The sequence below is a fragment of the Oncorhynchus nerka genome, linkage group LG10, assembly GCF_034236695.1.
Source record: "Oncorhynchus nerka isolate Pitt River linkage group LG10, Oner_Uvic_2.0, whole genome shotgun sequence".
Classification (NCBI taxonomy): domain Eukaryota; kingdom Metazoa; phylum Chordata; class Actinopteri; order Salmoniformes; family Salmonidae; genus Oncorhynchus; species Oncorhynchus nerka.
In genome coordinates, this window is record NC_088405.1 from 65128930 (window position 1) to 65272758 (window position 143829).

The 143829-nt window shown below is 42.7% G+C and overlaps 7 protein-coding genes and 3 long non-coding RNA genes across 11 annotated transcripts in view; 5 read left to right on the forward strand and 5 right to left on the reverse strand.

Annotated features, from left to right (window-relative positions):
• slc25a14 (solute carrier family 25 member 14) overlaps positions 1–10173 on the reverse strand; it is an 11565-nt gene extending 1392 nt beyond the window's left edge. The window contains exons 1-9 of the mRNA XM_029670972.2: positions 10019–10173; positions 9337–9435; positions 8683–8821; positions 7023–7117; positions 4364–4449; positions 4085–4180; positions 3756–3880; positions 3376–3589; positions 1–2811 (exon numbers count right to left, since the gene is read on the reverse strand). The exon at positions 1–2811 is cut by the window's left edge and continues 1392 nt beyond it. Coding sequence (XP_029526832.1) covers positions 2770–2811; positions 3376–3589; positions 3756–3880; positions 4085–4180; positions 4364–4449; positions 7023–7117; positions 8683–8821; positions 9337–9400 — 861 coding nt within the window. The 5' untranslated portion in view covers positions 9401–9435; positions 10019–10173 and the 3' untranslated portion in view covers positions 1–2769. The remainder of the gene's footprint in view (positions 2812–3375; positions 3590–3755; positions 3881–4084; positions 4181–4363; positions 4450–7022; positions 7118–8682; positions 8822–9336; positions 9436–10018) is intronic.
• A 7748-nt stretch (positions 10174–17921) lies between these two features.
• On the forward strand, positions 17922–24581 carry LOC115135844 (glucose-dependent insulinotropic receptor-like). Its single transcript, XM_029670973.2, has 3 exons — positions 17922–18235; positions 22630–23670; positions 23925–24581. Exons 2-3 carry the CDS (start codon positions 23100–23102, stop codon positions 24572–24574), a joined length of 1221 nt encoding a protein of 406 aa, XP_029526833.1. The 5' UTR covers positions 17922–18235; positions 22630–23099; the 3' UTR covers positions 24575–24581.
• On the reverse strand, positions 18835–23365 carry LOC115135847 (uncharacterized). Its single transcript, XR_003864538.2, has 2 exons — positions 20274–23365; positions 18835–19553 (listed from the first exon to the last, which is right to left on the reverse strand). It is a non-coding gene; the product is annotated as an uncharacterized LOC115135847 (long non-coding RNA).
• Positions 24582–25651: 1070 nt separating the features above from the next.
• LOC115135845 (RNA-binding motif protein, X-linked 2-like) lies at positions 25652–29575 on the forward strand. Its single transcript, XM_029670974.2, has 6 exons — positions 25652–25740; positions 26296–26411; positions 26627–26678; positions 26878–27007; positions 27163–27349; positions 28681–29575. Exons 1-6 carry the CDS (start codon positions 25736–25738, stop codon positions 29214–29216), a joined length of 1026 nt encoding a protein of 341 aa, XP_029526834.1. The 5' UTR covers positions 25652–25735; the 3' UTR covers positions 29217–29575.
• A 16-nt stretch (positions 29576–29591) lies between these two features.
• LOC115135846 (E3 ubiquitin-protein ligase Siah2-like) lies at positions 29592–78559 on the reverse strand. 2 transcript variants are annotated; one of them, XM_029670978.2, is made up of 2 exons: positions 78022–78559; positions 29592–33940 (listed from the first exon to the last, which is right to left on the reverse strand). In XM_029670978.2, the coding sequence occupies exons 1-2, from the start codon at positions 78418–78420 to the stop codon at positions 33389–33391; spliced, it is 951 nt and encodes a 316-aa protein (XP_029526838.1). In that variant the 5' UTR covers positions 78421–78559; the 3' UTR covers positions 29592–33388. The 2 variants fall into 2 exon arrangements, with proteins under 2 accessions (XP_029526838.1, XP_029526839.1); XM_029670979.2 differs by lacking the exon at positions 78022–78559 and adding an exon at positions 47476–49179.
• LOC135573778 (uncharacterized) lies at positions 46640–49302 on the forward strand. Its single transcript, XR_010464907.1, has 2 exons — positions 46640–46930; positions 48297–49302. It is a non-coding gene; the product is annotated as an uncharacterized LOC135573778 (long non-coding RNA).
• Positions 78560–88805: 10246 nt separating the features above from the next.
• LOC115136466 (transcription initiation factor TFIID subunit 9-like) lies at positions 88806–96591 on the reverse strand. Its single transcript, XM_029672045.2, has 7 exons — positions 96507–96591; positions 95890–95971; positions 95626–95762; positions 95395–95529; positions 95199–95280; positions 94884–94994; positions 88806–89155 (listed from the first exon to the last, which is right to left on the reverse strand). The coding sequence occupies exons 1-7, from the start codon at positions 96540–96542 to the stop codon at positions 88998–89000; spliced, it is 741 nt and encodes a 246-aa protein (XP_029527905.1). The 5' UTR covers positions 96543–96591; the 3' UTR covers positions 88806–88997.
• A 283-nt stretch (positions 96592–96874) lies between these two features.
• On the forward strand, positions 96875–104895 carry ap4m1 (adaptor related protein complex 4 subunit mu 1). Its single transcript, XM_029670980.2, has 16 exons — positions 96875–97076; positions 97240–97301; positions 97427–97512; positions 97625–97731; positions 97894–97990; positions 98152–98262; positions 98433–98513; positions 98650–98712; positions 100488–100554; positions 100711–100764; positions 101181–101287; positions 101406–101497; positions 101697–101741; positions 101985–102035; positions 102180–102297; positions 104441–104895. Exons 2-16 carry the CDS (start codon positions 97244–97246, stop codon positions 104630–104632), a joined length of 1329 nt encoding a protein of 442 aa, XP_029526840.1. The 5' UTR covers positions 96875–97076; positions 97240–97243; the 3' UTR covers positions 104633–104895.
• Positions 104896–115795: 10900 nt separating this feature from the next.
• LOC115135849 (arrestin red cell) lies at positions 115796–132107 on the forward strand. The gene is made up of 14 exons (XM_029670981.2): positions 115796–115989; positions 118371–118401; positions 118515–118575; positions 118726–118770; positions 118876–119072; positions 119164–119223; positions 119398–119465; positions 119613–119833; positions 119955–120027; positions 125219–125356; positions 125636–125719; positions 129794–129870; positions 130353–130407; positions 130631–132107. Exons 1-14 carry the CDS (start codon positions 115967–115969, stop codon positions 130713–130715), a joined length of 1218 nt encoding a protein of 405 aa, XP_029526841.1. The 5' UTR covers positions 115796–115966; the 3' UTR covers positions 130716–132107.
• A 383-nt stretch (positions 132108–132490) lies between these two features.
• LOC115136467 (uncharacterized) lies at positions 132491–135546 on the reverse strand. Its single transcript, XR_010464908.1, has 2 exons — positions 134438–135546; positions 132491–133786 (listed from the first exon to the last, which is right to left on the reverse strand). It is a non-coding gene; the product is annotated as an uncharacterized LOC115136467 (long non-coding RNA).
• Between the last annotated feature and the right edge of the window lie 8283 nt (positions 135547–143829).

Sequence of the window (143829 nt, forward strand, 5' to 3'; positions counted from 1 at the left end):
AAAAGATCCCAGAAATGTTCCATACGCACAAAAAGCTTATTTCTCTCATATTTTGTATACACATTTGTTTACATCCCTGTTAGTGAGCATGTTATCCTATGTCAAGATAATCCATCCACCTGACAGGTGTGGCATATCAAGATGCTGATTAAACAGCATTATCATTACACATTATTGTGCTGGGGCCAATAAAATGTGCAATTGTGTCACACACCACAATGCTACAGATGTGTCAAGTTGAGGGAGCGTGCAATTGGCATGCTGACATCAGGAATATCCATGAGAGCTGTTGCCAGATAATTTCATATTAATTTCTCTACCATAAGCCTCCTCCGTCACTCATTCTGATTGGCTGGGCCTGGCTCCCCAGTAAGTTGCCCTGGCTCCCAAGTGGGTGGGCCTATGCCCTCCCAGGCCCACCCATGGCTGCGCCCCTGCCCAGTCATGTGAAATCCATATATTAGGGCAATAATTTATTTATTTTAATTGACTGATTTCCATACAGTTGAAGTCAGAAGTTTACATACACCTTAGCCAAATACATTTAAACTCAGTTTTTACAATTCCTGACATTTAATCCTAGTAAATATTCCCTGTTTTAGGTCAGTTAGGATCACCACTTTATTTAGAAGAATGTGAAATGTCAGAATAATAGTAGAGAATGATTTATTTCAGCTTTTATTTCTTTCATCACATTCCCATTGGGTCAGAAGTTTAGATGCACTCAATTAGTATTTGGTAGCATCGCCTTTAAATTGTTTAACTCCCCACAATAAGTTGGGTGAATTTTGGCCCATTCCTCCTGACAGAGCTGGTGTAACTGAGTCAGGTTTGTAGGCCTCCTAACTCACACACGCTTTCTCACTTCTGCCCACAAATCTTCTAAAGGATTGAGGTCAGGGCTTTGTCATGGCCACTCCAATACCTTGACTTTGTTGTCCTCAAGTCATTTTGCCACAACTGGAAGTATGCTTGGGGTCATTGTCTGTGTGGAAGACCCATTTGCGATCAAGCTTTAACTTTAGAAATTTCTTGCAAGGATGAACCAGACTTGGAGGTCTACAATTATTTTTCTGAGGTTTTGGCTGATTTATTTGGATTTTCCTATGATGTCAAGCAAAGAGGCAGCGTTTGAAGGTAGGCCTTGAAAGGCCTTGAAAGACATCCACAGGTACACCTCCAATTGACTCAAATGATGTCAATTAGCCTATCAGAAGCTTCTAAAGCCATGACATCATTTTCTGGAATTTTCCAAGCTGTTTAAAGGCACAGTCAACTTAGTGTATGGAAACTTCTGACCCACTGGAATTGTGATAGTGAATTATAAAGTGAAATAATCTGTCTGTAAACAATTGTTGGAAAGATGACTTGTGTCATGCACAAAGTAGATGTCCTAACCGACTTGCCAAAACTATAGTTTGTTAACAAGAAATTTGTGGAGTGTATCCAACCTGAGTGTATGTATTTCCAACTTCAACTGTATATGAACTGTACCTCAGCAAAATCCTTGAAATTGTTGCATGTTGTGTTAATATTTTTGTTCAGTATACTTTCATGGGAATCACCATGACAACCAAGCAGGTCCCAGAAAGTGTTTCCATTCCTGTGCATGCTTAGTGTTCCAGACAACAGCAGACACCTCTACTTCACACAAAAGGGTTGTGGTGAAATGTACAGAAGGCAAAGTCACTCTCCGGGTACCCAATAGTGGCTTTGGTTCAACATTGGACTAAATTCCCATCGCATCTTACTAAACATACATATAGTCTCCCCACATAAAAAAAATACTAGTTTACTATGGAATACTGCAGTACTTACTATAGAATTCTGTAGTAAACTATAGTATACGATACTACACTGCAGTGTACCTTAATCATTTGTAATACTTAATATAGAATATTTTAGTATAATGTAAAATACTATAGTAAATACTACAGTATACTATAGACCACAAAAACACTGCACTAAATATTACAGTAATGTCAGCAAAACTACAGTAAAGGCAGCAAAAACACTACAATGTATTTTAACCATAGTATAGTATTTTTTCATGTGGGTCACCGTTGTCCTGAGTTCCTCTAACAGACTAAACAGCACCTACTGTGACCTTTACTTACCCAGGTAAGTCATTGAGAATAAATTGTCTGACAATAACAACCCGGTTAACATGCCATGCATCGTATCCTCTTCTAGCTAGCCCTGCCCAAAACATTGAAGACATTATTTAAACGTCAGATCAGACAGGCAAAACCCCAATCCTATACATTTAACAGCCATGGTCTTTTCTTGCACATCCCATGCAGTATAGAGATGTGTTTAAAAAACTAGTCAGACACAATCAGAGGCCTATTCCACATCCTTAAAAAAGCTCAAGTAGATCTCCAGTTACCGTTCCGCCTAGGATAGTCCTCCTCCTTTTCCCACAAGCTCACTTTAAAATGGTAACAAGCTGGCAGTCAGCGTACCTAGCTAATACCTTATGGTCCAAACAGGCTTCCGTCCTCAGCTACAATCCTAAGCTTTAGCTGCTAGGAGTGGCATCAAGGATGATTGATGAGTATGAGGAAGTGTTTAAAAAATAAAATAAATAAAAAAAACATTAAAAGTTGTATAAAAAATAATAAATATTATTATATTTAACTTAGATGAGCATGCACATACAGATTGTGTGACGAGGGAGGGATTGTGAATGAAATGAAGACAAAGTGCTGGGGTGTTTCCCGCGCTCTGATACACTCTGGTCCGACGGAGTGTCCACTCCCTGTTCAACTATAAGGGGAGTTTCTTCAGCTGCTCAAACGTGATGAAGAACTAAAGAGCTCTAGTTAAGGACAATACATGGCGGCAGCCCTGAAGCACAATCATGACATTGTCTGTGCCCATACAAAATACTTAACTTAACTAAATAAAATGTACGTTTTGTATGGTATTATACAATATCACTGTAAATATAACAAGGTTCCTCCTTGCATATTTTGCTTCACTGTAAGAATTTGGCACCCTCTACTGGTAGCCAAGGAGAAAGGGGACAGGAGTGCCATAATACAAGCTGTACACCTGACAACAGTTCTCCGTTCCACTCTGCTGTTCTCTCTGAACCTCTGAGCAACAATAGGGTGATAGAATTAGAACATGCTCCAGTTCCCAAAGGGAGAGTAGCTCAAAAACAAACTGACAACTTGTCCTGCAATGCTGAAGTCCACCTACTTTTACCAGGCATGGTTCTTGGATGTCTAAAATACTCAATATGAACTGATGCAAAACTGAACTGACCTAATAGAATGCAGAGAGACAGAGTTCAGATGACTCCGTTATTTGGATCATAGTGCTGATCACAGTGGGTTTGAACTTTGATTCCAGTGATGGAAAGGATACAATGATGTTCCATGGCCCCAGACGCAGCCAGTTGGGCCAGAAGCCCTTGTAGAGGGCAAAGAATCCTTCGTTCTTCCAGGTCTGCATCAATCCGTCCAGCGTGCCTTTATACATGGGGTTCCCAGACAGCACTCGCTGGTTCATCATACGCGTCCGCACCACATCCACTGGGTTGGAGGCTAGAGCCCCCGCCAGGCCACACGTAAAACTGGAACTGCAGGCAGAGAGACCGATGTGGGAGAAGCCAGAGGTTCAGGTGTATAATATACACACTCACTGTTAGGTTTTCGATTATCTTTCTCAGAGAACATGACGGTACATTAGGAATAACAAAAATGATATATTTATATGCATTTTACAATATTAATGTCTAAACTCACATAAAGTGTGTGAGTATGGTGTCTCCCATAGTGCCAGACTTGATGAGGTGCTTCTTAGTGATGTCATAGACAGGAAGCTCCACTCCCACTACGATGGCTGCCCGCTGAGCTGTAGGGATGACGCCCTGAGGATGACAACAGTATAAATACAACAACCCGAGAGTACCAGTCACTCAACGGTCTTCAGACAGCCAAAAATAAATAAACTCAGTGGTCACAATCTTACAAAACAACAAAGCTCTTCCATGAAAATAAAAAACACAAAAAAAATCTTGATGACAGATCAGAGCCACTGTTTGATAGTTTGTGACCGAGGGGGCACCACTCACCCTCCACAGGCCACGGGTTCCCTCTGTCTGGTAGATGTTTATGAAGTTGGACATCATGCTGCCTTGTAAAAGACTGCCCTGGGCCTGCATGCGGATCTGAACACAATATAGAAAATCAGGGCCTGCGTTCAGCAGGGCAAAACGTTGTGAGACGTTCAGATTATGAGATGCCTCAAACATGCCTCTCTGACACAAAAAGGAGTCACGTCAGTTCTATTCATGACATTACTATCTGCAATGTCCAGTATCTAGATCTTTCTGCTATCTACACGTTTTCACCTTGACAACATCAGTGGGGTTGGCCAGAGAGGAGGACAGGACTCCAGACACCACTCCACAGAACACATTGATCACCATAGTCTCATCTGTCAGGGAAAAGAACGGACAGCCGGTTACTCCTCCACATCAAACACACACAAAGACAGAGAGAAATTCTAGAGGTAGGTGCAACATAAAACAAGTGGCTATAATTCTGAACAAGAGACTTTCAAATGATCATTTAGAGGGGAACATGAAATCTAAAAGGTCGACAAACATGCAGTAATCAACTCCAGACAGAAAGTCATGAGAATTAGAAAGCATACAGAGAGCCATTAACCTATTCATTACAGCATAATAAGTCAAAGAATGACTACTAACTAGAACCCTCTGCAATTTGGATTTGTCACCATTCAAAACATACTACTGTAATATTGTTATTGTATTGAAATTGCACCCTGCCCCTCTTACAGCACACAGTTTGAAATGGAACGGGGACTATGATTTATTTATTAGTGATTATGACAGTTTGGGTTAAGACGAGAAACAATTATCAATATAAGTCACCAGGTAAACAAAACAAATCGACATTGGAAGTAAGAGAGACAGAGGAGAAGGAAAGAAATTATGGATTAAGTTTAGATCAATAGTTACAGTGAAACCTTGATCAATGTGACCAAGAGTTAGTGTGGTCCTGGTGCCGTTCATTATGGCAGGAGAACGGGCACTGGATCCCCCCGCCCAACCACCACACCAGGCAAACCACAGCCTGTACCAAAAATAAGCATTCAAAACACATTCGCACAACCTGGCAGAGTGAGGCATACAGAGCGAAGAAGCACAACAGCAGCAGAAGAGAGGTCTTCTCTTCACAACACAATCACAGATAACGCAGTCCCCATTCCAGTGATTCATTTGAGCCGGATCCTGCCGGCACAGGATCTGGCACCTCTCCGTTTTAGACTATTTCTTTCCAGAACTTATTTGGCCGGATCCAGTACCTCTCGTGGCATGAAAAATTGTCACTTTTTGCAATATAAAAATTCAAATAAAAATGTTCAAAGAATAACTGCTGTTCTTGGTCTGTTCAGAAAGAAATGAAATAATTCAGAATTAGCCTACTATACAATGAGAAGCCCTATAATTTTGCCACATATGACCAATAGCTTCTTTAAAAAATATTGCCTAGCTATCTGTCGATTGTGTGTAGCCTAATAACAAGGCATAGCCTGATCAGGAACGCACGGCAAATCTGACAGTGAATAGCATGCATACAAATAAGGGCTTTCCAAAAACATTTAATATACAATTGCGGAATAACACAGGTTGGAAAGTAAATGGCTCCTGCTGAACAGAGAAGACTAATCTGTCTGCTGTAGACTACCAAAACATCTGATCAACTTCCAAATAGTGTTTTACAAAGTGGTATAACAGACACCGGGTTTAGGCTTTTGGCACGAACACATTGGCCATCACCGGCAAGTGAGCTGCACATCATTGGGTGAGCATGGAAAATCCTTAAGTCTCAGATAAATCAGTGTGTCAACCCCTCTACTAACTAGGTAATCTCTTCTCAAACTCCATTTGGTTCCATTTCTCTGTCTACTGCAGGTTCAAATAATCCTGTAATTGTTTGTGCAGTAAATACTCAGTCTCTCAGTAGAGATTGCTTCCTGTGATATGGGAATACATGTTGGCGCCAGTTAATGTAATGCAAACCTATTAATAGACAACTGATGAGATTTGTTCCCTGTTGCAATAGAGGCTCCCAGTCTCCTGTTTATATTGGGCATTAGTGACGGCAGTTAGGCACTCTCGGTCTGTGTTTTCAGACATCTGCGTCGATGCAGGTTGTCCAGACAGGTATTTAACATGTTTTCCCAAACTGTTATTTTAGCTGATGACAGTACGAGAAAACGCCCTATAAGCTCTATTGGAAAGCCTAGAGACATAACAAAAAACACTGATCTTCAGAAGAAGCAACGCAATGGCCCATTTCAAAATGACAGGCTTTATTTAAACCCCTGTTGATTGTTTGTGTGTGCAAATGAACAGTATGGTGAAGTTACAAGTACTGACTGCTGTCCCCTCTACCCTTTCAGGTTGGCCAGCTAACCTCTTCCCTCCAAACTCATGGCTGTAAAAGGGTGACTTTATTGTCCTGCCCTGGTATGACTGTTGTTAAGGTCAGTCCGTTACATGAATTTGGCTGGGACATGCAGTTCAGTACTCATACAAAAGGGTCGCCAGATTTCATGTGCATGTCGGAGATCCTTGACATTATAAACAACTGAAGTTAAATAATTCTGAGGGCAAAAGTAGATGCCACAAGATACGACCAAACCTCACGTGTGACCCACAACCACCACCCCACACAGTCACTCTCTAATTACTACTGACTTCTTGTCATTGATGATGCTTCCAGATTTATGCCCGGTTTTTATACAACATGCTAAAAGTCTATACAGTTGTAGAAGGCACCAGGCAAACAGAAGAGACTACCTTATTACAAAATAATGCCATTGCCTATGACAGCACTAATGTATGCAATGCATTGTTGCTTACATCAGCTGTCAGGTGTCATAGATGGATGTTTAGGGCAAAAATAATCATTTCAAAAAATGAAAGAGCAGAGAAAATGATGCGAGATAGAAAGCAGTGGGGAGTCATTGAAACCCACCTTCCGGATGGGTCACAAATAACCTCTTGAGTGTGTTGTAGGTCCCGATCTTGATGGTCCCGTAGGAGGCTTGCCTCAGGAGAGCTGGGGAGATCCTGCACAGAGAAAGACAGGAGTCATTTCGGGGAGTGTCAATTTTATGAACAAGTGAAGAGCTTTTTGCCTAACGTTCACACCCCATTACTTTTCCATCAGGACTGTCAAGACATTGGCAGACATTTGTATTTTGCCTGGGAAGGTTGGTTCCCTGCAACTCTCTTGTAAATTGAGTTAACGACTATTGTGGTTATCACATTGGTCACTCCGATCTCAGATTGTTTCTAGACTAACAGGTATTTCAAAGGCTGTCCCCTGATCAAAACCACAGCCAAGAAGAGTGTTTCCCCCCCAGGGAAAGCACCTGCCCACTTTCCCTGTAAAAAGTCACGCTCTCACATACAAGACCAGACTCCATTTCAGTAGCTCAGAGGTCAATAGTTGAGAATGAGAGAAGGTTCTATTAGAGTGGCTTGAGGTTAATGGATAGTGGAGCAGGTTTATATGATAATGATCTAACTAAGAAGAAAAATATTCTGTTCAATTGCGTGTTCTACAATGGTAGAAATGAGTCTCTTTGACACAGTGTATGCTTGCAAATTAAACATTTGTTGAAAAGTGCACCCGTTAGATTTAGATTTTCATATCGTCATACCGTCCTTCTCTCATACCGGGATATACGGTATTACCGGCTTAGTACACAAGGGGGCATTAGGAAATGTAGCTGGCTATATTCTTTCTATTATAAACATTAGAAATATGATTGCCATGCATTGTTTACTGCAAAAAAATACATCGCTTTTTCACTGTAAGCTAATTTAGGCCTATGTACGAGGCTGCCAGCCAAATAGCCCTTCTGTTGTCATCTGATGAAAACAAAGCTATTTTCTGCCGAATGTGACACTAATACGTCTTCCGTGAAGAAAAACTACATTTGCACATCCCAGATCATGCTACTGTTTTTTTAAAAACATTAACTTTCAATAAAAAACACGCCCCGTCAATACACAGCTGGACTCACCAGCTCCCGCTTTCTCACGTTATGCTATTTACATACAAACACGTGACTGTCAACTGTTCTGGGGAACCACGTCAAGCTTCATAATGTAAAATAATGTGACAGGTAAAATGAAGATTGCGATTTGATTTATGCCCTAAAGTACTGCTCAAGTTGATTGCAGGTATTTACTTAAAATGAAGCTACAAATATTAAATCTATTGAAAAAATTTGCCCCGGGCAAAAGGGAAACCCTTCATGTCAATCCCTGCCCAAACGGGAATATGTTCTACCATAGCACACCATATCAAATACTGTAATATGTTCTACCATAGCACACCATATCAAATACTGTAATATGTTCTACCATAGCACACCATATCAAATACTGTAATATGTTCTACCATAGCACACCATATCAAATACTGTAATATGTTCTACCATAGCACACCATATCAAATACTGTAATATGTTCTACCATAGCACACCATATCAAATACTGTAATATGTTCTACCATAGCACACCATATCAAATACTGTAATATGTTCTACCATAGCACACCATATCAAATACTGTAATATGTTGTCCCCCCCCCCCCATGTGTAAACCATATTATTTTTGGTCACCCAGAGTACAGTGCCTTGATGCCCTCCTCCTTGCCGATCTTAAACAGGGCGTGGAACATGCCCCGGTAGCGCACCTCCATGTACTGGGACTGGCCCTGCACCTGCAGCCGCGTCTTAGTCAGGTCTATGGGGAACGTACCTGGGGGGAGAACAACCAACAACATCATGACATTGTTTAGTTCAGAGATCACTGGTAGTATTTAAATGAAATTACAAAGTGACCCCTCAGTAACTAAGATCAGGTAATAGTATCTCACTGCAATGAGGTGGACTAACAATGCAGTGAATGCAATGCAAATCAATGTGATTGCTTTCAGCAAGTAGGTGTTGCATTGTTTAGCTTTTTTCTAAGGAGGTGTAATATAATTTATGTTAGTTTATCTAAGAGGTTACACAAGTAAATATAGAATTGCTTGGGGTTGCACACAATTTCATCTCTGTAGATCTACTCCAATGGAGCACCATCATTAATAATTGTATGTAGCATCCATAATACAGGGCCATCGCCATCAGTCAAGAAGAAAGACTGCTGCAAATCTCTGAGTGCTTCTCAATGCAGCTAAACATGAGTCTTAAATGTGTGTGGGAATAGAATAATGAAAAAATGCATGATTAAAATAAATTAGTCTGAACAGGTTTTGGTGCATCACGTACCGAATTCTGCGACAATCGAAGCCATCCCTCCGTAGATGAACGGTTTCCAGTTCAGGTTGGCCATTTCGGTGGTGGCCGCTTCTACCTGATCGAGCCCCGCTAAAAACAACAGGCCGCCGAGATACAAATAAATAAATAGTTGTAATCGTACATCATTTAACATTGTGCTACCTGATCTAATTACTCTACGAGATCTCATAAAATCAGCGTCACAGAATATTGCACCGGAAAGGATACCCTCTTGTCAAATATTCATGAAAGAGCCATCGCAATTGTTGGGAATTTCTATTGGCTGCAATTTAAGTCAATCGAATTTTATAGCATTTCAATTGGCTTTAGTTGCTACATTCCCCGCCCGCACCACTGTGTGTAATGTTAACGTGAGTGACAGCAATGTCGTTCAGTATTTTCACCCCGAGATGACCCAATGTCATGTTATTATCTGATTATTACGCTAGCACCAGTTAACACTTAAAAAATATAGAGGTGAGTCCCCGTCATCTGAAATGTCAGTCAACTCAACGGAATTTTGTGAACCTGTTGGCCTGAGCCTGCCGGCAGCGCCGCATGTTAGCATTATTCAAACAAACAACCAGCTAGCTAGCTAGCTAGCTAACGTTAACAGTTATATAAATAACTAGAAAACCCTCAACAAAGCGCAGAACCATATAATGACACCTACCTGTAATGTGAATAAAAGTCGTGCCCTGTTATTTTATTTTGGATCTCATATCTTCGACGTCAAGTGGGTTAACTCAATAAAAACATCACAAAAGTTATCTGGCTACGTAGCTTTCCATTTCTTGTGCACTTGCGCCGAAACAGGAACTGAGGCACCGGAAGTTTCTTCTTTTCGGTGGGGGTTATCGGCAGCTGGCATCTTAACGTTACGGTGCATTCCCGCCGCTTACTGTATTGGAGTGTGAGCCAGAGACAGGGAGAAACTAAATCCTACCTGCCAGCCCCGTTTCTCTTAAAAAAGGATCACAACTACAGGAGGTTGGTGACACCTTAATTGGGGAGAACAGGCTCGTGGTAATGACTGGAGTAGAATTAGTGGAATTCCATTTGCTCCTTTCCAGCCATTATTATGAGTTGTCTTCCTCTGCAGCCTCCACTGAATCTACTCAATATACTCTTTAAACTAATTTACTGTATCCCCTTCTCCCTCATACTAGATCTCAGCCAATATCTTTCCCTCTCATATTGCCCACACTGTATACATGCTCCACTGCCTTTGTTTCCTGGCAATAATCACACTTTCCTGTTGGATGCTTTCCTATCACATTCAAAGTCTTATTCAATAGCCTCCTCTCTTCTGCCCCTTCCTGACTTTCCTCTGTACTTGAAATAAATGCCTGCCCTTAGTATCTCTAGTCCACTGCTCCTGCCATCTCTGCACCATCACTGTCCATATCAAGCTTGTTGCCTCTGCCTTGCTCATTGAAACTACAACATCAACATCCCCACTACTAAGTGCTTGTTTAGTCAGTACATCAACTTGCCACACCACATTCCTGCATTACAAATGCTGACCCAGTACGTCCTGCCCTTGGATCTTTTGACCTGTGTAAATGATCTGTGTAAATGGCCACAAAATCCTGATACACAGTATCCAGACGTCTATTAAACAAACCAGACGGATCAACACCCTCCCTATCTTTCCGTAGGCTCTCCAACACTTCTAGATCAACTACTGGAGGCGGGAGTAGCCATGGTGGATTTACCAGAATAGCTACCGTTGGACTAAACTCCCTTCCTTACAGTCTCATCTCCCTCGCCTGGGTACTACCCACCCACCCAAAGCTTGTGTTCTGTCCTCTCTCATGTTCCCAACATGCCTATAAAGGATGAGACACCCCATGTCACTCACTGTAGGTTGACCCAAGAATTAATTGCCAGTTACTGTATCATAATCTGCAAAGGCAAATCCCCCATCTCAACATGTAGTGCAGACACTGGGGAGATCCAAAACACCTCACTACATATTCTGGGTCCTTTCCCCTGTATGACATCTAGCCTTTTCAATGAGGTCCGGGCTGCTGAACAATATACTATACTGCCATAGTCTATTACAGACAGTGATGGGAAAAGTACCCGATTATCATACTTGAGTAAAAGTAAAGATACCTTAATAGAACCTCTTAGGGATTCCTTCACCCCCATTCCCGCTCGGATCCCGTTAACGGGATTGATTTGACAACATCCAGTGAAATTGCAGCACGCCAAATTCAAAAACAGAAATACTCATAATGAGAATTCATTAAACATACAAGTGTTATACATCAAAATACAGCTTAACTTCTTGTTAATCCAGACACAGTGTAAGATTTCAAAAAGGCTTTATGGCGAAAGCAGACCATGCGATTATCTGAGGACAGCACCCCACATACAAACACATGAAAATCAGATTTCAACCAGGCAGGTGCTACACAAAAATCAGAAATAACGATATAATTCATGCCTTACCTTTGAAGATCTTCTTCTGTTGGCACTCAAAAATGTCCCAGAAACATCACAAGTGGTCCTTTTGTTCGATAAATTCCTTCATTATATCCGCAAAATTTATTTGGTGCGTTTGATTCAGAAATACACCGGTTCCAACTCGCCTACAAAGTATCTAATAAGTTACCTGTAAACTTGGTCCAAACATTTCAAACAACGTTCCTAATCCAAACTTATGTATCCTAAAACGTAAATAATCGATACAATTTAAGACAGGCAATACTGTGTTTAATATCGGACAAAAACAAAGTGAAGAGCGTTCCAGGTCGTGCTCTAAGAAGACTTGAGTCCCTTTGTGTGACACATGGAAAGAACAGGGCTACTTCTTCATTTCTCAAAGGAAAGTCATCAACCAATTTCTAAAGACTGTTGACATCTAGTGGAAGCCATTGGAACTGGAAGCATATTTCTATTAAAAAGAGCTTCCCATAGAAAACTAATGGAAAACACATTGAGCTCAAAATCTTTTTTCCCCTGGATGGATTGTGCTCGGGGTTTCGCCTGCCAAATCAGTTTCGCCTGCCAAATGTTATACTCACAGACATTATTCAAACAGTTTTAGTGTTTTCTATCCAAATCTACTAATAATATGCATATCCTAGCTTCTGGGCCTGAGTAGAAGGTAGTTTACTTTGGGCACGCTTTTCATCAGGACGTGAAAATACTGCCCCCAAGCCCAAAGAGGGTTTAATAGAAAATTACTCAAGTAAAAGTGAAAGTCACCCAGTAAAATACTATTTGAGTAGAAATATGAAAAGTAAATGTAATTGCTAAAATATACTTACAGATGAAGTCAGAAGTTTACATACACTTAGGTTGGAGTCATTAAAACTCATTTTTCAACCACTCAACAAATTTCTTGTTAACAAACTATAGTTTTGGCAAGTCGGTTAGGACATCTACTTCATCATCTGAGTCAATTGGAGGTGTACCTGTGGATGTCGTTCAAAGCCTACCTTCAAATTCAGTGCCTCTTTGCTTGACATCATGTGAAAATCAAAATAAATCAGCCAAGACCTCAGAAAAAAAATTGTAGACCTCCACAAGTCTGGTTCATAGCTTGGGAGCAATATCCAAACGCCTGAAGGTACCACGTTCGTCTGTACAAACAATAGTACGCAACTATAAACACCATGGGACCACGCATCCGTCATACCGCTCAGGAAGGAGATGCTTTTTGTCTCCTAGAGAGAAAAGTGCAAATCAATCCCAGAACAACAGCAAAGGACCTTATGAAAATGCTGGAGGAAGTAGGTACAAAAGTATTTATATCCACAGTAAAACAAGTCCTATATCAATACAACCTGAAAGGCCGCTCAGCAAGGAAGAAGCCACTGCTCCAAAATCACCATTAAAAAAGCCAGACTACGGTTTGCAACTGCACATGGTGACAAAGATCGTACTTTCCTCTGGTCTGATGAAACAAAAATATAACTTTTTGGCCATAATGACCATCATTATGTTTGGAGGAAAAAGGGGGATGCTTGCAAGCCGAAGAATACCATCCCAACTGTGAAGCATGGGGGTGGAAGCATCGTGTTGTGGTGGTGCTTTGCTGCAGGAGGGACTGGTGCACTTCACAAAATGGATGACATCATGAAGAGGAAAATTATGTGGATGTATTAAAGCAAAATCTCAAGACATCAGTCAGGAAGTTAAAGCTTTGTCGCAAATGGGTCTTCCAAACGGACAATGACCCCAAGCATACTTCCAAAGTTGTGGCAAAATGGCTTAAGGACAACAAAGTCAGGTATTGGAGTGACCATCACAAAGCCCTGACCTCAATCCTATTGAACATTTGTGGGCAGTACTAAAAACTTGTGTGTGTGCAATGAGGCCTACAAACCCGACTCAGTTACACCAGCTCTGTCAGGAATGGGAGGAATGGGCCAAAATTCACCCAACTTATTGTGGGAAGCTTGTGAAAGCCTACCTGAAACAATTTGAAGGCAATGCTACCAAATACTAATTGAGTGTATGTAAACTTCTGACCCACTGAGAATGGGATGAAAGAAATAAAAGCTGAAATAAATCATTTTCTCTACTATTATTATGACATTTCACATTCTTAAAATAAAGTGGTGATCCTAACTGACCTAAAACAGGGAATTCTTACTAGGATTAAGTGTCAGGAATTCTGAAAAACTGAGTTTAAATGTACTTGGCTAAGGTGTATGTTAACTTCCGACTTCAACTGTATGTATTGAAAGTAAAAGTACAATTATAAATAATTTCAAATTCTCTCTATTAAACAAACCAGATGGCACCATTTTCTTGATTTTTTTAAATTTACAGATAACCAGGGGCACACTCCAACACAGGCATAATTGTCAAATGAAGCATTTGTGTTTAGTGAGTCTGCCAGATCAGAGGCAATAGGGATGACCAGGGATGTTCTCTTAATAAGTGCGTGAATTGAACCATTTTCTTGTCCTGCTAGCCATTCAAAATGTAACGAGTACTTTTGGGTGTAAAGGAAAATGTATGGAGTAAAAAGTACATTATTTTCTTTAAGAATGTAGTGAGGTACAAGTAAAAGTTGTCAAAAATATAAATAGTAAAGTAAAGTACAGATACCTGCAAAAACTACTTAAGTAGTACTTTAAATTATTTTTACTTAAGTACTTTACACCACTGATTACAGATTGGATCAATACAACATACATGGTCCTGAATGAGGAACGCCCAGCCCCCCACTCCTTCCCCGTCAGACAGTGCATCACATTTTGCACCTTCTTACACTTTCTCACCACTCTCTCGATGTGTTCTGCCAGGTCAGCCTATTGTCAAAGCACACTCCAAGGAACCTGAAGGCCCCCACCCTCTCCAAGTTTCTCCCATATAACCTCAAGTGTACCTCATCTCTCACTTTTCTCTTGGTAAAGAACACTATCTGAGTTTTCTCTACAGAGAACCTGAATCCCCGCATTAATGCCCACCGCCCACCACTCAATTGCTTCCTGTACCTTCCTGAATATGTATGGCACATTTCTTTCACTCTTCCATTAGGCCCCATCATCTGCACATAACGAGCTCCCAATATCCGGCCGTACCTGAGAGTAAACATCATTGATCATGATTGAGAACAACAGAGGACTAATCAAGCGCCTCTGCGGTGTATCATTATCCACCAGGTAGCTGCCTGATAGAGACTTCTCTACCCTCACCTGGATAGACCTTCCAAACAGGAAATCCTTTATCCAGTTGTACATTCTTCCTCCTACCCCCATAATATCAAGCTTGATTAACAATTCCTCCTTCCACATCATACACCTTCTCCACATCAAAAAAGACAGCTACAACAGTCTCTTTGTTCACCTGAGCCTTCCTGACCTATGCTTCTAAGCAGATCACTGGGTCCATAGTTCCCCTCCCCTTCCTGAACCCACTCTGATGTGGTGATACTAGCCCCCTGCTCTCCAGGAAGTAAGTTAGCCTCTCCGTAATCATCCGTTCCATAATCTTACATACATGTGATGTTAAAGCTATTGGCCGATATCTTTGGTAACACTACTGCCTCCTTCCAGCTGCCTGGTAGTTTCCCCTCCTCCCACACTCTGTGTACAACACCAATGCCTTATCCAGGGCCTCAGCACTTAGATGGGTCACATGGGCCTCCCGAGTGGTGAAGTGGTCTAAAGCATTGCATCGCAGTGCTAGTTGTGCCACTAGAGATTCTGGGTTCATGTCCAGGCTCTGTCGCAGCCGGCCACGACCGGGAGACCCATGGGGCGGCGCACAATTGGCCCAGCGTCATCCGGGTTAGGTCATCGCCCACTAGCGACTCCTGTGGGTGGCTGAGCACAGTGCACGCTGACACAGTCGCCAGGTGTACAGTGTTTCCTCTGACACATTGGTGTGGCTGGCTTCCGGGTTAAGTGGGCATTATGTCAAGAAGCAGTGCGACTTGCTTGGGTTGTGTTTCGGGGGATGCACGGCTCTCAGCCTTCACCTCTCCCGAGTCTGTACGGGAGTTACAGCGATGAGACATAACTACCAATTGGATACCAAGAAATTGGGGAAGAAAGGGGTAAAACAAAATGAAAAAAAGATGGGCATTCATTTACATCCTCACTCCTATCCAGCACTCCAGGTTGCTCCTCTCTCTTTTTCCCCCTCTGCCCCTCCTCTGATAAATTTGCTGAGCTAGGCACTTGGAAAAACGTTTTGGCATTAATCTCTGCCTTCTCTTCATCTGTTACAGCCACACTGGATAATCCCACTCCCTTCTCACCCCACTCATCCTATTAATCATCCCCCACACTTCTCCCACAGGTGTCGTCCTTCCAATGGTGTCACAGAACCGATGCCAACATGACCTCTTTGCCTGAAGGATAGTTCTCCACACCAGGGCTTGGGCCTGAAAATACTGAATCAGAATGCAGTACTCTAAATGCCCTGTTCCTACTCCTCACCATTTCCCCACACTCCTCCGTCCACCATGGGACTGCTTTCCTCCTCCTCCTCCCTGAACTCTTAGGTATAGTATCAGTACCTGCCCCCACTAAAGCGTTTCTCACCCAGTTATTCATAATATCCACATCCCCACTCCTATCCACCCGAGCCATCACCTGCTCACTCAGCTCCTGAAACGGATCCCACTTTGCCCTTCCAAACACCCACCTGCCTACTCCAAATTCCCATCCCCCCTCCCCACCTATCATGTAGCACTAGGTAAATATAAATCATATTGTGAGGGAAACCCACTAAGCATGTGATGTCAGGCCACTTCTTTGTTTTGGTCCTCCGTCTTTTGTTTATTTGTCTTTTCCAGACTGGCCTTGGTTTCAATGTCCCCAGACCGGTCTATATTTGGCCCAAACATAGACGTTCAGATTTGGTCCAGACCGGCCTTAATTTAGCCCAAACATAGACTATATAATTGGTCAAAAAATCTAAACCAATCATAGATATAAATGTTTCACAAGTTTGGATAGCACAGTACAGTAAAGCACGGCAGAGTACAGTACATTACAGTAAAGACAAGTAGAGTATAGTACAGTAGAGTAGAATACAGTACAATCAAGTAAAGTAAAATATAGTGTACTGTATTGTACCCTACTTTACTCTAATGTACTCCACTGTACTAAATTAAACTGTAATGTACTGTACTCTACTTTACTGAATAAAACTGTATTGTACCGTATCATACTGTATTGTACTGTACGCTTCTGTGTTCTACTGTGCTCTACTGTACTAAAGTGTGCTGTACTGTAATGGGATGTTCAACCTTGTGAAACATAGCCTAGACGTCTGTGATTCATTCAGATTTGGATCTGGTCCACAGCTGCCAAATGTGTACTTGTTTTGGGGCGGAGTTTATTCAAATAATACCCTGCATGCATTGCAAGTGTTTGTTTTTACATTTACATTTTGGTCATTCAGCAAACGCTCTTATCCAGAGTGAATTACAGTCAGTACATTCAACTATAATAGATAAACAACAATGTACTGTATCACAGTCAGAGCAAGAAAGAATACATCTGTAACCGTTACTCAGAATGTTATTGTTGTTGAAGTGGTCTGTTGGTTTATTCTGTATAATGTACTACTTTGAATGTTATTGCTATCAGTTTAAAAGCTTTTGAAAAAGCTAAAGTAAGTGACAGATGAGAACAATACTAAATATTATGTTGCAATCGTTAGTTAGCTCCTCTTTCTTATTAACTGTTGAGTGTAGGGGCCAGTATTTTGATGTTTCAATGAAAAACGTACCCAAATAAAACTGCCTATTTCTCAGGCCCAGAAACTAGAATATGCATATAATTGTCAGATAGAAAACACTCTAAAGTTTCCAAAACTGTCAAAATATTGTCTGTGAGTATAACAGAATTGATATATCGCAGGCGAAAACCTAAGGTAAATCCAAAGAGGAAGTACCTCCTATTTTGAAAGCTCCCTGTTCCATTGCATTCCTTCCCTCCATTTAAAGGGATATCAACCAGATTCCTTTTCCTATGGCTTCCACATGGTGTGAACAGTCTTTAGACATAGTTTCAGGCTTTTATTCTGAAAAATGAGTGAGAAAGATCACATCGCGTCAGTGGATGGCTGGGTGCCAGCAGAGTTTTGCATGCGCGAGCAGCTTGGAGCAGACATTTTCTCTCTCTCTCCTATTGAAAAAGCTACGGTCTGGTTGAAATATTATCAATTATTTATTGTAAAAGCAACCTGTGGATTGGTTATAATAAACGTTTGACATATTTCTACGAACCTTACGAATACTATTTGGAATTTTCATCTGCCCCGTCGTGACCGCTCGAGCCTGTGGATTTCTGAACATAACGCTCCAACCAAATGGAGATATTTTGGAGAAAAATCTTTATAGAACAAAAGGAACATTTATTGTGTAACTGGGAGTCTCGTGAGTGCAAACATCCGAAGTTCATCAAAGGTAAGCGATTCATTTTATTGCTTTTGTGACTTTCGTGACCAATCTACTTTGCTGCTAGCTGTTTGTAATGTTTTGTCTGCTGAGAGAGATGTCCTTACATAAACGCTTGGTTTGCTTTCGCCTAAAAGCTTTTTAAAATCTGACACACCAGGTGGATTAAAAACAAGCTAAGCTGTGTTTTGCTATATTGCACTTGTGATTTCATGAAAATAAATTATTTTTAGTAATTTACTTTGAAGTTGGCGCTCTGCAATTCAGGGGATGTTGACGAAAATGATCACACTAATGGGATGGGTGCACCAAGAAGTTATAAGAGGCATGAAAAATTAATATAATGCTTACTTCATTGAGAATGTATAGCAGTTTAAATACGGAAAGGTATAAAAAAATACCTATTTTATACCTAAATACCTACGTCCGTATAAGACATTTTTTCGACATCAGTACAAGACATATTTTCGACATCAGTACAAGACATATTTTCGACGTCAGGAAAAGACGTCTTCTAACATTTCATTCAGTATCTGAAATGCGCGTGATGTCAACGTCTAGAAAATACATATTTTCAACATATAGGCGTATAAAAAATAAACGGTCAATTGAAAAACAAATGTAAAGTTTATTATATCAGTTTTGATACAGCATTAATTACAAGAGACTCAACTGTTTTAACATTTAGCTAATCAAGTGGTACAAATTTATTAAACAGCCTATCTTCCCATAATTTGCACAAGGAACATTTTTTCGTATTATTCTATGAAGACATACTGCACTATATGCATTAATGTAGTAGATTTAACTAAACTCAATCACATCAATTCCAGCAGGGAATATTTTCCATGTCCAGGGATAGCATTGAAGCTCATTGAAAGCATTAATTTTTTTATCATGCAGAAATAACTGATCAGTTTTCCACAAGAGGGCATGAAATGAATGACATCTGTGAATTATCCTGCAAACGGCTTTTCCAGCACTTACATTATAATGCAGGGAAATTGGGGCACTAACACAACGCTTATGCAGTTAAGGCCCACTAGGATCTCAACAAAATCTATTTGCATCAATAAAACACTGACATTTTTAAAAACTATCTCCTGCTTTATTACGGTGAACTGCAATGAGAGCTTTTCGTCCTCTTGCTCTGTCGATGGCAGGTGCTCTGCAGGTCATCTCCATTGTATGGACAGGGTAAGGCAGGAGAGTGTCTCAGTCCTGGTGATGATTAGTGTTGAGGGACTCAACTCCGGCTCCATAGGATCAGAGAGTGGTGCGCCTCATGACTCGTTGGTACAGCTGCTGGGCAACTGTCATGAGATTCCTAAAATGGTTTGTCAAAAGAACACAAAAGACATGGGCAGTGAGTGATGCCAAGCACAGCAAATGGTTCAAGCCAAGGTACTATATGCTGTAGTAAATATTGAGCAAAGATTACTTCATTATAAATCTATTAATTATTTTATGAATAATTACCCTAATAACCCAAATAGAAAAATACAATACAAAATAGATGTTGTATTGTCACATACACCAGATCAGTGCAGTGAAATGTGTTGTTTTACAGGGTCAGCCATAGCAGTATGGCACCCCTGGAGTAAATTGGGTTGAGTACCTTGCTCAAAGTCACATCAACCATTTTTTAAACTTAGGTATTCAAACCAGGAACCTTCCAGTTACTGGCCTAACGCTCTAACCACTAGGCCACCTGCCGCCTAATATGACCCTAACCGTGAGTCTTTTAAGACATGGGAAACAGTCACTCAGTAGCCACATATTCCATCTTCTTTTTACATCCCATATTGTTATACTGTATGTATTTCATTCTCTATCAAGCAAGTAAAGGTACGGCAACACATACAGAACAGAAGACATGCCACTACCTCAGATCTTTGCAAATTACCCTCAGATAAACAGATAAGACATTAACACAATTACACACACCATCATGACTAAGACATTTCTGCCCCTCACACAAATACAAACATACAGGCAAACACACATATACACTGAAATACACACACACATATTGACACAGACTCACCGAGCGCTGATGGAGCCACAGTTGTTGCGGTTGGGGTTCAAGCAGAAGAGCGAAGCGACACAGTAGACACAACACAACAAAATGGACAGCAGTCGTCTCTTTAAAGTCATCTTCAGTACAGAGGAATCTCAGGTCAGCTTCAGCGGTCAAGCCCAAGACAGGAGGTAGTCTATTCAAAGAATAATAACACCTTCAAGATGTTTCTGGCCAAGGCAACCCGTAGGTGAGGAGTGGGCAGTGCTAAGCGTAAATAGGGTGAGAATGACTACTGGTACAGGGGCAGTGGGCACAATTACTGCTGACCAACATAAGTTTTGAATGGCACTGAAAGGTCTAGTAGGGATGAATAACATTCCCACATTGTATGTCTGTGGGAGCCAGAGATTATTGTGTTTTTCCCCCTTTGTGATCAAAAGGGGATCTTTACTCTACATGAAAAGATCACTGTGTATTTGTATTTTTGTATTTATTATGGATCCCCCTTAGCTGCTGCCGAGGAAGCACCTACTCTTCCTGGGGTCCAGCAAAATTAAGGCAGTTTGTACAATTTTAAAAACATTACAATACATTCATAGATTTCACAACACACTGTGAGCCCTCAGGTCCATACTCCACCACTACCACATGTCGACAGTACTAAATCCATGTGTATGTGTGTGCATAGTGCGTATGTTATTGTGTGTGTGGGTGTCTGTGCCTATGTTTGTGTTGCTTCACAGTCCCCTCTGTTCCATAAGGTGTTTTTTTAATCTGTTTTTTTAAATCAAATTGTACTGCTTGCATCAGTTACTTGATGTGGAATAGAGTTCCATGTTGTCATGGCTCTATGTAGTACTGTGTGCCTCCCGTAGTCTGTTCTGTACTTGGGGACTGTGAAGAGACCTCTTGTGGCATGTCTTGTGGGGTATGTATGGGTGTCCCAGCTGTGTGCCAGTAGTTTAGACAGACAGCTCGGTGCATTCAACATGTCAATACCTCTCATAAATACAAGTAGTGATGAAGTCAATCTCTCCTCCACTTTGAGCCAGGACAGATTAACATGCATATTATTAATATTAGCTCTCTTTGTACATCCAAGGGCCAGGCTTGCTGCCCTGTTCTGAGCCAATTGCAATTTTCTTTAGTCTTTTTTTGGAGTAACCCTAGATTGGGGCGGCAGCATAGCCTAGTGGTTAGAGCGGTGAACTAGTAACGGTAAAGGTTGCAAGTTCAAATCCCCAAGCTGACAAGGTACAAATCTGTCGTTCTGCCCCTGAACAAGGCAGTTAACCCACTGTTCCTAGGCCGTCATTGAAAGTAAGAATTTGTTCTTAACTGACTTGCCTAGTTAAATATAGGTAAAACTGTCATGGTCAAAACATATTGATGCAGTAGTAGCTAAAATGGGGAGAAGTTTGTCCATAATAAAGTGATGCACTGCCTTCTTAACAAGGCAGGTTCTACAGGCACACATATGTTTTTTCCAGCAGCAGACTATGATCGATAATGTCAAAATCTGTATTTGATGAGACCCTGGTGATATTGTTTGGACTGACATGGTTGTTGCTGAGGGTTAAAACGAGCAGCAGGAAGTTCAGAAATAGTCACACAGAGAGAGAGAGAGAGAGAGTAAATGCATACACTTATGAGGAAGTTGGGTAGTAATTTATGCAGGGTAGATTTGTCTCCCAAAGCATTGCTTCCCATACGTAAAACAGAAGTAGTTGACTGATAACATACAGTATACTGTACATGTAGGGAGATTCGCGTCATCCTGTCTGGCAAATATACACTTTCTCTCTCTTTCTTTCTCCCTATTGTGTATTTTGCCTCTCAGTTTGTTTAGAGCTGTATAAATACATACATAAAACACTTAGCCATGATGAGCCACTGATGAGACACAGATACAGTGGTTAGTCACAGCATATTCTGTACAGCACTGTGAGTTGTGTGTCAAGATGAAGAGGCTTCTCAAGATGAAAATTCCTTCTATACCTCCTTTTTGCTGAAACTCATTTTAGACACTAGAGGAGCCAAGACAGCAGATAGTCTTTATTGATTATAGTACTGTAAGTGGGAGTAGATGTTTTTTTTCTTCTTTTGTGCCTTGATTTGTTTTTTTTTTTTTATTCTGTGTGTTTTTTAAAGGACCCACATATTAGTCTACAGACAACTGCCAGATGGGTCTTCCCAAAGCAGATGGGTCTTCCCAAGAGACATGCCACAGAAAACTCTTCCTCTCTTTCCTTACTGCTCTACTTATTGACATCAATGGATGGGCAAAAATAAAATCACTAATGACTTTATGATAAAGATACAAATGGTATCAAAAGCAGATCTATCTTAGTGTAGTGTAATGTTGATGTTTGTACTGCAGACTGCTGTCATTAACCCAGATTCAGTGGTCGTGGTGAACCCTTGTGGAAAATGGCCCAGTCATCCCGGATGTCTGCACCAGGGACTCTCTGAGGGGACTGGGATGATAACCAGAGAGCAAGCTGGACAAGGGTCGGATGCAGAGGAACCACAGCTACAGACGAGAGAGGAGGGGAGATACTTTGCCCTCTGAGGAGCAAAGGCACATCGGGAGTGGATGAGTACCCATTGAACATTCTTCATTTTTTCCTAAAGAGCTTTTTACTTAATAGCTCAGGTTATCGTTGTGGAATTTCTTTCTGTTATAAAAGGAGTTTGACAGAGAAAGACATTAAGTATAGTTCAAAGAGGAACAAATTGGTATTTGGATACCAATATACCACAGAAGGAGTGGATGTTGGTGGATATAATTTATTTGTTTTGGGGGGGAATCTCTCAGATATACAATACTTAGATCTTGTAAAGGACTCAATGGCAGCTTACAATAAGACAGGCTGGATGGGAGAGTCGGGTGCCAACCTCACTGCCATGATGCCAGGTGTGAGACTCATACTAACCCCTGTTGTATACACTTTCATGACACCAGAAATGATGGGATGGGTCCTGAGTGTGGCTTCTCTCCTCATCATCTCCACCAACCTACTGGTGGTGGCTGCTCTCTTTCAGCTGATGCGCAGGAAGGGCAGTCAGAGCTGGTGCTTCGTGCTCAACCTGGCCCTGGCAGATATCCTGGTGGGCCTGGCTATCACTGGCATTGTCACAGACGTGTTTCAAAATTACAATACCGTGAACAATGGAACTATTCCAATTACTCAACCGCTACTCCTGATGCACTCCACACAGAAGACCAAGTGTTTACTCCGCATGGCCTTCATCATCTCCCCCTCAACTGCGTCCATCTTGTCCATGTTCCTGATCTCTCTGGACCGCTACGTGGCCATCAAGCTGCCTCTGCGCTACTCCCAGCTCACTGGGAGGTGGACCGTGACTGGGGCCCTGGTAGCACTCTGGATGGTATCCCTCACCGTTGGCTTCCTACCAGGTGGAACAACTAACCTCAATTATCTTATTTCAGAGGGGACACATGTCCCTAACAACAGGGTTACGTTTAAATTCAGGGGGATAATCTGAGACTCAATTTGTGAATTTCAATGTGCTTCCTGAATAGACTAAATTGGAATTGAATTGACCCCAACACTGATTGTTGATCAACTTGATAACGAACATCATTATTTTAATTTGAATATTCAAAATACTATAAATATAGAATGTTTATTATTCCCCTCTGCTCCACAGGCATGGCATGGCAGCTCCAGCAGGGAGACTTTGAAAGCAGCAGCCTTTGCACCTTCTTCTCTGTCATCCGTCCCAAAGGCATCATTGTGGTGTTCTGTGCCGTCTTCTTCCCCGTCCTCTCTGTCTTCACCTACTTCTACCTGGACATTCTGAAGATAGCTTGCGGCCATCAGAGGCAGATCCGCCAGGCCCGTCAGGCCGGCTCCAGGCTGCCCCAGCGCAGCCGCTACTGGGGCCACGTCAAGGCCCTGAGGACCGTGGCTCTGCTGGTGGGCTGTTTCACCCTCAGCTGGTGCCCATTTTTTGTGGTGTGTGCAGTGCAGGTGCTGTGTGAGGCCTGTGAGTTGTACAAGGTGCTGGAGAATGACCTGTGGCTGCTGGGGCTGTCTAACTCCCTCATCAACCCTCTGGTGTACGCCTGCTGGCAGAGGGAGGTGCGGCTGCAGATCGGGGCCCTCTTCTGCTGTGTTAAGGACAGGGTCAAGAACACAGCCGTGTTAGAGGCTAGTGAGAGATGTCAGACAGAGCTGCGTATACCCACACATACTGTTATATCTGTGGACGATGCCATGAGCCTGGACCCCACCTTTCCCACGGTCACCAGTGAAGAGGGCCACACTGTACCGTTTTCTGCCTCAACCCCCTTGTGAATGACTTTGACATTTTGAGAACATCTCATTGACGTTGATCGAACCAATTTGGAAAATTCTTAATGTGGCAGCTTCGAGCTTTGTCCATTTCTGGCAGAAACAGCATTTCTGGCAGAAACAGCATTTCTGGCAGAAACAGTTCACGTCACGTCACGTCTAGCGACAGCAACTAACTGACAAAATCAATCAAATGGGGAAAAAATAACAGAGTGAGATAATGGATGTGGAGACATCATGGAACCTAAACCATGGAACAGATGGGCTTATTTGCTTTTTTTGCTCTATTTCCTCCACTAACCTAATTGATATTATCTCTGCCAAGTATGCACTTTGTCCCTCTCTGCATTCCCATCAACGTCACTGTCTATGTGTGTCTGAGAGGTGTGTAGGTGTTTTGAAGGGGAACCGCTTTTGTGTGTACAAATGGTTGTTCCCTGATCAGTCAGGGATTATATATTTAAAAAATTGACAAAGTATTTAATTTCTTGGGAAAGTAGTGTGTATTACTACCTCCACTAGGGAGGTACATGGTAAATGTGTTTTATTGCCAATACTTCCTACAAAGGATTAACTCATAATGTCAGTTTAGAATTGCTTTATAATTTTTTCATAAATTACCATAGTGGAAATATATGATAAAACCTTGATATGAGGTAGGTAGAATATTATTGTTTGAGTGGTTGCTATTCAAAATAAATGATAGAATGCTTGGATGATTGATTATTCATTCATGAGCACTTCCTTGTCATATAAACACTTATTTTTAGGATAAATAAGTTCATATTTTACAACTAGCCAATAAAATTACACTTTGTGATATGAGGAATGATGGTGCTATAAAAGTAGATTTCATATAGAAAATAGATAATAAAAGTCAGTGTTTAGGCCAATGCAGTGGCATTGAAGAGAGCTTTTGCTTAATCACAAAATACCATTGGAATTGAATAATTGAATTGAATATTGAAATGCAGTTGTTCTGTGGGACTTGTTTGTACGATTTCTATAATAAAAGTTGTTCAATACTGAGAACAAGAGAGCATGCCTTTGAACTACACCTCCCACAAACCCCTGTACGTAGTATGCCGCGCCGGAAACTGATGTTGGTCAGGGGGGGCTCCATTTTAAAGTTAGCATCGTGTTTGCGTTCATGATAACTTCATAATGAAGTGAGTATAAGTGACCGATTATGTGTTTTACATTTTGTATCGGCTGTAATGATTATCTAGTTACCCACTGAGGTGTAATGGGGTGGTCATGTGAAGAGGTCTAGCTAGCCAGCTAACGTGTACTGCAACATCAGTCAACATGGCTAACGTTAGCTTGCTAGCTAGGTTATAATGTTACTAATGACAATAATGTTAACGTTAAATGAGTACACACTACTATATATAACTGGGTGGTTCGAGCCCTGGATGCTGATTGACTGACAGCCGTGATGTATCAGACCTTATACCACGGGTATGGCAAAACATTTATAAGGCTCCTCTTGGGGTTGTGGTATACTCCGCAAGAACAGCTCTTAGCTGTGGTATATTGGCCATATACCACACCCCCTCGTGCCTTATTACTTAAATATATTATGGTCTGTAGTTCCTCATGAGACGACCCCATGGGGGGTTAAGAAAAAAGCAAAGACAGGATCAGCAGAGATCATATTCTGCATTCTATTGCAAGTTAAACTCTATCCTTTCGTCCTTCTCCATCTCTCTTGTGTCCTGCAGTCCCCTAACCAAGGTGAAACTGATCAATGAGCTGAATGAGAGAGAGGCCTCATTGGGGGTGAAGGAAAATGTGTCATGGCACTCTGAGTATAAGGATAGCGCCTGGATTTTCATCGGTAAGAGGCTGTGTCAAAGACACCCCTGCGATTGAATAGGATTGATCCGAACCCTGCTATTACAGCCATGTTTAAGGTGTACTGTCAGCTGACCAGTTGGTGGCATCAAAGTAGTGTTTTTTAAATTGTATTCAGTCAGTGGCTTGCTCTCTAGTCCATCTCACCAGCAGTTATAAGCCTGTTTCTAACTTCAGTGCCTCTGTTTTAACCTGCAGGTGGGTTTCCATATGAGCTGACGGAAGGTGACATCGTCTGTGTCTTCTCTCAGTGAGTCCCATACATACACCCCTTCCTCCAATCTCTCCACTCACTGTCCTTTCTCCATTGTCTGTCTGTTTTTGTCTATACAATTACATGTCTTTCCATGCTTATCTTCCCCTATTCCCTCTTAACCTTCCCCATTCTGAATAAATGAAGTGTTCTTTGCATTAGATTAGGTGTGTTCCTGCTTCATGTCTGTCTGCAGGTATGGAGAGATGGCCAACATCAACCTAGTGCGTGATAAGAAGACAGGTAAATCCAAAGGCTTCTGCTTCATCTGCTACGAGGACCAGAGGAGCACCATCCTGGCTGTGGATAACTTAAATGGGATGAAGGTAAAGAATGGCAATCACTCACAGCTGAGAAGGAGAGAACAAGAGAGATTGAGACTAAACCAGTAGACGTGTATAAATGAAGGTTAGACGATGCAAAAGACGTAAATGACTCTCATTGTGTTGTGGTCTGTGTCTCGCTCTCTGTCGGTATCTAGATAAAGGGGCGGACCATCCGAGTGGACCATGTGCTGAACTACCGCCCTCCCAAAGACAATGAGGACATGGATGATATCACCAAGCGCCTGAGGGAGGAGGGCTGTGCCCCCAAACTACCTGACCCTTCATCCTCCGAGTCCGAAGAAGAGGAGCAGTACGCCGTACCCGCGAAGAAGCCCAAGAAAGGTGAGACGAGACTAATGGAGGTCCAGGTCTGCTGCTTGTGTTAGCCTCATTAGACTGGGGATTTGAAATGCAAGAACTTTCGGCAAAGTAGAATGAACACTGAACAAAAATATGAACGCAACAATTTCAAAGATTTTACTGAGTTATAGTTCATATAAGGAAATCATTCGATTGAAATAAATTCATTAGGCCCTAATCTACAGATTTCACATAACTGGGAATACAGATATGCATCTATTGGTCACAGATACCTTTTTAAGAAAGGTAGGGGCGGGATCAGAAAACCAGTCAGTATCTAGTGGCGGATGAATGACACGACAGTGAGCCTCAGGATCTCGTCACGGTATCTCTGCATTCAAATTGCCATCGCTAAAATCCAATTGTGTTCATTGTCCTCATCTTATGCCTGCCCATACTATAACCCCATCTCCACCATGGGGCACTCTGTTCACAATGTTGACATCAGCAAACCGCTTACCCACACAACGCCATACAGGTGGTCTGCCATCTGCCCAGCACAGTTGAAACCGGAATTCATCCGTGAAGAGCACACTCCTCCAGCGTGCCAGTAACCATCGAAGGTGAGCATTTGCCCACTGAAGTGGGTTACGACACAGAACTGCAGTCAGATCAAGACCCTGGTGAGAATGACAAGCACGCAGATGAGCTTCCCTGAGACTGTTTGACCGTTTGTGGAGTAATTCTTCAGTTGTGCAAAACCACAGTTTCATCAGCTGTCTGGGTAGCTTGTCTCAGGCTGGATGTGGAGGTCCTGGGCTGGCGTGGTTACACGTGGTCTGCGGTTGTGAGGCTGGTTGGAAGCACTGCCAAATTCTCTAAAATGACGTTGGAGGTGGCTTATGGTAGAGAAGTGAACATTTAGTTCTCTGGCAACAGCACAGCTGGACATACCTGCAGTCAGCATGCCAATTGCATGCTGACTCAACTTGAGACATCTGTAGCATTGTGTTGAGACAAAACTGCACATTTTAGTGGCCTTTTATTGTCCCCAGCACAAGATGCACCTTTTTAATGATCATGCTGTTTAATCAGCTTCTTGATATGCAACACCTGTCAGGTGGATGGATTATCTTGGCAAAGGAGAAATGCTCACTAACAGGAGAGAGATGCTTTTAGTGTTTATGGAAAATGTCTGGTATCTTATTTCATCTCATGAAACCAACACTTACATGTTGCGTTTATAGTTTTGTTCAGTATAATTGCAAGGACACGAGGACACCCGAGTAGTGGAGGATAACTTGGCTTTCAGTGTGTGTCATGTTCATATCCTCTTACCTGACCCTCCATATTTTCTTTAATCTCCAACCCAGACAAGAAAGAGAAGAAGAAGAAAAAGGAGAAGGCTCTGAAGGAGGATAGGAAGCAGAGGGAGAAGCTAGCCCAGACTCACTCTGTCTCTCCCCCTAGGCCTGCCCTGGCAGTGAGGGTGAAGCAAGAGGAGGAGGACCTGGGCTATGACAAGTACAGCCAGCGGGGGGCGCCAGAGGAGTGGCTGGGGGCCAGGGAAGAGAGACCAGGGCCTGGGGCAGAGCCACAGAACACACACAGGCAGGTGGACAGAGGGTTCCGAAATCGCCATGGGGAGAGGGAAGGAGAGCGAGAGAAGCCCAGGGAGGATGAGAAGAGGAGAGATGGAGGACTGCAGTTGGAGAGCAAGAGGACAGGCAGGAAGGAGAGAGAAAACCAAGAAAGGGACAGAACTAGGGAGGGAGAAAGAGAGAGGGACAATGAGAGGAACAGAGCGAGGGACTGGGACAGGGAGAAAGACAGGAACAGAGAGAGAGAAAGAGACAGGTCAAGTAAGCACAAAGAACACAGTCGGGAGAGAGACCAAAGGAGATGGTAACATTAGTGCCTTGATTGTAGTCAAGACAACTGGACTGAGTGAAATCTTATTCTTTCCTTCACTATAGAAAGTCAGCAGGAACTGGGACCATGGAACTAATATGATTGGTTGTTTTGTTAGTATTTGTCATAAGCCGCCATATCAAGCCTGTTGATTCCATATTCTCTGTTATGTGGAGACTGAGCCAAACAGTGGATGACGACTTGAGTCATGAGAACATGGCCTGTTTCCACAACAGCAGCACAGTTCAATCGGAACTGGATTTCAAATGAAATTTGACCCTTAAACGGCTGTACAATGCTTAAATCAGACAATGATTTACTGTTGTAAATAAAATGAAGTGTTTTTTTACAAAGAGATTTTGTTTCTAACAAGCCTTATAAATAACATTTTATTTTTAAATTGGATTTCAAGTGATACAGAGACACATAGTAATATGGGTAACGCAAGATAGGAGCTTCCTCTTGGCTCCAAAAATAGGTGATTTTGGGTGAAAAGAGACTGTCCAAAACATTACAATTTGTAATTCAGTGAAGAACCAAAGGCAAACAAGATACTTTGGGGGGAAAAGGAATAATTCAGACCAAAGAAAGATCGTATTTACATGATCACTAGCTCATACCTGCTCAACAGGATTTTAACTGCAATTCATCTGTATCGCTGAATGATGTTTAAAACACAACATAGTTAATCATCTAAGACAGAACAAAGCATAGATATATATATATCAAGAATAAATTAACATTTTGTCAAAACATAAGAGGTAAAGCACATCCTGCCATTAAGGAAATGTTTTAATTCCACCAAGAGGTTAAGTGTGTGAAGGAACCTGTCGATAGTTGGCATGCGAAACACCGTAAATGTCATCAGTTCTATTAATCTCATCACACCGGGGCTCCAATGAAAAACCCCAACTGGGGTATAGAGATATTAGAGGATGAGAAGTTAACCCTTATCCTCTTCCAGTGGGGGGCCAGGCAGACAAGCCACTCAAATAACTGGGATTTTGGTCGCCCCGTTGTCTGGCTGCATGGATAGCTCGTCAATGCTGTTAGTTACCTAGGTGATGTGATATATTCAACCTTTTTTCAATGACTTTTGGGTCTGAGCTTCACTTGTCAGACTGGTCAGAGGTCAACCGCTGCCTTCACCCGGGCCCCAGATTAACAGAGGCCAGGCTGGGATGGACAGGAGAGGAAAACGTGTGTGTGTGTCCCAAAGAAAATACTTGTTAGGGACCCAATTGAAATTAAGTAAAGAAATTGCACCCATACAGCTGTTATAGAAACATCCCAGGATAGGATTCGGCTAAACTTGGGAGAAAATAAGTATTAGGTCTGGCTGTACAAAAGATGTCTATGACGTCATGTGTCCTATGAATGTACAAGACATGGGTTGTATTTCCCGAGGTACATAAAGAATGTGTGTACTTTTCTGGTTTGTAGAATGATTCTAGGCGATTTACAGCTGGATGGGAATGTGTTTCTGTTCAATGTTCTGACGTACAATGTTTTGTTCCGTATGATGTAAGTGGACAACACTTAAGCAGATGAAGAGTTCTAGTTAGACATGTTTTTTATAGCCTACATAATGACAGCCAAGGTCAGGGATCTTCAGCCACGGGACCATTTTTGTTTTCGTGGATGGACAGGGGCCCAGAATTTTTATTTTATTTAACTAGGCAAGTCAGTTAAGAACAAATTCTTATTTACAATGACGGCCTACCGGGGAACAGTGTGTTAACTGCCTTGATCATGGGCAGAACGACAGATTTTTTTTTTTACCTCGTCAGCTCGGGATTCGAGCGCCCAAAGCTCTAACCACTAGGCTACCTGCCTCCCCAAAACATAACTGCAGAAATCTGGACCTAAAGATGTTTTCAGTGGAAACAAATGCACCATGAAATCTAATTTTGTGGACACTGACTCTTAGTTTTCATTGATTTGATCTCACATTGCCCCATAAACAATTAATTAATGAAATCCACACAGTTCTCTCTGGCTCATGATAACTGATGCAGCATTAAAGGCTTCAAGCCCATGTTACAAAAAGGTGAGCATCACAGTTTGCATTTTTTGTCGATATTACAGATCAGCCATAGCAATTGCAGAGCTGTGCTGCCCAAAGGAGAGTGTGTTGGCAGAAATGTCTGTCCACTCAGTGGGTAAGGCAGGGACACTGACCACTAGAATAAAATAGGATAGCAGGTAGTTACAACAGCTCTGAAAATCACCTCAAAACCTATGTACAACAGTTTGAGTAACCGTGGACACAAACATCTCAGATCAACCGAACACAGAATCTCCTATCAGCTTTTAGAAAATATATGGTCATCCAACATTTACATATTACAAATACTTATAAGACGGAGCAGAGGTGATCAGCAGAGGGTGATTTGGGGTATACTGCAGTGTCTCTGGGAGCAGGAGGGGACTCTGTTGGGTTACAGACATGTCTGTGATCAATGTCATCAGAGGTACTTTATGAAAAGGTGGGTTTTTGGTTGCTTGGTTACTATGACGCCAGGTGAAGGCGAGGTACATGGCTGGAGTACTATGGAATTCCCATTTCTACCCACAATGCCATGGGACTTTGCCCCAAAGTCCACAAAAACCGAGAGTCCGTTGAAGACACTGAGGGTGGGTCTGAGTGAGTCTAACTTCGTCATCCTCACAGACGCCTTCCCAACTTGGGAGTGCTAGTTAGGTTACGTACAAAAGTAAGGCTGTGGTGGGTTGACTGACCAGAGGGGAAGAGTCAAAACTACCCCCATATTACAGTATGTCAATCAGAGCGTAGAAGAACCGAAGATAAACCAGGTTCTGCAGAACAAACGGTTTCACGAGACATACAGAGGAACAAATAAGAAAACGCGTGCCTCCGCCATGCTGCTCATCTCTGTTGGTGAGGAGTGGCTGCAGAGAAACAAAAACACACAATCATAACAGTAATGGTACTGGCTCGCACACTACAAATATGATTTCTGTGTCAAAACAAACATAATGCCATCTTAAATATGACATGACACCTGTTTTTCATTCATGAAATTGTATGACAACTGACCTTACCAAAGAAAAGGACTTCATTGTTAACAAACAAGCTAACCTTCAATCTATCAGAGTTTTATGCAACAGAGCGTGTGACTTTGGAGAAGTAATGTGCCTTTGTTGTTTGTATTCTAATACAGAATCCATGTGAATAACTAGGCCCTGGGGTTTCACCAAAAAGTGCTTATGACAGGTTTGATACCATGCTTACGATGGCATTATGCAACCTTTATGATGCATTATGACGAGAGCCTACAACCAAAACACCTGATCAGTGTCTTTATTCTACATGGCGGACATACATGCAGTCTTTTACTTCCAATCAGATCAGGACCCAGATCAGGACCTATCACCAGTATGTATTATACACACCAGGGTTAGGGTTATAATTGACAGCCTAATTATGAAAACGGTTGAGTTCTGCGGTTCTGAAAAGTAAGGAGTTGGTTAGTAGTCAGTGCAGTCCTTTAGGAGCGCATGAACAACCCCGGCTTAGCTCACACTAACCCAGACCGAGGCAGCACATTGGTCACTCTCAGGTCCCGACTCTGCCCATATGCGTCTGAGGCCTGATTGGTCCACTGACCAACTTACTGAAACTTAATTCGCTGTGAGGATAGGAAGCGGCATCTGCAGGGGCTATTCACGGATGAAGTGGAGGTTCTCTGAATACCGCTGTGTGGCAGCCAATTGACTGACCGCCCTTTCTTACACTGGCAGTGTCCTTCTTGCCTGGCACTGGTTGGCTGGGCAGAAGAGGAGGTAGGGGTGAGTGGGGTGGGAGGGGTCCTGGGGGCGGGTAGAGCATTAGTCATCAAAAGCCCACCGCATGTAGGTTACTGTACACTGTCTCCAGCACACACAATGAGAGGACAGGCAAACACCCTGAAACTACTCTACAGCCCAGTCTCCATTCAAGCATTATGGGGAGCCAACGAGCCTCAAGCAGCAAAACACACACATCCTCTCCATATCCCACCGATCCTCTCACACACAGTCTACTGCATCACACAGGAGGCAGGTACAGCACAGCAGTCAGTCACTGTGCACCAGTTTCTGCCCACCGCATGTGTAAGTCTGAGAACGAGAGAAGCCTGTGGGTCTGTGTTTCCACATCTGAGCCGCTCAGCACATGGAGATGGTAACGTTGATCCCCAGGTTGCCGTTGTCGGCGAACAGGTGAGCGATGGACGTGTCAAACACCAGACAGTCGCTGTTCATGATGGCGGCCGCCACGCCGTCGTGGATGGAGCGGGGCGTGGCCTCCCAGGTGAGGCGCCGCCGGTTCCCGTTGAGCTCCAGGCGGTAGGCGAAGTTCTCGGCCTGCTTCCTCGTTCCGATGAGCAGCACCACAGCAAAGAACTGCTGGTGGCCCTCGTACTTCTCTTGCTTCTCCAGGACCAGCATGAAGTGGTGGCCGAAGCAGGACTGCATCATGACCCAGTCCACGGCCCCCGGCAGGTTGATGTCTGTGGCCAGGAAGACGATGTCCTCTCCCTGCAGGGTGGTGATGGACTTGTGGGCGTGCATCAGGTGGGGCATGACGGCCTCCAGGGAGCCCTGCCACTTGCAGGAGGCCCCGGGGCACGGGCAGGTGTAGGGACGGAACTCACACACCTCCTCGTGATCAGGCTTCTCACTGTGGTGGAGGGACAGCAGGCATCCGGCTGACGCATACTGGAGATAGAGGGAGGGCGAGATAGAGAGAATTGCTTACAATTTAGTTTTCCTATGTATATTAAGAACCTACTCAAAGTGGAGTGGTGTTGAATGACCCAAGAGATGGGAGAGGAACAATGCGGGGGAAGAGACAGAATGGGAGAAGAGAGAGAGGAGGTGGTTATAAAAGGAGAGATGGGAGACAGAATGGGAGAGGAGGTGGTTATAAAAGGAGAGATGGGAGACAGAATGGGAGAGGAGAGAGAGGAGGTGGTTATAAAAGGAGAGATGGGAGACAGAATGGGAGAGGAGAGAGAGGAGGTGGTTATAAAAGGAGAGATGGGAGACAGAATGGGAGAGGAGGTGGTTATAAAAGGAGAGATGGGAGACAGAATGGGAGAGGAGAGAGAGGAGGTGGTTATAAAAGGAGAGATGGGAGACAGAATGGGAGAGGAGGTGGTTATAAAAGGAGAGATGGGAGACAGAATGGGAGAGGAGAGAGAGGAGGTGGTTATAAAAGGAGAGATGGGAGACAGAATGGGAGAGGAGATAGGAGGTGGTTATAAAAGGAGAGATGGGAGACAGAATGGGAGAGGAGAGAGAGGAGGTGGTTATAAAAGGAGAGATGGGAGACAGAATGGGAGAGGAGAGAGAGGAGGTGGTTATAAAAGGAGAGATGGGAGACAGAATGGGAGAGGAGAGAGGAGGTGGTTATAAAAGGAGAGATGGGATACAGAATGGGAGAGGAGAGAGAGGAGGTGGTTATAAAAGGAGAGATGGGAGACAGAATGGGAGAGGAGAGAGAGGAGGTGGTTATAAAAGGAGAGATGGGAAAGAGGGAGGGAATGAAGGAAAGACAGATATTGCAGACACAGGTGGTAGGAAAAACAGAGAAGGCAAAGGAGGAAGTAAAGAAAGAGGGACCAATTGAGAGATTGAAGAATGTGTGGGAAGATAGAGAGAGTGAGTGAGGCAGGGAAATAGTGCAAGAGAGGGAACAAAGAAATAGAGGAGGGAGGGGGTGAGAGTGGCAGGGCACATGAAGGGTATGAAGAGAAGTAGATAAGAGTACTAGATAAGCACCTTACTAGATATAAACCCTCTGGCATTACAACAGCTTCCCAACACATCCATGGAGATGTTAGGGAGGAAGAATCTTAGAAGATTGGATGGTTATTTTGTATGAAAACAAAGCAATACCAGGCAATTAAACTGCTTGTCGAAGGGGAGATTGAGATACATGACGTTGTTAGCAAGGCCGTTCTGAAAAAGATGTACATATTGAACCATCAACAGACTATCTTGCCTGTAAGACGGAGACATACCAATAAAGATTGAGTGTAGCAGGAGACGACAGACTACAATATGGGAGGATATGTAAGTAGCTGGTCCGTGCTGGGAGTGCTGGGGCGGTATTGAAGGGTTGGAGCAATAAGTGGATTATCTAATGAAAAGTGCATGAAGGGGGGGGATTTCAAGTTGTATTTGTCGTATGTACAGGATACACGTGGTATAGCATACTCTGTCCAATGAAATGCTTACCTGTAGGCTCCTACTGGACAATGCAACAACAATAAGAAATAAGAAAAGAGAAGAATACGAACATAAAGTAAATGGCTCAATAGAATGGATTAAACATTTCAGCATCAGTAGAATACAGGAAGAAAGAATTTAGAGACCAATATTTACACATTTCAGGGAAGGGGGAATAAAATGTCTGGTAGCAGCAGTTGTGGTGTGTGTGAGAGAGAGAAAGTGTGGCGCAGCAGTCTAAGGCACTGCATCTCAGTTCTAGAGGTGTCACTACAGACCCTGGTTTGATCCCAGGCTGTATCACAACCGGCCGTGATCCGTGATCGGGAGTCCCATAGGGCGACCCATAGGTCGTCATTGCAAAATAAAAATGTGTTAATGGACTTGCCTAGTTAAATTAAGGGTCAATTAAAAAAATTAAATTAAAAAATTAAAACAGCTTGTGGCTGGAGTGTGTGGGGGTCCTTCATGATGCTGCAGGACTTCATCAGGCACTGTTTCAAGTAGATGCCCTGGATGGGTGGGAACACAGCTCCAGTGATGTACTGCAACTCGTCAGGATGCTCTCGATGGTGCAGTGGTAGTATTTGGAGAGGACCCGGTGTGGCATGCCAAATTTCTTCAGGCGCCTTATGAAGTAGAGGCGCTGTTGTGCCCCCTTGACAAGAGTGGTGGTGTTGTTGGTCCATCTCAAGTCATCTGTGATGTGGATGCCAAGGAACTTAAAAATGCTCTACTGCAGTCCCGTTGATGTGGATCGGAGTATTCCCTCCTCTGCTTCCTGAAGTCAACCATAAACTCCTTTGTTTTGCTGATGTTGAGGGAGAGGTTGTTGTCCTGGCACCACAATGCCAGTTCACTTACCTCTTCCCTATAGGCTGACTTGTCGTTATTGGTTATAAGGCCTACAACCGTGGTGTCATCAGCAAGGATTTGGCTGATTGGCCTGGATAAGGCTGCAGGGAGAGGGGCTCTGAGGAACTAGAGCTGGAGTCACAACCTGAAGGACACCCAGACCCCTTACGGAACAGGAGACAACCTGGGATAACAACACAACCTTCTACGGTCAATATGGGACCTAGCCAGAAACAGATAAGAACGTACGGTCTATGATGGACAATTTGAATTGGGGTAGAAGTCGGGCCAACCTTCAGGCTCCATAGACGGAGGTAGACTGGGAGGCTGTTTACAGAAGGATGGGATAACTGTCCTCATCTAGAAGCTTATCTTAAATAAGACATCTGTTTGAACACACCTTCCTTCCTTCACGTTCTACTTTCCATAGATCCTCATGTTGATCACTGATCTGACCTCATTGAAGCAACATGGAAGGAATTGAAGCAAATGTGGCAATCGATCCATCACCCACTCAGTTCCGTTAGATCAGTCATTACTCAAAGCAGGGTAAGAACAAAGGACACATTTTTCTAAGCATTCCAACAGGGCTTATGTGCTGTGTCCTCTAGCTCACTTTCATCTGAAGCCCTGGGGTTGAAAGGATGGGAGGAGGAGGGGTGACATGGTGAGACGTGCTTGTGTTTCTGCTCCAGTAAAACTGCCCCAGGGGGTAAGTTTCAATATTTATAATATTAAATATTAATCTGTGTGGCAGGTTGGAGGCTTCCCACAAATCAATGGCTATGTTAGGACCCACTGGACCGATTGGCTGAATAACGGCATGACCGACTTTATCCATGCACTATGCAAAGAGCAGCTGGGTCAGAGAAACCTCAGGGGAGAAAGACACACAACTGCTAAAAAATGTGGGTTAGAATCAAATACTGATTCCTGTGTAATCAGTGTCCCAATTAATAACAACAAAAAATGTCAGTTTAATGTCACTTCATTTGGGTTTTCAAATGCATCCAGTCACGCAAATTCCTCTGTATCCCTTGTCTCTCCATCTATCAGGCCAAATATTTGTCTGTGAGGTCAGATGTGTAGAGGTCAGTCAGTTTCCTTGGCAGAGTCCCTCAGGGAAGCTGATCCTCCTTATCCACCTTTATTAATGACTGATTGACAGGATTTTGTGCCGTAATCCAGTCGGCAGGTCTTTGGTGATAAAGCTCACCCCCCTCCTCTACTCCGCGTGTGTGTGTGTGTGTGTGTGGGGGTAAATAAGGACCTCTGGTAGTGTGCCCCATGCCACCAATTAATGTAATTTAGGCTAATTGAATTGAAATCCCTTGTCCATCAACATTTACACAAATCTCCTCAGCGCCACCAAAAATGAACAACATACACTAAACCACTCAGATCACACCTCACGGAATGCAGCATGTCACCGTCCCATTTGGATCAAACCCATTGTTCAAATCTTCGCCCGTCAACACAATAACAGTGATTGTACACTGTGTCCCACCTCTTATCTACCCCCCCCTCCCTCCCTGTGTGTGTGTCTGTGTACAAATGAATAGCCCAGCCTCTCTCTATGGTGTGCTACAGAGCCTCAGGGGTTTCAATCACTGCTACAGAGCCTCAGGGGTTTCAATCACTGCTACAGAGCTTCGGGGGTTTCAATCACTGCTACAGAGCCTCGGGGGTTTCAATCACTGCTACAGAGCCTCGGGGGTTTCAATCACTGCTACATAGCCTCGGGGGTTTCAATCACTGCTACAGAGCCTCGGGGGTTTCAATCACTGCTACAGAGCCTCGGGGTTTCAATCACTGCTACAGAGCCTCGGGGTTTCAATCACTGCTACAGAGCCTCGGGGTTTCAATCACTGCTACAGAGCCTCGGGGGTTTCAATCACTGCTACAGAGCCTCGGGGGTTTCAATCACTGCTACAGAGCCTCGGGGGTTTCAATCACTGCTACAGAGCCTCGGGAGTTTCAATCACTGCTACAGAGCCTCGGGGGTTTCAATCACTGCTACAGAGCCTCGGGGGTTTCAATCACTGCTACAGAGCCTCGGGGGTTTCAATCACTGCTACAGAGCCTCGGGGTTTCAATCACTGCTACAGAGCCTAGGGGTTTCAATCACTGCTACAGAGCCTCGGGGTTTCAATCACTGCTACAGAGCCTCGGGGTTTCAATCACTGCTACAGAGCCTCGGGGTTTCAATCACTGCTACAGAGCCTCGGGGTTTCAATCACTGCTACAGAGCCTCGGGGTTTCAATCACTGCTACAGAGCCTCGGGGGTTTCAATCACTGCTACAGAGCCTCGGGGGTTTCAATCACTGCTACAGAGCCTCGGGGGTTTCAATCACTGCTACAGAGCCTCGGGGGTTTCAATCACTGCTACAGAGCCTCGGGTGTTTCAATCACTGCTACAGAGCCTCAGGGGTTTCAATCACTGCTACAGAGCCTCAGGGGTTTCAATCACTGCTACAGAGCCTCAAGGGAGTAATAACACCAGCACAGCGCATGTCAACCACACTTCTCTACACTATGTCAATGACGCAGACATGCAGAGTATACACACATTTACAAAACAATCTATTTAGCTCTCTAAACCAGGGAGTGAAAAACCAACTGGGTTGTTGGCTAATTCTCTGACACTCACAAAAGCTTGCAAACTTGCCCAGTGGCGGTAAATGCTATTTTCTTCCTCCCCTCGCTCATTCGCTCTTATTTAAATTTTTAATCTAGCCTGGGCCTGGGCTCTGCAGGCCTGTTCAAATCTTAAGTAAAGCATTATCTTTCTGGTACTGGCTGGCTTGGGATGGGGCTGCATGGGGCTGGGGTGATACGGCTGAGGCTAGGTCTAGAGAGATGGGGCTGGGGTGATACGGCTGAGGCTAGGTCTAGAGAGATGGGGCTGAGGCTAGGTCTAGAGAGATGGGGCTGGGGTGATACGGCTGAGGCTAGGTCTAGAGAGATGGGGCTGGGGTGATACGGCTGAGGCTAGGTCTAGAGAGATGGGGCTGGGGTGATACGGCTGAGGCTAGGTCTAGAGAGATGGGGCTGGGGTGATACGGCTGAGGCTAGGTCTAGAGAGATGGGGCTGGGGTGATACGGCTGAGGCTAGGTCTAGAGAGATGGGGCTGGGGTGATACGGCTGAGGCTAGGTCTAGAGAGATGGGGCTGGGGTGATACGGCTGAGGCTAGGTCTAGAGAGATGGGGCTGGGTTGTGGAGAGGCACACAGACCAGCCCAGCCGCTGGCTGCTGAATTATTGAACAACTTCCACATTTAAGTTGCACATCATCTGCAATGAGCTTGGCCAGTGAGGGGAGCTTCTGGGGAAGAGTTGTGTTGTTTCACCTCCAATCAAAACATATGCTCTAAACCGTATCACCCTGCTCTGAAATTCTGTCAGCTTCGTTACTGATGGTGTTTTTTTTGATAGCTTTTGGCATGATATTTTACTGATAAAAACAAGCTGGTCAGTGGTTTTTATTTAACTAGACAAGTAAAGGAAGGTAACACATGTAACCATCTCACATTTGGGTAAATGATCAAATAAAGTACCCAGATGTGTGACCATTAACTTTGAGGGCCTTGCATGAACTCCACCTAGATCATCTATTTTCTGACAACCTCCTGCAGAAGCAGTCAAACCCTGCCAAACAACCAACCACCTCCTTTCAGCTGAGAGACACAGCTTCTCTCCCACCACTACCTCCTCCAGAGACAGGACCAATGCAAAGTACACAAACTACCTCACTGGCAGTGCAGGAGTGGAACATTCAGGCCTGTTCTCACAGTTAAAAGTAGTTCGCTACAGTAAATTATTTAACAGCTTCTCAGACACCGTTTGCCAGGACAATTTCCTCACTGCTGTGCCTGAAGAGAGAGAGGCTACACTCACACTGCCTAACTGACTATTCTACTCTCAGCCAAAAAGGGCCCCCTGGCTGGGTTGGTATCGACTGGCTGAGGCACTTTGGAAGCTCTCCTTCTGAGGTAGAGAGACCGTCTTGCCCTCCCTCCAGGATTTGTTCCATCAGGCCAGACTCATCAGCATGCTAAATGGCTGCTCTTAAAAGATAAAAAAGGAGAGCCGCACACTCTAGAAGCTCAGATGCAATCATTTTGTAACCAACATTGGTTATAAAATTTGGCTGAGAGACCACCTGGTCCTGAGACTACAGGCTACCTCTGTTAATGGGTCTGTAACCTGATGAGACTTTACAGGTCAGTCAATTAGACAGAGTCTGGGATAACAGCCTTGGAGTAGTGCGCTTCAGTGCCATTTTAGTCATTGTGCTTTACAAATTAAAACACAACTAGGCTACTTCTTTCATATTGATGTTGCCATAGCAGAATGGAGAAAATGAGAGGGGTGTGGATACTGCAATGAAGGCGATTTGTTTGTGTGGATCCCCTGAGACAGAGCCCTGAGGAGGAGTGATGGTAAAGTTAGTGCTGAGGGGACTTAACCGACTCCACACTCAGGACACAAACCCTGATAGTCTCTCTCTCTCTCTCCATCTCTCTCTCGAATGTACCAGGAGAGGGAGGGAAAATAATAGACAAAAGGGAGATGAGAAAAGATGGATTGAGTAAGCAAAAAAAGGAGAGATGTGGCAGAGAGAGAAGTGTGAGGAGGATGGAAAAAGAGAGAGGGGTGGAGAGAAAAACAGAGGTGAGAGACAGTAAGAGGATACAGTGGGAGACAGGGAGTAAAACAGAGGTGAGAGACAGTAAGAGGATGCAGTAGGAGACAGGGAGTAAAACAGAGAGGTGAGAGACAGTAAGAGGAAGCAGTGGGAGAGAGGGAGTAAAACAGAGAGGTGAGAGACAGTAAGAGGATGCAGTGGGAGACAGGGAGTAAAACAGAGAGGTGAGAGACAGTAAGAGGATGCAGTGGGAGACAGGGAGTAAAACAGAGAGGTGAGAGACAGTAAGAGGATGCAGTGGGAGACAGGGAGCAAAACAGAGAGGTGAGAGACAGTAAGAGGATGCAGTGGGAGACAGGGAGTAAAACAGAGAGGTGAGAGACAGTAAGAGGATGCAGTGGGAGACAGGGAGTAAAACAGAGAGGTGAGAGACAGTAAGAGGATGCAGTGGGAGACAGGGAGTAAAACAGAGAGGTGAGAGACAGTAAGAGGATGCAGTGGGAGACAGGGAGTAAAACAGAGAGGTGAGAGACAGTAAGAGGATGCAGTGGGAGACAGGGAGTAAAACAGAGAGGTGAGAGACAGTAAGAGGATGCAGTGGGAGACAGGGAGTAAAACAGAGAGGTGAGAGACAGTAAGAGGATGCAGTAGGAGACAGGGAGTAAAACAGAGAGGTGAGAGACAGTAAGAGGATGCAGTAGGAGACAGGGAGTAAAACAGAGAGGTGAGAGACAGTAAGAGGATGCAGTGGGAGACAGGGAGCAAAACAGAGAGGTGAGAGACAGTAAGAGGATGCAGTAGGAGACAGGGAGTAAAACAGAGAGGTGAGAGACAGTAAGAGGATGCAGTGGGAGACAGGGAGTAAAACAGAGATGTGAGAGACAGTAAGAGGATGCAGTGGGAGACAGGGAGTAAAACAGAGGTGAGAGACAATAAGAGGATGCAGTGGGAGACAGGGAGTAAAACAGAGAGGTGAGAGACAGTAAGAGGATGCAGTGGGAGACAGGGAGTAAAACAGAGAGGTGAGAGACAGTAAGAGGATGCAGTGGGAGACAGGGAGTAAAACAGAGAGGTGAGAGACAGTAAGAGGATGCAGTGGGAGACAGGGAGTAAAACAGAGAGGTGAGAGACAGTAAGAGGATGCAGTGGGAGACAGGGAGTAAAACAGAGAGGTGAGAGACAGTAAGAGGATGCAGTGGGAGACAGGGAGTAAAACAAAGAGGTGAGAGACAGTAAGAGGACGCAGTGGGAGACAGGGAGTAAAACAGAGAGGTGAGAGACAGTAAGAGGAAGCAGTGGGAGACAGGGAGCAAAACAGAGAGGTGAGAGACAGTAAGAGGATGCAGTAGGAGACAGGGAGTAAAACAGAGAGGTGAGAGACAGTAAGAGGATGCAGTGGGAGACAGGGAGTAAAACAGAGAGGTGAGAGACAGTAAGAGGATGCAGTGGGAGACAGGGAGTAAAACAGAGGTGAGAGACAATAAGAGGATGCAGTGGGAGACAGGGAGTAAAACAGAGAGGTGAGAGACAGTAAGAGGATGCAGTGGGAGACAGGGAGTAAAACAGAGAGGTGAGAGACAGTAAGAGGATGCAGTGGGAGACAGGGAGTAAAACAGAGAGGTGAGAGACAGTAAGAGGATGCAGTGGGAGACAGGGAGCAAAACAGAGAGGTGAGAGACAGTAAGAGGATGCAGTAGGAGACAGGGAGTAAAACAGAGAGGTGAGAGACAGTAAGAGGATGCAGTGGGAGACAGGGAGTAAAACAGAGAGGTGAGAGACAGTAAGAGGATGCAGTGGGAGACAGGGAGCAAAACAGAGAGGTGAGAGACAGTAAGAGGATGCAGTAGGAGACAGGGAGTAAAACAGAGAGGTGAGAGACAGTAAGAGGATGCAGTAGGAGACAGGGAGCAAAACAGAGAGGTGAGAGACAGTAAGAGGATGCAGTGGGAGACAGGGAGTAAAACAGAGAGGTGAGAGACAGTAAGAGGATGCAGTGGGAGACAGGGAGTAAAACAGGAAGGGCAAAAATAAAAACCGTAATGAACAGCAGAGGAAAAGCGAGAAGCGGGTGAGGAATAAAAAGTGAGTGTGAAAAAGAGCAGGTGTGGTCCTCTCCTCTTCTCTTCCTCTAGTTCCAGTAACAGGCAGTGACCTCAGGCTGAACAGAGTACCCAGAGGCTCATGTGTCCCGAAAAACCATCCAGCTGCCAGGCCACGGGTATTACGTTACCCTCTCGGCCAGGGAATGGGTCACAGAGGGCCCTCTGCATCCTCTCAATCATTCCCTCCCCCCCAAACCCAGCCCCAGTACACAGCCTCTACACCTCTCCATTCCTCTGCCCACACTAGGATCAATAGCAATCTGGCTAAAAGTTTGGGATGAGATTGGCCAGCAGTGAAAGTCTAGTAATTGAGTTAGAGGCATCAAATGTCTCGGCTAGAACACCAGTAACGATCCATTCCCTCTTGTTCTCATGCACTTGTTTTTCTCTCTCGCACACTCTCTTTCTCTGGCTGCAATAGCATTTCTCAAAATGAGAGATATAGCAACATTCTCTTGATGCCACAAGAGGAGAACCCTTTGGCCTCCATAAGCATATAGTTGAATAGCCCTGTCATACCTCTTCTGAGAACAGCCTTTTCACTCCCCATTTCATCTTGCTCGTGACTGACTGGGTTCGAACCAGAATGTCACAAAGCTGTGTTAGTCCACTTACCTACAGCCTATAGGGATAAGTTCAGGAAGTTCATGTAAAGGACGACACGCTGCTTGCTTAATCAGTACCGCTTCCCCTGATTCATGTTTAAGTTGTATTAGTGGTATGTACAGGATACACATGGTATACACCGTCCAATGAAATGCTTACCTGTAGGTTCCTCCTCAACAATGCAACAACAAATAAGAACAAAGTAAATGGCTCAGAACAACCTCAATTCATCAGGGCATGGACTCAAGGTGTTGAAGTGTTCCACAGGGATGATGGCCCATGTTAACTCCAATGCATCCCACAGTTGTGTCAAGTTGGCTGGATGTCCTTTGGTGGTGGAACATTCTTGATACACACGGGAAACTGATGAGCGCGAACAACCCAGCAGCATTGCAGTTCTGGCCACAAACAACTGTGCCTGGTACCTACTACCATACCCCGTTCAAAGGCACTTTGATATTTTGTCTTGCCCATTCACCCTCTGAATGGCACACATACACAATACATGTCTCAATTGTCTCAAGGCTTAAACATCTTTCTTAAACCTGTCTCCTCCCCTTCATCTACACTGGTTAAATCCACTTCAATAAGTGACATCAATAAGGGTTCATAGCTTTCATCTGGTAAGTCTATGTCATGGAAAGAGCAGTTCTTCTTAATGTTTTGTATACCCGGTGTATATCTGTGTGGGTGTGAGTGAGTGGATGTGTGCTAAGGTGTGGAGACTCAGTGCAGGTTGTCAGTCCAGTTCAAGTGTTCAGCAGTCTGAAGGCTTGTAGACAGAAACTGTCTCTGAGTTTGTTGGTATCAGACCACATGCTCCGATGGTAAGGGAGTGAACAGCTCGTGGCTGGGGTGTGTGTTGTCCTTCATGATGCTGCGGGCCTTCATCAGGCACATTGTTGAGTAATGTCCTGGATGGGTGGGAGCAAGGTCCCAGGGTAGCCTAGTTGTTAGAGCGTTGGACTAGTAACCGGAAGGTTGCAAGTTCAAACGCCTGAGCTGACCAGGTACAAATCTGTCGTTCTGTCCCTGAACAGGCAGTTAACCCACTGTTCATAGGCCGTCATTGAAAATAAGAATTTGTTCTTAACTTAACTAGTTAAATAAAGGTAAAAAATTAAAATAAATAAAAAAAGGTCCCAGTAATGTACTGGGCAGTCTTCACCACCCGCTCGAGTCCGTGTGGAGGTGGTGTGGTTGCCAGTCCTCACAGCCTGTGGTCTGCCCATCAGGAAGTCCAGGACCCAGTTGCAGAGGGTGGTGTCCAGACCCGGGGCTCTGAGCTTGGTGTCGAGCTTGGAGGGAACAATAGTGTTGAACGCTAAACTAGCCAATGAACAGCATTCTCACATAGGTGTTCCTCTTTTCCAGATGTGTTACGGCCGTGTGAATAGCGATGGAAATGGCAGATCTGTTGGTAGGCAAAGTGGAGTGGGTCCAATGTGCATGTGATTCAGCTCATACCGAGACTCAAATGGGGCATCATTTGTGTTAGCTTTCTGCCGTGTTTCAGAAGTTACATTTACATTTAAGTCATTTAGCAGACGCTCTTATCCAGAGCGACTTACAAATTGGTGCGTTCACCTTATGACATCCAGTGGAACTGCTACTTTACAATAGTGCATCTAAATCTTTTAAGGGGGGGGGGGGTGGGAAGGATTACTTTATCCTATCCTAGGTATTCCTTAAAGAGGTGGGGTTTCAGGTGTCTCCGGAAGGTGGTGATTGACTCCGCTGTCCTGGCGTCGTGAGGGAGTTTGTTCCACCATTGGGGGGCCAGAAGTCAAAGCCCTTTGGATTCGTTATTTGTACAGCTGCCACCATCTTGATTTCCTTGTGTTTTTTCACCTCTCCCCTCTTCTCTGAGCAGGCAGGCCCTAGCCTAGCAACTCCAGACTTCACACAGATACAGGTCTCTCAAGGTCTCTCATTCACGTTTGCTTGTAAATGTCTAAACTCACCAATTTGGTAGCTCCTAACTATATATGTGTAACTTTATGGGCTGGATTGCCTGTCTCAGCAATTTCTTTATTTTCGTTTGCGCTCGTTATCATATTGAGCTAGCAGCCTCCATTGAAATTCGACATTACTTGTGCTCACTTTGTCAGCATTCTGGGCAATAGAATTCTAGACTTTTCTTTGTGTTTTTGGACGCCCCCTTGTGTACTAAGCTGGTAATACCGTATAGCCCGGTATGAGAGGACAGTATGACAATATGAAAATCTAAATACCACCCAACCATAGTTATAACCCACCGTGCTATTGAAAAAGGCCTTTTACTATTGTGCAAGGGACAACACTTCAGGCTGATTAATGAGTTTTACAGATTCCCATATGCTACATTCACCACTTAAACTCGCTCTACAGAGAACCCTGTGGTTTGAACCAGCGCAACTGTACATCTGAGTCCAGGGGTACCATTGTAAAGGACATCACACTGTCTGCTTAGCAAGTACTGCTTTCCCCTGATTCATCGCATATTGAGACTCAACCGCAGGACTTCTGCCTCGAAAACACACGTGACCATGTAGCAGCAGCTTTGGTGACCATGCTTTTGTGATAAGTAACTTATCGGAGACCTGAAAACTTGAATTGTCTGAAGCACAGGAGACCTGGGTTAGAACCCAATCAGTCAAACTAACACGTTTTTAGGTCTCAGGCAAGGTTGTTCATCACATGCATGGATCCCCAAACCACCTCTGTTGCCCTCTCATTAAATGGGGTCTACAGATCATTCTGCTTCTGTTTGCAAAATAAAGTGCTGTTGTTGTGCAGTAAGCCTGATTTCGAACCCAGTCAGTTATATTGGTGCCGTGATATCTGAGTATGAGGTCAAAGGGGGTAAAATGTAACTGAAGTGGTTTGATGAACCAAGCTCTTTTGATGAGTAACCTTGCTGTAGAATTGTGTTAGGGATTAGTTCCGGAAGCTATGGGCTAAGTGGGCTAACACAGTCTTGTGACAGGCAGGAGACCCAGTTCGAACCCAGTAGGTCACAAGAGCAGGATTACATTGGCAGAGGAAAGGCTATGCTTAGAAGGGCTAAACTGTCAGGAATATTCAACAGTATTCTTACGTGGGACAAATTGTTTTTATTTTGTGTTACTCCCTTCCAATGCGGCATGCGATCATCATAGAGGGAACAGATATTTCAGAGACTCTTAGCTTCCAGGAATGGGATCATCATAGTTTATAGCCAAAATGGTTCAAATACTAGAAAATAAATTCAACATTTCACAAGAAGCTTCTGTTTACCACAGTAAGTATTTCGTTATATTGGTTCTCCTCTACATTCCCTGGCTATGAAAGTACCAGTATGTTGTCTGTGGTTTTGAATCGGAATTTAGAGAACCGAATTTAAAAACTGAATCCGAATGAATCTGAGAAGTTGAATATATGAAACGTTGATGAACTTGAAATTATTGTTTGTAAACTTGATAGACAATGAATGCAATATATACCATTTTGAAACAGAATATATCGAACTTAAATATTTGATTTTAAAACTAAATACAGTTATTCACTCAATAAAATTATTACATTTGTGCGTTACAAATAAAACAAATACTAAAAAGTTAATTCAAATTCAAAATTATGGAATTCAAATACAATGTTGGCACTCAAATCGCTCCATACGAGGCCCCTTATGACAAGAATCACACAAAACTGAGGGGACAGACAAAGACTAGGTTCATCAATGATTTATTATTACTATTATTGCAGTATCTAGTCTTTCTAATGTGTGGTGTAAAAAGACTAGGTTTAAACTGTCTGAAAGATTGCTGAGTAAATTAAGGTACTCACCTTGCTCCCATGTTGCGGTTTGGTGAGGCAGACGGGCCGATTCATTCCCCCAACCTCTGACCCCGGCCCAGCCCCTGCAATGACCCCTGCACTGACCCCGTGTTGGCGGTGCCACCCTAGCAGGCAGCGCCACTGAGCCAGGTCCCTTAGGAGAGGCAGGCAGGACGCTGGGCACAGCATTACGCGTGAGAGAATGGACACACACACACACACACACACACACACTGTCTGACACAATGTCCAACACACACTATCCCTCAACCAATTTCACACACCACTGAGTCTTTACTATACCCCTCACAATACCTATCAATGGCCGTGCTCTTGCTTTACAAGCGGATCCAATCTCAATCTCAATGCCTGTCTTCCAAAGTCCTGCTGAATTCACTCTCTCAAATAGCTTAGGGGCTATATCCCTCTGCACCCCAAGGATAGAATACCTTTCCTCTCAACCATAAGCCAGGTATGAGAATCAAGGGGCTCCACAGCTTGCTACAAAAAGCTAATCGGAGTCTCAGTCCCGAAAAGCACACTGCTGTAATGGAATGGCAGCCTGAGGTGTAAGGAGAGCTGCCTGCCTGCCTGCCTAACAGACTCACTCACTGCTCTAATGCTGCATGTAATGACTGAAATCGAACGAGTGATAAGTCCCTAACTCTCCTGTATGTGAGAGTATGTGTGAATGAATGGTCTGTGTCCAGTCCACAGTCACACTACATCTAGCACTAATCCTGCCACCTGCCAAGCTCAGCTCACACATGCATTGTGCCTCTGGCTGACACAGACCACACTGAATCAGACCGTTGTTTCTGTCCCGCCAGGCAACCGAAACAAAGCCACCAGGAGCTCCTCCACTGTAGAGGAATTCAGAGTCTGATGCTCAGAACACAGCAGCCCAGCTGACCTCACCGTCCGTCCCCTACGCAGAGAGAACATTCATTACCAGCATTGTCTCCTCCACTACAGCGCTGTGACCTCACTTACAGTATGGCTTCAGCCTGACTCATAGACACATGCCGCATCAGCCACACAGCTAAACACTAGCAAGCAGTAGAGAAGATAAACAGACCAATGCACATTGAGGGTAACAGCTCTCTCTTTCACTTGTTCCCGCTCCCTCCTTTCCTGGCGGTCTCCTGCAGCAGTCAAATGCAAACAGCATGCAATCTACCTTATGAGAGCTCCTCCTCGATGGCTTACTGACCTAAACACACAACCAACAGCAGAATGGTGGATGTCTACATAAACACACCAAAAGTTCCTACCAAATCACCAGCAGCCAGACAGAGCAATCCCTGCATAGCACACACAAGAACACGGACGCACTCTCGCTCTCTGCTGCGCTGCTCTCTCCTCCTCCTCCTCTCAGCTCTGCGTGGTGACAGAAAAGCCAGAGCAGCCGCCACGCAAAAACATCTGCAGCACACACACACAAGAATGGAGTGGGCGGGGAGACAGAGCCTGTCTGTGAGTGGGGAGGTGTTTCACAGCCAAGAGCAGCAATCTCCCGAGCCCCTCCTCTCATGTTTTTCTTTCTCCCTCTATTTCCCGCATCTGTCTTTCCCCTAAAGGACAGACTGTTGGGACTCCAGACAAAACTCACCATCATCTGGCCCTTTCTTCATGTCTCTCTCTTGGTTCGTTCCACTTCAAAAAGCACAAGAGGATTTCAACACTCACCAACAAATAAGATTAGCATTCCTGAAACATTGTTTTATTAAAATATAATTTGATCTCTGAGAAATTAAGCTAATTGATTACATTTATATGGCCAATTTGGGTGCATAGGATAAATATAATATTCAATAAATATAGTACCTAAACATCCGATTTGGACTTTTTTCTAACAATGAGTTAGGCATGAGGAATCCAAAGAAATGCCAATCACACCCCAACGAGTATATACACTGAACAAAAATATAACCACAACATGTAGTGCCCCATGTTTCATGAGCTGAAATATAAGATCCCAGAAATGTTCCATACTCACAAAAAAATGTATTTCTCTCAAACTTTATGCACAAATGTGTTTACACCTCTGTTAGTGCGCATTTCTCCTTTGCCAAGATAATCCATCCACCGGACAGGTGCACATCAAGAAGTGGATTAAACAGTATGATAATTACACAGGAGCACCTTGTGCTGGGGACAATAAAAGGTCACTCTAAAATGTGCAGTTCTGTCACACAATGCCACAGATGTCTCGTGTTTTGAGGGAGCATGCAATTGGCATGCTGACTGCAGGAATGTCCACCAGAGCTGTTGCCAGAGAATTGGATGTTAATATCTCTATCATAAGCCTCCTCCAATGTCGTTTTAGAGAATTTGGCAGTACTTCCAACCGGCCCACAACTGCAGACCACGTGTAACCATGCCTGCCCAGGACCTCCACATCTGGCTTCTTCACCTGCGGGATCGTCTGAGACCAGCCACCAGGAGCGCTGATGAAACTGTGGGTTTGCACAATCAGAGAATTTCTGCACAAACTGTCAGAAACTGTCTCAGTGTAGCTAATCTGTGTGCTCGTCATCCTCACCAGCGTGTTGACCCGACTGCAGTTTGGCCACATAACCGAATTCAGTGGACAAATGATCACCTTCGATGTCCACTGGCACGCTGGAGAAGTGTGCTCTTCACGGATGAATCCCGGTTTCAACTGTACCTGGCAGATGGCAGACGGCGTGTATGGGGCCGTGTGGGCGAGCGGTTGGCTGATGTCAACGTTATGTTGGCGGTGGGCTTATGGTATGGGCATGCATAAGCTACGGACAACGAACACAATTGCATTTTAGCAATGGCAATTTGAATGCAGAGATATCATGACGAGATTCTGAGGCCCGTTGTTGTGCCATTCATCCACCACCATCACCTCATCTTTCAGCATGATAATGCACGGCCCCATGTCGCAAGGATCTGTACACAATTCCTGGATGCTGAAAATGTCCCAGTTCTTCCATGGCCTGCATACTCACCAGACATTTCACTCATTGAACATGTTTGCGATGCTCTAGATCAACGTCTACGACAGCGTGTTCTTGTTCCCGCCAATGTCCAGCAACATTGCACAGCCATTGAAGAGGAGCGGGACAACAGTCCACAACCAACAACCTTATAAACTCTATACAAAGGAGATGTGTCGCACTACATGAGGCAAATGGTGGTCACACCAGATACTGATTGCTTTTCTGATCCACGTCAATCCTTTTTTTTTTTAAAGGTATCTGTGACCAACAGATGTATATGTGTATTCCCAGTCATGTGAAATCTGTAGATTAGAGTCTAATGAATTTATTTCAATTGACTGGTTTCCTTATATGAACTGTAACTCAGTGACATCTTTGAAATAGTTTCATGTTGCGTTTATATTTTTGTTCGGTGTAGTTTGAGTTCTCCATGTCTGACAAGTAGTTTGGAGCTGCAGCTCGGAGTACTGTTTCTTTATCGTATGTAATGTATTCCCAGTGAATTTGGTGTTGTTTTTCCCCAGTTCAGAGAAATTAGTAATTGAAGTTGTTACGTTTATGTCCTATCCTACATCTTGATATTACCAGGTTCTGAACACTAGATGGTGCTGTTCCGGGGGATTTATTTTTTAAAGCCCCCCCACACACATCAATGTTAAAGGGGTAATAGTTCACCAAAATGACAAAATGACATACTGGTTTCCTTACCCTGTAAGCTGTCTATGGACAAGGTATGACAGAAATCCATGTGTTGGTTTTGTTGTCCACTGCTAACTTTTTTTGCATTTGTGGCACAAATCCAAGTCAAATGTACTTACATTAGCGCTTTCATGCTTTATGTCCAAATCATCCTGAAGAATCTAATAATTGATTGAGTAATTCAATGATGTTACTTATAGATGATTTGGAAATGAACCACAGAAATGCTAACATAGGTACCATTGCTGTCATACCTTGTCCGTAAACTGCTTATAGGATAAGGAAACCAATGTAATTTCGTAATTTGTGTGAACTATCCATTTAACATTGGGGGGAAAAAAATCTCGGGGGGGGGGGGATCATCACCAAATTCACTGAGAATACATGACATAGGATGAAGAAGCAATACTCCAAGCCGCAGCTTCATACTACTTCTCAGACAGAGAACTGATACTATATACTGGATGTTGGGGTTGTGGGGGTCCATGGGTGGCTTTGACAATTCCTTATGTCTTCTCATTGTTACAAATCAGATGTTAGGTACAATATTTATAGAATATTATGTGAATCCTATAAATTAAAATGGCAAATTTGGGTGCAATTAATTTGCTTAATTTCTCAGATATCAAATTATAGTTCAACAAATTAATGTTGCAGGAATGCTAATCTTATCTGCTTCTAACTACAGAAATGATTTCAGAACAATCTGAGAAGACGGATTTCATAGCTTGCTGAAATGGCATGGAATGACCCTCCCCCCTATTCATCCCTTTCAACCAGACAGAGTGTGTGTAATGAGATCGTCGTGTAAACAGTGGTGCTGGGAGCTGGTTTCATTGGCTCTGGCAGGTAGCCGAGTGGAGAGCAGCTGGCCTTGGCAGATTGACTTAAAATGTTCCTCTTTTATTCTCCATGTTTCCTTTCCTCCCCTCATCCCCCGCATCGTATCCACGTGCTCCCCCTGTCCAAGGCCAGCCTCTATTACCTCCCTCAATGGGATGTGGGATGAGAAGCCGGAGATACATACATGCGTGTGTGACTGCGAGTCTGAAGACTATAACAGAGTCTAAAAACAAGACAGATTCAGCAGCAGGTACTGCTGGAGGACTCTCTATACACCAGAGGGCAGAGGAGAAAGGGGAAGAGAGAGAGAGCGGGGAGGAGAAAGAGAGAAAGGAAGAAAGAGAGACAGGGGAGGTACTGCAATACCTTCAGAATTCACCTCCCCCAAACAAGCAGTATGGGTAGGCACACAAACAAATGCATAGGGTGTGTAAGCACACACTCATGAAGACACCGAAATGCATATTGATAAATGTGCACACAGACAACCACACGGCATCCCTGGATAAACTGCATAGCTAGCTGTCAGTGTCCCTGTAGTGGACATGACAGACTATTTATAGCACACGTCGCACCGGAAAATTACTGCCTGCACTCTGTTCAGAGGTACTCTCGGCAGGCAAACGCTATTGATGTGTCCCGAGACCTTAGCTGTGAGAGACAGTTACTATCAGGAAAGGTTAGTGGGATACAATTAAAGACAGTCTGAACCATGTGTGATGAGAGAGATGTGATGACTGAGACAAGCACACCGCACACATGGGTCATTCCACCTAAAAATACAAGAGGATTGACACCCCACCACCTCAGGTTGTGCTGAAATCGTTTCTGTAGTTAGAAACAGATAAGACTAGCAGTCCTAGAACATAATTTTGTTTAAATATAATTTGATCCTTGAGATATTAAGCTCATTGAATGCACCCAAATTGGCCCTTTTTATTTATAGGATTCATATAACCGTCAACACACCCCACAACCAGTATCAGTTATCTATGTCTGAAAAGTACTATGGAGCTGTGGCTTAGAGTATGGCTTCTTCATCCTATGTAATGTATTGCCTGTGAATCTGGGGATGTTTTTTCCCCCGTTTAGAGAAATTAGTCATTGAAGTCGCTTACCCTTCATCCATTAACCAAATCAAATTGCATTGTCACATGCTTCGTAAACAACAGGTGAAAACTAAGTGAAATGCTTACTTACGGGCCCTTCCCAACAATGCAGAGGAAATATAGAAAAAAACTATAATGAGGAATAAATACAGGAGTAACAATAACTTTGCTATATACACGGGGTACCAGTACCAAGTCGATGTGCAGGGGTACGAGGTAATTGAGGTAGATATGTACATATTGGTAGGGGTAAAGTGACTACATTTACATTACATTTAAGTCATTTAGCAGACGCTCTTGGCAACAGGATGGATAATAAACAGTAGCAGCAGCGTATGGGAGTCAAAAGAGTGCAAAGAGGGTCAATACAGATAACCAAATATCTACCCGGACTAACTATTTAGGTGTTTTATGGCTTGGGGCTAGACGCTATTCAGGGTCCTGTTGGTTCCAGATTTTATGCATCGGTACCACTTGCTGTGTGGTAGAAGAAAGAACAGTCTATGACTTGGGTGGCTTGAGTCTGACAATTTTTAGGGCCTTCCTCTGACACCGCCTGGTATAGAGGTCCTGGATGGCAGGGAGCTCGGCCCCACTGTACTGGGCCGTACACACTACACTTTGCAGCGCCTTGCAGTCGGATGCCAAGTAGTTGCCATACCAAGAGGAAATACAGCTAGTTGCGCTCATTAGCATATTTATCTAGCAGCCTCCAAGGAAATTCACTATTACTTGGGCTAATTTTTTTTGCATTCTAAGTAATAGACACCCAAATATAGTCAAGTGTTATCTGTGTGATCACATAGTAAAATAAATGCTTCAGTAGCTGTTTTCAAAGTATTTCCTCCATTTTGTTTCATAGCATGTAAATTAATCGCACAAAGTCAAATAACTATGAATCCTATGCCACCTCGCGCTGCAACACTGCCTGACTGGGGGCTGTGCGCACATGAAGAGCTGAGAAAGATTCATTTTTAGAAGCACGGTGCACAGGCATAAAAGTTGGTTTAATACACTTGAAACAAATGTATACTGAAGTGAGACTTTGTCCTTGTGTTTCTTGGCTATTTACATTGTTCACAAGTTTGGTTGTTTTTCAACTGCTAGATAAGAGAAGACAACGCTTTTACTAGTCAGTCAGACTCAATCTCACAGGCACAGTCAACTCCCACCCTTAAAGGGGCAGGAGAAAATGTTTGTCTCATCTGTGATATTTTGCCTAAAAATACACATTTGAAATGTAATGAAACAATATACCACATTACTTCTTACTAGTAATACACTTGTTTTAAAAACATTACAAAGAATGCACATCTGTTTTTTTGTTAAGTATAATTTAAGTGAAATAAATATATTTGGGCTGGTAAAAAATCTGAGCAGCTGCTAGTTTTTTAAATCTCCACAGTGGCTGGATCAAAAATAAAATGTTATGCCCTGCTCGCATCATTGGGCAGCTTGTGGCTGGGTTTCCCTTTGTAATCCGTGATCGTTTGCAAGCTCTGCCACATCTCACGAGTGTCAGAGCCGGCAAAGTAGGATTCAATCTTAGTCCTATATTAACGCTTTGCCTGTTTGATGGTTTATCGGAGGTCGTAGCGGGATTTCTTGAAAGCCTCCGGATTAGTGTTGCACGGTATAAATACTAGAACATTAAACACGGTTCGGTACTAGAATTTTTGTTACTTTCGATACTTCCGTCAAATGCTTCTCATGTCAAATGGATTGAGAGGATCGAGTCATTCATCTGAATATTCTCAAGGAGGCAGTAGCTAGCCAGGCTACTTGCACTTGCCATAGACTGTACAGTGCGAGCCACTTTTGAGAAGCAAGCGAGAGGAGAGAGGAAATGCCCAACAGCATGGCTTCTTCTGAAGAAAAAAAAAATCATACCCCCATCCCTGCAGCTTGTTGACAAAACTGGCTGCAGAAGCAAACTATGGGAATACTTTGATTAGAGCAGATGAGGGCCAGCCCACTGAAACAACTCAGCAAAATGTGTTACAAAGCAGTGCAAGGGAGGTTCATTTCCAAAAATGACATGAAAAACGAATTTATATGACATTTGCATTGTAACATTATTCTACTAATTTATTTTTATTTTTTAGAGCCAATGACATGAACATCAGCATGGCATTCATGTGAGCATTATAATAGGATTACACAACCCAAAAAGTAAAGCAATGGTCTACACATCATAGAAATACAATGGATTTTAGACTGCATACTACAATTCCCAGAGTGCATTTCACTCATGGCTCTGCCCAGATGAGCAAATGAATCCTGATATGTATCGAATTACATTTTAAAACAGTTTAGATGTAATTTAAAAAATAATTGCCTGCTCTGGTATTTAATATGGTGTTTAATATTTGCAATAAATGTAATATATTTGTTATTTTATTTGTTTTACAAGTTAAAGATATTGTTAAATGTAAATAAAAAAAAATAAAAAAACAGTAGTTATTCTGTGACTTTAGCTAATATGCCTTCTTTTATTTTTGCCGTGGTATAGTTTCGGTACAGAGTATCATTTCGATATCCCGTATCGTGATACTAAACCCTGATGTCGGTATCGAAGTAAAAAAAATCTGGTATCGTGACAACACTTGTCCAGGTTAGTGTCCCACTCCTTGAAAGTGGTAGCTCTTGCCTTTAGCTCAGTGCAAATGTTGCCTGTAATCCATGGGTTTTGTTTGGGCTATGTACTTATGGTCCCTATGGGGGGGGACGTCGTCGATGCACTTATTAATGAGGCCGGTGACTGATGTGGTAAACTCCATGTTATCGGATGAATCCCAGAACATATTCCAGTCCTGTAGCTTAGCACGCACTTCATCGGACCACTTCCATAATGAGCGCATCACTGGTAATTCAGGGGAGGGGAGAAGCTCCAGGTGGTATCCGATTTTAAGTACCTTGGCATCATACTTGATTCCAACCTCTCTTTTAAAAAGCATGTGAAAAAGGTAATTCAAATAACTAAATTCAATCTAGCTAATTTCCGATTTATACGAAATTGTTTGACTACAGAGGTAGCAAAACTGTACTTCAAATCTATGATACTCCCCCACTTAACATACTGCTTGACTAGTTGGTCCCAAGCTTGCTGTACAACATTAAAACCTATTCAGTCTGTCTACAAACAGGCTCTCAAAGTGCTTGATAGGAAGCCCAATAGCCATCATCATTGTCACATCCTTAGAAAGCATGAGCTCTTGAGTTGGGAAAATCTTGTGCAATACACCGACGCATGTCTTGTATTCAAGATCCTTAATGGCCTGGCTCCCCTCCACTCAATATTTTTGTTAAACATAAAACCCAGACATATGGCAGCAGATCCACAAGGTCTGCCATGAGAGGTGACTGTATAGTTCCCCTAAGGAAAAGCACCTTTAGTAAATCTGCATTCTCTGTGAGAGCTTCCCATGTCTGGAATACACTGCCATCAGACACACATAACTGCACCACATATCACACTTTCACAAAATGCTTGAAGACCTGGCTAAAGGTCAATCAGATTTGTGAACATGGTCCCTAGCTGTGTGTTGCCGCTTTCCATGTTGTCTGTTGTCTGTAGCTTGTGAGGTGTGGAAACACTTTGTTGCTTTTATGAATTTTGTCTTGCTGCTTTTTGTTCTATGTTGCTCTGCCTGTATGCTATGTCTTGCTTGTCCTATGTTGCTATGTCTTGCTTGTTCTATGGTGCTATTGTCTATATTGTAATTGTTTTTAATAACCTGCCCAGGGACTGCGGTTGAAAATTAGCCGGCTGGCTAAAACCGGCACTTTTACTGAAACGTTGATTAATGTGCACTGTCCCTGTAAAAATAAAATAAACTAAACTAAAAAAATAAAAATAAACAAATTCCTGTTTGAGTTTTTGCTTGTAAGCAGGAATCAGGAGGACGGCGAGGGAGAGCCTTGTATGAGTTTGTGTGTGTGGAGTAAAGATGATCTAGAGTCTTGTTACTTCTAGTTGCACATGTGACATGCTGGTAGAAATTAGGTCAAACAAATTTCAGTTTCCCTTAATTAATAATCCCCGGCCACGAAAACTGCCACCTCTGGATGTGCATTTTCTATTTTGCGTATGGCCCTATACAGCTCGTTGAGTGTGTGGTCTTAGTGCCAGCATCGGTTTGTGGTGGTAAATAGACAGCTACGAAAAATACAGATTAAAACTCTTGGTAAATACGGTCTGTAGCTTACCGTGAGGTATTCTAACCCAGGTGACCTTAACATTAGAGATCACACACCAATTGATGTTAACAAAGGGACACACCACTCCCCCTCTCAGCTTACCAGAGGCTGCCATCCGACGTTGACGAGGCATGGAAAAGCAGCTACAGTAGGTGTATATAATCCATGTCCTTGTTCAGCCACGACTCAAAGAAACATAGGACATGACAGTTGTTCAGGTCCCATTGATGAGATAGTCTCAAACGGAGCCCATCCAGTTTGTTCTCTAGTGATTGTACGTTCGACAACAAAACAAGGGCACGGGTGGTCTAGATGCTCGACCACATAGTCTAATCATCACGCCTCTCTTTCGAGTCCCAGGGATAAGGGCCTGGTCCAGGGTAAACATAACATCCAGAGCTGCCAACTCGTTGAAGTAGAAATAATCATCCAAATCAGGGTTAGTGATCGCTGTTCTAATGTCCAGAAGCTGTTTTCGGTCATAGGAAATTATGCCGGAAACATTACGTACAAAAAAAAAAAAACACAATTTAAGAATTGTTCAGGAGCCCATAAGACTGCAGCTATCCACTGCAATGCCATCTTGTATGTGATTTTGCTGGTCTCGTGTTTTGTTTGTCAACATTTTCTTTGCAACTTTAGGTAGAAAACCAATTTCAGAACAATCTAAGATGATGGGTGTCATGGCTTGCTGAAATGACATGGAACGACTCACACACAAACACATGCACGCACACACATATACTGCAACATGGACAAGTGCCACAGATAAGGACGAACTGGATGCCTATTAACCCAAAAGGGACCACAAGCCTCCACTACTGCCAAATTCTGACTGATTAAAGCGTGAGACCAAAGGGAAGGAGGGAGAAGGAGAGAGGGGATAAAGAGTACAACCGGAAAGGAAAGAGAGTGAAAATAACGAGAAAAAGCATGATAGATAGAGAAAATGAAGGGGAAAAAGGCATGATACAATGATAGCGCAGAGAGAGATGGGTTCTCAGTGTTCTTAAACACCCGGCAATTCAATTAAGTGCTGACGGATGAGAGTTTATGGTGCAGTCAAGAGTGACCATCGCTCTGGCTGAGATTAATGACTCCTCACACACAGGAGAGAGGGAGGAGGGGGAGGAGGAGAAGAGAGGAAGGAGAGTGGAAGAGAGAGACAAGTTGAGGGCTGAGAGAGGGAGGAAGAAGAGGGAAAAAGAGGATAGGAAAATATGGAGAAGAGAAGGAGGCGGGGAGGGAGGATAGAGGACGAGGAAGAATTACAAGGAGGAAGAGATAATATGGTCATTGTGATTCAGCAGTATAATAGAAAGGGACAGGGGAGGAGGAGGTAGCCAGGCTGGGGGCTTATAGAGCAGAGAGATCATGTTCTTTTGTTTTCAGGACATTCATTCAAGTACATCCCACCTCCACCAAGCCCAGGCTGCTAACAGCAGCATGATGACAAATGGTTCCAGTAAAATAAATCCCATTCAGGGGCCTGACGAATACACACTGCGTAAACAAAACACCTTCAGTCGTGGCCAAAAGTTTTGAGAATGACACAAATATTAATTTTCACAAAGTCTGCTGCTTCAGTTTGTGTGATGGCAAAATGATATACTCCAGAATGTTATGAAGAGTGATCAGATTGCCATGCAAATGAACTGAATCCCCCCAAAAAATTCCAATGCATTTCAGCCCTGCCAAAAAAGGACCGTCTAACATCATGTCAGTGATTCTCTCGTAAACACAGGTGTGAGTGTTGACAAGGCTGGAGATCACTCTGTCATGCTGATTGAGTTCGAATAACAGACTGGAAGCTTCAAAAGGAAGGTGGTGCATGGAATCATTGTTCTTCCTCTGTCAACCATGGTTACCTGGAAGGAAACATGTGCCCTCCTCTTTGCTTTACACAAAAAGGGCTTCACATGCAAGGATATTTCTGCCAGTAAGATTGCACCAAAATCAACCATTTATCGGACCATCAAGAACTTCAAAGAGAGTGGTTCAATTGTGGTGAAGCAGGCTTCAGGGCGCCCAAGAAAGTCCAGCAAGCGCCAGGACCGTCTTCTAAACTTGATTCAGCTGCGGGATCGGGGCACCACCAGTACAGAGCTTGCTCCGGAATGGCAGCAGGCAGGTGTGAGTGCATCTGCACGCACAGTGAGGAGAAGACTTTTGGAGGATGACCTGGTGTCAAGAAGGGCAGCAAAGAAACCACTTCTCTCCAGGATATTCTGCAAAGGTACAGGGATTGGAATGCTGAGGACTGGGGTAAAGTCATTTTCTCTGATGAATCCCCTTTCCGATTGTTTGGGGCATCAGGATAAAAGCTTGTCCAGAGAAGACAAGGTGAGAGCTACCATCAGTTCTGTGTCATGCCAACAGTAAAGCATCCTGAGACCATTCATGTGTGGGGATGCTTCTCAGCCAAGGTGGACTCACTCACAATTTTGCCTGAATAAAGAATGGTACCAACACATCCTCCGAGAGCAACTTCTCCCAACCATCCAGGAACAGTTTGGTGATGAACAATGCATTTTCCAGCATTATGGAGCACATGCCATAAGGCAAAAGTGATAACTAAGTGGCTCGGGGAACAAAACACCGATATTTTGGGTCCATGGCCAGGAAACTCCCCAGACCTTAATCCCATTGAGAACTTGTGGTCAATCCTCATGAGGCGGGTGGACAAACAAAAACGCACAAATTCGGACAAACTCCAAGCATTGATTATGCAAGAATGGGCTGCCATCTGTCAGGATGTGGCCCAGAAGTTAATTGACAGCATGCCAGGGCGGATTGCAGAGGTCTTGAAAAAGAAGAGTCAACACGGCAAATAGACTCTGTTACAATTTCATGTAATTGTCAATAAAAGCCTTTGACACTTATGAAATGGTTGTAATTATACTTGAAAATAAGAATTTGTTCTTAACTGACTTGCCTAGTTAAATAAAGGTAAAATAAAAATACTTCAGTATACCATAGTAACATCTAACAAAAATATCTAAAGACACTGAACCAGCAAACTGTGTGAAAATGTATATTTGTGTCATTCTCAAAACTTTTGGCCACGACTGTACACTCCCTACCACTGGGGTAGGCAACCCTGTTCCTGGAGTGCTGCAGGTACTACAGGATTGTGTTCCAACTAAGCACCACACCTGATCAGCTGAGCTAATTATTCAGTTCAGTGATTACCTAAATTCAACACACCTGGTCTTCCAGGTAAATTAAATCAAAAACATGAAGTGCCTGCGGCACTCCAGGACCATGGTTGCCTGCCCTACCGTATATACACATCAGTACAATATGTTATTGGGATGGAATGGGATTTTTAGACATACAAGTTCAAAAGATTTATCCAAGGGAAAACATATTACACTACTGGGGCAATCAATACACGCAAACAGACAGGGTTGCAGGGAGGCTGAGATGTTATATGACTCAGGCTAGAGTAGGCTTCTCCAACCCTGTTCCTGGAGAGCTACCGTCCAGTAAGTTTTTGTTCCATCCCTAAACTAGTGCACCCAATTCTAATAATTAGCTGGTTGATAATCTGAATCAGGTTAGTTACAACTGGGGTTGGAGCGAAAACCTACAGGAGGGTAGCTCTCCAGGAACAGGGTTGTAGAGACCTGGGCTAGAGACTCTACCTCAACTATACCCCCAAGTCCTCATCAACACAGAAACACACCTGTCAATCACAGCGCTGACACACACACAGGAGAGCAACACTTCAGAGGGGAGAGGGGATGCTGGATTGTCAGTCTGCCAGCGCTTCTTTGCAAGAACACACGCGCACACACACATCTGGAGACATGAGGGAGACATGAGGAGAATGTGTTCGTGGATAGAATGAGATGAGATTTTCAGGTTGACTGAGTGTGAAATGTAGATGATGGCTTTGAGAAGGAAGGCAGAGGAGAGGCAGGGAAAGACTGAGGAGAGAGAAGAAAAGAGTACTTAAGTGTCTGCTCACAATCCAGTTTCATTAAATCACACACTTAACAAGATAGCAGTGAGATCCTGACAGCTAATGCTAGCTTAATCAAATCCCCATTAGAAACCCCCATGGTGAGACAGCTCATCATACTACATCTTCCCTGCATGAGTTATTATAAACTCACTTTTTATTGGCAATTCCATTTAATTTCCAAATGATGACTGTCATTTAAATTGGTGGTCTAAAAAAAAAGAAGTTCTGGTTCCCTCTAGTAGGAGATTGTGGCGCTATAGACATATTGCTGTAGAGCGCAGCTGATTAACCTCTCTAGGGTATGTCGGACGCTAGCGTGGCCAACATCCAGTGAGATTGCAGAGTGCCAAATTCAAATACAGAAATACTCATTATAATAATTCAGAAAAGATACAACTATTTTACATAGGTTTGAAGATGAACTTCTTGTGTATCCAACCACGGTGTCAGATTTAAAAAATGCTTTACGGCAATTATTTGAGAACATAGCCCAGCAGACAAATCATTACAAACAGTAACCAGACAAGTAGAAGAGTTACACAAGTCAGAAATAGAGATCAAATTAATCACTTACCTTTGATGATCTTCATATGGTTGCACTCAGAAGACATTCATTTATTCAATAAATGTTCCTTTTGTTCGATAAAGTCTCTTTTTTTCCAAAAACCTCCATTTTGTTGGTGTGTTTTCTACAGTAATCCACATGCTCAAATGCAGTCACAACAGGCACACACAAAAATCAAAATTGTATCCGTAAAGGTCGTAGAAACATTTCAAACGATGTTCATAATCAATCCTCAGGTTGTTTTTAGCCTAAATAATCGATAATATTTAAACTGGACAATAATGCTGTCAATATAAAAGGTAAACAAGAAAGGCACTCTCTTGGTCGCACGCATGGGGGAAAAAAATCCTACTTCCTGAATGGATATTTCTCAGGTTTTCGCCTGCCAAATCAGTTCTGTTATACTCAGACACTATTTTAACAGTTTTGGAAACTTTAGAGTGTTTTCTATCCAAATCTACCAATTATATGCATATCCTATCTTCTTTGAGTAGAAGGCAGTTTAATTTGGGAACGCTTTTCATCCAAAATTCCAAATGCTGCCCCCTACCCTAGAGAAGTAAATTCCCTGAAAATCAACCACAACAAACATTGAGCCGTCCTACTTCCTAACACCTCACTTGGCTTTCGACATCCTACATACTTAAAAATGCAAACACAAAAAAACTAATTCATAAATTAATGCAAAATGTATGCAATGATTCACTCAATAAATAGCCCACTCAAATAATCCAAAAACATCCAAAGTGGGGAAGCAGCTGACACTACTGTAAAACACACCAACTGAACAGCCGTTCCATCTACACCACAGCTGAGCTTTACTACCATCCGTCATACATCGGTCCTGCTCATACACACACCTCAGCAGGAGTCCTACTCTATCGATTTTAAAAGGGATAGTTCACCCAAATTACATTTTGATTTATGGACAAGGTTTGACAGCAATCCATGCTTTCATTTACTTCTCTGGCACAGTTTTCAAATGCTAATGTTTTAGTATTTGTGGCACAAATACCATTCAAGTCATGGGACCAACATTAGCATTTTTCGCGCATCAATCCAATAAAAAATAAATAACAATAGAAACTCAATCACATAGATGATTTGAACATGATGTGCGAAAAATTATAATATTGGTCCAATGACTTGATGGGATTTGTGCCACAAATGCTAAACATTAGCAATTGAAAACTGTGCCAGCCACTGCCAGAGAAATTGCCTGGATTGCTGTTATACCTTGTTCATACCTTGACTGCTAACAGAATAAGGAAACCAATGTGTCATTGTATTTCGGGAGAACTATCCCTTTAACGACACCACTGCCTCCTGTGAACACTGACCCATACACTGATGTTAGTGAAACACACACACACACATACACACACACACACACACACACACACACACACACACACACAGTGAGTGCCTGCTCCCTGTGTCTCAGGGAGCAGAGGAGTATGCAAAGCAGATGTCACATTGCCTGCTTCTAAAAATAACATGGGGTCATAGAGGCAGAATGGTAGTGTAGGATCAGTGAGCCCGTCATTAGTGTTAGCATGCAATGGAGCGCAGGAGTGACTAGTCAGGCCAGCACAGCGCTACAGGGCACGCAACCACAAGGGGGATGCTGCAGGGTGGAATGACCAGACTTAATTTGATAGCACCTCATAACCACTCATTCAATACACACCTGACACATCCAATTAAAATGTGTACTGTGTTGGGATAATCAATCAAGAAATATATGAAAGACAAATCTCAACCTGCTAACAGTGTTGCTTCTCCCAAAAAGAGAATGTCCCGACAACACTTGCACCGTGAAATCAGACTATAAACTATTCTCGGTCTCATCACAGATCTCATAAACCGGGTCTAGGTCTGGATCACCCTGCTCTAACTCTCCTGAGTCTAGGGCTAATTGCCTGGAAAGAAATTGAAAAGCAGATATATAATATTGGTGCCGGACAATTGTCCGGGAGAAGAAGAAAAAAATCCCATTACGAAATCATGCTTTTTAGCCTATTAATTGATGGAAATACCAGTCGATGGAAATACATTTGACGGGTCATATATAAATCGGTCTATAGGTTCATTTGCATAATTTAGTGGAATTAAACTGGCGCGTTTTACGTATCTTATTTATCACACGTGTAAGCCTACAGTAAACAGATACATAGCCTTTGAGTGGAAAACAACACAAGAGCTGCTGTTGGTGCTAAAGCATCTTGTGGTGCTTTCAAGACAAATGATTTGACCAAAAATATGGTCAAATCATGTCGTCCGTAATAGGGATGCACGATATATCGGTGAACATATCGGAATCGGACGATATTAACTAAAAATGCCAACATTGGTATCGGCCCGATATCTAGTTTAATGCCGATGTTAAAAACCGATGTCAAAGCTACGTTGAATACCTATATAACGTAGTTACATGACATAATGACGCCATGTAAAATTTTGCACTTCATGTGCAACACAGCATCCCTAACCTAGCCCACAATGTCTGCTGTGTGGATGGAGCAGTCAACAAGTCGGGCAGTCATTTGAAAGAGTAAGAACATTTCAGCGAGACAACTCAAAGGCGAAATCAATTAAAGCCAAGATAATGGAATTCGTTGCTCTTGACAATCAACTGTTTCTTCTGTCGTGGGTGATGTTGGCTTTCGCCGAGTGGTCGAGCACGGGTAACCACAAGCAAGTGAGCTATTTTTCAGATGTTGCCCTACCGGAGTTACACAGTAATAGTGTCACTGCTATTAGCTTCACAACATGCTATGGAACGCCGTTTGGGTCTTTGCGTGTCAAAAAACATACAGTAGCACTGCCAAAGCTGTACAAAAACAGTCTGCAAACAAGCAAAAGTCGGCCACGAACGATGTGTTAACAATACCGCATTGGTAATAAATCATTATTTTTTTCGACCGCAACATCTGTGGTAGCTAGCGAGCACCAATACAACCAGCCTGAAAACAATGACCAGTAGAAACTGCAGTCATTTTCATTATTCTTAGCAATGAATCCTTGTGAGTAGGTATTAGCTAGGTAGCCACTTGTTGTTTGCCTATTGAAATTGAACTTCAGTTCATGAAAATAAATAGCTAGCCAGCTACTTAACCTCTAGCGTCGGGCAATCCCGTATCCGGGAGAGTAATTATAGCCTCAAGCTCATTACCATAACTATTCATAAAAATCGCAAATGAAATGAAAGAAATATATTCACTCACGCCTTTTGTTAACAACACTGTCATCTCAGATTTTCAAAATATGCTTTTCAACCATAGCTATACAAGCATTTGTGTAAGAGTATTGATAGCTAGCATAGCATTAAGCCTTCAGCAGGCAACATTTTCACAAAAACAAGAAAAGCATTAAAATAAAATAATTTACCTTTGAAGAACTTCGGATGTTTTCAATGAGGAGACTCTCAGTTAGATAGCAAATGTTCATTTTTTCCAAAAAGATTATTTGTGTAGGAGAAATCGCTCCGTTTTGTTCATCACGTTTGGCTAAGAAAGAAATCAGAAAATGCAGTCTCTACAACGCCAAACCTTTTACCAAATTAACTCCATAATATTGACAGAAACATGGCAAACGTTGTTTAGAATCAATCCTCAAGGTGTTTTTCACATATCTATTCGACGATAAATCATTCGTGGCAGCTGTGTTATTCTCCTCGAAGCAAACGAAAAATACACGCAGCTAGGGATTACGCAATAATTGCAACGGAGGACACCAAGCGGCCACCTGGTAGATGTAGTCTCTTAAGGTCAACCTTCCAATGATTTGCCTACAAATACGTCACAATGCTGTCGACACCTTGGGGAAACGACAGAAAGTCTAAGCTCATTCGTGACCCATACACAGCCATATAAGGAGACATTGGAACACAGCGCATTCAAAATCTGGGGCACTTCCTGTATGAAATTTCATCTTGGTTTCACCTGTAGCATTAGTTCTGTGGCACTCACAGACAATATCTTTGCAGTTTTGGAAACGTCAGAGTGTTTTCTTTCCAAAGCTGTCAATGATATGCATAGTCGAGCATCTTTTCGTGACAAAATATCTTGTTTAAAACGGGAACGTTTTTTTATCCATAAATTAAAAGAGCGCCCCCTATATCCAAGAAGTTAACCCTGTTGCTAGCTTCATCTGGCTGGTGAGGCTCGACCGAACCGGGTTATGTGTTGTGAAACTAGCCACAATAAGGATTAGACACAAAAGTGGAATTTGCGGCTTGCCTTCAAAATAAAAGTATGTCATTGACAGTAATGGAAATTAATACAAATAGTAGAATTATGCCATACTTTTATTTTGAAGGCTAGCCGCAAAGTCCACTAATACTTAATGTGGCTAACTTCACATAGATGGGTCCGACCACCATTAATCAAAAAAGAAAAAGAACTGTCTTATAAATTAGGGTTATTTTAGATGATGACACCTAGCTAACTATAGCTACTGAAATAGATGTTGTTTTGCTTTGTTTTTGGGGAAGAACATAGCTAGCTCATGGATGAAAACTCTTTTTTATGACCAGCACTGTAGGTGCGCTAGACAACTTTACCAGTATCATAGCATATGTATCGATGAATCGTTGTGACATATGAAATATGAGTTATAGTGTTATCAATGTGTAAAAACTACGTAAAAATGTATGAACAGTTAAATTATGTGATGTGCAATCATATTCAGATCCTGATTTGTCAACAAGCTTATTTGACGTGTATCTTTTTTGACCCATTCCATAGAAATCCCGGTTGAGAACGAAACAATGGAAGAAATGAAAAACAACACAGCAAGTAAGTGAAGGAAATAGGTTTTGATTATGTTTTACTGGTAATGGGGACATACGTAAATGCCAACAAAATAATTTTTGCATCCGTGTGGTGTGTGTAACCTTTATTTAACTACGCAAGTCCGTTAAGAACAAATTTTTCTTTACAATGACGGCCTACCCGGCTGACGCTGGGCCAACTGTGTGCCGCCCTATGGGACTCCCAATCACGGCTGGATGTGATACAGCCTGGATTCTAACCAGGGACTGTAGTGACCACTCTTGCACTGAGATGCAGTGCCTTAGACCGCTGCGTCCATGTGTGTGCGTGTTAAATAGTTAACTGTAATGCTTAAAACGCCGCTAAAAAAAATTCATATCGGTTATCAGTACCGTTTTTTGGGGGGCAAGGAAAATATTGGATATATTGGATATCGGTATTGGCCAAAAACGTCATATCGGTGCATCACTAGTCGGTAATCTTCAGGTCAGGAAGTTAGAGCTCTAGAAAGAGGCTTGAGTTGCCGAGTTGGAATTCCAAGTTAGATGACCGTCCAAAACGATTTTTCCCAATCGAAGTTAGTTTTTTCCCCAGTTCCTAGTGGTCTTTCCTAGTTCCCAGTCGGAAGTCTGAGATTTCCGAGTTCCCAGTTGTTTTGAAGAGGCATAAAACAGCAACGGAAGGCAGGCTTCATCAGCGTCACAACACTTTGCAATGAGCTGAAAAGATATACTTAATTGAATGTTTTAATACATATTATGAGGCATGTCCTTACCTTGCTTCAAAGTAGCCTATTAGTTCCCTTGTCCTCAGATTACTAATTAATTCATTATTATTAATTATGAGATTGGGGATTGGAGGCTTTGCACAAGGTGAGTGAGTGTGTGTCTGGGAGGACATGTGTGTTAGACGGTTTGTGTGTAAGCCTACCTGTTGTGTGTGAGTGAGCGAGAATGAAACATTATTATGGTGCAAATGCCACTCCTAGTATGTATAGGCTAATTAGGTTAGTGTCTGTGGTCCCCTGGCTGCTGCAATCAGGCTCTGCCACTCTGAAATCACTCAGATAAGGGATGTGATTAAAGGGGTGCAGAAAGGATTGGGTATGTGTCTGTTTACTTGTAGCCAATGATAAACCCCATCAGGAAGCCAGGCAGTTGAGTGCAGGCAATGCATAGTGTGTGTAAACAACAACTAACTGCAGAGGAACCGGTCCAGAATAGACGGACTCCTACCCAAAATAAACTGTTAGTCCATGCAGGCAGGAAGGCAGGCCTGGGGCTCCTCATATCCATGTCTAATCCCATTACACAGTGTGGCCGCTGCAGGCCAAATACAGAGACTGTTACAACACTAACACCAGGAGAGAGGGAAGGGCTTGGCTTGAAAAAGTCCTAAAGACATTACAAGTAGTTACATAAAACAGCTCACTGGATAGAGGAGGATGTCCAAAAAGCCTATCAGAGATGTAGCCTAAATATGGAGCTGCTCCTGAGGAAATGGATCTGCATAAAAACACCATATAACACAGTGGAGCAGTGGGCTGCAGCTTTAGAGAAGGTAAACACAGCCATTCTGAGGAACCATTACTGGTAGAACAAGAGCTGTAATGTCTAGGTTTGGATCCTGTGCGGTTGTCTGTCATAGGGATACCTGTCCCCAGTGGAGGTTAGAGAGGGTTAAGGTTTCGACTAGGGCTGGCACAAATAGTGTATAACTGACGGTTATGGATGAAGACTGTTATGAATATAAAATAACCGTCATAATAACAAATAGAAATAGAATGAACAGAACAGGCTTGGAACCTCTGACCCTGGCGATTTGACTGGTAAAATCATGGGTACAATCACAATGGCTGTCTGGTATTGCGAAGCAATCAACTCAAATCTAATTTTATTTGTCACATGCGCCGTGAAATGCTTATTTACAAGCCCTTAACAACGCTGTTTTAAGAAAAAAGGGATAAGAAAAACAAATAATTAAAGAGCAGCAATAAATAACAATAGAGGGGCTATATACAGGGAGTAAAGGTACAGAGTCCACGTGCGGGCGCATCTGTGTCGAGGTAATTGAAGTAATATGTACATGTAGGTAGAGTTATTAAAGTGACTATGCATAGATAATAACAGAGGGTAGCAGCAGGGTAGAAGGAGGGGGGGACAGTGCAAATAGTCTGGGCAGCCATTTGATTAGCTGTTCGGGAGTCTTATGGCTTAGGGGTAGAAGCTGTTTAGAAGGCTCTTGGACCTAGACTTGGCACTCCGGTACCACATGCCGTACGGTAGCAGGGACAACAATCTATGACTAGGGTGGCTGGAGTCTGACAATTGTTAGGGCCTTCCTCTGACACCGCCTGGTGTAGAGGTCCTGGAGGGCAGGAAGCTTGACCCCGGTGATGTACTGGGCCGTACACACTACCCTCTGTAGTGACTTGCAGTCAGAGGCCGAGTAGTTGCCGTATCAGGCAGTGATGCAACCCGTCAGGATGCTTTCGATGGTGCAGCTGTAGAACCTTTTGAGGATCTGAGGACCCATGACAAATATTTTCAGTCTCCTGAGGGGGAATAGGTTAGCTTCAGCGTGTAAATCAGCTAGAAAGATGTGTCGGCATTGAGTAATTGTCTCTCACCCCCAGTTAGGGGGAGTGATGAGCTCTACAGCAGAGTCTCACAACTCAATCGCTGGTTGAAAACTGTTTTCTGCCCCTCCCAAAAGATAGGATTTGTAGATAATTGGCCCTCTTTCTGGGACTCACCCACAAACAGGACCAAGCCTCGCCTGCTGAGGAGTGACGGACTCCATCCTAGCAGGAGGGGTGCTCTCATCTTATCTACCAACATAGACAGGGCTCTAACTCCTCTAGCTCCACAATGAAATAGGGTGCAGGCCAGGCAGCAGGCTGTTAGCCAGCCTGCCAGCTTAGTGGAGTCTGCCACTAGCACAGTCAGTGTAGTCAGCTCAGCTATCCCCATTGAGACCGTGTCTGTGCCTCAACCTAGGTTGGGCAAAACTAAACATGGTAGTGTTCGCCTTAGCAATCTCACTAGGATAAAGACCTCCTCCATTCCTGCCATTATTGAAAGAGATCGTGATACCTCACATCTCAAAATAGGGCTACTTAATGTTAGATCCCTTACTTCAAAGGCAGTTATAGTGAATGAACTAATCACTGATCATAATCTTGATGTGATTGGCCTGACTGAAACATGGCTTAAGCCTGATGAATTTACTGTGTTAACCTCTTCAACCTATGGGGGCGCTATGTCATTATTGGATAAAAAGTTGTGCCCGTTTTAAGCGCAATATTTTGTCACGAAAAGATGCTCGACTATGCATGGAATTGACAGCCTTGGAAAGACAAAACTCTGACGTTTCCAAAACTGCAAAGATATTATCTGTGAGTGCCCCAGAACTAATGCTACAGGCGAAACCAAGATGAAGTTTCATACTGGAAATGCCCCAGATTCTGAGGGCGCTGTGTTCCAATGTCTCCTTATATGTTTAACATTTACATTTAAGTCATTTAGTAGACGCTCTTATCCAGAGCGACTTACAAATTGGTGCTTTCACCTTATGACATCCAGTGGAACAGCCACTTTACAATAGTGCATCTAGGTCTTTTAAGGGGGGGGGGGGGAGGGGGAGAAGGATTACTTTATCCTATCCTAGGTATTCCTTAAAGAGGTGGGGTTTCAGGTGTCTCCGGAAGGTGGTGATTGACTCCGCTGTCCTGGCGTCGTGAGGGAGTTTGTTCCACCATTGGGGGGCCAGAGCAGCGAACAGTTTTGACTGGGCTGAGCGGGAACTGTACTTCCTCAGTGGTAGGGAGGCGAGCAGGCCAGAGGTGGATGAACGCAGTGCCCTTGTTTGGGTGTAGGGCCTGATCAGAGCCTGGAGGTCAATGCGCCAGGAATGAGCCTGCCCTTTGTGTCATTTCTCCAAGGTGTCTGCAGCATTGTGACGTGTTTGTAGGCATATCATTGGAAGATTGACCATAAGAGACTACATTTACCTGGTGTCCCGCCCGGTGTCCTGTGTCAAAATTATTGCGTAATCTGTAGGTCCATGCGCGTTCCATTTCTTCAGAAGAGAAAGTCAACTGCCACGAAGGATTTTATCGTCGATAGATATGTGAAAAACACCTTGAGGATTGATTCTAAACATCGGTTTGCCATGTTTCTGTCGATATTATGGAGTTAATTTGGAAAAAATTTCGCGTTTTTATGACTTTTAATGAATTATTATTTATTTTTTTACCCAAACGTGATGAACAAAACGGAGCGATTAGTCGACATAATATTTTTTGTAAAAACGGAACATTTGCTATCTAACTGAGAGTCTCCTCATTGAAAACATCTGAAGTTCTTCAAAGGTAAATTATTTTATTTGAATCCTTTTCTGGTTTTTGTGAAAATGTTGCATGCTGAAAGACAGGCAAAATCCTATGCTAGGCTATCAATACTGTTACACAAATGCTTGTTTAGCTATGGTTCAAAAGCATATTTTGAAAATCTGAGATGACAGTGTTGTTAACAAAAGGCTAAGCTTGAGAGCAAATAGATTAATTTCATTTCATTTGCGATTTTCATGAATAGTTAACGTTGTGTTATGCTAATGAGCTTGCGGATAGATTTACACAATCCTGGATACAGGTTTTTTTTCGTAGCTAAACGTGATGCAGAAAACGGAGCGATTTGTCCTAAACAAATAATCTTTCAGGAAAAACTGAACATTTGCTATCTGAGAGTCTCCTCATTGAAAACATCCGAAGTTCTTCAAAGGTAAATGATTTTATTTGAATGCTTTCCTGGTTTTTGTGAAAATGTTGCCTGCTGAATGCTAACGCTAAATGCTACGCTAAATGCTACGCTAGCTATCAATACTGTTACACAAATGCTTGTTTTGCAATGGTTGAGAAGCATATTTTGAAAATCTGAGATGACAGTGTTGTTAACAAAAGGCTAAGCTTGAGAGCAAATAGATTCATTTCATTTCATTTGCGATTTTCATGAATAGTTAACGTTGCGTTATGGTAATGAGGCTGTAGTCACGATACCGGATCCGGGATGGCTAAAGTTAAATGAGGCCTCAACTCCTGGTTACACTAGTGACCATATCCCCCATGCATCCCGCATCCCCAAAGGCGGAGGTGTTGCTAACATTTGCGATAGCAAAATTCAATTTACAATAAAAAATTACGTTTTTGTCTTTTGAGCTTCTAGTCATGAAATCTATGCAGCCTACTCAATCACTTTTTATAGCTACTGTTTACAGGCCTCCTGGGCCGTATACAGCATTCCTCATTGAGTTCCTTGAATTCCTATCGGACCTTGTAGTCAAAGCAGATAATATTCTACTTTTTGGTGACTTTAATATTCACATGGAAAAGTCCACAGACCCACTCCAAAAGGCTTTCGGAGCCATCGTCGACTCAGTGGGTGTTGTCCAACATGTCTCTGGACCTACTCACTGTCACAGTCATACTCTGGACCTAGTTTTGTCCCATGGAATAAATGTTATGGATCTTAATGTTTTTCCTCATAGTCATAGACTATCGGACCACCATTTTATTTTATTTATATACCATCATGTTTGCGATTGCAACAAATAATTTGCTCAGACCCCAACCAAGGAGCATCCAAAGTCGTGCTATAAATTCCCAGACAACACAAAAAATCCTTGATGCCCTTCCAGACTCCTTCTGCCTACCCAAGGACAAAAATCAGTTAACCACCTAACTGAGGAACTCAATTTAACCTTGCGCAATACCCTAGATGCAGTTGCACCCCTAAAAACATTTGTCATAAGAAACTAGCTCTCTGGTATACAGAAAATATCCGAGCTCTGAAGCAAGCTTCCAGAAAATTGGAACGGAAATGGCGCCACACCAAACTGGAAGTCTTCCAACTTGCTTGGAAAGACAGTACCGAAGAGCCCTCACTGCTGCTCAATCATCCTATTTTTCCAACTTAATTGAGGAAAAAAGAACAATCCAAAATGTATTTTTGATACTGTCGCAAAGCTAACTAAAAAGCAGCATTCCCCAAGTGAGGATGGCTTTCGTTTCAGCAGTAATAAATTCATGAACTTCTTTGAGGAAAAGATCATGATTATTAGAAAGCAAATTACGGACTCCTCTTTACATCTGCGTATTCCTTCGAAGCTCAGTTGTCCTAAGTCTGCACAACTCTGCCAGGACCTAGGATCAAGAGAGACACTCAAGTGTTTTAGTACTATATCTCTTGACACAATGATGAAAATAATCATGGCCTCTAAACCTTCAAGCTGTATACTGGGCCCTACTCCAACTAAACTACTGAAAGAGCTGCTTCCTGTGCTTGGCCCTCCTATGTTGAACATAATAAACAGCTCTCTATCCACCGGATTAGGTACCAAACTCACTAAAAGTGGCAGTAATAAACCATCTCTTGAAAAAGCCAAACCTTGACCCAGAAAATATAAAAAACTATCGGCCTACATCGAATCTTCCATTCCTCTCAAAACTTTTAGAAAAGGCTGTTGCACAGCAACTCACTGCCTTCCTGAAGACAAACAATGTATACGAAATGCTTCAGTCTGGTATTAGACCCCATCATAGCACTGAGACTGTACTTGTGAAGGTGGTAAATGACCTTTTAATGGCATCAGACCGAGGCTCTGCATCTGTCCTCGTGCTCCTAGACCTTAGTGCTGCTTTTGATACCATCGATCACCACATTCTTTTGGAGAGATTGGAAACCCAAATTGGTCTACACGGACAAGTTCTGGCCTGGTTTAGATCTTATCTGTCGGAAAGATATCAGTTTGTCTCTGTGAATGGTTTGTCCTCTGACAAATCAACTGTAAATGTCGGTGTTCCTCAAGGTTCCGTTTTAGGACCACTATTGTTTTCACTATATAATTTCACCTCTTGGGGATGTCATTCGAACACATAATGTTAACTTTCACTGCTATGCGGTTGACACACAGCTGTACATTTCAATGAAACATGGTGAAGCCCCAAAATTGCCCTCGCTAGAAGCCTGTGTTTCAGACATAAGGAAGTGGATGGCTGCAAACGTTCTACTTTTAAACTCGGACAAAACAGAGATGCTTGTTCTAGGTCCCAAGAAACAAAGAGATCTTCTGTTGAATCTGACAATTAATCTTAATGGTTGTACAGTTGTCTCAAATAAAACTGTGAAGGACCTCGGCGTTACTCTGGACCCTGATCTCTCTTTTGACGAACATATCAAGACTGTTTCAAGGACAGCTTTTTTCCATCTACATAAACATTGCAAAAATCTGAAACTTTCTGTCCAAAAATGATGCAGAAAAATGAATCCATGCTCTTGTCACTTCTAGGTTAGACTACAGCAATGCTCTACTTTCCGGCTACCCGGATAAAGGACTAAATAAACTTCAGTTAGTGCTAAATACGGCTGCTAGAATCCTGACTAGAACCAAAAAAAAAAATCATATTACTCCAGTGCTAGCCTCCCTACACTAGCTTCCTGTCAAGGCAAGGGCTGATTTCAAGGTTTTACTGCTAACCTAAAAAGCATTACATGGGCTTGCTCCTACCCATCTCTCTGATTTGGTCCTGCCGTACATACCTACATGTACGCTACGGTCACAAGACGCAGGCCTCCTAATTGTCCCTAGAATTTCTAAGCAAACAGCTGGAGGCGGGGTTTTCTCCTAGAGAGCTCAATTTTTATGGAATGGTCTACCCATGTGAGAGACGCAAACTCGGTCTCAACCTTTAAGTCTTTACTGAAGACTCACCTCTTCAGTGGGTCATATGATTGAGTGTAGTCTGGCCCAGGAGTGTGAAGGTGAACGGAAAGGCTCTGGAGCAACGAACGGCCCTTGCTGTCTCTGCCTGGCCGGTTCCCCTCTTTCCACTGGGATTCTCTGCCTCTAACCCTATTACAGGGGCTGAGTCACTGGCTTACTGGTGCTCTTTCATGCCGTCCCTAGGAGGGGTGCGTCACTTGAGTGGTTTGAGTCACTGATGTGATCTTCCTGTCTGGGTTGGTGCCCCCCTTGGGTTGTGCCGTGTCGGAGATCTTTGTGGGCTATAGTCGACCTTGTCTCAGGATGGTAAGTTGGTGGTTGAAGATATCCCTCTAGTGGTGTGGGGGCTGTGCTTTGGCAAAGTGGGTGGGGTTATATCCTTCCTGTTTGGCCCTGTCCGGGGGTATCATCGGATGGGGCCACAGTGTCTCCTGACCCCTCCTGTCTCAGCCTTCAGTATTTATGCTGCAGTAGTTTTTGTATCGGGGGGATAGGGTCAGTTTGTTATATCTGGAGTACTTCTCCTTTCTTATCCGGTGTCCTGTGTGAATTTAAGTATGCTCTCTCTAATTCTCTCTTTCTCTCGGATGAGGACCTGAGCCCTAGGACCGTGCCTCAGGACTACCTGGCATGATGACTCCTTGCTGTCCCCAGTCCACCTGGCCATGCTGCTGCTCCAATTTCAACTGTTCTGCCTGCGGCTATGGAATCCTGACCTGTTCACCGGACGTGCTACCTGTCCCAGACCTATTATTTGACCATGCTGGTCATTTATAAACATTTGAACATCTTGGCCATGTTCTGTTATAATCTCCACCCGGCACAGCCAGAAGAGGACTGGCCACCCCTCATAGCCTGGTTCCTCTCTAGGTTTCTTCCTAGGTTTTGGCCTTTCTAGGAAGTTTTTCCTAGTCACCGTGCTTCTACACATGCATTGCTTGCTGTTTGGGGTTTTAGGCTGGGTTTCTGTACAGCACTTTGAGATATCAGCTGATGTACGAAGGGCTATATAAATCAACTGGATTTGATTTGGTTTGTTGTGCCTGTCTTGGTGTGCTTGAACCATGTTAGTTCGTTGGTGATGTGGACGCCAAGGAACTTGAAACTCTCAACCTGCTCCACTACAGCCCTGTCGATGAGAATGGGGGCATGCTCGGTCCTCTTTTCCTTTAGTACACAATCATCTCCTTTGTCTTGATCAAGTTTAGGGAGAAGTTGTTTTCCTTGCACCACATGGTCAGGTCTCTGACCTCCTCCCTATAGGCTGTCTCATTGCTGTCAATGATCAGGCCTAGCACTGTTGTGTCATCGGCAAACTTGATGATGTTGGAGTGTCGTGCCTGGCTGTGCAGTATTGAGTGAACAGGGAGTACAAGAGGGGACTGAGCACACACCCCTGAGGGGCCCCCATGTTGAGGATCAGCATGGCCAATGTGTTACCTACCCTTACCACCTGGGGGCAGACCGTCAGGAAGTCCAGGATCCAGTTGCAGAGGGAGGTGTTTCGTCTCAGGGTCCTTAGCTCATCTGGTAGGCTTGTGTCACTGGTCAGCTCTCGGCTGTGCTTCCCTTTGTAGTCTGTAATAGTTTGCAAGCCCTGCCACATCCGACAAGCATCAGAACCGGTGTAGTAGGATTCAATCTTAGTCCTGTATTGCCGCTTTGCCTGTTTGATGGTTCGTTGGAGGGCATAGCAGGATTTCTTATAAGCTTCCGGGTTAGAGTCCCGCTCCTTGAAAGTGGCAGCTCTACCCTTTAGCTCAGTGTGAATGTTGCCTGTAATCCATGGCTTCTGGTTGGTGGTGTACTCCTCAATGCCATCGGAAGAATCCCGGAACATTTTCCAGTCTGTGCTTGCAAAACAGTCCTGTAGTTTAGCATCTGCTTCATTTGATCACTTTTTTATAGACCGAGTCACTGGTGCTTCCTGCTTTAATAATTTCCATGGTAATGTACAATGTTCATTCAAAAGATGTTGATGTGGCTCAAGCAATGGAATCTATTCTTTGGTTGATTAAACTAAACTGACATTACAATCACAGCACATATTTTAGCACATATTTTACTTCCTGCTTCCGGCCGCCAGTCCACCCATTATGCAAATATTTACATGGATGGGGATGCTCGTTTTATTCATTCCATTTCTATGGCAGCACATGCAGTCATTTTTTTTTCTTCTATTCGAATAGTATTGGCTTTCCAATTATCGTCGTCCAAAACTCCATGACTGTCACAGCCTTAGTTTCTATGTTGGTACTACTGAGAAATTAAGATTGTTTCACTGATTACTGGTAGGCAGGGATCCACACATCCCTCAAACGTTAGTCTCTGCAGGCCTGGGTGCTGCGCCAGAAGCCTTAGCACCCCACTGAAAACACCTGAGGACAAATAACTGCCTGTATATCCATCCACCACATTACTGCCCCAGCCCTTCGCCTCTTTATACCCCCTTCTCGCTCTTCTTCTCTCTCTGGCACAGCCTTTAGCCTCTCCCAGAGAAAGAGGATGAAGCAGGGATCATCTTTGACAGGATTGTAGCACCACAGAGCGTGGATACAACTTGAATGCCTCCGTAATGCAATCAGAGCACCATTACAGAGCAGGAGCGACTACTTGCCTGACTGACAGAGAGAGGAGATACAAGAGCTGCTGTGTGTTTCACACTACTATAAAGAAGAGAGCTTGACTGAATGGGTTCAAGCAAGCATGAATGAGAGTAGTGAGAGCCAATGTAATTGTACACATGAAACCTGCTCTGTTTAGAATGTGGGAATCCAAAGGGTGCATCAATGTGTATGTAGGCATCTGATCTGTGTGTGTATTGTGAGGCTGTCGTCACCATGTAAAGTGTGCAATCGTCAGGGTGTGTTTGTTTGTATGGGTTTATGTTGCTGTTTTTCACACAGATAAGTTTACCTCAATCACTCCACTCAGTGACCTCTGACCCTCAGGACCCTGGGATATTGAGCAATAAGTGTGATGACATCTGCACCATTGAACGTCTTGATTTGATCATACAAGACAGTGTGAATGATTAAGATGATTTACAGAATGCGCTGTGGGTGATTCACTCAAAGTCAATGACAACATATTTGGCCCTTATGACAACACAACATACTTTATCTGACCATAACGTTAGTTCAGACAAAGGTTTCTTGCACTTTGCCAGGCATTATTGAATGTTGTGGTCGGTTCAATTCTGATCTTCTCTGATAATTACATGACAAGTGACTAACCATGATGACAACACAATATTGATCTTAACTAGCTGCTTCACTGTTGCAGTTAAGAATATGCACCTGTAGTGACCCATGTGTGGCTACAACTACTAAACCTTATCTGCTTAGTTCGAATACACTGTCTGTTTCGGATTAATGTATAGCGAAGTACACAAGTACAATATACCAGAAGAGAACTGATGGGACAGACACGACAGCCTAGTGATTTACAAACATGCATCATCATCCCAACAGCAACATGTTTTGATCTCAGGACGAGAGCGCACGAGGTGCTCGCACACCTACTTGTCAAAGTGTGCGCGAGCTAAGTAGCTAGGCTAGCTACTACATGGCAATAAGTACAACACGCTAGCTAGTCATGTAACTGCATATTTCGGCTTCAACACATGTCCGTCTTTATTTACCTTACAAGGAAACGGTAGAGTAGAAGCAACTTTTTCCATAGCCAAGTTCCTGATACTCGGGGTGAGAGGGCCGCGACAAGTCGGACAACAACTCAGCTTTTGACGACATTGGTTGCAAACAAGATGTCCGGCCTGGCATTGCAGAATCGGTGGCAGAACGTAGTCAAAACAAACCGGGCACTCGAACAAGGCTGTAAGTTCAGCAGATTGTCCATGTAGCGATGCTGAGGGCAAGGCAACAGCAGCGACAGGTAGAGCCGAGCCAGACCCGGCCACAGCTCCTACTCCAGCGGCTGCAGCTGAGGCAGCAGCTCCCCCCGAACCGCCGTGCTTTCCTCCGCCTGCTTTCCCGGAACCGAGTCCTCCGCCCCCACCGCCCGCAGAGGACGGGCGGCTCATATCGATTAGTTCAGTTCTTTAGGATAAACCCAGCGCGGAGTCTGAACCCCAGATTCCTGTTTACGCACTCCTCTGAGTGGCATTCAGACTACGCTCCAAGAAATCTCCAAGCCCCCGGGGACAGAACATGGTGTCTGAGTTTGACAGAAAGCAGAAAGTCCATTGGAGAGCATGGTTTGGACTGACAGCTTCTGCACCAATTAGAAAGTGAGCCTGGGTGGTTACGTAATGCGCACTGTGCACACAACAGACATGTTGACATGTAGTCACAGACAGAGCCTAAACCGTAATAAGCGAGAATTGTTTGCTGTTAAAGACGATGTGATACCCTCTATATGCAATATTCCAGTCAAGGAAAAAGTAACATACCTTGGGATTACCATATCTAAGGATCAACAGGAAAGATGCTCGTTAAATGTTATACCTATTATTGAAAAAAAACAAAAAGAAGTTGAACCATTGGTTGCAGAAGGATTTATCCTTGGAAGGTCGAGTATTGCTTTCTAAAGCTGAAGGTATCTCCAAGACTTACTTATGCAGCCTTATGCATCCCTTTATCTTGACAACAAAATAGGTAAAGCAGTTGACCAGGTGCTTTTCAACTTCATCTGGAAAAATCATACACATTATATTAGGAAATCTGTCATTATGAACTCATATGAATATGGTGGCCTCAATTTTTTTTTCTATTTTGAATAACACTTTTAAGATAAGCTGGGCTAAACATTTTTTAAAGAATCCAACTTCAATTTGGAATTTCATCCCTCATTATATCTTCTCCCGTTTTGGTGGCCTCAATTTTATGTTACTTTGTAACTATAACATTGATAAGATTCCTGCAAAATTATATGCTTTTCATAGACAAGTATTCATAGAGTGGTCGTTATTATATAAACATAATTTTTCCCCGTGTAGCTATTTCATTTGGAACAATAAGGACATTTTGTATAGAAACAAGTCTTTATTTTTTAAGAATGTGTTCAATAATCATATCTGCTGGTGAGTCAACGTTTTAATGCAGAAGGATTGTTAATAAATTATTATCAAATCAAATGTATTTATATAGCCCTTCGTACATCAGCTGATATCTCAAAGTGCTGTACAGAAACCCAGCCTAAACCCCAAACAGCAAGCAATGCAGGTGTAGAAGCACGGTGGCTAGGAAAAACTCCCTAGAAAGGCCAAAACCTAGGAAGAAACCTAGAGAGGAACCAGGCTATGAGGGGTGGCCAGTCCTCTTATGGCTGTGCCGGGTGGAGATTATAACAGAACATGGCCAAGATGTTCAAATGTTCATAAATGACCAGCATGGTCAAATAATAATCATCACAGGCAGAGCAATATCCCTGTGACACCTAGAGAGTTCGCCATAGTCTTTGATGCTATTCCATCTGGAACTCTCATGTTATTTAGAGTTGTAAGCTAGACCTCACCTTCTTGACCTATCCTCGCTTAATCCAGTGGACTCTCCAATAGGGAAAATATGTTTCTCCTTGCTACCTCAGAACAGCAGATCTATACGTGCTTTATTTAAAAGGGATATTGTATCCATTCCTTATGTCACAAGTTACTGGAATACATTGGTCACTAATATCTGTTGGGAAAAAGTCTGGTTATTACCAAACAAATACTTGCTTGTTAACAAGGTCAAATAGGTCTCTTTCAGAATGATCCATAAGTATTACCCTGCGAACCTGAAGAAACTCAAAAAAGACATTAACATTGATTGTACTTTTTGTGTTGAGCATCCAGAAACAGTTTTGCATTTATTTTGGCATTGTCTACTTGTAAAACAATTGTGGAAAGATATTCACAGTTTTATAACTGTTAATATTCTTGATGACTTTTGTTTTCTTTATGGGAGAATGTGCTGCTCGGTTTCCATAACTATAATAAAGACAAAGAAAAACAATTTTACCTCATAAATCTAATTATGCTAAAATGTCATATTCATAAATGTAAATTCACTAATAAAAAAAACTCTTCCGTGTTTTCTATAAGGAATTTGAGCAGTACATTAAGACCATTCTACATTCTTCTAATAAGAAAGCTGTTAAAACAATCACATTTTACATTTACATTTAAGTCATTTAGCAGACGACAATCAATATGTGTGTTTGTATAATCTGTCATTTGTTGTACCCCATTTGTTGTACCCCCTAGCATATGTTATCATTGTCTATTTATGTACTTTTTGTATGTATACAGACTTTTCTACATTGGTAATAAAATATATATATATATATATATATATTATATTTTTATTTTTTTAAATAGTGACAAATAGAACATTTATTTTTATTTTTTTATTAAACAGAAACATGCTAAACACAAAAAACAGAACAGCCAGAGGGATTCCACAAAGAAGTCAGAAAGAGAAAAAAATACAAATCCACATTATATCAATTCAAATACAGACATGGAGCGAAGACATTTTGTTTTGTATAAGTTTGAATGATTTTAAATAGTTTTCCAAGTCTGATAAAAAAATAAAATAGTATTTTTCTTCATAAATGTTGATTTGTGTATATAAAATAAAGAGATTTATGACATACTCACGTTCAATTGTAGAATCAGTATAGTAAAATATGTCCAACTTAGATATTTCAATGGTTGTATGCATTTTGTTGCCAAGATTTAATTTTACATGATTTCAGAACACTTCACTATGTAAACAATGACAGAATAAGTGTTCAATAGATTCAGTTTCTAGTTCACAAAAACTGCATTCACTGGTAACATCAGGTATATATTTAGAAATCAAGCTATTACACGGATAGAATCTATGGATAATCTTAGATGAGATCTCCTTTAATTTATTGGTCACCATAAATTTGTGTGGTGTGAGCCAAGCACGGCGCCAGTTTACATCAAACGATGAAGCCCAACAAAATATCACAGAAGGAATAGACTTCCTGTAGAAAATATCCCTTAATTGTAAGGGGTGCGTACTGGCGGCAAAGAAGTCAGACGCAGGAGAGCAAAAACTGTGTTTCCAACGGCGCAATTTAATAATAAAAACCCACCGGAAACCAGAACAATCAATAAATGGGTACAAAACCCGCCGCACACCAGACATAACGTGCACAAGCACTTACAATAAACAATACCGGACAAGGACATGGGGGGAACAGAGGGTTAAATACACAACATGTAATTGATGGGATTTAAACCAGGTGTGTGGGAAGACAAGACAAAACAAATGGAAAATGAAAGGTGGATCGGCAATGGCTAGAAGACCAGTGACGTCGACCACCGATGACCAAACTTCTAATGCTTAAGACAATCAAAGATAAAATTGTGACTTACGGTATCAAACGCTTTCAGAAAATCCCAAAATAAGATAACAGGGAAGTCATCCAATAGATCACAATACTCAGCCAAGTCTAACACCAGCCTCAGATTATTAGATATATGGCGCCCTTTCATAAACCCTGATTGACATTCATCAATCAGATCATTCAAGCAAGACTTTAACCTTTTCGCAAAGATTGAGGCTATAATTTCATAGTCGTTATTTATGAGTTTGATTGGATGCCAATGATCAATATTTAAGAGATCCTTGTGTGGTTTAGGTATAAGAGTAATAACCCCTTGCGTCAGAGAGGCAGGTAGTTCTCCCTTCTTGAAAGCCTCCTTAAAGTTTTCAAGTAAAAATGTTGTTATTTCTTCAGAGAAGGTTTTGTCAAATTGAGAGGTTGATCCATCACAACCTGGAGATTGACAACAAGACCAATTGAATTCTTCCCTAACCGAGTTAACATTCTCTATAGAATCAAGGAGATTCTTAGAGTCACTCAAATTGTTATCTAAGGAGTAAAGATTCTCATAAAACTTAGTTGTAAAATCTGATAACAACTCTCTATCCACAGTGGTTACCCCATTAATCTTACATTTCCGAAGTGTGTTCCCCTCTAGTCTTTTCCAAATGAAAAAAGTATCTACTGTTCTTTTCGTATTTTTCAAGTCATTGCTGGATCTTATGAAGGCTCTTCTATCCTTTTCCTCATAAAATGTATCTAGTTGATTCTGTAAATCATTAAATTTAGTTTTCTCATTAAGATCAAGATGCTCAATCTCTGTGATATCCGCAATTGTCTTAGAGAGTTCAGCTACCTCACATCTCCTTCTTAAAGCAAGCCGTTTTCCATAAGTAATCAGCGGATACAAAATGTCAGCAGTTCCCAATATTTCCCATATTCTGCATTAGATGTAGCTAAATTTCAGTGAACAGAAATTAGATTCTTAATCACATTTTTTAAATCATCATGCAATAGCAATGAGTTATTTAATTTCCAATAACCACCAGAGTATTTTTTATCATCATAATTGCACATTTTTACAGTCAACCATATGACTTTATGATCTGTCAGGACTGCAGGCAGTATTTTTACCTCTAGAGTGTTGGGTTCAAGACTAGGTTATCACCCACAAGTCAATTCTTGATTGTAGTGAACAATCTCTATTATTCCACGTGTATTGTTTCTCTACATGGTTTTTAACTCTCCATATGTCAATTGAGTACACACAGATAAAACCTACCTCAGTGTAAAATCTTTGATGTAGTCATCTTCTTTGAATATTTATTGGCGGATCCCAACCAACGTTTCAGATGCATATACCGCCACCTACTGCCCTGGAGAGTGAGGCCGGCCTCATATTACTATCCTACAGTATATTCTCCTACCTAGCCCTTTACTGATAAAATAGCATAAATCCCTACTAACCGCCCTCATCCCATCTACCGACCCAAAATACCACCTAAACCCCATCCCTGTCCAAAGTCATAAAATTCACAATAGGGGAGAGTAGGGTAAGTTGAACCAAAGGGTTAGTTAACCAAAGAGTTAGTTGAGCCACCCCTTGTTTCTAGGAAACCATACACAAAATGAATCATACAACTAAATATTTAAGAAGAGGTCTTCATTTCATTGCGTCTGTGATGGAAAAAGTGGTAAGCAAGTTTGACTTTTCACAAAGTCAAATTAATGTATTGTGTCATGATGGTTGTATCTAAACCAAAGTAGATTGTTTTAAGATAGTTGGGGATCTCTATAAGCTACAATATGAGGTCCTAAACCAAGCATTAAAGTGCATCATTGTATCTGTGTGGCTAATATCGTCATATATTGGACATAAACATTACACAGCAAGTTGGAAAATGCAAATTCAACAATGAGTGGTTTGGAAGGAATCAGGCTAACTGCAAGCGCTGCAAAGCAATTACTAGCCTGCTATTCAGTGAAGTGGGTGTGTGGTCCAAGTCTGGGTTTAAGGGTCTCTTTTCCAAGCTTAAAACTATGAACATTCAACATTGGCCATGCTGTCAATCCAGCATGACTTCTGTCGCATTCAAAACAACTGGAAACTCTGAACTTGGAAATCTCAGACTTCAGTGAATTCAAAACAACTGGGAACTCAGAAAAAAATGAGCTCCGACTGGGAAAATATGTTTTGAACGGTCATCCAACTCGGAATTCCAACTCGAGAACTCGGGCCTCTTTCTAGAGCTCCAACCTGAAGATCACTGATGGCATGATTTGACCTTGTTTTTTTCAGAGTTCGCAGTTGTCTTGACAGCAACATAAATCCAGAGAATGCCAGACCTTGATCACAAAATTTGATGACAAAATTTGCCCATGTAGGACCGCCGCACCACCTTACTGTTCAAGTGAGCACAGCACAACAACGGTGAGTCCAAAAATGTATTGTATGCTGCTGCATTAATGATGTAATATGCCAGGGAGATATGTATTCTGTAGCTAAGAAGGTAATACTAAGTGTATGTTGTGTAGTAAGCTGTTAGTAGCCCGTGTGCCTCATCCTAATAATTTCTCTAAATAGCCTGTTTTAGAGAAATGTCCTCATCGAATATTGTAAGAGCTTTCATCTGCTTATATTCCCCCTTTATTTATCCTACGGTTCTGACTTGGTGTACATGGAGAATACTGTAAGAACGGTCCATGTTCTGAATTCTGTCGCTGTACATTTCAAAAGTGTTGAACAAATAGTTATAGTAACTTCCTAGCTCGCTCATTAATGTCTTAATTGAAATTACGGTTCGCCTCTTATCCGCTCGTCATCCCCTTATGGCATAGTTTGTACATCTCAATTGTCAGTAGAAACCATATTTGTTTAAGCAAGTCAGCCATATCAGCTATGTTTTTTAAAGGCAGTAAATGAGGCTGAATGAACTTTCCCTGCCAGACAAGGCTCCGCTGATAGCCAGGTGTAGCATTGGTAAGGATTCACTCTATGGTGCTGAAAAGAAAGCTATGCTGTTGGGACAGCTTTATGTTGGCCCTAACAGTTTGTGGGTGCCCTTTGTCACCGTTATAGAGCAATTCATGTATTGTTTAGTGTTGTGGCTTTGCTGGCATGCACCAAACATTTTTTTGTTTGTTTGCCCCACCAAGATTGACATGCTAAAATTGCCACTGTAATAAACATAAGCTAAATATGATGTGACTGTCCACGGTTCTGATTTCTGTATGCGTGTGTGCGTTCGTACAAGTAGAAACACATGTTGACTCACCCTACTTGTAGAGAAATGTCAATGCCATCCTCCTCTTTCATGTTTATGAAACGGTCTATCACTCTGTCATACAGTATACACTTAAATGTTTTGCTGTCCTAGGCTACCTGGCTAAAATGTTTGCTCGCTAGCCTATCTTCCATTCATAGGCAACGTTAGCTAGTTAACATTAGGCTTATTTTTTAAATGTTTTACTTGAACCTTTATTTAACTATACATCTAGTTATGTATTGAGCTTCCATCCTCTCAGGCCAGGGGCACAACAATGTATGAATTAATGGTTAGATCAGAATCTGTGTTATAATCATTGACCAGTACGGAGAATTAAGTAAAAGTCCATATCCCCATCTCCATCCATGGCTACTTTAAGAAACGGACAATTTTAGCTAGCTGGCTAACTAGCCACCGGAGGACAACAACACAACCAGATGCAACAATTCAAATTTCTGATTTATGCTCTCCATGGGATTTGATAGGAGTGATGTCAAATCCAAGCTGGCTTGCCTTGACACTTTTTGTTGGTGCGCCAGGACCATTCACAATTGAGCTCGCTCTGTTTAGCTCAACGTTGATTGGCACATGTTTTATACATTTTTTGTCGAGGGTGGCTAAATGCCTCCTGGCTTCCCTTGCCTTCAATGCTATGGGTGGCAACAATGTCATACTCATTTGGACCAGACAGCATCAGATAGATGGCCTACACATAGAGAGACAGAGGGAAGCTGGTTCAATCACTCGGATGCTTTCTCCTGTGAGATACATTTAGCCTCTTACGAATTGAAGGAAAATTATGAAACACAGAGAGACGCAAGATACATTATATTATAATTTTAAATTGAATTTAAAAAAAAAAATTGTTGGAAGCCTGGCTTCCCTTGGCAGCCATGAATATACGCCACTGCAGAAGCAAGGGATGAAAGATAGACTGAATGACACTGTATGGCTCAGTTGGTAAAACATGGCACTTGCACCGCCAAGGTTGTGGGTTCGATGCCTGGGGCCACCCATATGTAAACTGTATGCAAACATGACTGTAAGTGGCCTTGGATAAAAGCGTCTGATAAATGGAAAATATATAGTGAAGTACATTGACAAAAAAAGATAACAAACACATACCTGCGCGAAGGACTGGCTATAATAGAGTATCAGAGGCAGACAAGGTCTTATCTGATGACTCTGAGCTTGCTAAGAATCTTGAATACCGGTTTCATGGGCTTAGTAGCCTCAAATGCAGAGAACTTGCTTACGCATTGGCACATCGAAACAACATTCCTCTCTCAGACAACTGGTCAAGGGTTTGAATTGAAGGGTAAGCGCTATTGAACAGAGATAGTTATATCTGAATGTAGGCATACATTTGAATGTAGGCAAAAATAGTGTTTAACATGATTTTTTAATGACTACCTCATCTCTGTACCCCACACATACAATTATCAGTAAGGTCCCTCAGTCGATCAGTGAATTTCAAACACAGATTCAACCACAAAGACCAGGGATGTTTTCCAATGATTTGCAAAAAAGGGCACCGATTGGTAAATTAGTAAAAATAAGAAAAGCAGACACGGAATATCACTTTGAGCATGGGGAAGTTATTAATACACTTTCAATGGTGAATCAATACACCCAGTCACTACAAAGATACTGGCCTCCTTCCTAACTCAGTTGCCGGAGAGAAAGAAAACCACTCAGGGATTTCACCATGAGGTCAATGGTGTCTTTAAAACAGTTACAGAGTTGGTAGAGTGGCCAGACTGAAGCCACTCCTCATTTAAAAGGCACATGACAGCCCGCTTAGAGTTTGCCAAAAGACACCTAAAGGACTCTCAGACCATGAGAAACAAGATTCTCTGGTCTGATGAAACCAAGATTGAACATCTCTGGAGAGACCTGAAAATAGCTGTGCAGCGCCGCTCCCCATCCAACCTGACAGAGCTTGAGAGTGTCCGCAGAGAATAATGGGAGAAACTCCCCAAATACAGGTGTGCCAACCTTGTAGCGTCATACCCAAGAGGACTCAAGCCTGTAATCACTGCCAAAGGTGCTTCAACAAAGTACTGAGTAAATGGTCTGAATACTTATGTAAATGTGATATTTCCGTCATTTATTTTGCTTTGTCATTATGGGGTATTGTGTGTAGATTGATGAGGGGGAAACAATTATTTAATCCATTTTAGAATAATGCTGTAACCTAACAAAATGTGGAAAAAGTCAAGGGGTCTGAATACTTTCCGAATGCACTGTAGGTATTCCTCTTATCTAGGTGGGTGAGGTTAGTGTTGAGTGCAATCGAGATTTCATAGTCTACGGATCTGTTGGGGCGGTATGCAAATTGCAGTGGGTCTAGGTCAGGATTCCCCAACTGGTGGCCCATGGATGATTTTATTTAGCCCCCCAAGTTTTCTTTCAAATAATTATGATTTTACTTTTTTAATCTGTTCCAAAGTATTCCCATGCTAAGAGATATACACTGAGTGCACAAAACATTAGGAACACCTGCTCTTTCATTGACAGACTGACCAGATGAATCCAAGTGAAACCTATGATCCCTTATTGATATCACCTGTTAAATACACTTCAATCAGTGTAGAGAGGTGACAGGTTAAAGAAGGATTTTTAAACCTTGAGATTATTGAGACTTTGAATGTGTATGTGTGCCATTCAGAGGTTGAAGGGGCAAGACAAAATATTTAAGTGCCTTTGAATGGGATATGGTAGTAGGTGCCAGGCGCACCAGTTTGAGTGTAACAAGAACTGTAGCGCTGCTGGGTTTTTCACACTCAACAGTTTCCTGTGTGTATCAAGAATGGTCCACCACCCAAAGGCCATCCAGCCAACTGTGAGAGGCATTGGAGTTAACATGGGTCAACATCCCTGTTGGATGCTTTCGACACCTTGTAGATTCTATGCCTTGATAAATTCTGGCTGTTCTGAGCGCAAAGGGGGGTGCAACTCAACATTAGGAAGGTGTTACTAATGTTTTGTACACTCAGTGTATGTGATCCTATACAGTAAGCAAGAAATTATGTTTTAGTCAAATAGATCTGTTTGGGCTTCCTGCGGTTAATTTGCAGTACATATTATTTGCAATTATGATCCAGTCCCCTGAACAGCCACTCAATAAAAAATTGGCCCGTGACTGAATCTAGTTGATGATCCCTGGTTTAGGGTGTCTGGGATGTTGGAGTTTATGTGTGCCATAACCAGCCTTTCAAATGACTTCATGCTTACATGTGAGTGCTACAGGGTGGTAATCATTGTGGCAGGTAGTCTTAGATTTCTTGGGAACAGGAATGATGGTGGTCAGCTTGAGACATGGGGATTAGAGACTGGGAAAAGGAGAACTGTGTGCGCGTCCAATAAACTTTGATTTGGTCCGTTTCTTGGACCATACATCCATCACTAATCCTGTTAAGAAGAATTTAAACCCATATGTCCGAATGTACATCTATACTTATGTTACTCCGTTATTAATGTGCAATGTCTGATTGTTGTAGTAGCTGGGGAAGTTGACAGGACAATCCGTTTCTTACTGTTCATCTCAGGACAATGACAAAAAGTGCACAAGTCTACTGCTTTGGTATTCAAGAGTATATTCCCAATAAAAATAATCAGATCATGGAGTCATCAGATTGACGTCTCCCTCTATTAGCAACTGAGTGGAACAAGTCCTCTAAACTATTACCAGACGGAAGTGTAAAAATCCTATTGTATTCACTCATATCTTGCTTTCTGCATTTGAAGTACCATTAGAAGTTTTAAATATTTTTTTAAAAACTTAGTTTCAAGCTAAATCCTGCACTGTGGTAATGTGTCCATCTAGTGTTCCATAAAATACATTTCATAGACTACATTTATTCACACTTTTTTATTTTTATATACAAAAATTAGTGGCAAACAGGCATGACACTACACTTACTAAATGTCCACAACAATGATGGGGGAATTGTAGGCTGGCTGGCTAACCTCAAAACTACCTTCTACTATATTTACAGCACACTCTTGATTTCATCTAGCTGACTCCTTTATCAGATTATCCATGAGGTCATAATGCATCATAGTCATCGTCGTCTTCATGCTTCCTCTTCAGCGATTCGCTGGCCGAGTTCTGTGACACCATGTTGGTGGTGATGAGGATCTTTTTGGATCCGATCAGGGAGGGGTTGATGAGGACATTTTGAACCATTGGGGTGGATGGTGTGGCTGTCGGAGAACAAAAGACAAAAATATCAGGATTTATTATGAACATTTAAAATGCACATTTTATTAAGTGAATAAACAACTGAATTGAAGCATCTGAGAGACTTGAATTCAATTAAATCGTATTGGTTACATGCGCCAAATACAACAGGTGTAGACTTTTGCAGTTGAAAAAAATACAAATATTTGCCAAATAAAAATGAAATATTAACAATAAAAACAATAACAAGGGTATATACAATGAGTACCAGTACAGAGTCAATGTGCAGGGCTACGAGGTAGTTGAGGTAATACAGTATCAAGGGGTAGGGGTAAAAGTGACTAGGTAATCAGGATATAGAACAATCATAGCAGCAGCGTATGTGAAAGTGTGTCCGTGTGTGGCATCAATAAGCATATGTGTTTGTGTGTTGTATGTACTGTGTGTGTTGGAGTGTCAGTGTAGTGTGTGTGTGTGTGTGTGTGTGTGGATAGAGTCTAGTGAGTGTGCCAGTCAAGGGAGTTAGTGCAAAACAATTAAATTAAGATAAATAAATAAATGAGAGGTCAATGTAAATTATTTTCAGTGCCTTCTGACACTGCCTGGTATAGAGGTCCTGGATGGTAGGGAATTCGGCCCCAGTGATGTACTGGGCCGTATGCACTACCCTCTGTAGTGCCTTGTGGTCGGATGCTGAACAGTTGCCATACCAAGCTGTGATGCAGCAATTTAAGATACTCTCATTGGTGCAGCTGTAGAACTTTGAGGATCCGAGGGCCCATGCCAAATCTTTTCAGCCTCCTAAGGGTGAAAGAGTCATTGTCGTGCCCTCTCATGACTGTGTTGGTGTGCTTGGACTACGATAGGTCATTAGTGATGTGAACACAGGAACTTTAAGCTCTTGACCTTCTCCACTACAGCCCTGACGTAAATGTGGGTGTGTTCGGGCCTCCGTTTCCTGTAGTCTACAATAAGATCCTTTGTCTTGCCCACGATGAGGGAGAGGTTGGTGTCCTGGCACCACACTTCCAGGTCTCTGACCTTCTTGGGGACAGTCACTATGGTGGTCTGCTTAAAACATACAGTGGGGCAAAAAAGTATTTAGTCAGCCACCAATTGTGCAAGTTCTCCCACTTAAAAAGATGAGAGAGGCCTGTAATTTTCAACATAGGTACACCTCAACTATGACAGACAAAATGAGGGGAAAAAAAATCCAGAAAATCACATTGTAGGATTTTCAATGAATTTATTTGCAAATTATGGCGGAAAATAATTATTTGGTCAAAAACAAAAGTTTATCTCAATACTTTGTTATATACCCTTTGTTGGCAATGACAGAGGTCAAACGTTTTCTGTAAGTCTTCACAAGGTTTTCACACACTGTTGCTGGTATTTTGGCCCATTCCTCCATGCAGATCCCCTCTAGAGCAGTGATGTTTTGGGGCTGTTGCTGGGCAACACAGACTTTCATCTCCCTCCAAAGATTTTCTATGGGGTTGAGATCTGGATACTGGCTAGGCCACTCCAGGACCTTGAAATGCTTCTTACGAAGCCACTCCTTCGTTGCCCGGGCGGTGTGTTTGGGATCATTGTCATGCTGAAAGACCCGGCCACATTTCATCTTCAATGCCCTTGCTGATGGAAGGAGGTTTTCACTCAAAATCTCATGATACATGGCCCCATTCATTCTTTCCTTTACACGGATCAGTCGTCCTGGTCCCTTTGCAGATAAACAGCCCCAAAGCACGATGTTTCCACCCCCATGCTTCACAGTAGGTATGGTGTTCTTTGGATGCAACTCAGCATTCTTTGTCCTCCAAACACGACGAGTTGAGTTTTTACCAAAAAGTTATATTTTGGTTTCATCTGACCATATGACATTCTCCCAATCTTCTGCTGGATCATCCAAATGCTCTCTAGCAAACTTCAGACAGGCCTGGACATGTACTGGCTTAAGCAGGGGGACATGTCTGGCACTGCAGGATTTGAGTCCCTGGCGGCGTAGTGTGTTACTGATGGTAGGCTTTGTTACTTTGGTCCCAGCTCTCTGCAGGTCATTCACTAGGCCCCCCCCCCCCCCCCCAAAATGATCTTGTGATCATTTTGACCCCACGGGGTGAGATCTTGCGTGGAGCCCAAGATCGAGGGAGATTATCAGTGGTCTTGTATGTCTTCCATTTCCTAATAATTGCTCCCACAGTTGATTTCTTCAAACCAAGCTGCTTACCTATTGCAGATTCAGTCTTCCCAGCCTGGTGCAGGTCTACACTTTTGTTTCTGGTGTCCTTTGACAGCTCTTTGGTCTTGGCCATAGTGGAGTTTGGAGTGTGACTGTTTGAGGTTGTGGACAGGTGTCTTTTATACTGATAACAAGTTCAAACAGGTGCCATTAATACAGGTAACGAGTGGAGGACAGAAAGAAAGAAAAAGAAGAAAAAGTTACAGGTCTGTGAGAGCCAGAAATCTTGCTTGTTTGTAGGTGACCAAATACTTATTTTCCACCATAATTTGCATATAAATTCATTAAAAATTCTACAATGTGATTTTCTGGATTTATTTTCTCTCATTTTGTCTGTCATAGTTGAAGTGTACCTATGATGAAAATTACAGGCCTCGCTCATCTTTTTAAGTGGGAGAACTTGCACAATTGGTGGCTGACTAAATACTTTTTTGCCCCACTGTAGGTATTACAGACTCGGACAGGGAGAGGTTGAAAATGTCAGTGAAACTTGCAAGTTGGTCAGTGCATGCTCGCAGTACACATCCTGGTAATCCATCTGGCCCTGTGGCCTTGTGAATGTTGACCTGTGTTACTCACATCGGCAGCGGAGAGCGTGATCACACAGTCTTCCGGTACAGCTGATGCTCTCATGCAAGTTTAAGTGTTATTTGCCTCGAAGCGAGCATAGAAGTAGTTTAGCTCATCTGGTAGGCTTGTGTCACTGGGCAGCTCTTGGCTGTGCTTCCCTTTGTAGTCTAATGGTTTGCAAGCCCCGTCACATCCGACGAGCATCAGAGCCGGTGTAGTACGACTCGATCTTAGTCCTGTATTGATGCTTTGCCTGTTTGATGGTTCGCCGGAGAGCATAGCGGGATTTCTTATAAGCTTCCGGGTTAGAGTCCCACTCCTTGAAAGTGGCAGCTCTAGCCTTTAGCTCAATGCAGATGCTGCCTGTAATCCATGGCTTCTAGTTGGGGTATGTACGTACAGTCACTGTGGGGGCGAAGTCATCAATGCACTTATTGATGAAGCCAATGACAGATGTGGTGTACTCCTCAATGCCATTGGAAGAATCCCAGAACATATTCCAGTCTGTGCTAGCAAAACAGTCCAGTAGCTTAGCATTTGCTTCATCTTACTTTTTTATTGATCTGGTGGTTCCTGCTTTAATTTTTAGGAATCAGGAGGAAGGAAATATGGTCAGATTTGCCAAATGGAGGGCGAGGGAGAGCTTTGTATGCATCTCTGTGTGTGGAGTACGCAGTTGAAGTTGGATGTTTACATACACCTTAGCCAAATACATTTAAACTCAGTTTCAGAATTCATGACATTTAATCCTAGTAAAAATGTCCCTGTCTTAGGTCAGTTAGGATCACAACTTAATTTAAAAAATGTGAAATGTCAGAATAATAGAGAATTATTTATTTCAGCTTTTATTTCTTTCATCACATTCTCCATGGGTCAGAAGTTTACATAGACTCAATTAGTATTTGGTAGCATTGCCTTCAAATTGCTTAACTTGGGTCAAAGGTTTCCACAAGCTCCCCAAAATAAGTTGGGTGAATTTTGGCCAATTCCTCCTGACAGAGCTGGTGTAACCAAGTCAGGTTTGTAGGCCTCCTTGCTCGCACACGCTTTTTCAGTTCTGCCCACACATTTTCTATAGGATTGACGTCAGGGCTTTGTGATGGCCACTCCAATACCTTGACTTTGTTGTCCTTAAGCCATTTTGACACAACTTTGGAAGTATGCTTGGAGTCATTGTCCATTTGGAAGACCCATTTGCGACCAAGCTTTAACTTCCTGAATGATGTCTTGAGATATTGCTTCAATACATCCACATAATTTCCCCACCTCATGCTGCCATCTATTTTGTGAAGTGCACCAGTCTCTCCTGCAGCAAAGCACCCCACAACATGATGCTGCCACCCCTGTGCTTCACGGCTGGGATGGTGTTCTTCGGTTTGCAAGCCTCCCCCTTTTTCCTACAAACATAACAATGGTCATTATGGCCAAACAGTTCTATTTTTGTTTCATCAGACCAGAGGACATTTCTCCAAAAAGTACAATCTTTGTCCCCATGTGCAGTTGCAAACCGTAGTCTGGCTTTTTCTATGGCTGTTTTGGAGCAGTGGCTTCTTCCTTGCTGAGCAGCCTTTCAGGTTGTGTTGATATAGGACTCGTTGTACTGTGGATATAGATACTTTTGTACCCGTATCCTCCAGCATCTTCACAAGGTCCTTTGCTGTTGCTCTGGGATTGATTTGTACTTTTCGCACCAAAGTACGTTTATCTCTAAGAGACAGAACGTGTCCCCTTCCTGAGCAGTATGGCGGCTGCGTGGTCCCATGGTGTTTATACTTGCGTACTATTGTTTTTACAGATGAACGTGGTACCTTCGGGCATTTGGAAATTGCTCCTAAGGATGAACCAGACTTGTGGAAACTAACCGACATGCCAAAACTATAGTTTGTTAACGAGAAATGTGTGGAGTGGTTGAAAAACGAGTTTTAATAACTCCAACCTAAGTGTATGTAAACTTCCGACTTCAACTGTAGGTGGTCCATAGTTCTTTTCCCTCTGGTTGCACATTTAACATGCTGATAGAAATTTGGTCAATCTTATTTAAGTTTCCCTGCATTAAAGTCCCCGGCTACTAGGAGTGCAGCCTCTGGGTGAGCGTTTTCTTGTTTAGGAGTGCAGCCTCTGCCGGTACATTATATAACCAGCCAGCTGTATGTTGATATTGACGTCGTTCAGCCACAACTCCGTGAAGCATAAGATGTTACTCTTTTTAATGTCCCATTGGTAGTTGAATCTTCCCCGTAACTCGTCGATTTTATTGTCCAAAGATTGCATGTTTGCTAGCAGAATTGAGGGAAGTGGAGGTTTATTCGATCGCCTTCTCAGAAGGCAGCCCACTCTCCGGCCTCTCTTTCTCCACCTCCACGCAGATCATGGGGGTCTGGGTCTGCTCCCGAGGGAGCTGTATATCCTCCGCCTCGGGCTCGTCAGAGTTGTGAAAGAAGAAAAAGGATTCTGCTAGTTCGTGTTGAGTAATTGCAGTCCTGATGTCTAGAAGTTATTTTCGGTCATACGAGACGGTAGCAGCAAGTTACAAATGCAGATAAACGAACAAAAAAACGATCAGTTGGGGGCACGTCTGCCTTCTGCTCCGGCGCCATCTTACCCTGCACCGGGGTGCTGGTAGAAATGAGGTAAAACAGCTTGTTGATTAAGGTCTTAGTGCCAGCACCAGTTTGTGACAGTAAATAAACAGCTACGAAAAATACAGATAGAATACCTCATAATAGTCTGTAGTCCATACTAACTAAGGTGAGAAGAACATTGAGACGTCTTTAATATTAGAGATCGCACAATTGGTCAGGAGCTCGTAAACCGGCCACCATTTCCTCCGGCGACATTCTCTAATGATGTAAATACATAGTATAAAATGTATAAGATCACAGTAGACTCCTTCACCAGCAATCTGAAGCAAGTTAGCAGTGTAAAATTAAGGTTAGTCTTACAGGACTTGGAGGCTGCAGTCTGTGAGGATGGGATCTGAACGCTGAAGCGCTGCCCCGACAGTGACACTGGCGTCCCCACTTTGGTTGTGACTGTCTGCACTGAGGGAGTGCCTGGAAACATGCAGGAAGGAAGGAGTACATGTATTTTCTGTTTCATTACAAAAACAACAGATATGGTAGCAACAGGTCTGCACACCAGGAAGCAAACCCACATCCCACTGTCAAATAAGGACTTGGAGCAGTGTGTTTAAAAAAAACATGTAATAAAATGACACGTATGAGTGAAAACATAGATTGCACAAAATGGTCCCTCACCAAGGGTAGGCGTGCTGGGCCTGCTGGACACAGCTCCTATACTGAGGCGAGGCACTGTTATTCTCCCCGCAGATGAGGACACCTGCACAGAAGAGGAACAGTCAGAAGGATTCACAAAAGAGAACATACTGGAATAGAATACAATAAACATCGATTGCAAGTGCAGTAAAATCTGCAAAGCAGAACATAAGGCTACCTTTTTCTGTATGGACTTAAGCCTGTAGTTAGGCGCAGTAAGACAGTAACGGTCAGGGGGCAGGCGTGGCCCAGTGTATGGCTTAATCAAGGGCAGAGGGGTCTGGTTCTTCTGCCTAGCTACATCCAGCAGGAACTACAGAAAGACAACATTGTCAGAAGTTAGTCTAGATCATTTATGAACATCAGAAAAAAATGTAATGTCTGTCTTGGCACTAGTTTAAAATCTTACATCTCGTGGTGGTGGGGAGGTGAAGGACTGGTCCATTCGACACTGGATTGCAAGTCTTATGTCGTCAGCATCCACAATGTTCTTCTTGGCATGTGTTGCATAGATTTTGGCATCCTCAATAATAGTTGTCACATATCCTGTAAAATCAAATGATATATAAGGACAGCTGTTCATTGTCTTGATACGTTGGTGTCTTGTAACTACTAAACATGCAATATTGCACACTGAGCATAACTAACCTGAGAGAGTTGAATGTATACTTACTGTAGGTAAATTCCAGCATTTGATTAATAACTCTGGGCTCATACTCTGTTATCCCCATGTCTTTGAGGATTTGGATCATAACCTTTGCAATGGAAAAATATGAGCACATAAGCAAGAAATGCAGTATGTTGTGTGGCTGCATGGACAAACATGAAGTAGAGTAATATTTCCATGTGTTGTCATCAACTGCACTAGCTAGTTACAACAATAACAGTCAGCAGCTGACGTTAGCTTGTCCTGCTAACTAACAAGCTAGCTATTAGTTACCATTCCCAATAGGCAAGTAGATGCCATTACACAAAAACAACGTTAGAATGATATGGAGTTATATTGCTGGACAGCTACTCTACAATGCACATTTAAAATGAAGAGCGTCTCTTCTTCTAGGTCTAACGTTAGCTAGCTGACAAATAAATAACAAGCTAGCTAAATTACCTAGCTAGTTAGCTAACGTTAGCGAGCTCACTAGCTAGCGAACTTTGACACAATCCTGCAAAAACTAGAAACTTTAATTCAGCTGTCATAAAAGATATCTAACTAAACACTCATCACCACTGAAGCTACACTAATGAAACTATGACATCCCAGAAATTGTACCTTAGACGGTTTACTCTTACCTGTGCATCTTTAGGAACAGTTTTCGGAGAAGCCATTTTCACGTTTGACCCTTACCCCGCCCATCCACTTCCGCACAGCCGTACTAAGATACAAATCAATATGCATATAGTACCGCCACCCTCTGGTTCACCACGTTCATGACACTTAGCTTTATTATATATTATTTGGGGGCTTTATAAAATATACATATTTACTGTAAATGCATTGATCCAATAAAATATATAGCTAGCTATTCTATGATGCAAAAATACAACTCTAGCTGTTGTGAAATTGAAAGTGCAGGAACTGAAATAATCTCCCTAGGTGGCGCTGTGAAACTCGAGGTTGATTTAGCTGCCAGTCAACAAACACCAAATAAGAATTGACGCGTAAATAAACGATGGCTAGCTAGCCAGCTAGTTACGAATAATGTGATACCTATCTTCTTCGAGTTTACATTTCTGTCAACGTAGGGATTTTGGTATTTTGTATTATCAAGTAGCTAAGCAACCATCCTGTAGGAAAGCAGACACGATTGGAGGCACGATTCCTAGACAAGTAACGTTAAGTAGATTGCTATTTGGCTGCTGGTACGTAAATCTCATAAACACTGAATAACATTTGAAATGCTGATGTTTGATAGTCAGAGCTCACAGTGGGTTTTGTCGATGTCATGGTCGTTATAATGTTAGTTGGAGTTAACTTCGGTTGATGTTACCGACTAACATGCATAGTTTTTTTTTTCCCCTCTAGGAAGATGATATCCCAGGTGTTCATATTGTCCTCCAAAGGAGATCACCTCATCTACAAAGACTGTATCCTACATCATAATATCTTACCTTTCCCTCTTACACATATCCTTAATCTTCAGGCATTTCTCCCAGTGAGTTGTCATTGGAAATGCTGTGAATAATGAATGGCCTTAACCCTGAGTTGTTAGTCCGTGGTGAAGCTGGAAAAGATGCTGTCAACAAATTCTATGAGATGGTCACTGCATTGACTGGTGGCCAACCTCCAGTTGTAATGGTAAGTTGAAGGGTTTGGCAAATAGGCATGGTGTGGGTTTTGATCAGCCGTCTATTACGGTATAATCATAGTTTCAAACAGTAATGTGATTTCCCTCCATGGTTGCCCACAGAAACACAAGGAGCTGCATTTTGTTCACATCAGACAGGGAGGGCTCTATTGGGTTGCCACGACGAAAGCTGATGCCTCTCCCTTCACCATCATCGAGTTCCTAAATAGGTAATTGTGTCTGTAAGGAATGTATTCTACAAGTAGCTTTCTGTGTATTTAATATCTCATTTGGTGTGCATCAGTCTCTCCACAACAACCTGATTTACAGGTTGGCCTCTAGTGTGTGTGTGTGCGTGCGTGCGTTAATGTTTTGCTTACTGTGTGTCACAGATTAACAGCCCTGGTTAAGGACTACTGTGGTTGTCTGTCAGAGAAGTCTGTCCAGATGAACTTTGCTCTCATTTATGAGCTGTTGGATGAGGTAGTGGTGAGTATTCTCTCTCTTCTGGCATCCATCTTTATGCCATTTTGAAGGCCCTATATTTGGTCCTAGTTATCCGTGCCTATCTCCGTTCCTCCTTATTCCCACTGTCATCTATTTTCCTCCCTCTCTCTCGTCCCACCGTTCTCTCACTTTATCCCCATCAGGACTTTGGTTACATTCAGACGACCTCTACTGATATCCTGAAGAACTTCATCCAGTCTGAGGCGGTCAGCTCCAAACCCTTCAGCTTGTTTGACCTTAGTAACGTGGGGCTGGTAAGACACCAATGCATGGTCACAATCACACTGACTCTTGGGGCTGCCCTGAAAATAAGTGCACTGGGTCCCATTTGCTAACATTTCCTGGTTATCTGCTTTTTAACCTTAACATGTTGAGCCCTACTTACTCAGCTCTTTTATTCCACTTTCTTTTCCCTCCTGGTCAGTTTGGAGCAGACACCCAGCAGAATAAAGTGGCCCCCAGTGCAGCTGCCACACGGCCCATCGTGTCAAGTCAAGGAGAACAGGTAAAGAATGTGTCTACTGCTGGATGTTATGGGCTATTCCAAGGTGCTAGTGTGTTGATCGATGAAGATGTACAGATATGTATGAATTCTTTGTATATATGTATTCAACACCTTGTTTTTTCCCTTCTGTCTTCAGGGAGGCAAAAACGAGATATTTGTGGATGTGATTGAAAGGATGTCTGTAGTCATTGGTGCCAATGTAAGTATCACTGATTACATGGTGGAGCCATGCATATGATCAGTATCTCTTCCTTAAAGGTCAAGTCTCTCTACATATGTGAAAATGGCGCATTTCTATGATCTCTAGTTAAGAGGATAAGAAGAACGGTCCTAAAAAAACGCTGCTCTGTAGCTAGGTGTCCATCCAATTGGCGACAGATTTTCATGTGAATATTCTGAAATCTGCATAAAGAAAATATGTGCATTTTCCCACCAGTGGTGTGTTTCTACCAAATGTTTGTATCCCCCCCCCCCCCAATTTCGTGGTATCCAATTGGTAGTTAGTCTTGTCTCATCGCTGCAACACCTGTATGGATTCGGAAGAGGTGAAGGTCAAGAGCTGTCCGTCCCCCGAAACACAGGTTGCGCTGGTGCGCGATGGGACAAAGACATCCCTGCCAGCCAAACCCTCCCCTATTGTGTGCCGCCCCATGGGTCTCCCGGTCGCGGCCGGCTGCAACAGAGCCTGGACTCGAACCCAGAATCTCTAGTGGCACAGCTTGCACTGCGATGCAGTTTCTTAGACCACTGGGCCACTCGGGAGGCCGTGTTTCTACCAAACTGACATGTTGCGGGATAAAAGTCCGTGCGTGATGATGTAGTGCACACAAAATTAACTTTTTCGCTTAAGTTTTCAATAGCAAATGTGCCTACTACTCTGGTCTTGGGACAAGGGCTCTAGCCAACAGCTTGCAGATACAGTGCAGGTGGGCTAGTCTACATGGTGAGATTATTATGGATAAGTGTGAAAATATTTTTATTTGTCAAGCATTGATCATCATGTCACCAGAATAAGACCCTTGATATTTATTGGAAAGGAGCATCAAGATCACAGTGCACTTTCACCACCCCGTGAAGCTCATCATAAATGAGTTAATCTGTAAGGACAGACACTGGAGACCAGAAGCATGTACAGGGAGTGAACATTTAATTAAACACAGACATGAAACGGGACAGGACAGCGTCTGGACATGAAAACATAATAACATTAATGCTGACACGGGGAACCAACGGAGGAACAGACAGATATAGATGGGGCGGCCATTAACAAAGTGAAGGAGTCCAGGTGAGTCCAGTAAGCGCTGATGCGTGTAATGATGGTGACAGGTGTACGTAATGAAGGGCACCCTCGGACGCTAGAGAGGGAGAGCAGGAGCAGGCATGGCGTAATCGATAGCCTACTAAACTGCATGGTTTCCAGAGTCGCAGTAGGACCACACACACACCACATGTCATCGCATGACTAAATTTACTTCGATATGATGGGCATTACATCAATATTTGCATATAAATGTGTTTCGACCTCCATTTCTCACAAAAAAAACAGAAGAATAACAAAAAAATGATGTCTGCATTTTTTACACAATATGACTTTACTCACAAAAACTGTGGAGGGAAACGTAGTTAGTGATATCACAGGCTAGGATTAAACGTTTTAAAATATTGTGATTTTCAAAACCTGTAACGAGTTTCTTGCTCTCCAAGTCACCACACATCTCATAGTGTTTGAAAATCACTGTTGTAACTTCTGATTAGGTCATTGGGTAGAACCAATTATATTATTATATAATTATATTATGTTATAAAAAATGTTCTTCAAGGCATAGAAATGCGCTGTTTTCACATCTCTGGCTTGGTGCTGGAGATCATGAATATGAGCTTGAAAAGGGGCAGAGTTGCACTTTAACCTATACTTACTTTCTGTCCTTTCCATTTCTCTTTCTCAAAGCAATTAATTCCCTCACTGTTCTCCAGGGAGTTCTGATGAAGGCAGACATTGAGGGAGAGATCAGAGTGAAGTGTTACATGCCAAGTTGCTCAGGTGAGTTTTCGTGTTTCAAGTCTTCATTTTGAATGATAAGCTGCCAGAGTAGGTACGGTAAATAGAGGGCAAGTACAAATCCAAATTCCTCCGTGTCAAATTCTCATCACTTTCTCTCCCTTTCCCCCTCTACTCTGTTCATCACCCTGTTGATAGAGATGCGGATTGGACTGAATGAAGAGTTCAGCATAGGAAAGTCCCAGCTGAGCGGTTGGTACCATCCCTTTGCAAATACTACATCCTTCACTGGCAATATTAGTCAATTTTATAAGATCAGCAGTCACTGTGCTGACTGGATGGGTGACCTGAATGATTACTACACTTCCTGTAAAATCCTGCATAAGATGAATATGAGGCCATTGTATTAAAACGTATGATTCCCTGCCACGGCATTGATTGTCATAATGGATGTTATTGACCTTTAGTTGTACTCTTATCCATGTTGTGGAAGAGCACAGTCACTATGGGCTGAATTCCCATGGATTCATATTTGCACACATTCTCGTTCAGCTCTCTCATTGACATCAAGGCATTACACAAAAGTCTGCTATCGACTTTTATTCAAATTAGGATTCTGCCATATATTCCAAATGTAATTTCCCTTCCCCCACCCTCTCTCCTCTCAGGTTATGGGGCAGCTGTTCGTGTGGATGAGTGCAGCTTCCACCAGGCTGTCAGGCTGGATGAGTTTGACACCTATAGAATTCTGAAAGTGTGTCCCAGCCAAGGAGAGGTGCTCATGGAATTTACTAAATCACACACACACAAACACTACAACAATACTTGTATCTCACTGTTATATAAACCAATTTATTCTCTCACAGTTTCTTACAAACATTTTCCTTCTCTAGCAAACAGTGATGCAATACCAGTTGTGTGATGACCTGCCCACAGCCCCTCCATTCCGTCTATTCCCTTCTATAGAGAGGGACAGTGGTGGCAGGTACAGAACCCTGTTCATTCATGTTGGGTAGAGAACCCTTTACCAGAACCATCTCAAAATATGTAGAACACACAGATTTCCCTTACTCTTTGATGACAGTCATTTTAACTTCCCCATTTTACTAACTTGAGTGTTGGGAAATCAAGTCTTTAAACAACCCAACCACCACCCTTAACACACACTTGTTCTTCCCCTGTAGGTTGTTGATGTACCTGAAGCTGCGGTGTGACCTGCCCCCAAAGAGGTCAGTTCTCCATTAACAGGAAATGCTTATTTGCTGATATGCATCTTCTGTATGTTGAGAATGTAGAGTTTGCATGGAGCATATGTGGTAGTCATTGAACACTTTATCATGTTGTATGATGCACATTATAATAGTTTAATAACATATGATCGTGTAGTCTGTCAGTGTGATTGTCCTTGCCTTCTCTGACTGGGCTGCAACTTAGGTCCCTCTGTCACTGAGGCAATCTCTTTTCTCTTACAGCGCTGCTATTAATGTTTCTATTACAATACCGGTACCCAAGGGCTCGCTTCGGTGAGAAGAAACTCCTTTTTCTATCTCATGTTCCCTCCATCTTTTGCTTTGTCTCTCACTATGTGTAACCCCCCCCACACACACACACACACTACATAACAAGCTCCCCCTCCTCTCTCTTTTCTCACCCTCTTTGTTCTCCAGTCTCTCTCAGGAGTTGAGCAGCCCAGACCAGAGTGCTGAGCTGCAGCCAAAAAACAAGGCTGTCCATTGGGAGATCCCTCGCTTCCCTGGGGGCGCACAGCTCTCCGCCCTGTTCAAGGTGACTAAACATATCCAAACAACAATGGGAAACATGGAAATAGTAGATACTGGTAGTGTGAGGGTATAATAGGCCAGTTTCAATGATTATGATGTTAGGAAATCAGGAACTTCTTATCAATCAGGAAGAATCACCTCTCTGCACACGTGTTTGCTGTAGATCAGATTGTGAGGTGCAGATCAGGTTCTCAAAATCCATGAGCCATTTCGCATCGAGCAATGATGCATATGCAGACAGCATTGAATGGTTAACATGCAGTCCCATTCAAAAGTTTGGACATAGCTATTCATTCAACGTTTTTTCTTTATTTGTACTATTTTCTACATTGTATAATAATAGTGAAGACATCAAAGGTATGAAATAACACATATGGAATCATGTAGTAACCAAAAAAGTGTGAAACAAATCAAAATATTTTATTTTACATTTGAGATTCTTCAAAGTAGCCACCCTTTGCTTTATTGACAGCTTTGCACACTCTTGGACATTCTCTCAACCTGCTTCATGAGGAATGTCTTTCCAACTGTCTTGAAAGAGTTTTCACATCCTGAGCACTTGTTGGCTGCTTTTCCTTCACTCTGTGGTCCACCTCATCCCAAACCATCTCAATTGGGTTGAGGTCGGGTGATTGTGGAGGCCAGGTCATCTGATGCAGCACGCCATCACTCTCCTTCTTGGTCAAATAGCCCTTGCACAGCCTGGAGGTGTGTTTTGGGTCATTGTCCTGTTGAAAAACAAATGATAGTCCCACTAAGAGCAAACCAGATGACATGGCGTATCGATGCAGCCATGCTGGCTAAGTGTACCTTGAATTCAAAATAAATCACACAATGTCACCAGCAAAGCACCCCCACACCATCACTCCTCCACCATGCTTCACGGTGGGAACCACACGTGGAGATCATACGTTCACCTACTCTGCGTCTCACAAAGACATAGCGGTTAGAACAAAAATTCTCAGATTTGGACTCATCAGACCAAAGGACAGATTTCCACCAGTCTAATGTCCATTGCTCATGTTTCTTGGCCCAAGCAAGTCTCTTCTTATTATTTATGTATTTTTTTACCTTTATTTAACTAGGCAAGTAGGTTAAGAACAAATTCTTATTTTCAATGACGGCCTAAGAACAGTGGGTTAACTGCCTGTTCAGGGGTAGAACGACAGATTTGTACCTTGTCAGCTCAGGTGTTTGAACTTGCAACCTTCCGGTTACTAGTCCAACGCTCTAACTACTAGGCTACCCTTGGTGTCCTTTAGTAGTGGTTTCTTTGCAGCAATTCGACCATGAAGGCCTGATTCACACAGTCTCCTCTTTACAGTTGATGTTGAGATGTCTGTTACTTGAACTCTGTGAAGCATTTATTTGGGCTGCAATCTGAGGTGCAGTTAATTGGCCATTTTTGAGGCTGGTAACTCTAATGAACTTATCCTCTGCAGCAGAGGTAACTCTGGGTCTTCCTTTCCTTTCCTTGCCTCATGAGAGCCATTTTTATCATAGCGCTTGATGGTTTTTGCGACTGCACTTGAAGAAAGTTCTTGAAATTTTCCAGATTGACTGACATTAATGTCTTAAAGTAACGATGGACTGTCGTTTCTCTTTGCTTATTTGAGCTGTTCTTGCTGTAATATGGACTTGGTCTTTTACAAAATAGAGTTATCTTCTGTATACCAACCCTACCTTGTCACAACACAACTGATTGGCTCAAACGCATTAAGAAGGAAAGAAATTCCACAAATGAACTTTTAACAAGGCATACCTTTTAATTGAAATGCATGCGCTGGTTGAGAGAATACCATGTGAGAGAATACCATGTGTGTGCAAAGCTGTCATCAAGGCAAAGGGTGGCTACTTTGAAGAATCTCAAATATATAAAATATTTTGATTTGTTTTACACTTTTTGGTTTCTACATGATTCCATATGTGTTATTTCATAGTTTTAATGTCTTCACATTTATTCTACAATGTAGAAAATAGTCAAATAAAGAAAAACCCTTGAATGAGTAGGTGTGTCCAAACTTTTGACTGGTCTTGTACGTTAGTGGAAACTTTGCAAGTGCATTATATGCCCCTATTAGTAGATAGACAACTTTGTATATGATTGACCAACATGCTGACCACTTCCTCTCTCTCTGTACATTCAGCTGGAGGTCTCTGGCCTTAGCGCTGCCTCGTTACAGGAAGTGGGACCGGTCAGTCTGAGCTTTGAGCTGCCGAAGTACACCTGCACAGGACTGCAAATTAGATTCCTCCGCCTGTCCCCGATACAGCCTGGACCGTCGCAGCGCTGGGTCCGCTATGTAACCCATTCAGACTCGTATACCATCCGTATCTGATAAGGACATACAGTACATACACACACCATTGATCAGTCAGACTCTGGCTTACTCTCAGTACAGATGTGAGCCCCGATCTTGACTGCCTGAAAACGTCAAGGGACTTTTATATCAAATGTTTATTCTGTATATGGCGGAGTGACCCAATACAAATCTACTACATCAAAAAGTTACCCCTACATTTCACTATTGTCATTATATTATGTCATGTGGGAAATCATTCAGGAAAGTCTATGAATGTACATAAAAACATATTCAGCACATTTGAGTTTCTGTAATGCGGGGATAATCAGGATCAATATACAAATAACCAGGACCAACCCCTGGAGGTCCGCTGAGGTACTGCAGGGGGTCCACAGCTAGATAAAAAGTATGTATATATACAGTACCAGTCAAAACACCTACACATTCAAGGGTTTTTCTTTATTTTAACTATTTTCTACATTGTGGAATAATAGTGAAGACATCAAACTATAAAATAACACATATGTAACCAAAAAAATGTTAACAAAATATATTTGAGATTCTTCAAAGTAGCCACCCTTTGCCTTGAGTCCACCTGTGGTAAATTCAATTGATTGGACATGATTTGGAAAGGCACACAGCTGTCTATATAAGATCCCATAGTTGATAGTGCATGTCAGAACAAAAACTAAGCCATGAGGTTGAAGGAATTCTGTCTATAGAGCTCTGAAACAGCATTGTGCTGAGACACAAATTTGGGGAAGGGTGCCAAAAAACATCTGCTGCATTGAAAGTCCCCAAGAACACAGTGGCCTCCATCATTCTTAAATGGAAGAAGTTTGGAACCACCAAGACTCTTCCTAGAGCTGGCCGCTCGGCCAAACTGAGCAATCGGGGGAGAAGGGCCTTGGTTAGGGAGGTGACCAAGCAATTTGACCATGGTCACTCTGACAGCGCTCCAGAGTTCCTCTTTGGAGATGGGGGAACCTTCCAGAAGGACAACCATCTTTGCAGCACTCCACCAGTCTTTATGGTAGAGTGGCCAGACGGAAGCAACGCCTCTGTAAAAAGGCACATGACAGCCCGCTTGGAGTTTGCCAAAAGTCACCTAAAGGACTCTCAGACCATGAGAAACAAGATTCTCTGGTCTGATGAAACCAAGATTGAACTCTTTGGCCTGAATGCCAAGCATCACGTCTGGAGGAAACCTGGCACCATCCCTACGGTATGGTGGTGGCAGCATCATGCTGTAGGGATGGGTTTCAGCGGCAGGGACTGGGATACTAGTCCGGATTGAGAGAAAGCTGAACAGAGCAAAGTACAGAGAGATCCTTGATGAAAACCTGCTCCAGAGCGCTCAGGACCTCAGACTGGGGTGAAGGTTCACCTTCCAACAGGACAACGACCCTAAGCACACAGCCAAGTCAAGGCAGGAGTGGCTTCGGGACAAGTCTCTGATTGTCTTTGAGTAGCCCAGCCAGAGCCCAGACTTGAACCCGGTCGAACATCTCTGGAGAGACCTGAAAATAGCTGTGCTGCGACGCTCCCCATCCAACCTGACAAAGCTTGCAGAGAAGAATGGGAGAAACATAAATACAGGTGTGCCAAGCTTGTAGCGTCATACCTCATTTGCAAAAAAATTGTCATTATGGGGTATTGTGTTTAGATTGATGGGGGAAAATGTAATCAATTTTAGAATAAGGCTGTAACGTAACAAAGTGGAAAAAGGGAAGGGGTTTGAATACTTTCCGAATGCGCTGTATAGTGGTGTATGACTCCAGGATTCTTGGAGTCGACTCATACTCCTGTGGTTGGAGTCGACTCTTGCTCAACTCCCAAAACACGCTGAAACTGATGTGCATACAGCACCTCATTGCAGAGTCCTATTCGGCAGTAGCTGTATATGGGTAAAATCACTAGAGAAGCGCTGTTTGCTCTACAACCTGTTAATTCATATGCCTTGCGACTGACATGTAAGCCAAAAGGCAGAGACCATAAGAAGGCAGAATAAATTCAACCACACCTTTGTTTTATCACAACTGGATAGCAACCTCTGTCCATTGAAGTCCACAAATTGCATGTACAGTATCAAACAGTTACATGACCTACAGCATGGTTAAGGTAGTTTGTTTACGACTTTTTGGACCACTAAACAACTATTGATTTAGAACCACAGAGAGTTACCGCAAGTCGCAAAGAAAACAGGAGTTGCCTCTACTATTCCAGCACCATTTCAACTTCAACATTTCAACATCAAATCACCTTTGCTTAGTCTAATACAATGACAACAAAATGATACCAAAAACGATTTAGTCCAATCAACGTAAGTTAAATATGATGTAGCTGTCCATGATTCTAATTTCTCTGTGTGTGTGTGTGCGCTTTCGTGCAAGTAGGAAAAACCTGTTGACTCACCCTACTTGTAGAGAAATGCTAATGCCATCCTCTTCTCTTTCATTTTGATGAAACGGTCTATCACTCTGTCATACAGTACAAGCTTTTGTTTTTTGTTGTCCCAGGCTACCTGGCTAAAATGCTTGCTTGCATTTCCATTCATGGGCAACATTAGCTAGTTAACATTAGCCTTCTACATATTGAACTTCCATCCTCTCAGTTCAGGGGAACAACAATGTATGAATTAATGGTTGGATCAGAATCGCTGTTATAATCATTGGCCAGTACGGAGATTTTAAGTAAAACCACAAGTCCAAATCTCTATTTCCATCCATGGCTAATTTAGACAACAACACAACGAGATGCAACAATTCAAGTTTTTCTGTCAATGATGTGTGCTCTCAATGGGATTTGATAGGAGTGAAGCCAAATCCAAGCTGGCTTCCCTTGACACTTTTTTGTGGAGCACCAGGACCATTCAATAAACTCGCTCAGTTTAGCTCGATGCTGATTGGCTAAATTTTCATACTTTTTTTTGTCAAGGGAGGTAAGATGCTCGCTATCTTCCCTTGCCTTCAATGCTATGGGCGGCAACAATGTCATACTCGTTTGGACCAGACAGCATCAGATAGATGGCCTACACGTAGAGAGACAGGGGGGCGCTGTTTCCAGTGAGAACGCGCATTCAGCCTCTTGCGAATTTAAGGGAAATGATGAAACAGAGTTAAAGAGATTATTTATGTTTTTATATTTTTTTATTTGGTCTTTTTTTGGGAAGCCTGGCTACCCTTGGTATCGATGAATACACACTACTGCTACTAGGAAGACTACATGTGCGTTCTAAAGGACTGACATGAGCATGATGCTGCCCATTTCTCATACATTTAGCCTATAAAAGGCCTATATCAAATCAAAGTGTATTTGTCATGTTTGCCGAATACAACAGATGTAGACCTTACATTGAAATGCTTACTTACAAGCCCTAACCAGCAGTTAAATTTTTAAGTAAAAAAATGGTATTAGGTAAAGAAAAAAACGTTAAATGACAGTGAAAATAACAGTAGCTAGGTTATATACAGGTGTTACCGGTACAGAGTCAATGTGTACCGGTTACCGGTTAGTTGGGCTAATTTGAGGTAACATGTACATGTAGGTATAGTTTAATGTGACTAAGCATAGATGATAAACAGAGTAGCAGAAATGTGAAAGAGGGGGAGGGGGGTGGCGGGACACAATGCAAATAGTCCGGGTAATCATCAGGTGCACCGGTTAGCCGGGCTAAGTGAGGTAATATGTTCATGAATGTAATGTTATAGTTAAAGTGACTGCATAGAGGGTAGTAGTAGCGTAAAAGAGAGGGGGGGGGGGGGCAATGCAAATAGCCCGGGTAGCCATTTGATTACCTGTTCAGGAGTCTTATGGCATGGGGGTAAAAGCTGTTGAGAAGCCTCTTGGACCTAGACTTGGCGCTCCGGTACCGCTTTCCGTGCGGTAGCAGAGAGAACAGTCTTTGACTGGGGTGGCTGTGGTTGTTGACTATTTTTATGGCCTTTCTCTGACACCGCCTGGTGTAGAGGTCCTGGATGGCATCTTGTTTGAATATAGAAGGTAACGTGTAGGAACTAAAATATTTCAGTGATATTTCTGCAGTGTGCCGACTTGACGGTTCCCATGGGATGATGCGGCACACTCTGCTGATAAACCTATTTTTTGCCTTGGTATAGCTCTATTCGGACTGGTTTTACTAGAGACGTTGGTTTTGTAATTGTTATACAAGCATGTGCGCTATTCCACGGCTCTATTCACACAATATTTGTTTTTCAAAACTCCCCTGTAATTCAATTTTTTTTTTAAATGGATTGACTCTTATGACGGAAGCATGGAAGGTTTTGTTGTGGCGTAAAGCTATTTGATGTCTAGACGATAATAGGCAACACTGATAACTCTTATTTGGCTGCCAAATGTATAGGTCTCCCCATAATATTTAAATTGATGAAGTGCGATCATAGGCAAATCATTATTTTAACGATCCATGTCCTTCCTAATAACGATGCCCCCCACCCTGCTGATTTGAGCTTCTGAACCATATTTGCACATGATTGTGTTTGTGGATGAGAAAGTGAACATGCCTTTTCCAAAAAGGTTTGCGGAAATAATATAGTGCTTTGCGATGTAGCTATCATCCTCTAGGTTTTCACGCCAACCCTAATCTAGCGCGTCTGATTCAATAGTTAGCTGGTTGATAAACTGATCAGGTTAGTTACAACTGGGGTTGGAGCGAAGACCTACAGGAATTTAGCTCTCAGAGAATAAGGTTGGAGAGCCCTGACCTAGGACATCAACAGCCAACCAGTGTTTCATTAAATAATCTATAGGCACAAGTGTTTATTGCACATTTAGGCCTAATTAAACTGATGCTGTTGGCGATTTTCAACTTCAATTCACTGGCACTATGAAGAATAGCTTAACCATACTCATTGATAGCCTAATATATACTTTTGGTGAATTTACGAGGCATTGCTAGACATGCCATTGCTACACTGAACAAAAATATAAACGCAGCATACAACAACTTCAAAGATTTGACAGAGTTACAGTTAATATAAGGAAATCAGTCAATCAAAAATAAATGCATTAGGCCCTAACCTATGGATTTCACATGACTGGGAATTCAGATATGCATCTGTTGGTTCTCACAAAATGTAGGGGAAAGGATCAGTTAAATGAAACAATCTGAAAACCAGTCAGTATCTGACCACCATTTGCCTCATGCAACGTGACACATCTTCGCATAGATTTGATCAGGCTGTTGATTCACGCTGTCTGCCATCTGCCCGGTACAGTTGAAACCAGGATTCATCCGTGAAGACCACACTTCTCCAGTGTGCCAGTAGCCATCGAATGTGAGCATTTGTCCACTGATGCCGGTTACTACGCCGAACTGCAAACGTGACCAACACTTTACAGGTTGCGTTTTTCTTTCAGTCTGTATATAATGTGTCACCCTCACTTTCTTCCTGTATTTTTCTCTCTCTCTTCATGTCTTCTCTCTCACGCGATTCTAGGCGTGGTATCCCAGCTGATTGTCTGTTTAAAGGTTACTGTGCATATGAGTACACAGGAGTATGAAAGGTGAAGACCACTGTGTGTGTGACTACAACTTGAGAAACAGCAGCACCAGCAACAGCTTTGGGATAAGGGAAAACTCACAGTAAAATCCATGCCTTACGTTTTTGTAACACAGAGAAATAAAACTTGATTGTCTTCATTACTTCATTGATGCACTGGTACAGTATGAGCCAAAATGTGTATTTTTAATGAGGTTTTCCAGAACAATCCTCATTCCATGCAATCTCACACATTGATCTTGTGTTTATATCAGATCATCAAAAGGTTCTACAGCTGCACCATCGAGAGCATCCTGACTGGTTGCATCACTGCCTGGTATGGCAACTGCTCGGCCTCCGACCACAAGGCACTACAGAGTGTGTGTGTACGGCCCAGTAGGTCACTAGGGCCAAGCTTCCTGCCATCCAGGATGTCTATATCAGGCGGTGTCAGAGGAGGCTCTAAAAATTGTCAAAGACTCCAGCCACCCTAGTCATAGACTGTTATCTCTGCTACCGCACGGCAAGCGATACCGGACCGCCAAGTCTAGGTCCAGAAGTCTTCTTAACAGCTTCTACCCCCAAGCCACAAGACTCCTGAACAGCTAATCAAAGGGCTACCCAGACCCCTATTTTACGCTGCTGCTACTCTCTGTTTATTATCTATGCAAAGTGACTTTACCTATATGTACATATAACCTTGACTAACCGGTGCCCCCTGTATATATAGCCTTGCTTGTTATTTTACTGCTGCTGTTTAATTATTTGTTACTTTTTTCTATTTTTTACTTAACACATTTAAAATATTTTCTTAACTTCTTAAAGCATTGTTGGTTAATGGCTTGTAAGTAAGCATTTCACTGTAAGGTCTACACCTGTTGTAATCGGTGCATGTGACAAATAACATTTTATTTGTCACATGTATATATGTATGATTAAAATGAATAATAATAAACCTTTGCGAAGTGAATTGTCTGTGTACAGTGCAACAGACACTCGAAGTGAAATACAGCTAACATGGAAATGACACATTGGGACACATTTAATTGCAAAGTGATCCTTCATATAATTGATATACATTTTAATTACTGATACCTCCACTATGCTCACATGTTCTTGACCTGATTTGTTTTATGTTGTTTGCACAGGCAACGCTCTCACGGGAGTATTTACATGAACATTCCTGCTGGCCTACTTTTCCAAAAATCCATTCATACCACAGAAACATAACCACTGAATGTTGGCCTTTCTCAGTTAGGTACGGAAATCCATTAATCCAATCCTAGTCTCATGGCCATCCCACACTTGAACTGGATGCAGAGATTTGTCAAATCCCATACAACAATCGCAGGTCCTGCAGCCAGGCAGCCACTTCCTGTAGTTCAGGAACAGGATCTGATGCCATCAGGCGAGGCCAGCCATCTTGTTGAGCAGGGCCTTCTGGTGCTGGAGGTCAGAGTTCGCAGTGGGTTGGAGTAGCCCTGAAACCGAGGAGGAGGAAAGAAAATAGGATAACAGAAACAGTCAATTTTACAATTGTAAACTACCCTGACGGTGTCTCCAGTAATGACACTTCTGCAATATATATATATATTTACTTTCATTGTACTGGTGTGAGTATATAGTCTCTCACTGCTACATGTTTCCACGATGATATTGAATTACCTACCATCATCTCGGCCAGGGGCACGGTGGCCAACAGCAACTTTATGGCGAATCTGGATGTCCCGGATGGCCGCTCGCCCTTGAGCTAGGTCACTCAGCACGAGGCTCAGGTGCTCCTCCCCCACCGTCACCTCCAGTGTCATCACAGGCTCCAACGCCTGCCTCCCGCCTGCCTCAGAGCCTACAGAAATGGACAAACACAACAATGTTACTACTGTAGTATTACTATCACCAACAAACATGCTACTGTATTGCTAATGCCTTTTTTCTTCTATGGGCACTCACAAACCACTGAGGAGACTACAGTACATAGGCAGAGATCATCTCACATTGTGTACACAACTCTATCAAAGGTGTTCCTGTGCAGGTGTTAATGTACAGTACTAGTCAAAAGCTTGGACACAACGACTCATTCAAGGGTTTTTCTTTATTTTACTATTTTCTACAGTGTAGAATAATAGTGAAGAAATCAAAACAATGAAATAACACAGATGGAATCATGTAGTAACCAAAAAAAGTGTTAATTGTACATTTGAGATTCTTTAAAGCAGCCACTCTTTGCCTTGATGACAGCTTTGCACAAGCTTGGCATTCTCTCAACCAGCTTCATGAGGTAGTCACCTGGAATGCATTTCTATTAAACAGGTGTCTTGATAAAAGTTAATTTGTGGAATTTTGTTGTGTTGTGACAAGGTAGGGTTGGTATACAGAAGATAGCCCTATTTGATAAAAGACCAAGTCTATATTATAGCAAGAACAGCTCAAATAAACAAAGCGAAATGACAGTCCATCATTACTTTAAGACATGAAGGTAAATTATTCTTGAAAGTCAAGAACTTTGAAAGTGTCTTCAAGTGCAGTCGCAAAAACCATCAAGCGCAATGATGAAACTGGCTCTCATGATGACCGCCACAGGAAAGGAAGACCCAGAGTAACCTCTGCTGCAGACGATCATTTCATTAGAGTTACCAGACTCAGAAATAGCAGCCCAAATAATTGATTCACAGATTTCAAGTAACAGACACATCTCAACATCAATTGTTCAGAGGAGACTGCTTGAATCAAGCCTTCGTGGTCGAATTGCTGCAAAGAAACCACCACTAAAGGACACCAATAATAATAAGACTCTTGCTTGGGCCAAGAAACACGAGCAATGGACATTAGACCAGTGGAAATCTGTCCTGATGAGTCCAAATTTGAGATTTTTGGTTCCAACCGCTGTGTCTTTGTGAGACGCAGAGTAGGTGAATGGTTGATATCTGCATGTGTAGTTCCCACTGTGAAGTATAGAGGAGGAGGTGTGATGGTGTTGGGGTACTTTGCTGGTGACCCTGCCAGTGATTTATTTTGAATTTGAGCGACACTTAACCAGCATGGCTACCACAGCATTCTGCAGCAATACGCCATCCCATCTGGTTTGCGCTTAGTGGGACTATCATTTGTTTTTCAACAGGACAATGACACAACACACCTACAGGCTGTGTAAGGGCTGCATGAGATGACCTGTTCTCCACAATCACCCGACCTCAACCCAATTGAGATGGTTTGGGATGAGTTGTCCCACAGAGTGAAGGAAATGCATCCCAGAAGTGCTCAGCAAATGTGGGAACTCCTTCAAGACTGTAGGGAAAGCATTCCAGGTGAATCTGGTTGAGAGAATGCCAAGAGAGTGCAAAGCTGTCATCAAGGCAAAGGGTGGCTACTTTGAATAATCAAAAAAATCAAAAATATTTGGATTTGTTTAACACTTTTTGGGTTATTACATGATACATGTGTTATTTCATAGTTTTGATGTTTTCACTATTATTCTATGATGTAGAAAATAGTACAAATAAAGAAAAACCCTTGAATGAGTACTTTTGACTGGTACTGTATATTTATAAATGCATTTATTTATTTATTTAGTTTTTAGGGGGTGCTGCGGCACCCTCAGCACACCCACTTACTGCAGCTATGTTCATATAGAAAAGTAGTGTAAGGAGTTGTGTCTGTTCTATAACTTCCAGTGCATTCGGAAAGTATTCAGTCCCTTTGACATTTTCCAAATTTGTGTTATATTACACTCTTATTCTAAAATGTATTAAATTGTTTTTTCACCTCATCAATCTACACACAATACCCCATAACGACAAAGCAAAAACTGTTTAGACATTTTCGCAAATGAATTACAAGTAAAAAAACGAAATATTATATTTACATAGGTATTCAGACCCTTTATTCACCACTTTGTTGAAGCAGCTTTGGCAGCGATTTCAGCCTCAAGTCTTCTTGGGTATGACGCTACAAGCTTGGCACACCTGTATTTGGGGAGTTTCTCCCAATCTTTTCTGTAAATCCTCTTAAACTCTGTCAGGTTAAATGGGGAGTGTTACTGCACAGCTATTTTCTCTCAAGAGATGTTCGATCGGGTACAAGTCCGGGCTCTGGCTGGACCACTCAATGACATTCAGAGGCTTGTCCCGAAGCCACTCCTGCGTTGTCTTAGGGTCGTTGTCCTGCTGGAAGGTGAACCGTCGACCCAGTCTGAGGCCCTGAGCACTCTGGAGAAGGTTTTCATCAAGGATCTCTCTGTACTTTGCTCTGTTAATCTATCCCTTGATCCTGACTATTCTCCCCAGACCCTGCTGCTGGAAAACATCCCCACAGCATGATGCTGTCATCACCATGCTTCACCGTATTGATTTTGCCAGGTTTCCTCCAGACGTGACGCTTGGCATTCAGGCCAAAGAGTTCAATCTTGGTTTCATCAGACCAGAGAATCTTGTTTCTCATGGTCTGAGAGTCTTTAGGTGCCTTTTAGCAAACTCCAAGCGGCCTGTCATGTGCCTTTTACTGAGGGGTGTCTTCCGTCTGGCCACTCTAACATAAAGGCAGGATTGGTAGTGCTGCAGAGATGGTTGTCCTTCTGGAAAGTTCTCCCATCTCCACATATAAATTCTGGAGCTCTGTCAGAGTGACCATCATGTTCTTGGTCACCTCCCTGACCAGGACCTTTCTCCCTTGAATTCTCAGTTTGGCCGGGCGGCCAGCTCTAGGAACTTCTTCCATTTAAAATCCAGACTGTATCACATCCAGCCATGATTGGGAGTCCCATATGGAGGCGCACAATTGGGCCAGCGTCATCCGGGTTTGGCTGGGGTAGGACGTCATTGTAAATACGATTTTTCTTAACTGACTTGCCTAGTAAAATAAAGGTTAAATAAAAAATAAAAAATAAAAATGTTGGAGGCCACTGTGTTCTTGGAGACCTTCAATGCTGCAGATTTTTTTTCGTAGCCCTACCCAGATCTGTGCCTCAACACAATCCTGTCTCAGAGTTCTACTGACAATTCGTTCGACCTCATGGCTTGGTTTTTGCTCTGACATGCACTGTCAACTGTGGGACCTTATAAAGACTGGTGTGTACCTTTCCAAATCATGTCCAATCAGTTGAATTTACCACAGGTGAACTCCAATCAAGTTGTAGAAACATCTCAAGGATGAGCAATGGAAACAGGATGCACCTGAGCTCAATTTCGATTCTCATAGCAAAGGGTCTGAATACTTACGTAAATAAGGTATTTCAGTTTTGTATTTGTGATACATTTGCAAACATGTCTAAAAGCCTGTTTTCACAGTGTTATTATGGGGTATTGTGTGTAGATAGATGAGGAAAAACATTATTTGTATTTGTCACATGCGCAGAATACAACAGGTGTTGTAGACCTTACAGTGAAATGCTTACTTACAAGACCTAACCAAAAATGCAGTTTAAAAAAAGAGGAATAAGAAATAAAAGCAACAAATAATTATAGAGCAGTAGTAAAATAACAATAATTTAATCAATTTTAGAATAAGGCTGTAACATAACAAAATGTAAAAAGTCAAAGGGTCTGAATACTTTCCAAATGCACTGTATACACATTGCAATTCAATCTGCAACGCTCTAACGTTATGTCCCAAAAAGCGTAACATTTTGGCGTAGGGTATTCTGAGAGTGCGTAGCTATTGCGCAATGCTACACTGTTCCCAAAAGCGCGTCTTTATCAGAACTGCACGGATCGGATGAGTTCCTGCTTTTGCGGAAGCGAAAAGGAACGGAAGCCAGCGCCAGATAGCTTGCAAGGGTGGAGTAAAATACACCATAAAATAAACAGATAACAATTCACAGAAATACACACGGCTTGTTCTTTTGCCACCAATATACCGAAAGCCTGCCGAGGAGATGGGGGACAAGGCGGGCACCAGGTAAGGATTCATTCCCCCGTATTTTCTACTCCCTTGTCAGTGTGTGTGTTGTTGTGTGTGTGAAGGCACGAGCACGGGGAGCTAGCTACGCTAGCATCTTAGCATCACTTGAGACCAGCCTGTTCCCCTTACATCAACATCAGATTGGTCCATACTTACCAAGGCAAGAATAGCAACTAGCTATCTTATTAAACGTTAGAGACCATTCAGCCAAAACGACCATAGTCGTAGGATTTCGAGAGCAGTGTTTGTGTTGTTGTTAGCCAGACCCATATGTTTCCTAGCTAGCTAATGTTAGCAAAGGTAGTTAGCGAGCTAGAACTCTTCGGGCGGAAGAGTCTTCGCAATCCACCAGAATATCCCTGTTTTACCTACACCTTGATGACGATAACATAATTTCTAGTTTAACTAGACAACTAGCTAGTTTCACTTCAATTGCAACAGTTTTAGTAAGCATGTTCTAGCTAGCTGCAGGGTGGGGTAAACGGTGTTATGATGGCCCCCGTGGTGTGTGTGGGTTTAGGTACAACTCGCATCCAACAACTAACGTTACTGTAGCTAGCTCAAAATGAACGAATGAGCTGATATGCATGATTGATGTACTGTTTTGAGTCCTGGCTAATTAGCAGTCTGTTTATTTGGCCCTCAGTGACATCTATTTGATGTACATTTTACGCTTAATCGCCCAGTGTTATTTCATGCATAGATAAATATCCTGCATGTAAACAAACAAACACAAACAGTCTATCCAGCTAATGATACCATGTGCCATATACACGTGATTACTGTATATAGGCATGTTGTATAGCCACTGTTGTGTGCTGTCCATATCAGGCCAGGACAAAGATGCAGCTATTCATACACTTGCAGGCCTGACACCTTGGTAATCAGCTGCTTGTATCTTCATCAGTATGTACAGTCTGACTCTGAGCAGCTGTACTTCTCCACTAGGTTATTCTGGATCGATGTCCTCTGCAAGTGACTATAAATAATGTGGAATATATTTGGAGAATGCAGCATGGTTCTCTACCGACATTTTTCTTTGATTTTATTTATTGGTTATTGTGCTGTGGACAGGGTCACTTTCATGTAGAAGGTTTGACGTAAACGGTCATATTGGTGTTTAGGTTCAGTGTTTTGAGATTTAGGGTCAAGGTCAGGTTAATAGGTGTTTCTCTTGTGGTTTCTGAAGCGTCAGCAGCAGTGATGACGACCCCCTGATGGACGCTCGTGAGCAAGTGGGGTGGTGTTTTTGAGGGGTCAGGGGTTTGGATGGTAACTAGTCAGGAGGTATAAAATGTAGCACTGGCTCGTAAATGAAGAGTCAGCAGAGCACTAGGCCAATAAGATTCAAACTGAGCATGTGTGACAAGACATGCCCTGTCCTGTGTCCACTACACACTCACTATAGTTAAATTATATCCCAAGTCAAACTTACTACCATATGCTGTTAGTGTGCTCATGTTCTCCACCACTGGTGGGAAAGGATAAAGTGTTAACCTTCCTCCACTAGTCCTGTCCTGGTCAGAAATGGACTAGTAGTCAGTGGTCCCTCTTCATTCTCCTAATGTTAAGGAGTTGTTGACTTGTCCTTATCAGTTAGTTATCAGCAGTCACTGGGATGAGTTTCTATGCAAATTTAGCCTAGATATCCCATTTATGACAGGACTACAGTCGTTCAATGCTCGCCAGTTAATATCCTCTTTCCTCCTATATGCACGCACACACTGTGTTACACCTTGCCACATTCCATGAACCTCTCACAAGTATGTGTGTTTGCGTACCTAGGTTAGGTATGCATAGGGTGTGTGTAGGCCTAGTCTGTGATAGTGAAAGTGCTCTCTGAGAATTTAGTTCAGAAACTATTGTTGAACAGAATTTTTTTTCTGCATGCTGTAATAGGCGTAAAGAGTACACACAGTATGTATCAATACTCCTTTGTAGATATTCCTCGTGAAATGAGGAAGGAGGTTTTTTTTGTCCTGTTGTGTTTGTGGCAGTCGGCAGCAGGAAATGGCCTCTATTTGCTGGGAGAGAGTTTCCTGTCCAGATGCAGGATATTGGGTCTAACCCTACACCTCTGGGACATGATAGAGGACAAACTGGACGAACACCAGGGGCGTATTCATTATGTGGATTCGGTTGCTAAATGTTTCTTAAATGGAATCAAACAAAACGAGGAGTGACCTACCTTAATTTGTCCAATTAAAACACTAATTCTAGTAGCAAAACGTTACATTTGGCAACTGTTTGGACTAATGATTACACCCCAGAGGTGTGAAAGTTACACCCCATACTTTATAGGCTATAGTTTCTTACTTGATCAAATCTCTCTTTCTTTCTTTCTCTCTCACTTTCTATCTCCTGTGTCCTTTTGTCAGAGTCTTCAAGAAATCAAGCCCCAACTGCAAGGTAAAGGACATGAGTATTGCATGACTAGTTGTATCCTTTGATGGTTTATGTTATTAATTGTGACACTTTCACATTTGTATAAAGTCCTCTACTTCCCTCCCTCCTTTCTGCAGGTCACAGTATACCTGGGAAAGAGAGACTTTGTGGATCACCTTGACCAGGTGGACCCAGTCGGTAAGTGCTGGATGGTCAATGAGTTTACTGGTGAGAGCATCATGGGACTCTCATAAAACTGCCTCATTTTATTGTTCGTAAACTCTGTGTTTCAAACAATTAATATTGTCTAATCAAAACCTTACCTCTTTACATTTTCCTTTCTCACAGATGGTGTGATTCTAGTGGACCCCGACTATCTGAAAGAAAGGAAAGGTATGAGTTGGCATCTTCCTCATTCTCTCCACTGTTTTGTCTCCTATTTTTTGCCATTTTATATCAACCTCTTCTGATGTTCAAACCCCTCCTCCTTCTCCCCAGTGTTTGTGACTCTGACGTGTGCATTCCGCTATGGCCGTGAGGACCTGGACGTGCTGGGCCTGTCCTTCCGGAAGGATCTGTACATCTCCACCTTCCAGGCCTTTCCTCCAATCGCAGAGGAACGCAAAGCCAACAGTCGCTTGCAGGAAAGACTACTGAAGAAACTGGGCCAGCAGGCACACCCCTTCTACTTCACAGTGAGTCAAGTAAACACACACAACCACACACACACATGAACATACATATACTTTGAGTCTGTAAAATATGGCAAATTTGTGTCTCTCTCAGATTCCCCAGAACCTGCCGTGCTCAGTCACCTTACAGCCAGGACCAGAAGACACTGGGAAGGTAAAGACACTTGAGCATCACTTCATGCAAACTTACACATTATATGACGGATATCTAAACTCAGCAATTTCCATACCTTTAGAGTCAACAATACACACCCACATGACGCTAATAATGACAATTTGATCGTTTTGTCCATGTCGCTTCACCTTTCCTCCACCTTTCCCTCTTTAGGCATGTGGGGTAGACTTTGAGATCCGGGCGTTCTGTGCCAAATCGATAGAGGAGAAGATTCACAAAAGGTACAAAAGCCATTTTACTCTGTGTCTTCTGCAGGAGCTTTTTAGGGTCTGTAATCCTTGAAAACATGTGATATGCATGTCTGTGCATTTCTCTATGTTTTTAGTTAGTCAGCAAAGTTGGTGATCTCTAACGTATGTGTTGTGTAGGAACTCTGTGCGGCTAGTGATCCGTAAGGTGCAGTATGCCCCAGAGAAGCCTGGGCCTCAGCCCATGGTGGAGACCACACGGAGCTTCCTCATGTCGGACCGCTCACTACACCTGGAGGCCTCTCTGGATAAAGAACTCTACTACCATGGAGAACCCATCAGCGTGAATGTTCACGTCACCAACAACTCCACCAAGACTGTCAAAAGAGTCAAAATCTCAGGTACCTGTCTTTCATCAAAGTTGTATCAATTGTTATTTTATGACTCTAGGCTCTATTCGCTCTTCTCTCATCTGTTTTCTTTTGTATGTGTGTGGTTAACTCTTTCTTTCCCTCTCCCCAGTGCGACAGTATGCTGATATCTGTCTGTTCAGTACGGCTCAGTACAAGTGTCCAGTGGCTCAGGTGGAGGCAGAGTGAGTATTTTACCTGACTATTATACCTATCACTCCTCAGTTCATTTATTTCCACTTTGCCTGTTTCCTTTTATACATCACACCTAGGGCTGTTGCGGTGACGTATTACTGCCACACTGGCAGTCATGAGTCATGACCACAGTAAAATCCTACATGAACGTTGAGTCAGGGTAATCTCTTTTTATGCACACTGGACATGCATTAGTAGTAGCTTACCCAACTCCCTAACGATCATCAGGTGGCTAATGGCCTGGTACTCAGGGCTCTATTCTTCCTCTAACCCAGCGGTTCCCAACCAGGGGTACTAGGATCCCTGGGGGTACTTGGCCTATCCACAGGGGGTACTGGAAGACTGATTGGTCAAATCTACATGAGGGGGTACTCTGGGCAGAGCAAAATTAAATGGGTGGTACAGTAACCAAAAAAGGTTGGGAACCACTGCTCCAACCACTCTGACATCTATGCAAATGTAATCGAAAATCACATCAAACACTTATCATCAAGACAGTAGGTGCTTTTACAACTTACCTCACTGTGCTTGATCAATTTGAAGAAAGAAGTTCAACAATAGGTTGAAACTGAGTGAAAAACATGGTCGTTGTGGATGTTGTTTCAAAGCCTAACACAACAAAATGGACAGCGCTTTCTAAGGTGATGATGAATTCAAAGCAGACATATGCATATTAGAGCTTATGCATAGGCCTATATATGAGCCCAAGCCCCAAATCCCCCTGAATTTAAATAAAGATTGTGCCATTAAATAGCCAACTACATATTATGCATGGCAGAAAAACATAAATACTGATTCATTATATCTTTGGTACATAATCAAAATTAAAAATTAAACCCCTACAACTCATCCAGAACGCCGCAGCCCGTCTGGTGTTCAACCTTCCCAAGTTCTCTCACGTCACCCCGCTCCTCCGCTCTCTCCACTGGCTTCCAGTTGAAGCTCGCATCCGCTACAAGACCATGGTGCTTGCCTACGGAGCTGTGAGGGGAACGGCACCTCAGTACCTCCAGGCTCTGATCAGGCCCTACACCCAAACAAGGGCACTGCGTTCATCCACCTCTGGCCTGCTCGCCTCCCTACCACTGAGGAAGTGCAGTTCCCGCGCAGCCCAGTCAAAACTGTTCGCTGCTCTGGCCCCCCAATGGTGGAACAAACTCCCTCACGACGCCAGGACAGTGGAGTCAATCACCACCTTCCGGAGACACCTGAAACCCCACCTCTTTCAGGAATACCTAGGATAGGATAAAGTAATCCTTCTCACCCCCCTTGAAAGATTTAGATGCACTATTGTAAAGTGGCTGTTCCACTGGATGTCTTAAGGTGAACGCACCAATTTGTAAGTCGCTCTGGATAAGAGCGTCTGCTAAATGACTTAAATGTTAAATGTTATAATCGGTGTATCTTAAATTAAAGAAATTCAGATTTAGACTATAATTATAGTACATTTGTTGTAGATTTTGACTAGCCAAGTAATAGGGAATTTAAACAAATTATAATAATGGACTGACACATTACCTTGAGCTACAAAATATCTCACCACCGTGAGTTTCAATCTCCTCTCCTTTATTCCTTTCTCCAGCGCGCAGAGAGAGAGGGGCTGTTATAACAGTTTAATGAAATATGTTTAGTTGTGAAAACATGTTACTATCGATGTTCCCAAACAGATTTCACCTGGTTTCACAAATTAAACACTGGGTAGCTGCAGGAACAGGGTTGGAGAGCACAGAGTTTGGGCTGAATATCACCTGTGTCGCAGCGAAATGACTGGAATAGTCTACCCAACATGAGTGAAAACCGGACCGGCAGGAAAGTGGCCCCCATTCGCTATTCCAGTGCATACGGATGACATGTATTTTTTGTATTGCTTGTTTGATAATGGGCTATTATAAATCACAACTAATTTGACATATTAGTAAAGACTAGTTCATATTCAGAATAGTCTGATTGGTGGAAATATGATCATTTGATGAGAGAACAGAGTATGCAGCCTGAGGTAAGGAGCAGAGCTCAAGCTTTTTTGTTGTTTGCGACTTTCTCAAATCATCAATAGCCTATAGTCGGATCATACAGCCCATATATTTTTGATTTCTAAATAATTTTAAGGTTTGTATCATTCACAACTAAAGTTGCCAAATAACTCTAAACCTAGCGCATAGGACCTGTTTCAAATAATCACTTTTACGCTCAACATAGCCACTTCATATGCGCACTCTCTCGCTCCGGAATGGGAATATTATCCAGTCTATTTTTATCAGCTAAGTTCAATTATATTCTTACTATAAAATCATATGATGTTCTCGGGACTTATACGCATATATTGTCTGCTAAATGAACAAGCCTACAGCTTATGGCATATTTTTTAATTTAAAAAATAATAATTTTATAGCCAGATAACACACAGCAGGCCAATTTATATTCTGTTCTTCTGAAATGCATTTATTTCAAATCATAATGTTTTTAGTTTTTTTTTAGACCTGCCTAAAATAGGCAGGAGCCTCGGTTTTTCGGATGACTGCCTTGCCTGGTTCACCAATTACTTTGCAGACAGAGTTCAGTGTGTCAAATCGGAGGGCATGTTGTCCGGTCCTCTGGCAGTCTCTATGGGGGTGCCACAGGGTTCAATTCTCGGGCCGACTCTTTTCTCTGTGTATATCAATGATGTTGCTCTTGCTGCGGGCGATTCCCTGATCCACCTCTACGCAGACGACACCATTCTATACACTTTCGGCCCGTCATTGGACACTGTGCTATCTAACCTCCAATCGAGCTTCAATGCCATACAACACTCCTTCCGTGGCCTCCAACTGCTCTTAAACGCTAGTAAAACCAAATGCATGCTTTTCAACCGATCGCTGCCTGCACCCGCTTGCCCGACTAGCATCACCACACTGGATGGTGCCCACCTTGAATATGTGGACACCTATAAGTACCTAGGTGTCTGGCTAGACTGCAAACTCTCCTTCCAGACCCATATCAAACATCTCCAATCAAAAATCAAATCAAGAGTCGGCTTTCTATTCCGCAACAAAGCCTCCTTCACTCACGCTGCCAAGCTTACCCTAGTAAAACTGACTATCCTACCGATCCTCGACTTCGGCGATGTCATCTACAAAATTGCTTCCAACACTCTTCTCAGCAAACTGGATGCAGTTTATCACAGTGCCATCCGTTTTGTCACTAAAGCACCTTATAATACCCACCACTGCGACTTGTATGCTCTAGTCGGCTGGCCCTCGCTACATATTCGTCGCCAGACCCAATGGCTCCAGGTCATCTACAAGGCCATGCTAGGCAAAGCTCCGCCTTATCTCAGCTCACTGGTCACGATGGCAACACCCATCCGTAGCACGCGCTCCAGCAGGTGTATCTCATTGATCATCCCTAAAGCCAACACCTCATTCGGCCGCCTTTCGTTCCAGTACTCTGCTGCCTGTGACTGGAACGAATTGCAAAAATCGCTGAAGTTGGAGACTTTTATCTCCCTCACCAACTTCAAACATCAGCTATCTGAGCAGCTAACCGATCGCTGCAGCTGTACATAATCTATTGGTAAATAGCCCACCCATTTTCACCTACCTCATCCCCACAGTTTTTATTTATTTACTTTTCTGCTCTTTTGCACACCAATACCTCTACCTGTACATGATCATCTGATCATTTATCACTCCAGTGTTAATCTGCAATATTGTAATTATTCGCCTACCTCCTCATGCCTTTTGCACACATTGTATATAGACTCCCCTTTTTTCTCTACTGTGTTATTGACTTGTTAATTGTTTACTCCATGTGTAACTCTGTGTTGTCTGTTCACGCTGCTATGCTTTATCTTGGCCAGGTCGCAGTTGCAAATGAGAACCTGTTCTCAACTAGCCTACCTGGTTAAATAAAGGTGAAATAAAAAAAATAAAAAAATAAAAATACATTTATTGTTATGGTGTATATTCAATTAGTTTTATTCAACTTTTTAAAATGTCGATGTTCCAAAGGTGTGCGTCAGAGGCTTGTATGCTACTTGTCTGAGTGGAGTCTGGAGATGTTCATTTAACATGATTGTTAATTAACAGTCTGTGAGACGGCCATCCTTTTGCATGACAATAACCTGCTGACCGCTGCAGCACCAGACGTCATGGTATATAGACTATGTTGGTGAGCATTAAAGGTTTAGTTATACCATGTTTGATTTCTGGCGCCGTTCTGCCATTGTATACCAGTATTTTAGGATGAACAAATGTTGAAACAACATTTACCCTGGTCTGGCAAGGAACAACAAAATGTTGAGTTTGTAATTCTAAACAAAGTTCCTTCTATGCTACAGGTAGAGGACAAAACATGGAAACTCTGTGGGAATGAGAAACAACAAGTACCCAAAGCAGAGGCTACATTGGTAACCTGTTCATAAAAATTTGAGGCTACTTTAGATAGCAGAGAAACACCCTGTAATTTTGTGTATGTCAAAAAGAGTGGTGAAGCACTGTCTGTTACCCTGAGCACATCCCCCATCCTCTGGTAGTTCTGAACTACTGCAGTATAGCCAGTCATGCATTGTGGCTGGTAGCACCTGGGGATTTGCTGTTAGCTGGAATGACGCTGTGTAAAGCTTGTGTGTGTGCGCGTGTTTCTTTGGGTCGGAGCTTTCTCAGGGGCTACGTAGCAGATCTTAGATTGTTCTCGGATCTAGTTTGACTGTGTCTGCCTTGCTCGGTGGCGTTGGTGGCATCCATCCGCAAAGCCCAACTGATGTGTAGCAACAGGAGGGAAGAAAGGGCATTTGAACCGCCATTCCTGAAGCCAGAACGATAACCCACTTGTCAGATATTGTTCACTTTTTCTTTTGTTTTTTCACCAATTTCCTCTTGCTTTCTGTTAACCTTTAATATTTTATACATGCACGAAAGAAAAATAGTATCATGTTTATAGCTAAGTTAGCTAAAAAGTCCTCTTCCAGGCCCACAGTCTCATCCAGCAAGTATGGCTCCTGTACAGTTCTGGCTCGGGCTTGCTCTCCCTCCCCCATCCTTTCCTTTCCTGTTCATGCCATTATCATTTTTCAGATTTCCAAGGCATCTCTTAATAACTTCTAGCTTGTGATCAGGTGTTTTTCCATACCTTCTTGTCCAGATCTATTGATATTCCAGTTATGTCCCAGGTGTGCTGATAGGTGTGTGTTCCTCTCCTCAGTGACCAGGTGTCGTCTAGCTCTACGTTCTGTAAGGTGTACACCCTCACACCCACGCTAGACAAGAACCGTGAGAAGAGGGGCCTGGCCCTGGATGGAAAGCTCAAACATGAGGACACCAACCTGGCCTCCAGCACCATGTATGATGACTCACACACACAAACACTGTAATCTGGCATCCAGAACCATGTTAGATAATAATTACTCTCTCTCTAGCTTGGCCTCAGCAATATTTCACACACCACACATACTGTAACTTGGCCAGAATGTGACTTTACACATGCTAAGGGAGTGGTTGAGCTCATAAATGCATTTATTCTGATTTATTTTCGAACGCAGCACCCTAGAAGATGCAAGAACCCATCCCTTACTGAGAACCTTTTTCACCACCCTCTCTTTCTCTCATGTTTGTGTTTCAGTGTTAAGGATGTAACTAACAAGGAGGTCCTTGGAATCCTGGTCTCCTACAGGGTGAAAGTAAAACTGGTCATCTCTCGTGGAGGGTGAGTTCCACATGAGTCTGGTCAATATCAATACGTTGTTGTGGGGTGGTTCTGTGCAGGTACACACTGCAGTGTTTTCCTTACGCACTACTTTTTAAACTTCATATATTAACTAGGCTTCTTTTAATTTAAAAACCTCAGTCTAAGGGTGTTTCTCAAAATACATACTACCTCCGAACACGCATATTGGAGCACTTGAGGGTCGGAGTATGAGTTCAAATCAAAGTATGTGAAACAGAGCACAGAGGGCACTTCTTGAATGCGTACTCCATTTGTACATATTTTGAAGCATGCATCAACCCAAGCTTCAACGGAAAGTATGCAAAGAATTATGACGCAACCACGTAAAAAATTATGCCACATTTCTTGAAATCAATGGCAGGCATTATTTGAGCTGAAGCGAGAGAATGAAATGTTGCCTGTTCACATCTCATATATTTCCTGACTACAATATTTTATCTTGATATGTTAATAAATACATGCTGTGTTACTTTTGGCATGTTTTCCTGCCTATGTACCGTATACTGGCTAGCTACTAGTACTGTTAGATGGCCACAAAGAATTGTTAGCTAGAATTGACATCTATCTTGTATAATATTAGTTTTAGGTAATTTTTGCTTGATTTTATTTTATTTAACCTTTTATTTAACTAGGCAAGTCAGTTAAGAACAAATTTTTATTTGCAACGGAGGCCTACCCCGGCCAAACCCGGATGACGCTGGGCCAATGGTGCGCCGCCCTATGGGACTCCCAATTACGTCCGGATGTGATTCAGCCTGGATTCGAACCAGGGACTGTAGTGACAACTGTTAAACTATCTGGTTAGCTACATTATTATGATTCACATATAGCTAGCTGTTAGTCATGAAGTAAAACGGTTGCTTTGTGTTTATCTTGTTTCGTCTCTATTGCCATTGTTTTCATGATTGGAAAACAGTTCAGTGAATGGGTAAGTCAATAGGGCTAACTGGCTAGCTAGCCATGAAGAATTGGTAGCTACCCATGAAAAATGTACATCTACCTTGCATAACATTAGTTTTAGGTCAATTTTGCCTGTTTAACTACATTATTACGATTCACATATCTAGTTGATTATTATGAAGTGAAATGTTTGCTTTGTGTATATATCTTGTTTAATCTATTGTTGCCATTGTCCTGGCTGGAAGAAGGTTCAGTGAAGGGAGAGGTAAAGTGTGAGGTAATACAGTAGGGAGAGTGCGAGTGCTTCTCAAATGTATTGTTTTATGGGGGTTTTCCCACACTTTCGTCTCCACAAGAACATGATCTGAGAATACACTCTTGAGCATGAGAGTGTGGAGCACGGTAGTATGAAAAATTGAGAAACACCCTAATCCTCTCGGTTCTAAGCTGACATGTGGAATTGTTTTAAGGTGGTCATAACATAGATAATTTAGCTATTTGTTTTGGAATTGTAGGACCCCTTTAGGTATAAAACAATAACTGCATATAAATATAAAACAAGTATTGAATTTGGCCTTTACTACTAAAGCCCATAGAAACGCATTGAATAACATATTCATAAATGGCAAAAAAAAGAGAAAAAAAAGAATTATAAGGTTTAATAAGAAAGCTCAGGAAATATACACACTACAGGTCAAACATTTTAGAACACCTACTTATTCAAGTGTTTTTCTTTATTTGTACTATCTTCTACATTGTAGAATAATAGTGAAGACATCAAAACAATGAAATGACACAGATGGAATCATGTAGTAACCAAAAAAGTGTTATAAAATATATTTGGATTTGTTTATTTGAGATTCTTCAAAGTAGCCACCCTTTCCCTTGATGACATCTTTGCACACTCTTGGCATTTTCTCAACCAGCTTCATGAGGTAGTCACCTGGAATGCATTTCAATTAACAGGTGTGCCTTAAGTTAATTTGTGGAATTTCTTACCTTAATGTGTTTGAAGCAATCAGTTGTGTTGTGACAAAGTAGGGGGCTATACAGAAAATTTGGTGAAAGACCAAGTCCATATTATGGCAAGAACAGCTCAAATAAGCAAAGAGAAACGACAGCCCATCATTACTTTAAGACATGAAGGTCCGTCAATACGTAACATTTCAAGAACTTTGAAAGTTTCTTCAAGTGCAGTCACAAAGACTGATGAAACTAGCTCTCATGAGGACTGCCCTTGAGAATTTTCCTGCAGTTCTATATTGTTTCTCAACAGGGAATCCATGTTTACCTGACCGAATACAACCTTTTTTCTTAGGTTTTTGCCACAATAAATGTAATTGAACGACTAGACTAGTTTTTCTGACTAGATTACTAATCTCCCGCCTTCCCTTCAAGTCTGAAACCCTACCAACTCTGTGACTCACAAACAACCTGTCCCCTCCCTGACAATCCCACCCACAGTGATTAATTGACAGGCCAAACTGTTAAAGGGATAGTTCACCCACATTTCTAAATGACACATTGGTTTCATTACCCTTAGTGTCCATAGCCACAGAGCCAATAAAATACATAATTTTAAGAACAAACATCATTGTGGCAGTTCATATCTTGCAGTAAAACTGTAAATATAATTTTTATCTCGAGTCTGGTTTAGTGATATATACAGTTATATTACTTAGAAAATAGCTCTGATCATATAGGCCTAGACAATATCCCAAACATTAACAACACACTGAATTCATACATTTTAATTACGTCGCAACCCATTTTACCAATATGGGAGGTAAAGTCGTTAAAGTATTCAACAATTAACTGTGTATTTCGAATAGAATCAAGGAAACTATCAAAAACAATATCCAGGAGGGCATGCCCCCCCCCCCCCCGGCTGGCTACTTCCATGTCCTCAGGGAAACACTGACACACACACCTACCACTGACCACACACATGCTGTAGTCTACACACACACACCTTTACACTCCAATCTGTGTCATACACTCCTGATACTCTGCCACTACAACTTGTGTATAAACAGTCATAAAATCACGTCTCCCAGACCCTCACTCGTCTCTCTGCTCCTCCCACTCCACTCACTGGTGCGCCATGCTTTGTGGTCTCCCCTCTCTCGGTTGCGGTTGCCTTGGTTTTGAGTTCCCGCCTCATTTCATCTTCCCTCCTGTGGTTTGTGTCTCTCTCGCCTCCTGTGTTTGTCCGCCCGTCTGTTTGTTTGTGCGTCTCTCTCCCTCCATCTGTGCATCTGCTCTTGCATTGGGTCATCTCAGGCTGCTGAGTGGCGTGTTAGAAAGGTAATATGACATCCCAGCCACCACCTGCATGTGTGTGTGGTGATCTTATGCCCTACTGCTATTTGTGTGTGTGCGCGCTTGGTTGAGTGTCTGTGCGCCAGAACCGCCATCAGTGCCTCTTAAGTGTGTGTATGTGTGGTTATTTTACATACCAGCCATTGTATGTCAAATCTCACCTGCAGATGCTAAGCTGCAGCCTCCTGTGTTCTCCCTGCCTGAGTCAGTCCTAACCCTAAGGATGGTGTGAGGTTTCATTAGGCTGTGGCCCAAAGTCACACTGATGCAGAGTTATCAATGCAGTGTTGAGGGGAATTAAGCTTGAATATATTAAGTCTGCACATCTTGGTGTTCAGGCTTTGATTTATTACAATTCATTGGTTATTACTGTATAATGACTGTTTGGAAACAAAGTGCTACCCAGACCTGAAGAGTTCCCATTGGTGAAGATCAATGTTCGACAGCGAAGGAGGGTTGATGGGGATAATTGCCCCTTCACTGATCAAACATGTCACTAATCACTATTTCCTGGGTGGTTTCCTGTCAGATCTGGATTATTAATTGTGCAATAGTATATCATATGAATGTTTCCATAGAATAACAAATTGTTATTGATTGACATGCATAATTGAACATTCATGTGGTCCTTCGTTGCTCATTTGTTAGAGCATGGCGCTTGCTACGCCAGGATAGAGGGTCCAATTCCCGGGACCCCCCATACTTAATGTATGCACGCATGACTAAGTCGCTTTGGAATAAAGCGTCTGCTAAATGTCTTATAATATATATGCATGTATAATAATAATTATTGTTCTTAATAAATGTTGTTTATGTTCTGTGTTTTTCCAGAGATGTATCGGTGGAGCTGCCCTTTGTCTTAATGCACCCCAAACCCACAGAACTGCCCATATCCCGCCCACAGTCAGGTACCTACAGACTCCCACCACCTCTCCATAAGCCCACTATCAGGTCTTTATCTCAGTATTTCGGGTTTGTCTCCTTCCCTTCATTTGCAGTGAATTGAGAATTGAACAAATCCTCTGGCAAGCTTCCACCATATTCTTCCACCTTGTTACATTCACATATTCAAATGTTCCGATCAGTTCAAATTAAGGAAGATGAGCACTTTAGAGTCCCTCAAGGGGCTTGCTTTTTTGTGTGATTGGGAAGCAGTGAATTAGTGGAGACTCTACTTATCCTATAAGTGAATAGGAATTGAAAATGGACACAGTCTTGTGAAATATCTGTCAGTAGTTTAGTTCAGCCTTGTGGGCAGGGAACAACAGTCCCTCACATACACAAGCACATCAAATACATAATCTCACTCTGGTATTTCCTGCCTGTAAATTACTATGGAGTTGCCATGGTGACATCGCACTGACATGTCATTATCTGTGTGTTCTAACAGCTGTGCCGGAGTCGGACCCTCCCATCGACACCAACCTGATAGAATTTGAATCAAAGTGAGTATTAATCTGGTCTGTCTGACCATTGTCATCACTGCTTCTTTACTCCGTTTACACAGGCAGCCTAATTCTGATCTTTTGCCCAATTATTGGCAAAAGACCAATAAGTGAAAAAAATATCAGAATTGGGCTGCCGGTGTAAATGCAGCCAAAGACCATTCCCAAAGATCTAAAACACTCACACTTCTGCCATGTTTCCTTGTTTCTTGTCGTCCTGCAGTAGTTTCTCCCAAGATGACGACTTTGTGTTCGAGGACTTTGCCCGCCTGCGGCTCAAAGGAATGGCAGACGATGAGGACTGTTAGAGCTCACGCACACACTCTTGCACAAACTCTTACACACACACGGTGGGATGAAGGCATGTGGATGGAGAGGTGTGGTGGCCTCGTGGTCTTCCCTATGTTGCTTGCGGTGTTCTTTTGTCTTGCTTAAGCCACTTTTCTTGTACATGTTCTCTGTTTTGCATTCTCGCTGTCTGCAGTGGTTGTTGTTATGGGGGTGGCAAACACAAGTGAAAACCCAGCACCATGTAAATGTTGATGTAATATTGTACCATGGCGATGCTGACAGATCCACAGGTGTCATTTGGCCAGCAGTTTTTAGGAGCGGTGTAATAAGTGCTATAATGGATAAAAAGTAGATTTAAATGTCATAAAGAGGGATGATGTGCCATGGCTGTCCACGCCGAGGGAGTGCCATTAAAAGGAAGGGGGCTTTATCGTTCTTTTTCCACCAATAGTGATTTAAATGTAATTATTTCTACAAATATTGATCATATTGATCATGTATTGATCATTGATATAAAACAAGGTTTAGAGAGTACCTGTAAACACCGAGAGAAGGGCAAACACACAGACTGACACACTTTGGTTTGGTGATGTAATTTAGGCAACCCTTTCATCTGCCCCATCTTGACATTCCTGAATTTCTACCTTGTCATTCATTCTGTAAAAACCTTCATGTTTTAAGGGAAGAATAGAGGTATCTATGATTCACTCTCTTCTACAATAAAAAGAGGACAGACGATACGCTCCCACTTACAATAAACTTGCACACACTGGACCTGCACTGTATAGCCTAGTGATACTCCTCATTGTCAGTTAATCTCAATGCACCACTGACATTCATCAGATTCTTTTTCAAATAATTTCCACATCAGATTCCATTCACTTTTGTGCTGAATCCTAAACTGGCCCCTAGCTCTTCTCCTGTAGATCTGAAAGGATTGGATAGATATAAGTAATGTGGGGAAATTCCAACTAGCAAATGAGAAGGCAGGGTGAATCAATTACTATAATATTTATACCTATCCAATCCTAGAAGTGCCTAGTGACAGGCTAGCTAGGGGTCAGTTTGAGATTCATCATTGGTGTCAGAGCTTTGTAGAGCAACAGCGACACCAATGGAGCATGTTTTTCAGCAGTGTTGTGAACTATGATCTGTGATTATTGTTGTTGTGCATCTATGGGTTACCTGTTTGCAGCTCTAAGTGTGAATATTTGAAAGTGCTGCCACTGAGCTGCGGGAGAGTCTTAATGTCTACAGAAAGTATGCTGATATGATTTTGATGGAACATGACAGAACTATTAATATTATTACTACTGTATCATTGACTATGATTATTCTCAATCATTTAATACTTTTGTTTGCCTTTTTTCAGATTTTTTTTTTTTAAATTAAAGGCAAAAAGAATTAAATTCTCTAGTAGATACTCCTTTTCGTGTACGTTCTATCAAGTCTCACATCCAAAGACAGAAGAGAAGATAATCTGACTGATGAAGTCAAGTATCCAAACATGGGCTCAGATGACTTCCTCGTCAGAAGTTCAATTTCTTTATCTACAATGTGTGTTTGCGTTAAATTTGTTTTGCACAGTAGCTTATCAGAAGTTGTCAAAATGGCATCATGCTTCACCATTTGGGGCTCAAAGTGCCACTGATCCATTTATACCTACTTTGCAGAAATGTGTAGTTAGGTAAGCTCCTCTGTGGGCCAGTGAGTGACCATTAAAGGATGGTCGCACATAAAAACAGGAAGCAGTCACAGGACAGAGAGTGGTGTCTAAGTGAAGTGAAAAACATGACAGAAGTTTTCCTTTATTGCTCATAGTATTTTAAAACGGTTAATGATAAAACATTGAGTTAGGTCTTAGGTACTCACTTAAATAAGCCTGTACGTACAGTATCTGAAATTCACAACAGTATTACAGTTTGGTTTATAATTAGCTTTACCTATAGATACATTGATTCAAATCAATATCTTTCAATAGATAAACATGTAAAAAACAACATTTGAGCCACATTCAAGGTCTGTTTTAGTACAGGAAGTTTTGGGAAAATGTGTCAAGGTCCACCCTGGGCAGTGTGCACCATCCTCCTCTGGGCAAAGCAGACCTTGATATTAAATCAAATCAAAATCAAATGTATTTATATAGCCCTTCGTACATCAGCTGATATCTCAAAGTGCTGTACAGAAACCCAGCCTAAAACCCCAAACAGCAAGCAATGCAGGTGTAGAAGCACGGTGGCTAGGAAAAACTCCCTAGAAAGGCCAAAACCTAGGGAGGAACCAGGCTATGTGGGGTGGCCTGTCCTCTTCTGGCTGTGCCGGGTGGAGATTATAACAGAAAATGGCCAAGATGTTCATAAATGACCAGCATGGTCGAATAATAATAAGGCAGAACAGTTGAAACTGGAGGCAGCAAGGAGTCATCATGTCAGGTAGTCCTGGGGCATGGTCCTAGGGCTCAGGTCCTCCGAGAGAGAGAAAGAAAGAGAGAATTAGAGAGCATATGTGGGGTGGCCAGTCCTCTTCTGGCTGTGCCGGGTGGAGATTGTAACAGAACATGGCCAAGATGTTTAAATGTTCATAAATGACCAGCATGGTCAAATAATAATAAGGCAGAACAGTTGAAACTGGAGCAGCAGCACGGCCAGGTGGACTGGGGACAGCAAGGAGTCATCATGTCAGGTAGTCCTGGGGCATGGTCCTAGGGCTCAGGTCCTCCGAGAGAGAGAAAGAAAGAGAGAAGGAGAGAATTAGAGAACGCATATTAGTTGGGACGCAAGCGAGTGCCTGACACTGCTGTGTGTTCTGTGTCTGTTTGTGTGTCTCCTTACAGAGAAAAGACAGGAGAATGGACAGTGGGCAGTTATGCATACGTGTCACTACACATCACTGTGATTAGAGTATGCAATCAGAACTACAATAGCAACCCCCCAATGAGGATAATTTAAGGCTTTTGGAAGTCTTACTCTGTATGGCAGTTACTGGTTCTGTTGAAGGCCTACCAGTCATCCAGGAGTTGGTCTGCTCACCTGGTCGCAGCATCGTTCTACGGAGGTGCTTGTTGAGCCGATGGGTGAAACAACGCCATCTGGTGGGGGAAAAGCATTCAATCACTGTACCTCTATCCACATCGAGTACTACACACCACACACATCTCTCTTAGTCCCAACCACATTTACATTTGTACATTTGAGTAATTTAGCAGACGCTCTTATTCAGAGCGACTTACAGGAGCAAATAGGGTTAAATTCCTTGCTCAAGCGCACAATGACAGATTTTCGGTTACACCTAGATATATTACTTTACCTCAAGGGGAAGAGGCTAGGAGTTTAAATGTTCTAAGTATTCAAACTAATTATAGAACCCTTGCTCTATCACCTTTCCTGTGCCCCTCTTTCTCTCTCCAGGCCGCTGCAAGCCCCTCAACTCCCGCTGCTCCAACCGCAGGACTGCCAACTCCTTTGATTGGGTCTCCAATTCAAACTAACGCTCTGATAGGCTGGCCTGCAGAATGTTGGCCCCCCTAGCTTGAGTGACAGCTTCCTTCTGATAGCGGGAGGGAGACTAATAGAAGATGGTGACATGAGTCTATGTAAGTTTATATCAGACAACCTCACAACTAAGATCCCTCTCAGTTTCAGTATCTTTGTAGACAATGTCATGGATCCATTATTAAACCATATAGACGACTGTACCATAACATTAATGTATGAACAGATTTCAATGGTTGATCACTTACTGTGAGTGGCAGTATTGAAGCTCTGCTTCTTTCAGGTACATGAGGGTGGTCAGGTCAGAAACTGTCCGAGAGAGCTGGGGAGGAAGAAGAGGAAGATTGGACTGGTAAGAGCAGGTCAAAAATAAGATACACAATCACTGTTTTGATCCAATTCTGGGCAGGAAAGGCAAGGAGAAGCAATCTTGTGTACAAGGCCACTATGTAACTCATCCCAAAATGTCTCCCTTAAATCAAGCCACTCTGCTAATTTGGACACTGAAAAGAGACAATCACAACATGTTGGCAAATATATTCACAAATAACTCATTATTCAAATGTAATAAATCCACAGATAACTCTGACAATTTACAGGTGTTGAAGACACCAGTGAATGGGTCATGTTGTGTACAATCTCTCTGGAACAGTCCAGCGCGCACGTGACTATTCCACCTTTCCATTGCCGTCTTTACTCTGAAGTTCTTATGGTAAAGTATTTAAACGACTTGTTGGAGGTTGCGATTGCTGTTGGCATAATTTTAAAACGTAAAATTGGCAATAAACCTTGTCAGTACTTGCATGTCTTTAGACTGAACACGGCGTCTGTCACAACGCTACCAAACGTTCTACTGAGTGTAGTCAGAGACGAAAGAGGCGAAGCGAGAGGTTTTTCTCCGCCCACGAAAATATTTGTTTGTTCGGAGGTCACTAACCACGTTTCCATCCGACAATTTCATGAAGATGAATTACATGGCGCATGAACAAAAAGTGACGACTCGGTTTATGGAAACATGAAATGCCGGTAAAATTGTATAAATGCCGACATTCAATTTGTTCTTCAACATGGTGGGCTATTTTTGTGTCGGTAAAATAAAATTATGGAGAAATGGCAGTGGAAACGCTTTTATGCGCAAATATTGATATAATAACCATCATATCGAAGTAAATTTGGAGTCACGCGATGATATGTTGTGTGGTCCTCGCACATCGACTCGCGAAAGCATGCAGATTATTAGGCTACATATGAACTTCACAGGGTGGTGAGTGAGTTTGATGCTCCTTTCCAATAAATAGCTTCTTATTCTGACAAATAATCTCGTTTTTATCCAGAATAATCTCATAATGTAGGTAGCCTACCCGCACTGCGGTTTGTTGGCTAGAGCGCATGTGCCAAAACCAGAGTGGGGAAATTGGATAATCACTGGATGACGACGTCAATTGCACCATTGGAAAATATAGTTTGGACTGTAGCCTGTAAAAGCCTATTCCTGCTCTTTTCCCGCGATCCATCAAACACATTTGGTGTGTCATCATAGTGGTCCCTGATTTGAGGTCAGACTTCCTCAGGCAGAACAAATATAAACGTGTGCCTTTTTTCAATGCTGATTTGAATGTCGTTGAGAAAATAGAAGTGTCATTTTTTTCTGCAAACATGCTTTCTGAATATAAAAGTTATCCTCGAAGTAATCATCTAGTTTTTCAAAAGTATCTGTAATCTGATTACACAATTTTTGCTGGTAAAGTAAAGTATAAAAATGACAGTTCTTTGTAATCCCTTACATGTAATCCGTTACAGCATATTGGAAGAGTGTCACATATTCCATTCACCCAGTTCAATGTAACAGCGTTGTAACAGCATTACAACATGATACTCAAATTTGACCTATACCCATCACGAGGTTGCTACAACCTATGAATGAAAGTTTACAACATAGGTGCACACAGGACAAGAGAAAAATTGAGGTGACACATGGACACAGTGATATTCAATACCACCTTGCACACTCTTGCCTGCATCTAGCTCTCTATCCACCGGATGTGTACCAAACTCACTAAAAGTGGCAGTAATAAAGCATCTCTTGAAAAAGCCAAACCTTGACCCAGAAAATATAAAAAACTATCGGCCTATATCGAATCTTCCATTCCTCTCAAAAATGTTAGAAAAGGCTGTTGCGCAGCAACTCACTGCCTTCCTGAAGACAAACAATGTATACAAAATGCTTCAGTCTGGTTTTTAGACCCCATCATAGCACTGAGACTGCACTTGTGAAGGTGGTAAATGACCTTTTAATGGCATCAGACCGAGGCTCTGTATCTGTCCTCGTGCTCCTAGACCTTAGTGCTGCTTTTGATACCATCGATGACCACATTCTTTTGGAGAGATTGGAAACCCAAATTGGTCTACACGGACAAGTTCTGGCCTGGTTTAGATCTTATCTGTCAGAAAGATATCAGTTTGTCTCTGTGAATGGTTTGTCCTCTGACAAATCAACTGTAAATTTCGGTGTTCCTCAAGGTTCCGTTTTAGGACCACTATTGTTTTTACTATATATTTTACCTCTTGGGGATGTCATTCGAAAACATAATGTTAACTTTCACTGCTATGCGGATGACACACAGCTGTACATTTCAATGAAACATGGTGAAGCCCCAAAATTACCCTCGCTAGAAGCATGTGTTTCAGACATAAGGAAGTGGATGGCTGCAAACATTCTACTTTTAGATCTTTGTGGGCTATACTCAGCCTTGTCTCAGGATGGTAAGTTGGTGGTTGAAGATATCCCTCTAGTGGTGTGGGGGCTGTGATTTGGCAAAGTGGGTGGGGTTATATCCTTCCTGTTTGGCCCTGTCCGGGGGTGTCCTCGGATGGGGCCACAGTGTCTCCTGACCCCTCATGTCTCTGCCTCCAGTATTTATGCTGCAGTAGTTTGTGTCGGGGGGCTAGGGTCAGTTTGTTATATCTGGAGTACTTCTCCTGTCCTATTCGGTGTCCTGTGTGAATTTAAGTGTGTTCTCTCTTTCTTTCTCTCTCTCGGAGGACCTGAGCCCTAGGACCATGCCTCAGGACTACCTGACATGATGACTCCTTGCTGTCCCCAGTCCACCTGGCCGTGCTGCTGCTCCAGTTTCAACTGTTCTGCCTTATTATTATTCGACCATGCTGGTCATTTATGAACATTTGAACATCTTGGCCATGTTCTGTTATAATCTCCACCCGGCACAGCCAGAAGAGGACTGGCCACCCCACATATGCTCTCTCTAATTCTCTCTCTCAGAGGACCTGAGCCCTAGGACCATACCCCACATAGCCTGGTTCCTCTCTAGGTTTCTTCCTCAGTTTTGGCCTTTCTAGGGAGTTTTTCCTAGCCACCGTGCTTCTACACCTGCATTGTTTGCTGTTTGGGGTTTTAGGCTGGGTTTCTGTACAGCACTTTGAGATATCAGCTGATGTACGAAGGGCTATATAAATACATTTGATTTGATTTGATACAGGGTGTAATCATTAGTCCAACAGTTACAAACAAGTTTCTATTGGACATATTCAGGTATGTTTATCCCCATTTTGTTTTCCGTTTTAAGAAACGTTTTTCTACAGAATCGGCGGAATGAATACACCCCTGATCACGCTTAAACACAGTTCACTTTCATAGCAGCCACGTTTTCGCAACTATGCGCTCTCCTCTTACCTTGTCCAGTTCGCTTGTGGACTTCAGTGCACAACACATCAGCTGTATGTGACCAGGCGAAAAAAGCTTTCCAAGCCAAACCGCTACACACAGCCTACATTGTTGTCACCATATTAGCTAAAGTAACGTCGTAATCAGCATAGCTAATAGAACTAATGCGTTAGTAAACCCGCTACAATCATGCAGTACAGTGTACAGTCAGTAAGCAGTTACACCGGTGGGCCCCAGTTGCAATAAATTAGTAAAACCAAAAGCATACCTTGACTTGGAAGAGTTCCAGTGTTTTATTGGATGGGCATAGCCAGCTAGCTAACATAACATCCCTTTGTTTGAGCAGGGCGTTTCAGTAGACTAAACTAGCTAGCTGCATTTGCTAGCTATGTAATTGAAACTCCTTCATTTTGGAAGAAATTAATTTGTTCTAAACGGTTGTCTACTGTCTTTCTCCCCCTTTGAGTCAACTACTCACCACATGTTTTGCACTACAGTGCTATCCCAGCTGTAGTTTATGCTTTCAGTGCTGGATACATTTTCTGATCCTTTGATTGGGTGGATATGTCAGTTCATTGAGTGCAAGAGCTCTGATGGGTTGGAGGACGTCCCCTGGAAGTTGTCATTATTACTGTGTAACATGTTGACTAGACCGCTCGCGCGCGTGTGTCCGCCATTGCGCACATGTTGATTTTGTCCACCCACACCAGACACGATCAGGAGGACACTCAGGTTGAAATATCAAAACTAATTCTGAACCAACTATATTAATTTCGGGACAGGTCGTAAAGCATTAAACATTTATGGCAATTTAGCTAGATAGCTTGCTGTTGCTAGCTAATTTGTCCTGGGATATAATCATTGGGTTGTTATTTGACCTGAAATGCACAAGGTCCTCTACTCCACTGATAAAAGGGTAAACTGAGTTTGTTTCTAGTAATCTCTCCTCCTTCAGGCTTCTTCTTCTTTGGACTTTATATGGCGGTTGGCAACCAACTTTAAGGTGCATTACCACTACCAAGTGGACTGGAGTGTGGACCCCAGTTCATATTTTAATCACCCACGTGGGTATATGCCCCTAAAAAACAATGAGGAGATGGGAGAGGCAGGACTTCCAATGCGTCATAAATAGAATCAAGTTCTATTTTAACGCCTGGCTACGCAGCAGGAGCCAAAAATGACCAGCATGGTCAAATATGCTGGTCATTTTTGGCTCAATGATTGAATAACATCTATGTGTACATTTATTTTGCAACACTCGCACGACGCGAGTGGTGTGGTCAGCATGTAAGTCTATAGAAGGGGGTGAGAACCATGAGCCTCCTAGGTTTTGTATTGAAGTCAATGTACCCAAAGGAGGACGGAAGCCAGCTGTCCTCTGGCTACACTATGGTGCTAAACTACAGAGTGCTGTTGAGGCTACTGTAGACCTTCTTTCCAAATTATGTGTTTAATCAGTTATTTGGTGACGTGATTATATTTAGTATAGTTTATCTAAAAAATAATAACTTTTTAAATGTTTTACCATGTTTTTATTTGAATGAAATTCACTGAGGAGGATGGTCCTCCCCTTCCTCCTTTGAGGAGCCTCCACTGTTGGACCCCGTGCTTGACTTGGATCAGCATCAACAGAGTGGAGACTGAAACGCCTACACCAGTAGAAATGCACTTTTTCGAGCTGAAAGACAATGGCTATGTTACGAATCCCTTTTGGCCCGACAGTCTAGGGGGGATGGTAATGAGACCCGTAACATAACTCATGCAAATTATTATTGTGACAAAGTAAGTGTGAACGAAATAACCACGACAACAGAAATCTACCCCCAATATCGTGTGTTTATAAATAAACCTGGAGTTTGACGGTAGATTTCTGTTGTCGTGGTTATTTCGTTCACACTTACTTTGTCACAATAATAATTTGCATGAGTTATGTTACGGGTCTCATTACCATCCCCCCTAGACTGTCGGGCCAAAAGGGATTCGTAACATAAGTGGGGCCTCGTCCGGGATCTGTCATAACTGACACCCATGCCGCTCATGTAGATTGTTGTAGTGGTATAGTTCAGTGTTGAGCGTCATAGCTGAAGTAGCATTAGTGTTTGCTATTTTCTTTGGCACTTGTGAAGTAGTGTAAAATGACTACTTTTGATTTGAAATCCTTTTTGGATAACCCTTCGTGGGAGGTTTTTGACAAATGTCGTAGAGTTGATTTAATGACCTTGGCTGACCATTATTCAGTATCGATTCCGCAGAGTTTAGTTAAGGCGGAGGTTAAACGGCTAGTATTAAATGTATTGTTGGAAGAGCAGGTGCTTGTGTTACCGCTGCCTGAGCCTACTACCCTGTAGGGGATGTTGCTGCTCCTGTAAGCCCATTGGTGTCTGATAATGAGGGCGAGGCTAAAACACCAGCCACATTGTCCCGTTTTGATCCACTCTCCCCACTGTCAAATGGTGATGCCAGGAGGGATGTCCGTTTAGCACAGTTCCAACTGGAGGTGGAAGAGAGAGCCCAAATTAGGCGAGAGACTCTCCAGTTGGAGATATGTAAAATAGAGGCAGAAAAAGAACGAGAACAACGGCATTTGGAGATGTGTAAAATTGAGGCAGACAGAGAACAAAGGCAGTTGGAGTTCAAAATGCGCCAGATGGAACTGGAGGCAGAGACAGCGAGGCTAGCCTCCGGTCCTACTGTGCCTGTTTGTGAGCCGTCCTCACCTGCTGTGTCCTCAAACACGTTTGACATTAGTAGGCAGATTGCCTTAGTACCTTTGTTCAGAGAGTCAGAGGTTGACTCCTATTTTTGTGTATTTGAGCGTATAGCCGTAGCATTGAAATGGCCTGAAGAGGTATGGTGCCTATTACTTCAGTGTAAATTAACTGGTAAAGCCCAAGAGGTTTTGTCAGCGCTACCTCTGGAGGACAGTTTGAATTACGAAGTGGTCAAAGCTACTGTTCTTCGTGCCTATGAGCTTGTGCCTGAGGCATACCGACAGAGATTTAGGTCTCATAGAAAGTCTTCTAGTAAGACTTATGTGGAATTTGCTAGAGACAAGGGAAATCTGTTTGATAAATGGCATGCTGCTAGTAAGGTAACTGATTTCAACTCTCTCCGGGAGTTAATCTTGTTGGAAGAGTTTAAAAATTGCTTACCCGAACGCATTGTAGTTTACCTAAACGAACAGAAAGTATCCTCCCTGGCAGAAGTGTCTGTGTTGGCAGACGAGTTTGTGTTGACGCACAAGAGTGTGTTTTCGGCTCAAACTGAGAGTAGAGCCACTGAGTTTCCTACCTTTAGCCCTAGTCGGCCAACAGTAGTATATCAAGCACGCCAGAAGAATGAGCGTCCCTGTTTCTATTGTCATAAAGTAGGACATATGATTAATGATTGCTTCCTGCTTAAACGCAAACAAGGGATGCCTCTTCGTGCCAAGCCACCAACAGGTGTTGCTCTAATTCGTACGGTTGTGAGGTCTGCAACAAAACAGGTGCCTCAGGGTAACTGTAGTTTGAAAGTCTCAGTCCCCGACCGCATTTATGAACCATTCATTTTCGAGGGGTTTGTGTCTCTAACGAATGACGAAGCATCTCAGCGACCGGTTAAAATCCTTAGAGATACTGGTGCGGCGCAGTCGTTTATATTGTCTGATGTGTTGCCCTTATCTGACGATACATATTGTGGTTCCAGTGTGTTAGTGCAGGGTATTGAAATGGGTTTTGTCCCAGTGCCATTGCACTTTGTGAAAGTACACTCTGAGTTAATCAGTGGAATATTCAGAGTGGGGGTACGTACGCCCTATGTTGCCAGTGAAAGGTGTGACCTTTATAATGGGTAACGATATTGCCGGAGGAAAGGTAGTACCCGTATTGGAAGTATTGGATAAAAGTGACCACTCTCTCTCGAATGAGCTGGCACAGAGTTATCCACATGTGTTCCCCGCTTGTGCTGTCACTCGTGCTCAGGCACGACAAGAGGGTGACGTGATAGATTTGTCAAACACTGTTCTGTTCAAAGAGGTTGATCAAGAAGATGGATTGTGTGATACCTCTGAGAAGCTGATCACCTCTGACAAACAGCCCAGGAAAGAAGCAAAGAACGTTGAACTTATTGCTGATGCAATACAGTTACCAGTCACTCGTGAGCAGCTGATTGCTAACCAAAAGGTTGACATCAAGCTTGCTAAATGTTTTTCTAGTGTTGTCTCATTGGAAGATGTGAAGAAGAAGAACGTGGCTTACTTCATTGATGGTAATCTCCTCATGCGTAAATGGAAATCCCATGTTGACGCGGATGGAGATTGGAATGCTGTTTACCAAATAGTGATTCCTACAGCCTTTCGACAAAATGTGTTATCCCTTGCTCATGATCACCAGTGGTCTGGTCATTTAGGAATCACAAAAACTTATGATCGGATCCTTCGACATTTGTTTTGGCCGGGTTTAAAACAAGATGTGGCTCAGTTCTGTCGGACATGCCACACATGTCAGATAACAGGAAAACCAAATCAGGTTATTCCTCCCGCTCCTCTTTGTCCCATACCTGTCATAGGTGAACCATTCGAGCATGTGGTGGTTGATTGTGTCGGACCGTTATCAAGACAAAATCGGGTAACCAGTTTTTGTTAACGATAATGTGTATGGCTACAAGATACCCGAGGCCATTCCTCTGAGAAGGATTACAGCCCCGGTAGTGAGTAAAGCCTTAATAAAATTCTTCACGACATTCGGGTTACCTAGGGTGGTACAAAGCGATCAAGGTACCAATTTCCTATCCAAGCTCTTCAGGCAGGTGTTAAAATCCTTGTCAATTACGCACCGTGTGTCAAGCGCCTATCACCCAGAGTCTCAGGGTGCACTTGAAAGATGGCATCAGACACTGAAGTCTATGCTACGTAAATATTGTTTGCAATCTGAGAAAGATTGGGATGAGGGAGTTCCTCTAGTTTTGTTTGCTGCTCGTGAAACTGTGCAGGAGTCCCTAGGTTTCAGCCCGGCTGAACTGGTGTTTGGTCACACAGTGAGAGGACCAATGAAAGTCCTTAACCTCTTCAGTCGACCCTCTACTTTTTTGAACATTTTGTTAAAAATCGCGCAACATTTCAGCGCCCTGCTACTCATGCCAGGAATATAGTACGTTCATATGGTTAGAATGTGTGGATAGGAAACCCTCGGACGTTTTTAAAACTGGTTAAATCACGACTGTGGCTATTACATAACGTGCGTTACATCGGAAAGCGCAGGAAAACCTGATCACAGAAAATGGAAATAAATATCCTTGCGCCACTTCCAGCAATTGTTAACAGTGAGCCGAATTAGATAAGACCGAGCATTCAACTCCCACAGCATCCCCATGTTGTCTAGAGTCTTGTGAATTGAATCATCTTTGATTCTTGGTTGAACCGAAAGAGGGGCACGACTTACCTCCGGTCTCCGCCCAGATCATTCCGGAAGAGCTCTCTCCTGAAATTTTTTCCAAGACGACAGCTAATGATTTCTACATCGCCTATGGATGATTTTTATCGCTTATTAACGTTTACTAATACCTAAAGTAGCATTACAAACGTATTTCGAAGTGTTTTGTGAAAGTTTATCGTCTACTTTTTGAATTTTAAAAATGACGTTACGTTGTGAAATCGCTGTTTTTTTCGTTTATCACACAGTCTACATATAACGATATCTTGGCTTTATATGGCCCGATTTAATCGAAATAAAGACCCAATAGTGTTTATGGGACATCTAGGAGTGCCAACAAAGAAGATGGTGAAAGGTAATGACTGTTTTCTATTTTATTGTGCGGTTTGTGTAACGCCGAAATGCTAATTATTTTGTTTACGTCCCCTGCTGTGCTTTTCTGTTGTAGTGTATTGGTGCATGCTATCAGATAATAGCTTCTCATGCTGTCGCCGAAAAGCATTTTAAAAATCTGACTTGTTGCCTGGATTCACAACGAGTGTAGCTT

What these genes read in the sequence shown, in the direction of transcription:
- ap4m1 (XM_029670980.2), top strand. Translation starts at nt 97,244, where the DNA reads ATGATATCCCAGGTGTTCATATTGTCCTCCAAAGGAGATCACCTCATC. An exon ending in ATCATCGAGTTCCTAAATAG is followed by an intron (nt 97,732 to 97,893) that starts GTAATTGTGTCT and finishes TGTGTGTCACAG; the next exon opens with ATTAACAGCCCTGGTTAAGG. An exon ending in AGGAAAGTCCCAGCTGAGCG is followed by an intron (nt 100,765 to 101,180) that starts GTTGGTACCATC and finishes CTCTCCTCTCAG; the next exon opens with GTTATGGGGCAGCTGTTCGT.
- LOC115136466 (XM_029672045.2), bottom strand. Translation starts at nt 96,542, where the DNA reads ATGGCTTCTCCGAAAACTGTTCCTAAAGATGCACAG. An exon ending in CTGTTCCTAAAGATGCACAG is followed by an intron (nt 95,972 to 96,506) that starts GTAAGAGTAAAC and finishes TCCATTGCAAAG; the next exon opens with GTTATGATCCAAATCCTCAA. An exon ending in AATGCTGGAATTTACCTACA is followed by an intron (nt 95,763 to 95,889) that starts GTAAGTATACAT and finishes TTGATTTTACAG; the next exon opens with GATATGTGACAACTATTATT.
- LOC115135846 (XM_029670978.2), bottom strand. Translation starts at nt 78,420, where the DNA reads ATGAGCCGCCCGTCCTCTGCGGGCGGTGGGGGCGGAGGACTCGGTTCC. An exon ending in CTCTACCGTTTCCTTGTAAG is followed by an intron (nt 33,941 to 78,021) that starts GTAAATAAAGAC and finishes CTCTATCTCCAG; the next exon opens with TATGCGTCAGCCGGATGCCT.
- LOC115135849 (XM_029670981.2), top strand. Translation starts at nt 115,967, where the DNA reads ATGGGGGACAAGGCGGGCACCAG. An exon ending in CTATCTGAAAGAAAGGAAAG is followed by an intron (nt 118,771 to 118,875) that starts GTATGAGTTGGC and finishes CCTTCTCCCCAG; the next exon opens with TGTTTGTGACTCTGACGTGT. An exon ending in AACCTGGCCTCCAGCACCAT is followed by an intron (nt 125,357 to 125,635) that starts GTATGATGACTC and finishes TTTGTGTTTCAG; the next exon opens with TGTTAAGGATGTAACTAACA.
- LOC115135845 (XM_029670974.2), top strand. An exon ending in TAGCGCCTGGATTTTCATCG is followed by an intron (nt 26,412 to 26,626) that starts GTAAGAGGCTGT and finishes TTTAACCTGCAG; the next exon opens with GTGGGTTTCCATATGAGCTG. An exon ending in ATAACTTAAATGGGATGAAG is followed by an intron (nt 27,008 to 27,162) that starts GTAAAGAATGGC and finishes GTCGGTATCTAG; the next exon opens with ATAAAGGGGCGGACCATCCG.
- LOC115135844 (XM_029670973.2), top strand. Translation starts at nt 23,100, where the DNA reads ATGGCAGCTTACAATAAGACAGGCTGGATGGGAGAGTCGGGTGCCAAC. An exon ending in CACCGTTGGCTTCCTACCAG is followed by an intron (nt 23,671 to 23,924) that starts GTGGAACAACTA and finishes TCTGCTCCACAG; the next exon opens with GCATGGCATGGCAGCTCCAG.